This window comes from Passer montanus, unplaced genomic scaffold (assembly GCF_014805655.1).
Source record: "Passer montanus isolate IOZ18808 unplaced genomic scaffold, ASM1480565v1 scaffold28, whole genome shotgun sequence".
Taxonomy (NCBI): Eukaryota; Metazoa; Chordata; class Aves; order Passeriformes; family Passeridae; genus Passer; species Passer montanus.
The window spans coordinates 909,991-1,054,169 of record NW_024367483.1 but is presented as its reverse complement, the minus strand read 5'-3'; the positions used below and the strand labels follow the sequence as shown (position 1 = coordinate 1,054,169).

Below are 144,179 nucleotides of genomic sequence, written 5' to 3'. Positions count from 1 at the left end.
ACATGATGCACCACAGGCAACCCAACTTTCCAGTACTCATACTCATAAAGATGAAAACCTCTGGCAATCAGTGCTAAACACAGAGTCTGACTGTGCTAATAACTGAGGGAAAGTATCTCTGTACCAAAACACTCCAGATGCAGGAAATCTCAAGCCTAGAGACTCCTCAAAAGCTGAGCAATTATGGGCTTAAATCTACCTCTGATCAAGAACTTCAAAAGCACCCAGTGTCCAAAAGAAAGGCTGTTAGGTGCTTCCTGCAGAGAACCCCTTGTTGGTTTCAATCCTAATTAATCCTTCCAGCTGGAAAAAAAAAAATAAACCAAAAAAAAACCCAACAAAACAACAGCACCAAAATACCGGCATCTCACAGGTTTATTCACAAAATAGCATCTTCCCCAACCAGCCAGCATTGTGCCATTCCTAAAAACTCAGTTTTGGCACAAAAGCCCATAAATAATTCAGTAGCAACACATTGCAAATACCACTTACAAATTACCAGTGCAACATAGAGTACATTCAATTGCATCCTGTGGTACTGAAACTTGTAACTGCAATTTCCATGTGAAAACTATCTGCAAGATAAATTCAAATACACGGAGGCAGCAACATTTAAACAAAATTAAAACATTTTGCAGTTTTCCTTTTCGCCACAAATGCTCTAATGGGCCTCCCATTTAAAGGTTTTTTCTCTATTAAAGTTTTACCATTTCAAATCCTGCTTTGCCCACAGCCTGCCAGGTGTCTCCTGTCACCTTCACAGTGTGTCCCAATGTTATTAAGCCAGGACTTATGGATTGCAAGAGCAGAAGAGGTCATCACAATCTTTAATCTTACTCTCTGCACAAAATGGGTAGCTGTAAAGACAACAAATTACAGCAGCTCTGCCTCATCCCTACAACTGGTTAGCTCCAGTAGTTAATTACATTTACAATTAAAAGTTTGTTCTATATTTTGATTTTTGTAACTGTCTTATTGCATTGCTTGAATCCTATACTGCCTTTGTCATCCAACAGGCCTCCAGAGATCAGCAGCTTCCTTTTACATCCTCAGCAACTTTGCTTCCTCTTCCTCCCCTGAAAATAGCTTCAGGACAATGTTTAGAATGAGAATTCTCTGATGTATCACCATATTTGAAGGTGCAATTTCTCAGGAAGCTTTAGTTCCCTTTCCACTATTTTGATTCACATGAAGAACAACTATTCAATTAATTCTTGTCAAATACATTCACAATTACACACACACAGAAATTAGATTGGTTTCCTAACCATGACTCCCTCCTACCTACATTTGAAAATGTGTTTGGACAAATGGTTTGCAATTCCTGCTGCAACCTGGAAGGAATTAGTCAATCAAAATCTCCCAGTATTTTTGTGTTTCAGGACCACAATTCCAAACACAGCATCAGATGTCCTAGAAAATAAGTATACAGAATTTTGTGAAATTATTCACAAAAGGAAACATTTTTTGAAACGTGCCTATATGAAAGACAACTGAAATTAATGAAAAATATGCATGGCTACTCAAAAGCAGTCGCTCAAATATTGATATCCCATAAACATTGTTACATTCTATGGCCATTCTTCAGCATTTTTCCTGGGATGCTGCTTTAAGCATCCTGAGATGGAATATTTTTGCAATTTGGGCCATTTTATTGCTAGGAGATGGAGACAAAAATATGAAAACTCTCCAGTTACTTTGTGCTTTCCTCAACAGCACCACTGAAACCAGCAGAGCCACCCATAATAAAGATTCAGTCACTGCGGGATGAAGTGAAAGTCAGCATTTTCTGAACTATACGTATGTTTTCCCTACAATTTTGAAAATTAGGATATAAATTAATTTGAAACATGTGCACTACATCTTCTGCTTGTGATTCAGCTTCACACACCTGCAATATTTTATATGACCCTGCCTGGGTTCCCCCACAATCTGCAGGAGTGGAATTCATTCCCTATATTTATTTGCAGAATCTATTCCTATACGTATTGTAGCCAAATAAAATATCCTTCCCTGCTTAAACTACTTTCTTTGTTGGTCTGAAAAATTCAAGATTTAGGGGAAGGAAAGCAGGGGCAAGGAAATCATAAGAAATTGAAAAAAGGAACACAATCCTTTCTACACCTCTGCTCACAGGAATAAAGGTTGTTGATCTCTGAGCTTTGCCAAAAAAAACTTCCTTAAGGAATTTTCTCCTGTGATTCCATCCCCTGGAGCATAAATGACAGAATAAATACAGGGCAGGTGCTGGGCCTTGGCATCATTTGATGCGCTGTGTCCCTGGAAAGCTGCAGTAGCTCAGGGCTGTGCCCAGGGCCCCTCAGGAGCTGCAATTTCACAGTTTGATTCCCAGCTCTGCCTCGCAGGGCTGCTGCCCTAATGAGTTTCTGGAGCTCCACACACCCTGGGAAAGGCTCTGTCTGCTGCAGCTTCCCAACAGGTAGTGCGGAAAAACATCAGAGCAAAATAAAGGCAAAGCACATCAACACCGGGAGGGCAGGAGGAAACGCTCAGAATGCTTTGACAGAAGTGGATTTGGCTTTTGCTTTCCTTGCTGCTCTGTCATTGTCTTTTCCTCCTCTGCAGTTTTATTTCAGAGCACTGCCACGGTTGCTCTTTCCCAGCTGAAGCGCAGGGATCACTTGGGGAGCTGGGGAACTTTGTATTTTTGCACAGGTCACGAGTGCTAATTGCAAACCGTGACTTGATGCTCTTGGAAGAGCATGGAAATTGAAAGAATTCTGAATAAGTCAACCAGGAAACTTCAGCTGAGGGGGAAAATAAACAATTTCACACACACAAGCTTAACAATAACAATGAATTCGTTCATATTTCCTTCCAAAGCACTACAAACAATATTCACAAATGCCTTTTGGTCAGAGAAAGAAACTTCATAGCTGGTGTAACCTCTGTAAGTGCTCATCTTTTACTTTTCACATAACTGTGTGGACATTCAAGAGACATCTTAATAAAGCAGGGATTTATGAAGTCACCTTCCAGCCACTAAAAACTCAAGAGCATTCATCCAGGACGTTGACATTTTTATGTAGCCAGCAGTGAGATTATGGCTGTATGCTTGGCTTCAAATCTTTTTCTTTAAAATAAAATAAATCTGAAAAAAATAAAAAACCCCAAACCTATGGATCAGCATCAGGAAGATGGTGGGTGGCCATTTCATTCTTACTTTGAGATTAACTCAAAAGCTCAAAAAAAGTATCTAAGTATTATTTTGGGTTTTTAAAAAAATTTAAAAGCCAAAACAAAAGAAAAAAAGCCAAAAAACCACAACACCAAGTCCCATAAAGACTAGTCTAAATAGTGCCTCATTATGTTTTAGAGAGTGAAATGACAGCAAATACCTGTACAATAATAAGCTGGTTTGTATATATCATTATCCAGCTTGCAAATAAAGACATTTATAGTATTATAAATACTATAATATTATAGTAGCTATATAAATATAGATATTTATAGTATCAGAATTGATCTCTTAGGGTGACACCTCATACCCAGCAACTATCTCAACCTCAGGTGACTGATCTCCACCCTTTGGATCATACAGCCACATTTCATCCATTTGCCTGTCTGCTTTCCCAGCCCATATTTCATCAAATTAGCTACAATTGGAGACCCTCTCATTTCATTGCAAGAGGTGCTTGGGGAAAATGTTTAACCAGGAAAATCCTGCACAGGCTGCTCCCAGTTACCTTCTCATTCTCTATGTGCCTGGAGATGGCTTCCAAGGTTGCCCCAAAGACTTCCCAGTGCCTGGGAAGGGCATGAACAGCTCTGTAGCCCCCCCAGATCTTTTCTTTGCCTTCCTGACAACAGGAGTCAAATTTTCCTGGAGAAAATTCCCAATCACCACAGCCTTCCTAAGATGATCTACAGCACCTTTGCAGTGGCATTGGGCAGCTCCCTCAGCAAGCCTGGATTCATCCCAGGGACTTGTCTACATCCCAAATTCCCCCCACAGGGATCACTTTGGGCTAGCAGACAGCACCTCCAGGGGGAGAGGGCTCATCTTCCACCCCTCTCCCTTCTGGAAAACAGCCCAGCTGCTCAGGGAGTGAAACGTGGCTGTCTTTACATTGCTCTTCAATTTGATAAAGCAGGACGGGTCAAGGGAGGCAGTTCAGAATGGATAAAGCTCTTCACTTAGCCAGAAAAGCAATCACATTTATTTCTCCCTGAATTTGTCATGAAGAACACATCCAGAGGGCCTGAAGCCAGCACTGCCACTTGAAAAGCACTGGTGTGCCAAAATAAAGGCACAAAGAGGTCCCTGAGGGATATATTAGGGTCTTGTTCAAAACCTGGATTTCTGCTTCTCTGCTTCTTCAAAGGTTCATCTCTTTCCCACTCCACAAAAAAATCAGATAGGGGATTGCAAAGAGGAGGAACAGCACTGGGCCAGGGGGGAAAATGGGGAAGAAAATTATTAAAATAAGAGCTGTCCTCCCACTACACACAGGTAACACACTGACAGCTTATCCAGCCATAATGTCATATAAAAAGCATTCTGAATTAACTTCAGACCTTTTTAATTTCTGATTTCAAATTAAACTTCCTCTAAATGCCCACCCACTTTGAGAAAGACAATTTAATTAATTCCCTGAAGACATATTTGAAGAGACATGAGAGCCACCCCCTTAAGGATAGGTAATAAGTGTTCTGCCCAAAATGGGAGACAAGGAAAAAGTACCCACAGAGGATGTTAAAGCCTCGTTTCTGTCACCTGAGGTAAAAAAAAGAAAAAAAAAAATCTAAGAATGAAACTGTCCCAGCAGCTTTAAAGGCTGCTAAAATATCACCTTGAACATCACTTTTGACTCCTTCAAGAGACTCTGAAATTCACAGTTCTATTCATTGTAATATTTTTTTACAATCTGCTAGCTTCATGGGGAAGATTCCTTGCTTTAGACCATGACTCAGAACTAGACAGAGGTTTTGGTAAAGATGGTGTTAAAAGAGGTCAACTGCAGAAATCTCTGAACACCTCAACCCCTTCATTTACCAAAACAGCCAGGACATCAATCTGGAGCAGAAGAAGCCCCAGACACCTGATTGTGGGCATCACATAAAGAAACCCCACACACCTGATTCTGGGCATCACACAAGTCCCACTTTGCAGTTCACTGTTCTTCCATTTTTCACATCTGATCTGGATTTTGCTACTCCAGAACCATCAAAGCACCTCATTAAATATTCAAAGGATCACTAAGCCATCAGTCTACAGAAGGAGCCAAAACTGCATTTACTTTCTTTTCTTTAATCTCCCAGACCTTAATTGCCATATTGACAAAAAAGAAACAGTTGTTTACCTTCTAAATTCTCAGGAGTGCCTGCCAAATTAATCCTTTTAAGCAGTGTTTCTCCAGCTCCAGAAACAAGTAAGCAGCATGCGAAGCAGTGAGATACTCCCCTAAGAGGCAGTAAACACACACTGCCTCAAAATTAACCTTGACTATTATAACTTGTCACAGATTTCTTCTTTCCTGTCTCATAGAGCCCAGAGGTTCTTGCTTCTCAGAGCACTCAGGAGACTTTGAAACTTATGCAAAAGAAGTTTTATAACCTAGATGTGTGCAGGGGCCAAAACAGAGTCAAAGTGGTGGAGCAGAGTTATCTAAAGAGCCCACAGAATCCTAAAGCATAAAGAAAATTTTTTGGGTCAGAACTCCTAGCAAATATGAAAATGACCTGCACATAGCAAACACTGTGATACAGTGAATTGTACTAATGAAGTGATGCTGTGTCCTAAAATGAGCCAGTACTGTACATTTTAGAGCACCAATAATTTTCCTTCCCTAGACTGAACCATCACCTACTTTTGCTTCCTGTCAGATGATGCTAAAAATTCAGTTTGCAGAGAAAATTCAATTTTATTGCAAAAACAAGGACAAGTGCTTTGTGTATCAGTACCAAACTGGAAGAGTGCTGATGGGCTTTAGTCACAATCCCCAATAAACTGAAAAACCCTGAAAGATTTGCAACTTTTAGGCACAAAATCCCTCTGTCTGCCCTGAGGTAAAGCAGGGTTCACCAAAGAGACTCTTTTCCCATTTTGTCTGCAGCAGGAAATACACCCCAAATAGTGAATTGAAGCAGGTCAATGGCAGGAAATTCAAATCATGGTTAGGTGCAATCCAGCACACAGCAGGTATGATTGCCACTTTTTGCTGTCTGATGGCTTTTCCTTGTTTTAAGGATTTCAGAGATTTCAGAGCCTTTACATGGCCCCCCACTGCCACCTCGAAATTTCACTGACTCACAGATGTTTGCCCCAGCATTATTTCAGTCTAGAAGGGTTTTGAAGAGGTTTTCCTAAAAAAAAAAAAAGGTGGCTGTAATCAAGCCAAAATAAAACCTATTTTAAGAAGAAATATGAGAGAAAGCAGGTTTTTAGGTTGCTACCTAGGTTCTGAGCGAGATCAATGGGAATAAAAGGGTACTACTAATATCTTTTATATCTATTTCTTATATATCTCTTCAAACAAGTATAATACAGATGGTTGCTCCAACCTTACTGTTTAGATAGAGTGGCAAGTGACAGGGCCCTTTTAGTTTTGCCAATTCATTATGTCACTTGTCAAGATTATTTTAAAAAATAAGCAGGTTTGTAAAAATAATTCAGGAGAGTATTTCACTTCAGAGCTGCTTCCCAGGCATTAATTGTTCATTCCATTATGAAAAAATGTATATTTTTTTACCCCACTGCCCAAGACTGATCTTTGCTTGAGGGATAACCTCTCTTCTGGCAAACAGTAGCACTGCTCCCATTCATTTTACTCTGGATGGACCAGAGTTTGCAAGAAGATAGTTTTATATTAATACAGTCAGACAATCAGCACTACCCAACAGCTCATGTGCTTGAAAGATCTGCAGCAGGAAATACATTGAATATTGGGCAGTAACAAAGGGGAAAAAATTATAAAACTCTTCAGTGGGGACAGGCACAACTTCCCTCCTGTTTTCTGTCTGTGTGGACTTCTGCAGCTCCAGAGTGCATACAGCTATTTGCATTCAAACCCAGCAAGCAACAGGCTAAAAATAGTGCTGAAAATCCACTCTGTGGATACTGAGCAGTGCTCCAGGAACTTTAAATTTAAGCCCATTTTTTCCCTAGCAATTATAGGCAGTGTCACAGAAAAGGAACCCAGGGCTTATCACACTTTGCAGAGATGTTCCTGTTTGCAAGGGAAATCATGTGCCTATAATACATATTAATGCACCAGCATGCCTGTGCATGTTCACTTCAGGTTCTTGGGAGCCTTCCTGCCTTGATGTCTATCCCTTTGCCACAGCTGGAAATAAAATAACAAACAGAAAGTGCAGCTGCATTTGCCTCTCAGACACCCCCAGTGAGGACTGTCCCAGGCGCCACAAACTTTTAAATTTGATCCCTGGTACCACAACCCCTGCTCTGCAGGGCCCACTGTGCTACCTGTGCCCTGAGAGGCCTGGTTTAGCTATGCAATGAAAAACTGCAAACCTGAATGCAGAGTGTAAATCACCAGAACATGAGATCAGATTGGCAAAAATAATGAAAAAAAAAAAAAATGAAAAAAAAGATTGGCAAAACGCCACAAACTTTTAAATTTGATCCCTGGTACCACAACCCCTGCTCTGCAGGGCCCACTGTGCTACCTGTGCCCTGAGAGGCCTGGTTTAGCTATGCAATGAAAAACTGCAAACCTGAATGCAGGGTGTAAATCACCAGAACATGAGATCTGATTGGCAAAAACAATGAAGAAAAAAAAAAAAGAAAAAAATGATTGGCAAAGAAATAATGAAAAATCTACCAGCAAGCAAGATGACCACTAGTAACACCAACCAGAACAGAGGACTGCCTTGAAAAGGAGCTTTTCAGAGAGATGTTACTCATTCAAAACATTTCTATTTTAATATGCAGGGTAAATGGTAGCTAGAGCACACTCTGGCAGAGCAATTATTGCTGGGTTACCTGACAAAACCCAGAAATATTCCTTCATTCATGTTTCCTTTTCAGTGTATCCCCCTGACCTCTAAAAACAAGGCTGATTTCCCCTCCCAGTTTTGGAGCAAGAGCACTTTCTAAGGAGACCAAATCCATGCCTGTACAGGCCACTGGCATCTCCCATCCCACGATGAGAGGAACAAACCCTGAAAATACCATCAATAAAACTCTTCAGTGACAGAACTGCTGTTAGAAGTGTGAATCTTGGAGACAGTTGGTTTCTTTTATCAACAGCTTTTGTTTGTAATTACTGGGAGGGGAAAGAAAATACATGATAGAAAAAAAAACAGTTTTTAAGGAAAGGTTACCACTCAGCTTTTCAAAGAGAAGCTGTCTGGTTGGAGATTCTGGGGTTCCCAAATTTTAATTTCCACAAAAAAACATGCTTAGACCCTAGATCTTACACGTCCCCAGCTATTACTGTCTTTCTTAGAGAAAAAGAAAAGCAAAAACCCCTCAGTGCGGAGTTGTGCTATAAAGAACACTAAAATGAAGTCTACAATACATGGGAGATGCCAACAGCACATGGAATTTCATTCCTTTTTTCCCCTCCATGTTCCAAAGCTACACCTCCAGGATTTTTGTGACAGGCAGTCAGTTTGTTGCCTTTAATCTCCACTTGGATCTGTACCTTAGCATTTTCTCCAAAGTCTTGCCCTACTTTTAGCAGCAGCAGGGCAAAAACACACAAAGAGAATAAACAAGCTGTCTCTTGTTGAATCTCTAGAAAAGGAGTTGTGTCCCAGCTGGGATGGAGGTGCACAAGACTCAGAGATGAAGGAGTTAGAGTTAAATAAAATACTATAAGTAAATAAACAAAATAGAATAAAATACTATAAAAGGAAGGTAAACAGGGAGTCAAGCTCAACAGATACAAAACCTGAAGTCAGTCTTTGTGAGACTGTACCTGTGTGCTATAGGCTGCTTCCAGAATCAGAAATCCTGACTGTGAGAAAAAAACAACCTAGAAATCTCCCCACAAAAGAAACATTAATATGAGAGAGGGTGTGGCTTGCAAATGAAGAGTGGCATAATTTATTTCCTCAAATGTGCAAAGACCTGAAATACTCAGTGACAACGTTCAGACTTGAGGCTCTGCAATTATTTGTACTAAAGTCATCATTCTAAGAGACCACACAGAGCACTTTTCTGAGTAGCATGTCTTATTTCATTTACTAAAACAATTAAAATCCTCATTAAGCTTCAGGCACACAGCTACCCCTGCCAATCTGAGATTGCCAAAATTCTCTTTATCTTGTCTATCATAACTTGATGACCTTTAAGAAGGCAAACGTGCACTCTGCAATCATTTTGTTTTGCCTCTGTCACACTAGAAACTGTTGTCACACAACAATTTAATGTAAAATACAATGCAATTTATTGTGGCCTTTAATTCCTCTACCCACACAGTTCACAAGTCACTTTTAAACTGGTCAGAAACACAATCTGCCTATGCTTTAATCAAAAAAGAAGCTAAGAAATGCCTTTTTGTTTTTTTTTAAAGCAGGATAAGCATTCCCAACAACAGTTCCTCTGAAAAATGAAAAAGAGGAATGGAAAAGTGCAAACTATATATTCAAACTGCATGCATAACATTAATGCTTCCCTCTGTCCTTTTAAATATCTATTGTCTTCAAAGATGCTGCCTCTCAACAGCTCACCACAGCAAGGCTGCATCATGCTGACAGCCCAGCCAAGGCTCATAGGAGAAATAAATAAGAATTCCTGAATTCTCAATTCCTGTGACTTGAGTTTCCCTTGACTTCACAGTCCCTCCCTCCAGGTCCTTATTTCTCCACCAGGAAGAAGTGAGAGGCTAGAATACATGGGAATTGTTATTTAAGAAGAGCAAAGCACTGCTGCAGTACACCTCTTTGTAAAAGGATGATCTTCATTTTGATAGATATTCATGTTCCAAGGTATGAAAATTGTTGGAATTCAGACATTGCAACATTACTATGAAAATCACTTTCTGTTGAAAACGCATTATGAAGTTGGTCCCACTGGGACTGGGCCAGCAAGGCATTGTTTTTTTCGTTTAGTAGGTGGTATTTGCATTCCTTTTTCCAAAACATGCCAAAAATCCAAACCAGACCTCCACAGGGGCTGTGGTGCATTGCTGGTGCTTCAAAATCCAGCTCCCCTTGGCCTGAAATAACCAAGGTATCAGGGAAAGAAGAGGGAAATGTAGCAAAGAAAGACAGACAGACATATTAAATCAGGCTACATCACACACATGGGACTTCCAGACAAGATTTTTGCTCTCCAGGGCTTTTTTTTTTTTGCTTCACATGTTCTAGAAAAATCAGAATGGAAGAACTCGCTTTTAATAGAATAAAAATATTTGCTATAGTGTTATATCTCTCTCCTGCTTCATTGCTGCATGAAAGAAAACAGAACTGGGGGTTTTGCTAGCAGTGGGTCAAGGAAACAAATTAAAAACCAGCAAATGGAATAATTAAGGAGACCATTAATGAGGAGGGAAAAAAAATTCCATGAATATCAACCTTGCTTACAACCACCTACACATGTTTTTGAAAAGACTGTCCCCAGTTTATCTTACTTTCATGTAGAAATAAGATGTTTTACACCTCCTACAAGCCAAAAATTAACACAGAATTGCTGCTGCCATTCTGGCTTACCTCTGAAGCCATCAGTTCATGTAGCCACATCCTTAAACACATTCCAGCATTACTGTCACCATCCAAGGCAGCAGAGCACTGCAAAATTTCTCTGACTGTAATTAAACAGCTCATTTCCTTTTATTTAATCCTGAAAAGCAATAAGATGTTATTAGCAGGTGGAAGTTTTAATGCCAGTTTATTAGCAGCACTGACTCGGTGCCTGCTGATAGTTACTGTGAAGGCCAAAAGGTTAACAAGGCTTGGCTGGGATGCAGCAGCTTGCCAGGTGTTTTCCTTTTGGCTGATGGAGCAAAGCCAATGGAAATTATCAGGTTTTAGCCACTAGCAACTCTTCCTTGCAACATGGAAACTTGATTTTCCTTAAAGACAAAATGAAAAAAATAAAATAAAAATTCCTCCTGTCTCTTGCTGCAACAACTGCCACGTAATTTGTAATAATTAGATCCAGCAGCAGCCAGATTTCTCTTTGATTCCAGCAGCTTCCTCACAAAATAGGAGTACAAGGATAGTGTAGCACTTTAAAAGTAATAAGGATCTGTTCAACAAAATAAAGTTTCACAGCTTTCTGAATTCTGTAAACAATATTTAAGGCACAGAACAGGTGTTAAAATTTTTCTGGAGGAGTTTTAATTACCTAATTCATATCTGTAGAGTTGTAATAAAATAACAAAAATATGATTAAATATGAGGCAAGCAGCATGCATGGATAATAAAAGAAATACACACTGTGGTTTTGGACTGAATACACAGGTATTTGGTCCAAAATAAAACAGATGGCAAAGCAAACACATAAGCATCCACTTTATCTTGTAGTTCCTGTGGTTCTCTGATTGCTTTTATTTATTTTGTGTATGTAAAATTAGGCAGATGAAAGACAGAGGTGAGAGATTCATGTTCCCCAAATTCATTGTTAGAGGGGGGAAAAACCAAAACAAATTCTCTTATGCACAGCAGTGTCCTGAAAAACACATCCATCAAAACCAAGTAAATGATATTATTTGAGTTTACTTCTTCTTATTTAGGAATACACCCTAACTAGAGAGTTCACCAAAGCATGGGTCTGGTCTTTTAGAACATGTCCTTTTGAACACGTATTTGTCTCTACAAATATTTCAGAGGGTTCCAAAGGCCAGAGTGAAGTTCTCACCACACTGATACCAAAAGCAGCCCTGGCAAAGCCTGCATTTTACAATAAAATAGCTAATTCCAAATAGAAGAATAACCACTGTGGGCAGGGACAGCAGGGGGATTTCTGTGCAACAGAGACATTTGAAAATTATTTTCCAGATGAATTCTGCTTCCCGAGGAGTTTGTGTCTTTGGGGGCTCCGGAGCCACAAAGCATTTCAGGCAATTTATTTGAAAATCGTTTCATTAAACTGCTCAGCCTCATTCCCTGCCTGCCCATTGTACTGCATCTCCTGTTCAGAGCCCTATCATTCTCAGAGTGCTGCTAATGACAACAAAAATCTCTGTTTCCTGTAGAAACTTCAGAGAGATAAAGCTGAAGTTTCCTACGATCACAGGAGGTGCATTAGGACAAACCTTGAATTGTGACGTGGGGACAACTTCTCTGGGCAATTTTTTTCCAGTGTTTGCCCCTCTCCATGGTGAAAAAACACACCCAACACTTAACATGAAGTTTGAATTTTCCACTTTCCAGCCTGTGTCTGCTGTCTCTCATGCTGTCAGTGTGTCCCTCTGAGAAGAGCCCAGCTCTCTTGGCAGTTTCCATCCACTCCATATCTCACCAGCTGAGCTGCAGCCACAGCAGCACCAGAGACTGTGCCAAAAGCCAATCAGGTAAACAAAGAGCACTCATCTGATCCTAAAAGGCACCCAGGGAATGCCTTTTTTGCCTTGGATAAATCTGCACTGGCTCTTTCCACTGACCTTGTTCACATGTGTGGAGATGGAGGGTTTGCTCCATGACCTACCCAGGCCCTGACATGAAGCTGAGCAGAGATAATTGCCTCCTAAATGCTCAACTCATTCTGAAATCAGTGAAGATTTCTGCAAGGTTTCCTCTGGTTTGCAAAGGCCCAGTTCACTGCCATCATAATTACTATCATGTAATAGTAACAGTAATATAATCCAATAGTAACAGTATTATCTCTTATCTATCGATTATAGATCTATTATCTATAGATCTTATAGATATCTAGATAGATTATAGACAATAATTATTATCTCTATATATATTATAGATAATATATAGATATTAATATATATTATAGATAATATATAGCTATTAATGTTAGATTATTATCTATAGGTATTAAAGATAATATATAGATATTATTGTTGGATTATTGTCTATTATCTATAGATATTATCCTTCTTTTGGAGCAACCTCCAGTATTCCTCAGTAAGCAACTTTTTGCTGTTAAATTGTTTGAAATCCAGCAGTAGCATTATACAATGCATTTTTATTAGCACATTAGCCAAGAAGTGATTCCAGAACATAACAGCTTTTCTGAAGTGGATTTAAATTATCATCAATCATTCAATAATCTCTAACAGAATTTCTCTTTTTTGCACATTCTGTCAAACAGCACTGCATGTTTTCCTGAGTAAGGCTTATGGTGGCCAAAAGGCATCTCTGAGAAGACTACACTGTCAAACTTGGGCATGGGGGATATGGTGTGTGCTTTAAAAGGCAAAATTGTTCTTGGAGTTTATCCCCCTCTGCTACGATTTCATTTTTCTTCAACACTGCAGTCTTCACAAGAATGGCATATAATCATTTTTCAAAATATATTTTGACATATCGATCAAGTAATCCCAGCCACCAGTTTTCGCAATTTAGTGAAATATATATTTATTTTCCTCAATGTTCTTCTGCTCAGTTTTTTTCTGTGGTGTTTTACTTTTCCCTCTCAATGCAGTCCAGCCCTATAACAGCCTTCTATTCATACACAAATTGTGTTTGAGCTGCCCAGGAATCCAGCTGGCTGTGCAGCAACCCTACAGTCACTTGGCAGAGACACAGCACTCTTCCCTAACTAACCCAGAAATATTTCTCACTCTGTAAAATCATCAGAGTGAAATGTGGATTGCAGCATCCTCACTGCAGGAAGATGCTAAAATGGCCAAGGCTGTACCTGTTCTGCAGCTGAGCAGAGGGCATGGCAGTCCAAGTGTGAGGCCTCTGACAAACACCACACAGACTTAAATTAATTCCATCTGATCCTAATGAAATGTGAAGTCAGGGCAAATGCAGTAATCCTGTGCTCACTCCAATTATTGTGTCATTTCAGAGCAAGGTACGGCCTTGTTTCAGCCTCTTCCCATGAAAACAAAATTAAATCATTTATCATTTGGAATTACCCATGGCCTTATCACAACTTGTAATTTACAGTATATTTTATGCCCCATTTTCCTTGGAAATTTAAATTTAGTACATGGCCCTTTTTTAATTAAATAATCACCCAATATTTCCAACTTAGTAAAAGCTCACAAAGTAACAGGGGTTGTGTCAGATAATGTGGCCCAAGTCATCAAGGCTAGAAGAATGCTTTCCAAAAAGTAATTATATATTTATATCCTTTTGCTAAATGAAGTCTAGCTTGTACTGTTAAGATTTATATCAGGACCGTGTTGTGTGGGATTTTGGGAATGTGGCCTAGGAGCCCAAATTTTCTTTAACATGTATGTTAGCACCTTCATATTCATGGGCATATATGCACAGAGAATATCTGTGGGATAAAAAATATTTTTATTTAAAATATTTTATTAAGATGTGTTCCTTTTTTTTTTTTGTAACATATCTCTAACACTGTACAACCAGGATGTGACTTTCAAAAACAGTCAAGGGAATGTTCTATTTCTTTTGGAACAAGAGGCCTAAGTTTGATTTTACTAAAAATTTGTGGCACTAGGCTCCAGAGAAAATAGTTAAATCAAGTAGGTGAGTGATTTTAAAATCTCTCCCCTGCTGGACACAGGGAAAATGAACAGCAGCAAGAATGGATCAGTTAAAAAATAAATAAATATATAAATATATATATATCTTTCCGAGAAGCCAAATTGCAAATTTGAAAACATTACAAAGTGAGAAATGGGAGGGAACGTAACAGATTTAACACAGTTGGATCTAAGTAAAGAATCTGAAAATCTGACAGAGAGCTTCATAAACATCTTGCAGAGAAGAATTCACCCAAGTAAGCTTGAATATGGATGCCAAATGCTAAAATTGTTTGGTCCAAAGGTAATAACAAAGTGTCACAGGGAATTTCCTGGGCAGCTTCCTTTTTCCAATATTTTCCAAACTTTGCCAAGAAAAACCTGAGATTTAAGAGTTTATTTGACAGCACGGGTAAAGAAGATGAAAGTGGAAAGGGATGAGCAAAATCTAGAAGCAACATGGCAGGTCAACCATGCAAGAAAATTCAGCAGCAGCCAGGTTTTGTGTAAAGTTGCAACTGTCATTTATATCATTCTGCTCCTTGTCTTTTTTGTTTGTCTCCTTCCACAGGTACAGCTTGTCTTTTAGACAGCCTTGTCTCTGGAACAAGGCTTGTTACTTCACTGTGTGTTTTATTCAGTTTCCAGCAAAATCCGTCCCTGAATGGATGAGATTCCTCGTGGTATTGCTTCAATATAAATGTTAAACAACAATATTATTGTTATGCTATATAGCTGATCCACATCAAGGGATTTGGAGTTGATTCATTCATCATTGTCAGGCAGGCAGTTTAAATTCCATTCGAGCCCATATGCAACAGCCCAAGAATAATATGATCACTTTTTAAGGATGTGAAAGGAAAAGGGGTCTTGGGAACAATTCAAAGTTGAAGAAGCTCACTTAAAAGCTGCAGTCAAACTGGAGCTCTACAGCTTAATCTAAATTATTGTCTCTTATTGGCTGCGCCTGTGGGTTGGACTGCAGCCCCAAAGACTTGTCTGCAGGGCACTCCTCAGGCTGGTGTAGGAGTGAAACGCTGGGGAAGGACTGCCCTGTGCTGCCCTGCACCTTCTGCCACTGCCAAAGTCGTGGTGCCATGGACTGGTTTCAGTGAACAAGGAGAAAATTGTTCCCCAAAGGGACACAGTGCTGTTGCAGCAAGGTAGAAAAATTGTAAAATAAAGGCCTCAGAAAATCAAGCCTGCTCTGTTAGATCAGTGGCTGGTCTTTTCTTCTAAGAGAAGCTAGAACTTTACAAGTTCCCATGTCAAAACAATCCTGGTATGAACAGTTTGTGAACATAACAATCTATTCCTGGGTGAAAAACAACTAGCACCTACATAAACACTCAATCTATCCCATGAGAATCAGTGAAGAAAATATGTGAACAATTTAACAATAGAGAGATTTGATGGACAAGTAAAATACCTTTAACTGACCAATAGAGTAATTGGCAAGAAAGCTACTGACCAATTGGAGTCAGACACAAGGTCTGTAAAACTGTATAGAAATGAGTTATGTGAGTAAAGAAGAGGCTTTTTCCTGCATGAAGGAAATGGAATTTCACATGATTTGTTGCAATACAGAACCTGCTGCCACAGCAGTCAGTGAGATTTTGCAGGCAGCTTACACTGGGAGATGTTTGGTGTTGGATTTTTGGGTTCTTGCCACTGTGGTGCTGAGACTTTCCTTGACTTGGACTCAGTGACAGCCAGCAGGGCAACACAGCAAGAGAATGCTGCCTTGCCAGAGAGGACATCAGGAAACATCTAATTCAAGCATATTTGTCTGGGAAACAAAAATACTTTGTTCTCCAGTGGGCTCCCTTGTCTCCTCAGCTAGCCAGCAGATTAAGACTGAAAGGTTTCATCAAGCATTTCTTAGAGAACACAGGATTTCTTTGGTGTATGAATGCTTCTTTCTGCACTCACATTAAAGCTTCAGTGCCTTTCTGCCCTCAGCACTCCCCTTTCTCCCCTGTAAAAACATACAGACCTAAACTTTTCTTCTGCTTGGTATCATCTCCAAATAACCTTCCAGAAAGTCCTTCTGCTTTACCCAGTCACCACATTCCATCTGAAGCAGCATTCCTGTCATCAAAATCAAACTGCATTGGGCTCCAACACAACCACCAGGCCTAAAACTGAATTAAAGCTTACAACCATCTGAAGCAGCATTCCTGTCATCAAAATCAAACTGCATTGGGCTCCAACACACGCCTAGAACCGAATTAAAGTTTACAGATAATCAGAAAGCAAGAGCACTGAACTTTATCTGGCTCCAATTCCACTGCAGGCCTTACTTATTCTTACTTATCATGGCATGCAAGCAACACCATGCAAAGCTCAGAATATATTACCCAAACAAGCTTAATTCCTTTCCTTGACAGCAGACTTCAAAATGGGTACCAGATATAAGCAATTTGGGAATTATCTTTTTCTTTTTTTTTTTTTTCCAGGATACAAATTAGTGGAGTATCTTAGCATGGTAGTCAGGGACCAAAGGCAATTTAATTGGATGGAATACAAAACCAAGGTCCTGACTCTCCATGTTCAGTGAAAAACTCAAGGGATTCTTGGAAGTTTGAGTATTCAGCCTGTGTTTTCTTTAAATGCCAAATGAGATTAAATTCTGAATATCATGTTTTACCAGGGGAGGTTTAGATTGGGTATTAGGGAAAATTTCTTCATGGAAAGGGCTGTCAGGCACTGGAAGAGGCAGCCTGTGTGAGTCACCATCCCTGGAGGTTTTTTAAAGATGTGTAGATGAGGAGTTCAAGGGTGTGATTTACTGGTGGACTTGAAGTTTGGACTTGGTCTTACAAGTGTTTTCCAACCTAAAAAAAATCTGTGATTGTATTTGACTTGCACTATACTTCTCATTTGGAAAATTCTGTATTCCAGGTCAAAAAAAAATCTGTGAAAGGCTGTTGGATTGCTTATGAAATTCTTCACAAGGAAAAGCATGACAAATACAGCTTAAGATATCACTAAGCATTAATAGTGATAGTGGGCTATAAAAAATAAAATTAGGATCGGTAGATCTAAAAGTATGATTCTAAAATGAAGTGTTATCTTTGTATAGTGCAATGAATTTGATGTAGGAAAGCAGATTTGCCTCTTAAAAAGAATTTTTCTCTCTCTGAGGCAACAGTTTCATTTTTTTTTTTTCATTTTACTTAACAGCTGTGAGGTCAAAAAAACATTCCCCACAGAAAAATATTTTCTTTTCTTTCTAAATGCTGTACTTGCTCACCACTTACCTTCACTTAGGAGAGAGGAGCAGCTGAGCACTCAGCAGTCCCTGAACTCCTGCATCTTTCCCATGGCGTGCTGGGGTACCCAAGGGCAGGAAAACAACCCTCTCAAATGCCTGACTAATGCACTCAGCTTGAAAGAGACACTGATGTTGTCACTGGCCTCTGGAATGTTTGCCATTGATGGGGGCAGCAGGAGGAGAGCAGAGAAAAGGGCAAGGAGAGGGAGGCAGAACAGGCTGTGCTGTTGCTGTGTCACAGAAATGCAACTGTGCTGTGTTTGTTTACTAACAAAGATGTCAAACGCTTGCTTGATGCTTGGGAATTGTCGTATTCTGTTCAGGGATTTGGCTGCACTCTGTCTAATGGTTGAGGAACTTCCTGAGGCATTAGGGGTGCAGATTTTCCTTTTTTCTTTTCCTTTTTTTTTTCCTTTTAATTTTGCTGACTTATGTCTAGAACCAGAAGTCTAGAACTCAAAAAATTATTGTTAATAAAGACACAATAATATTTCAAAGTAGCCTGAGAGTCTTCTCCTGAGAGCTACACACAACCTTTGCATGTTTCTGGTGGCAACAGGGAATACAAGACAGGCAGTGATGCTGGGAATTTCATCTTTCCTCCCCATTGCAAGGAGTGAACTGGAAGTGAATAGTTCAATCTTTCTGCTGAGGCACACATTTAGGCCAGGGTTTTAAAGATACTGGGCGAGGGGTGGAAGTGGACAATGCATGATACAGGAACCACTGAAGTTTATGTAAAATATATTTCATTTATTACCACTGAATATGTAATAAAGTAAGTATAAAACTGCTGGGACTGATTTTTGTTAAACACTATTTGTAAAAACCAGTCTCTTCTCTACACATCTCACAAAGAAAATATAGCACATGATGTTTTCAGGATTTAGAAGAGAAATTTAAAGAGTTTCCTGATTCATACAAGTTTACTGATCCTTTGAAGAAAAACCCAAAACAAATCAGAGAAATAAAAGTTTTCTTTTGAAAGAAAAGTTTTCTTTTCTTTCTTTTCTTTTTAAAAGCCAACTTTTTTTTTTTTTTTCCAGAGATGCTTTTTGCTCCTGCTTCAGACCTGCTTTGTTCTTCTATTTTTTTTCTTTTCCATTGTTTATTTTTTAGGCTTCTGTCTGAAACCCCACCACTGTCCCTCTCTGTGATCATGTCACCTGTGGATCCAAACAGCAGCGAGGAGGGATAAGCCCTGAGGTGGAGCCTCAACTCCTCCCCACGCTCCCATCATAGCGCTGCTCCTTTGACTGATTTGTGCCATCATGTGGCCACAGGCAGCAACAAACCAATTTTAAACAATTCCAAACGAGGTGAAAGTGGGACAAAAAGACAGAAAGAGCAGTGACTGCAGGAATGCAGCATTCAGCCCTCCCTCTCCAGCAGGAGCTCCATGGTGACACTGCCCTGCCTCTCCCTGTGCAGAATGAGGGGTTATAACATTTTTGCCCCTGCTAAATGTGTTGCTGCCACAAAAATAAAACCCTAATGCATCTCCAGAGAGTTCTGCATCTCTAGTAGGTGCCTCTATATCCTGGCAGATCAGAGAGGAGCTCCATCCTGCTGGCGAGGAGGTGCTGACTGAGCACCCCGCCAAATGAATCACGCTGATGAGATGTCTGCAGCAAACTGCCCGGGGCCCAGCACACTGGGGTCACCTTTACACACAGCAGCAGCAGCACAGGAAAATTACAATTTCAAAAAACACTCAGACACTTAGACTAAAAGAGCAGATCCAGTCATTTTCATGAGCGGCGCTCACACAATTTCACGGCCTCGCGGCGTGGCTGAGAGGCATTTTCTGCTGGGGAGAGGGAATCAGGCTGGAAGAGCTGATGCTCCAAACACTTGGGACTTGTGGCACTGTGTTACAAAAAACTGATGGGCACAAGGCAGTCCCTGAGTGCCCACGGGTCAGACTGGCCAGGCCACAAACATAAACCATGAACACAAACCACAAATACAGACACTAACTACAAACACAAACTACAAACACAAACACCAACTACAAACACAAACCACGAACACAAACCCAAACCACAAACACCAACCACAAACACCAACCACAAACACAAACCACAACACTAACCACAAACACCAACCATGAACACAAACCACTAACCCAAACTCAAACCACAAACCCAAACCACAAACATAAACCGTGAACACAAATACAAACCACAAACACAGATCACACAATCAATCCCTGTTTCAGGCATGCCCAACAGCACAGCCACCTCTCCTCCATCCCTGCATATAAATATTGGAGGCTGAAAGTAAGGCTTGTGCCAGAGAATAAAATGAAATACAAGCAGCCTGTTGAGCTGTACAAAATGAAGGAGCTGGGCTTTAATTAAATATTTATTCATAGAGCTTAAAGGAAGACAAGCCCATTGCAATTCTTTTGAATCTTGTGTGCCACAGACCACTAAATTTTACCCAGTTACCAATGAGAAAAGCCCAGTAACTTCTGTACATCTAAAGGATGCCATCCATAGAGAGATTCTGTCTTGATTTCAAAAAAACCCAGCAACTCATTGGCCAAACATTTCTCTTGGGAGCTTGTACTCTGCACAGATAAAACTGTACCTCATTTGAGTTTGTCTGGCATCAACTTACTGTGACTGAGCTGTTGTGTCCTTCCATGCTCATTTGAAGACCCCATTACTACCCATTAATTTCTCTTATCCCTTCTCTAGAGGCAGCCTCATTTTGCAATCAAATCATCCCATTGCCATCTTTTTTATGACTAAACTGGTTTGCATTTCTCATTGCTAAAAGTCCTATTCAGTCTCTCGGTGATTTTGGAGCCTGTTTTCTACACTGCCTGTAGTTTATAACACTGGATCACAAAACAGTTTTTCAAGAACTGAGAAAAAAACAAGAATCTTTGCAATGCACTAGACAGATAAAAATCCTTTTTTCATCACCTCCTACTCCGTAATTCCTTACCAACAGCCCAGATCTTAGCAGACCTCTGAAACAACCATGCATTGAAGGCTTGAGGTTGTCTAATGCCAAAACATTCACCTTTTTTATTTGGGAGGATACATTTCCCTGTTCCAAAGCTGCCACTGTTGTTTTTCTCAATAAGTGGTGCTCCACACTGGGCCGATTTGAAATCCATTCTGCTTGAATGTGACTTTCATGTGAGTGGAGCCAAGCTCCTTGGTGATCTTGATGTGCAAGCATTTGCCCTGAGCATTTAACATTTTGATGCTCTTTATACCACAAGTTTTATGAACTTTAAGAGTGCTTTTGCTCCCAGGTGTTGAATGCCATGGGCCATGGCTGAGATGCACCAAAAATGTCACTCTTTTTTGGGGTAGTGGCTTCCCAATGGTGACTACTTCCACATCTGGCAAATCTCAAATGAATTAAAGGAATATTGACAAATCCAAAGACTGTTCCATCTTCAGGTAGCCATGATATTACATCAAATTTTATATAACTATGTATTTACATCAAATTCTATATTATTTAATATAAAGCCTATTACATCTTTGTGGATATCAATGCAGTCCTTAATCAAAAAGACAAAAATGTGACTGACATTCTCCAAAAACTCTCCTCTACTTGCATTTACTTTTATCTGAAGCTATAAATTCTGTATAAATCAACTCTGTGTCACTGTCGCAATAGTGGGCCTGAGAGAGACATCATAGCATGGATTTCATGTCCATATCACCAAAGTCAATTTGAAGCAGAAGTTCTGTGATTTCCCCAGTAACCAAGAATCAATGGAACCAGAAAAATACAGTTTCATGTCACTGTTTTCATCCTTGACAAGAGGAACGTTACATCAGCCAGCCTGCATGTTCACCTCTCAGAGACACTATTCAATATAATAATTAGTAATTCCTATGTTTTTGCCATCTAACAGGCTAAAGATTATTGAGATATTATTTATTGTTATTAACCTGCATTCCTGAAGTAGAAAAATGCATCTTCTAGGTCCTGAATGCAATATGAGCATATAAGATAGAAAAAAAAATTAAGTTCTGGAATTTCAGAAATTCTAACACAATTTCACTGCTGCATGTCACAGTATATATCTGTATCTCTAGTCAGTATGTGGATTCTAAAGATTTAGACTCTGAAGATTTTTCCACCTGAGAGGACCTTGAGTTGGATGACCACTGGAAGATAAAGATCACACCAACATAGCAGAGAATTCCTCTCCCCTAGCACACAAGCCCCTTTTCTCACACACAAAAATTAAAATTTACACAAACGACTGACCAACAGACCTCTGAGCCGTACAGCAACAGACCTCTGGCCACCAGAAACAGGCTTGGTCAAAAGAAACTGTGAGTCAGAGAACATTAATTCCAGAACTGAAGATCTGTGACTTCCTGGTGAAAATCCACGCACACCACAGCTCAGCTTAGCTGTTGAGCTAGGAAAACCACTTCTGCTCAGTGACAACCCAAGCTGTTTTGCAAAATATTGACTCTTGAATTTCTTGTAAAAGCAATTTGTTATTTGATGCTGTTGTCAGAGACAAGATGGTCCTTGGGATTAGCATTAACAAGCTGCTAAAATTTGGCAGAAAGTGCACGGCTTACATTATTTTCAAGAAATGTACTTCAACTACTTCAGGATAATAACAATTAATTCTGCAGATCAAATTTAAAAATGAAAATAAGCAACAGTCACTGAGTTATCAGACACAGAATTAAAAATGAACAGCCAAACCGATAAATATTAATTTCATTAACCAGATCATGTTTCAAGGAGCAGCTGAAGAACAAAACACCTTTGAGTCTCAACCTCCTTAGTCTAGATGAGTGGAATTGCCTCACATTTATCTTTGAACTATCTTATCCTTTCATTTGGCTGTCATTAGCTTCAAACAAATCACTCACCTGTCCCCAAATTTAAACATTATTTAAATGGATTGATAAGAAGATGGCAGAACTGCAGTGACGGCACTGCCGTTCCAAAACCACCTTTGCTGATAGAAGCTCTATCACAGAATCACAGAGACCCCTCCCAGAGCCAGCTGAGCCATCAGCCATGAAATAAATGCTGGATTTACTTGCAGTGAACAGCATCAGTTTAAGAAAAAAAAAAAATCTGCCTAACCCACAACGAGTCTGGAAGTAGCACATAAAAATAAGAACTCACTAGCCAAGGAATATGCCTTGCCTAGGATTCACTATAAATAACACTTCAGCTATCCAGAAAGGGCTACAAAACTCAGGGACCATCATTCATTTATTCAAATGCTCCTGGAAAATGGCAGATTACCACTAGATTAGTATCTTGCAAAGGAATAAAGGGTGGCTTCACATGGGAGGACTTGTTGTCTGTTCTGTGAAGGAACAAATGTGAACTTTACCTGGAGATAAAAAACCTGGCAGATAATTCGTGTCCAGCTCTGATGGTGGAATATGTTTACAGAACTATAGAGGTACAAGGGACCTTAAAAAGTGCTGACTTCATCCTGCCCCAGTCCCAACACCAGGGTCATTATATGTATTTAAGTTCAGTCCAAAATAAAAATGCTGTTGCAACCTCGGCTTAAGAGAGGCAAGCATCCAACTTCCACATGGAAGATCAAAACTGGAAATATCTCCAAAACTAGATCTCCAAAACCAGAACTATCTCCAAAACCTTCAGAGAATGAGGCATGAATGCCAGGAATATTATGTTTGTTGCAGCACTGAGTCTGATTTGCCATCACATATTTAACCAGGAAGTTGCCACTGCTCTTACCTTCCACACAAAGTCACAGAAGGCAATCTTCCAATCAGAAAAGTCTAACACAATGAAGCCTCATCCTGCACTTCATTTAATCAGCTACCTGGAAACTTGTTCCAGACTGGATTAAAAAAATTCTTTTGCATTTCTGTTAAGCTTCGGCATAGCAGGTTACAATACTCTCACAATACATCCAATTCTGAGTGTGCTATTTGTCCATGAACTAACCTATATTTCTCATCTGTCACAGGTCATTTAGCTCAGACAGGATGATAATAATAGCAGGAAGATGCAGGAAAAAGAACACTTACAAGTTATCATGTTGACAGCGAAGGGCACAATACATGTGGGTTTGTTTTATCTTTTATCATAAAATACTTGTCCAGACTTTGTGCTTTGTGAAGTTTTGGATATTTCAGTGCACCTTTCTTATGGATAGGGAAGATGGCACCACAGCCACACCATATTCCTCTCAGGTTTATATCATATATAAATCTTATGTAAGTATAAATATAAATCATATCTGCCTGACCACTGCATCTATATTAAACTTATTAATAAAAATAATGGACAATTCTAATGTACTTTTAATCTTATAAAGATATACAGCTCAGATTGTTACATACAAATATTGAGTGTTTCACATGATTTATCAGGATGCATTAAAACTTAAAGCAGTGAACTGTAAATGAAGAGTGTCCAAGAAGGAGAACTCTGCAGCATTTGTGCTTTCTCTTTTCCTTTCCTGTAGCTATTTTTTAATCTCTAGATCTGCTTTCTGGGCAATCAATAAAAGGCTTTCATTTATGTTTTAATGTTTTATGTTGTCTCCCTCCAAACTTCATGGAGTGTAATATATTATGGTGGGCTGTTGTCTGCATTACTGTCATAACTTGCTCTATTTTATTGAATGCAAATTATCCTTCGGTGCCTTCTGTGAAGAGTTGAAAGAACTGATCAACCACCAAGGAGCAGCCTTCCTGTGTCTGGGGAGGAATTTCCTACAAGTGGGAAGGAACAAGCAGCTTGTGCTGGGAGCCAACCTACTGCAAAAGGAGCTTTTGGCAGAAAATAACCTGGGAGTCCTGCTGGAAACACAGGGAACACAAGCCAAGCCTTCAGCAAGGAAAGCTGACAAGATCCTGAGCTCAGAAGGCTCAGGGGAGAGCTGATTAGTGGAGACAAATACCTGAATCATAGAATCATTTGGGTTCAGTTAAAGAGTGCAGCTACTAGAGTCTTAGAGTCCAACCCTTAACCTAACACTGCTGACTCTACTGCTAAGCCGTATCCTTTAAGCATCTCCAGAGATGCCAAGCCAACCCCTTCCCTGGGCAGCCTGCTCTAGGGCTTGATGACCCTTTTGATGTAGAAATTTTTCCTAATATTCAATCTAAACCTCCTCTAGGGCAGCTTGAGCCCATGTCTTCTCATCCTACTACTCATTGTTTCCTCCTCCCTGAAGGGAGAGTGCAAAGACTGAGCCAGGCTCTTGTCAGCAGCGCCCAGTGACAGCACAAGAGGAGATGGGCACCAGCTGAAACAGAGGAGGTGATGCCTGAACATCAGGAAACACTTTTTCACTGTAAGGGTGACCAAGCACTGGCACAGGTTGAGCAGAGAGGTTGCGGAGGCATTCATGGGCCTTGGAGACATAGAGAAGGCATCTGGACATGGTCCTGGGCATCAGGAACATTTCACAATCCTATAAACCTGTGGGAAAATCTCTTCCTAAACACAGATTATTGCAAATTGGCATGAGGGTTTATATGCTTCATGGTCTCACCTCATTGACAGCTGTTGCCCTTTCCAGGGATGTCAGAATAAAGATGTCAGGGATGAGGCCAGAATAAAGAAAACTGTTAGAGTCCCTCAGTCTGGTTGTTGTTATATTCATCTTGAAATAGTTCTGGAAAACACAAAGATGAAGCTCTTCACCAGCTTTCCACATCTGGGGAAATGATTCTTTTCTGAAACAGGTCTAAGCAAAGAGAAGTGAAGCATCAGTTTGCAATGTTTTACAACTGCCAGGAATCTCCTTTTTTTCATGTACTACACACACACAACTGGGATCAACTCCCGTGCGTATTTCTACACATATATTTTCTTATTTTTTTCTCACTCAAAGATCAATAATGTTTTAAGAACTGCTTCAGTTAAAGAGTGCAGCCACCTTGCCTGTTGTAAAGCCACTGAGATATCTGGTTTGGTCATCAAAATTGGCCAGCTTTACAGGCTGCCTCATAGAGAGGGTAAAAGCCTTCCTCTCTGAATCCCATAAGGAATTTAGAGGTAAGGGTAAAAGCCACCCTCTATGAATCCCATAAGGTCTTACAGTAAGTCATATCTGACATCCCATTTGTCATCCTGAAATGCTGAGAACAGAAGACAAATAGCCCTCAAAGTTGAAGGGAATCCTTCAGACAGAACTCACTTAAAAAGTAATAAGTTAATAAAGTCATCAGGCTAACGGGCTGGGGTTTTGCTCAGACCTCTTTAAATAACTTCCTAGATAACGAAGAGAATTTAATTTTCCTGATAAAATTAGACCAATTAATCAGACAGCACAGCAAAGGATATATTTCCCTTCTATAAGAGGACAACCAGCTATGTTATGATAAAGAATTTATTAGCAAGAAGAGTTCTCCTTAGACTTCCTTGGGAAATGAAGGGCAAGCCAACAGTAAAATATTTTAAAGCTCTTTGAGGGCTTTTGGAGCACTGGTGAAATGTGCACCATCTATCAAGATTATTAACATGAAACTATTAACCCTCTGACAGTTTAATAACCATTCTTTATGTTATAATAACACAGGGCCCCTTTGGGATCAAAGTTCCAATTTTGGAGGCACTGTCCATCATTTGTCTAGGAAACCTAACCTTTGTGTTGGGCAAAACAGCAACAGGACCAGCTTACCCTACCTTTTGCTGTCTAAACTATAGAACCTTGCAGTTCAAGTCCAGGTTCCTCTCTTTTCAGAGACCTTTTAGGGTAATAGAGCCACTGGGTCAGCACGCTTCTTGGGGGATCATGAATCAAAGCACCAAAGGAAGAAATCTGAAAAAAGCATTAATGAAGTGTGGTCTCACAGATCTCAGCACCCCTGCAGCTCATGGAGGTTTGGACCATTTCTAGAATTGACATGTTGGGTTCCAGACTAACATCCAATCCAGCACAGCCATCTTCAGGGTAACACACCAGTGCTGCCCAAAACATTCCCACCATAACAGAGATGAGAACCATTCCTCCAGACAGTGAGTAATTAGTCCTGACAGAATGTGAAGATTCCGCTGAAATCTTTCCTACAAGCTCACTAATGTCCTTACAGCTACCCCACGCTCATAGGTTTGCTTTATCCTTGTGAATATTAAGGTTTACAATGCAACCAAGAACTCTGCAGTGGCAGTGCATGATCTCCCAGCCAAGGAGCCTTTTGCAGAAATGTCATCACAGCCAGGGTAAAGTTTCAGCCAGATTTATTTCCAAGCTGTTTCTGCAGTAAAGCAAAGTGCTTTGTTGTGAGCTTGGTTTCCTTCCCCAATCCATCCTCAGCTGCCACAGCTTAGCATTTGCCATATAACCCTTTGAGGGGACAGTGTTCTGGTTTTGGATGGGATAGAGTTAACTTTCTTCCTAGCAGCAGGTGCAGTGCTGTGTTTTGGATTTAGGATGGGAAAGATGTTGATAACACACTGCTTTCATTGCTGCTGAGCAGTGCTGGCTCCCCACCCTGCTGGGGACAGAAGCAGGGAGCTGTACAGTATTTTTTTTGTCAGGGTTAAACCACAACAGACAAGGCTTGAGATTCTCCTTGGATTTAGATCTGAGCTTTACCTGAGCTCACAAGAAAGCCAGTGTTGTTTTGGAGGCTGTGCCATACACCTTGCTTTCCCAAGAGGGAAAAAGAAATAACAACATCTATAATTTTGCTCAAAAATGATATCTCAGTATTTTAGATCATAGCTTTTTTTTTTTCCTCTTACCTCTTCAGATTTAATTTTCTGCCTCTGTTGTATCAGGGTGTAGGTTGGTTTGTTCATTCCGTGTTCTATAAATGTCTGTTCTTGAAACACTTCCTGCCCTATTTTGCAAACCAGCTGTACCTGAACAGGCCGTGCTTCAGGTGGGGTAAGAAGACACTGCCAGGCACTGAAATCAGTACAGCCATGGACAAAGTTAGGATTCCCCTGTATTTGTCAATACAAAAGCAACCTCCAGGTGTTTTCCCAGCATCAATCACTGGCAAGCTCTCAGCAAAGCCTGTGCTAGCAGACAGGGGAAGAGCTGACAACAAATAGTGGGAAGTGAAAGAAATCATACCTGCATACTCCTGAACACTGAAAATGCCAAGGTGGGGAGAGAGAGGAGGAAGGAAATGGGGACACATACAGGGCAGGAAGAATGAAATGAGAAAAACTGGACCCAAAACCAGAGGCCTAAATAAACAGAGGTGATTATACTCTCTGTCTGCTAGAGATCTGTAATCAACAGTCCCCAAGAGGTGCCTTTTTCTCACCTGTAATTTTGCTGACTTGGTTTATGTTTAAATGCAGAAATTACTCCAACTTTCATAAACATTGTGCATACCAGCATTTCTAATGTGCACTTTTGGCCCTGTGCCTACTTTGATGTAGTTCATATCTGTAACCTTGCTACTTTTTGAGAATTCAACCCTGACCTTCATCTATTCCTTCTCCACTGCAGCTCAGTTTTCTATCCTACCCTACACTTGGCAAAGTAGCACTGTGCTCCTGACTGACAGTCCTACCAGATGTCTTTGGGTGACCTCAGTACCCTTCTGCAACTGTCAACTCTTCCCAAGTTTCTAATTTAAAACATCTCCCCCAAATCTCATCAGTGTTCTGTGTCAGCAGTCTAGGAAAAAAAAAAATAGAAAATACACTCATTTGCATAACCTTTCCTTCCTACAAGGACCTAGTGCCTAATAAGACACTGAGGATCTTCCTAATGTCATCTTCTGTCCTCATGTTCAGGCAAGGTCAAGCTGGGCTTTCCCACTGCACTGGGATCATTTCAGAAGATGCTGATGTTTCCTCCCTTCCCTCCCACCCCTGGGAATTAAGTGCAGCTCCCCAAAACCCTCCCCAGCTCATCACACTAATTATAATCAGAGTTCCTTAGAATCCTTGCAAATGTAGGGATTTTCTTTTTGCTGTAGTTATTGAAATCACTCCCGGAAAAACACTGCATCCCAAACTTGATGTCATGTGGGAAGTCACCTCTATCATCCAAATAGTTCATCAATGTTTTCAAGTTTAATGTGAATTTTCATTTTGTCCATCAGAGCTCTTGAGGACTGCTCTCTTTTGACCTGAATCTTTAGGCTTCAGACAAAAAATACCAACATTAAACTTATGCCTTTGCATCCCACATTGGATGATGATGCTAAAAATCCAACTCTCTGTGCAGTCCACTCTCCTTACATCAGAAGTGAAGAAATCTGATGCAATCAGTGCCTCTTTCTCTCACCAGCCTTTTCTCCTCTTCCAGACCCTGAGAATGTCTGGAGTTTTGCCCCTAGGATTAGAGTAAGGAAGGAGAGAAAGGTTTCTGGTATTTCAAGTTTTGATGGGTTAATTGTTTTTGTCATTCTTTTCTTCAGTTCTCCAAGAGTTTGTAATTGGTGCTATTCTAATTAACAAACTTGCTCTTAATTAAACTGCATGAGAGCTTTGGCTGTCAGCAACATGGGCATTTATTTTAAGTTTCCTTTTATTCCCAGCTTTTAAGAAGGTGTTTTTCAACTTCAGGCAGGCATTTAAGTCACATTAAGCTCAATGGCTTTTAAGAACCTGTGCTCTTTGCTGAATACAAAAAGATTTGGAGGCATCTTTAATTAGTCTGATCAAAGTGGAGCTGGAAAGAACAGATCATGCTACTTTACTCTGTCTTATCTCAGTGTGTGCATTTTCCATGAGAGAAACACAAAAAAATGCGGAGCCCCTCACCATTTGCTATCCTGGTGCCTTTTAAACGCTCATAATTTATAAAGTATCCTTGGAATAGAAATCTAGACATGGCTTTTGGAATGGGAATAAATGTTTTGCTGATTACAGAACATTAGGGCACCAAGAAGCATACAGTAAAGACCCCAAAGGCGAAAGACAAAAAAAAAAATCACATTCCTTATTACCCAAATGCTGGCCATGTCTATAGTTGAGCATCACAAAGTGGTAAAAAATAAAGAAGGAAAAAAAACCCAAACCAACAAATCAACTTAGAAATTTACTGTATATAGTTCATTAAAACAAAGAATAAAAGAGGCAAATTGGATAGAAGAGGCAGAGAACTGAAATTAGTAGTCTAAAAAGAACACTATCACAATTATCCTGGTTTTATAAAATAATGTTTTGCAGCAAACTCCAAAGCATTTAATTTCCTGTGAAAACTTTTAGAGAGCCTGAAGGCATTGTTTGACCAGCTGTATAATATATCAGCTAAATGTCCTCTGAGTGAATAGATTCTCCTAGCAGAGGCACCTGCAGGATGTGTAACTTCTATTTCACACATTCTTTCAAGGCAGCCATGCAGCTCCACTGGCTCATCATTTGCATTCACAATGGACAGCTGGCATCGCCCAAATGAAACATTACATTTAAAAAAAGGGAGGGGAATGTCTTCAAAGGTTCTTCTGGATTCTGAAATATTTAATTGGACTTTCAACAAATCAAAATATGCAGTTTTTCATGTATAATGAGAACTAAGGAAAAAAAAAACACACCAAAACCCCCTTGCAATACCCCAGAATTCCAAGTAGATGAGCTTGCCAAATCAGGAAGCTTGAAGAGGGAAGCATAATTATCTTGTCTGCTTCATTAGCAGACCACGATGCAACAGGAAAGTTAACCATATGTTGCACTTTCCTGAGGGAGAGGAGAGAACAAAACAAAACAAAAAAAAAAAAGCCTGACACAGTCTCCTAAGCATCTGCTGGGTTCTGCAGGGTGAAAATCCTCCCCTTGCTTGTGTGAGTGGAAACATATCTACTGATTTTGAGATGTGCTCATGGACTTGACACGACCCAAGTCCCAATCTCCTGTCTAAGCTCACCCAATTGTGATGGTACAGACACCATGGATCCTTGTTCTTTTTAAATCCTCTTAACCTGCAAGGCTGGAATTTGTTAGTAACACATGCACACTGCAAGTTCCTAATGTGGAGAATTAAATACAAGCAGGATGTGGGAAGCCCCACTAGTCCCAGTGTCATAATTTCCAAGGCTCACTTTGCAATAAGAAAAATTGCAGCAGGAGAGATCTCAGCCAGTTCTGGCTTACCACTTCAAGTCCTTCCCACTCTGGCAAATGCTGCCTGTAAAATTTCAACTCCAAGGGAGTTCTGGACTCAGTTTGGTGTTGTAGAATAGTTCTCAAATTCCTTCTTTACCTCTGTGCCAGCAAATAGAATAAAATTTCCAAAGATCCTTTGGTGCAAGAAAGATTCATAACTATAAAGAACAGGATTAACTGATAACACCAAGCCATGCAGCTTTCATACAGTTGTTGTAGAATAGTTCTCAAATTCCTTCTTTACCTCTGTGCCAGCAAAAAGAATCAAATTTCTCTCCAAGATCCTTTGGTGCAAGAAAGATTCATTACTATAAAGAACAGGATTAACTGATTACACCAAGCCATGCAGCTTTCATACAGGGAAGGCATTTCCCTCCTTTTGAGGGACAGGAACCATGAAACCACAAGAGATTTAAAATCATGGAATGACTCAAGTGGATGTCTGTGCAAGGGAAAGCATCTTTAAACAGACAGCCTGGTAAAAAGCACTACTGCAACCACAGTGAAGAGAAGACACAGTCTAACTACCTCTTATCCAGGTGTTTCAGTGCTTTTATTTTTCTTACCTTTTTGCTATAATACCTCAAATTCAAAAGTGTATCTATAATTTTATTCCAATAAGTGTTTGTGAATATTTCTTGCTGTGCTCCCTTTGCCCTGCTCATTATTATTTGATAGCTCCTCACCAGGCCACTTTTTGTGATCTCATCTTGAATCCAGAACTTGGAGTTAAACACTGTTTCCTTCTCCAGCACTGATCACTTGAATCTCATATTTACCCCTCTGACCTCAATCCCATCAAAAACGCTGGAGTGGGGAGATGAGGGAAAACAGACTGAAGCTAGACTGAGTCTAGCATTCAAGAATAAATGCTTCAGGCAAGCTTAGAAATGTGATGCTCTCAGAATTTTTAAAATTGTAAATAAAAAATTAATTTTAAAATTAAAAAAAAAAAATTCTTTTTATTTTTGGATGTCTGACAAATTTACTTTTAAGCAGCACCTTTAAAATTAATGAGAAGCACATACTGGAAATATTTAAGAGCCTAGTGAGAGTTATGCTTCTTTCCTCAGGATTTTTAATGGGGCATGGAATCCAAACCCATTTTGTGCCTTGAATAAAACTGTAGTATTATTCAAAATGCTGAGATCTGTGGAAATCTTGGTGCCTTCTTCCTCTCACTTCTGATGGCCACATTTATCAGTGGGTAAAGAGACTTGTGGCTGCATGGATCCAGCAGTTCTCAGTCAGCAAATGCAGATGTAATTTCCTGATATTGTGAAGAACTGCTAATTGTTGTTATCTCTCCCTTTGGTGCTATTAAGAAAAGGTTTAAACTGCTTCAAACTTCTGGACTGGTGAATCTCTTTTAAAAGCCACTTATTTAATCCAGAAACATCAGGGAAATGCTACCAATGATAAAGTCCTGCTGTTAAAATAAATATTGAATTCTGGTTTGCATCTGTATTTATTTTTAATGTAAACTGCTAAGGATTTGTTCAGCAGTGGGAGTCTATTTATCTGCATAATGCATGCTCTTGTTTACACATTATCACTTGTTAAGTGTTATGTCTGCATATAAACAGAGAAAAGAAAAAGCTGGACTGAAACCACATGAATCTGACAGGGGAACACTCTTGACAGAACAGACAAGGTTATGGGTTCTTAGCACACCCCTTCATGAATTGCCAAGTGATGACAACAGCCAGAATTTTATTAAGGCTTATAAAAGGCTCTGCTGCACTCTGCTCTTAATCAATATGGTGCAAATGTTTGCATAAATAACATAAAATCCTACACAGGCTGATTCTCAGAACAAATCAGTTAGGCCAGAAGAGAGTGAGCAGAAATGGAGTTTCCATCCAGTGAGAGAGGAACCACTGCATTTGAGCAGGAATTGCTAAACCCATGTCTAACCCTTTATTGCCATGATGGGATGGGATTTTCTGGCACATTTATTATTGACATGACACTTTTGAAATCCATGTCTGACTTGACTGAGTCAACATTTTGCCCACATTTAAAACATAATTCTGAATTTTCCAGGAGGCCACTTGTACCTGGATGCAGCCACAGCATCATGCCTTTCATCCATGTGATAATAAATCATTCAACAGGCACCTTTCATGGCTGATTGTGACCACTTCCAGTAACATGTAATTCCTCATTTCATACAAATATTACAGGTAAAAGTATTAATTAGGGTTAAATGTCTGCTCTTAGTCTCAGAGGAAGAGATTCAATTGATACTTCTTCTGAAGCTGCAAAACAGACATTCTAATTTATACATGATCATCACTTTTCATCATGTATTCTGCTAAATTCATTGCTGTTACTATTTTATTTTGTTATTTATGGACAAACAGTAAAGCACAGCACTGAATACTCTGTTAGGCTTTGCTGAGAATCCATTTTCATGCAGAGTTTTTTCTATGACCCCTACAACCCAACCCAAGTCCAAAACAAGCAGTAGTGAAATTTTCATTTGAATTACCTGCCACTATTTTAAATTTTACATCAAGTACAGGCTTCTTTTCTTTTTATATGTAGCTCTTTTTTTGAGTCTGAAAAACAGTCTTCTGTTTACCAGGGAAAAATAAACATAAAATCTTGCTCCAAGGCAAAAAACACGTGGCCCAGTTTTGTGGAATACAACAAATATAGCTGAAAGAAGCATCTGAATGAATTTGTATAAATGGCCACCTCACCATGAACTGCAGTGTGACAGGGTTATGATCTCCAGATCTTGCACTTCCCTTCCTTCAAGCAATGCCAGCCTGAGCTCCTTGTCCTGGAAGCAGAACCAGAAAGCAGAATCAGTGCAATTTCTGTACCAGCTATCCCATTTCATACAGGAAAAGACTCTCTTAAATGCCAAGGAAAGAAATGTGCATCAAATTTATGTCCCTCGGGTACCAGTGCAGTCAAGAACTTCCAGTGGACTTTTTGTCTATTCAGGGAAGGCATTTACTATTTTAAGTCTGCTAAACAGGACATCTCTCACTTTTCTCTTGAAAATCTTGATTTCTTTTTTGGTTAGTTCTCAGGAAGTTTTATTAGTAAGTGATTTATTACTGTGTAGAAATCCTATTAACAGTTACATCATGTTAAGCACTTAAGTGTCTATTAAATAGAGCATCCTGCAGACATGGGCACATCCTTTACAGCCTTCAGCTGTGTTAGTACAGAGCATTAATTGCAGAGCAGAACATTTCTGTGTAAGGCAGCAGATGGGAGCTCAGTGCTGTGTGTTTTCTGCTCTCAAAAGGAGTTTTCAAATCCTCTGTGAAAAAACAGGAACTGAACCCCAGACAGTGCTGCTCTTCTCTCTCCTGTATTGGCTGGACTGGCTTTGGGCCATCAGGGGAGAGAAATTATGGAGATTTGCTGTTTGCTATATTCCCAGACTGCTGTAGATGTTGTTAGCATTTTCATTCTCTCCCCTCATAAACCAGTCTAATCCTAATCTCTTTTAATGCTGGGCTCTCCACAGAACAAAGGTCAGGGAAAGATCTCATAGATTCCATCTCACTTAATAACCACTTTCTCCCTAAGCACTGAGGTTGAAAAACCCATTACTCTTCTGGATTCATCCCACATTCCTAGATTCTTTGCCAGTTTTATTAATTGAATAGATTTTTAAAAATAGAGATTAATTTGACAAGGTGTTTGCTTTACTGTTTCTTCTGCTTTCATTAGCATTTCAGAGACATTTGATGATAAAGTCTTATTGTATCCATCACAGACATTGCAAAATCTGACATTTCCTGGATGATCAGAAGGGAATTGACTCTGGAGTACATTGTGATAGGCAGCATATCACAATATCTAAAGTTGACATGCTGCACATATAGGAATCCTTTCTGGTGCAGATTTTTCACCAGTGGTAGTGACACCAGTGAATTTAAGCAGCCAGATTTGGCCTTTACCTGATACCTAGCTAAGGAGGCCAAGTTTTGAGCATGGAAAGCAGAGCTCAGGTCAGCCCCTCACAGCTGCCTGTGCTTCTTGTGTGCCATGGGCACCTCCAGACTCCTGCCTTCCACAGGGCCCTGCAGGGAGAAGAGGGAGAAGCCCCAGGCCCCAGGGAGGAGCCCAGCTGTGCAGAAGGGCAGAGGTCTGAGGACCTTACACAGCTGGAAATCCACACCATCCCCTCACCTTCCTGGGGAATGCATCTGTGGACATTTCAAACACTGATGGCACCTGCAGCACCCTTGAACAGCCTCCCAAGCTGGAAGTGAAACCCATCTGCTTTGTGTTCCATTCCCTGCCCGAAGAATTGCCAGTGGACCTCACACCTGCCTCTTCTCTGTAAATATTTTATTCCCAGGAAAGCCAGGTTGTTTGTTTTCCTTCACTGTTCTAGAATGCTTTTGAGCAAAAATGCACAGAAAGAAAACCTGCTTTAAATGATCACAGCAGCACAAATATGGTCAATTCAGGAAAGCTGTGCAAGGAACCCTAGTGCATCACTGTGCTGGATGATCCAAGTTTGCAGCTTTTATAATTTTCTAAGTTTGTATCCATTGTTTGTAGGTTTATAATTTAAAACCACTACAGATAAGAATAAGTCAGTGCAAACACATGAAAGCAGTTACAATAGCAGAGTACAATGGAAAAGCAAAAAAGCAATTACTGAGATGTTGGTTTTGGCACGTGTTTGAGAAATGTCTAACACTATCACATCTCAAAATTAACGTAGCTAACCCCTACTCTGAATGGAAACTCCAGAAATATCTAACATCAGCTTCAATAACTGCTGCTGCTGCTGTGCAAACATATATATACACAGAAGCACACAAATTATTTAAGCAACATTACCTTAGAGTTTAATGTGTTTGCATTTCTTGCTGCAGGCACACCACAAGGCTGCTATCATAAAATATCCCACACCTACCAATTCCTTCTCACCAGCTGGGTAGTCCCTTGAATTCCAATTATGTAGGAAACCTTCATCTTGAAGGTGCTACTCATTTTTGCCTTATGATTCCATATTTCTGCTTGTCTCACAAGCAGCAAAAAATCTCCCTCCATAAACTGTACCTACTCCAGGCTGGATCAACACAGTACTTCCCTCTACTCCAGGTCAAAATTTGCTTTGTTTTATTATTTTATGTGTATGTTGTATGCTGCTGTTAGTTTAAGGTAGTTTTAGTACTAAAGTCCTTCCTAGAGTTAAAAATTATTACATCAGGACTAAAAAGTCATGAAACATAAGCTACAGAATTGACTACAAGAAATGCAGAAGCCAGTGGTACTTTAAAATTCTCTTGCTGAATTATCTAAATCTGTCATTGTACACACATTTGATATATTTCAATATATTTGTCTCATTTACTATAGATCAATCATCCTGAAGTAAAAGCATCAGGAAAGACAGAGACCCAAACATGAATGATCAACATGAAAATTAACATGAGAAATCACACAAAATTGTTATGTTTGTACAAACTTCTGTTAAAAATACATCCATGAACAAGTCAGAGTGGGCCACTACATGGTAATCACTGTATCTATGGATGATTTAGGGGATTCTTCAAGCTTCTCATTTACCACGGAGAAAAAAAGGAAATCTACCACATGAAAAGCCAGGATAAATGAATGTCATGGTCCTTTCATCACTCCTTTTCCTGAGCCTTAAACAGAAAACAAGCAGATGATGTCTCTGCTGTATCTTGGGGAAAAAGTGGAAAAGGAAAACGTGAGGAAAAGTGCTCCCAAAAGATGGAAAGTAATAGCAGATTTGTTCATTTGGGGTGTGCTTGGGGATGGCACTGTAGGCCTGGGGAAATATTTGAATACATAGGTAGTGAAAAATATTGCAACTTTTGAGGCTCTGATCAGTGATACTTTTAAAGGACTTAAAATTCGCTGGTTCATACACTCACAACCTTCACCAGCTAAACTAGAGCTGCCTTGGACCCATAATTTTCCCATGGATTGTTTTGAGAAGTGTTTTCCAAATGCTGTGGGCCCAAAACCAAATACCCAAAACATTCTGAAAGATTCCCTGCTACATGTAATTAAATAATGGATGTTAGATTCAGCTTAAGGCCTTGCAGCTAAACACAAACCTTGGCCAAACCACTCCTTTCTTCCTCAATTTGTTTAAGCAGGAAAAAAGAATAAAGCCTCTCCCTTCACATCAGCTTAGCCAAAAGGTTTGCAAAGAGTTTGGAGATCCCAGGGGATAAGTCAGCACATAAAAGCATAATAATTCTGATTGCAAGGGGCAGGTATATTTTATCACCTGCTGGATAAGTCAGAGTGCAGGGGATCAGAAGAAAGTGCATCAAAGGAAAAGTCTCCATGTCCCTGAGACAGACACCTCCTTTTTTTTTTTTTTTTTTTTTTTGTTAACTTCAGTTTACCTTGAGACAAGGAAGAACTCCCCTCCAAGAGCCGGCTAAACAACTTGGTGGTGAAAAAAGTGGAGAAAAAATAGCTGGTAAGGATCCACACTTCAGTAGAGGTAGAAACCAGAAAGAGCAGTGTAGCTCTGTGAAGCAGCTGTGAGCAACAGGACAGGGATTTAGAATAATATTTTCAAATTTGTCAAAACTGAGCATGCAAAATCACAGAGTTTTCAGAATTACCCAGGAATTGAGGGGATCTGTATCCTGCTGTCAGCAGCCTGTGTCCTCAGGTACACTGGAGTCCTTTTTCCAGGGCAGGAGAAACTCTCTCCCCGCAACCCCACACAGCATCTTCAGAGACACTGCAAAAGTTTGGGGCAAACTTGGCCCTTCCTCAACAAAAACTTTGTTACAAAAGCTGTTGAAAGACTTTTTTACAGAAGTTGAAACTTTATTCTGGTGACCTTGGGACAGAATTCCAGAAATCACAGGAGATTTGTTGTTGGCCTGAGCAATTTTACCCGGATCCTTCTCTGGGCTTTACCTAAAGAATCCAACCTTCTCACATATGGGAGCAGCAATTCATCCAGAAATAGTCATTTGTTGCTGACAGCCAAAAATACTATGCAATAAACAGGATTCTTTGAAATTCTTGAAAAAAAACCCCAGAATCTGCACTGGTTTTATACAACTCAAGTCACAAACTCGGTGAAACAGCTTCTGATTTACAGCAACTGGGAACAGAACCAGGAGAAAACATCTTTACAGTAAACCCCTCAGACCACTAAGTGCAGCTAACAGAGCCATACAGGAACAAAACAGGGATAAATCATGCTCATGTTGTGGATCTCAGTAAAAACAGAGCCTGTTTCACTCCATGACTTCTGCCCACCAGTGGAGATGTAGATGAATTCCATGATAACCACTCCAATGCACTGGTCCACCTGAAGGTAATGCAAATTCTTTGAGGGGTCTAGATTTTAATTTTTTTGGGGGCTTTCAGATTAGTTCCTTAGGCTTCCCTATTTCTCTAAAGCAGCTGCTTTAGCAGTTCAGCCACCACTGCTAAGACAAAATGGTTGGTGAGGAGAGCCTGAGGAAGAAATAGGTGTGCTGCTTCCTGAAATGCAATCAGTTCTGGAGAATCAATACTACCAAAACAAAATAGGGACTTGTTAATAGACAGCCTTGATTCAGAATGCAGATCAAGTGATGATTATACTTTTTAGGTTCATTCTTTGGATAAGCAGACCATTTTAACTTGTGCCAGAGGCACTTACCTGCTAGAATTAACTCAAATCAGATTGAAAACCCCTCATTATAAACAGCTGAACTCCTAAGTGCATTACAGTCCCCAGAAATGAAGGAAAAGGGCTGGAAAGAGAAAACAATATCTGTTTCTGGATACACCATGAGCTGTTCAAAACATAATAACCCTTCTCTGACACCACTGCACACTGGAAGTTGGGGTTTCTGTCATTCAGTCAAATAGGAATCACTCAATTCATTTTGATCAGAAACACAGCTCAGTGCTCCAATTGGCAAAAAGTCAATATATAGAAAATTCAATAAAACTACAGATGGATGAAAAGAAAAAGCATCTCCCTCACAAGGTAAGTAAAGGGTGACAAAACAGATAAAATCTTGTGGACAGAGTAACTGGGGCATACATTGGATTTATGTCAGCATATCTTTCCAATGTTAGCCCCACCCACCATCTGATGATCAATTTATTTTAATTGTGAGGGGCAGAGGTGACTGATTCAGCTGTCACATTCTCAGAACAGACATCTTTCCTTAAAAATAGTTAGCAGAATCATCCACCAGTGCATATGGCCTTTCTTCAAGCAACATTTCAAGCAACAAACATGAGAGAAGCAACAGAATCTTTTGATTTACAGAACACTGCAAAAAAAAAAAAAAATCCAGAGCTCTCAAATAGCAAAGACACTTTTGAAAAACAAGTATTCCACATCTCGTAGGTATTATTTTACAAAAAGAAAAAGAAGGAATGCAGCTAGCACCTTAATGTAGGGAAATTATACATGTGCAGCTGAGATGTGACAGTGCACACAGAGACAGCAGAGAAAAGCATTGGGAAGTTTTCTCAAATCAGAGCAGATTTTGCAACAGAGTAGAAATTCTTAAAACAGAAACCAGAAATAGCAGGAGACTCAGCATTATTGTCCCTACCAAACAGTCACTTCCACAGGTGACAAAAGCCACACAACCTGCTTTTGCTGCTGAGTAAAGGAGTCCAAGAGGTCAAAGAGCACCCTGCAGCTCCCAAAATATGCTCAGTGACCTCCCTGGTTGCTCCTGCAGATAAAGCCCAAGTGCTCAGTGAGAACACAGTGCCTTTTAATCTTTTTTTGCTGGTACAGTGTAAATGTCTGCACCCTCTGCGTTGCTGGTGTCCTGAAGATGAACCTGGCCAGGATAATTGACTCTCAATCTTCCTGATATAGTTACTGAAAATAACTTCATCTAATGTAATCTCTTTATTACTACTGTAAAATACTTTACTCCTCCTGCAGGTCACAGGCAGAAGGGTGAGCTCTTTGAATGCCTAGCATGGTCTCAGGAACACAAAACTCCAGCAAGCACTAATAGAGCTTCATATATAATCAGCACTGCTCTGTGCTGCAAGGAAATCTGATTTACATCAGGCTACCACTGCAGCAGAGCCAAGAAAGGTCCTGCAGAGATGCAGAGCTCCAATAAATTCAGGTACCATTTCAGGAATTAAACTGAGGGTCACATTCTGCTCCTGGTAAGGCTGGAGAAATGGCCCTGCATCCAGTAGAGTTGTTCTTGATTTATGTCATACCTGGTAGCATAATCTGGCCATCAGTCTCCTGAACCAGGATTCATTCTCTAGAGAACTTTGAAATATTTCTAAGGTTGTTGTTTTTAAGCTTGCAGTAACAAACAACAGAATAAGAGCTTTTGGAAGCAAAATATTTCCTCCTCCCTAATGAGGGTGTTAAAAGCAGGTCTCCCTGGGGTGGCTCTCAGAAACATCCAAAACCATGCAGAGAGTAGGAAGAAAAAGCAATATCTGCAGGAGTCTGATGGACCATAAACCATCACTTTTCAGATGATTAGTCAACTTCCACCACTGAATTTAGGAAGATGAAATAGACCAAAAAATACACCCCCAAACAAAACCCCACCCACTTCCTGCATCCATTTACCACCAACAGAGACGCTGGGGGGTGGGTGGCTGTGAAGTGTGCAGGGTCAAAGGAGTGGGAAGAGACTGAAAAGCTCAGTAGCTGAAATGCTGATCTAACCAGGAATGTTAATCCTTACACTCCTTTTTTCTGAAGTTACAAAGCAGCAACAACAGCAGTTGGTTGCCTCCTGTCTATTGATTATAATACCTGGCACCTTATCAATGCATCAGTTAGATTCAGATAAACCAGCAGGCTATTTAAAGAAAAGCCAAACAAACACAAAAATTAAAAGAAAAATCCCCTCTATGCTGTACCTCCTTGTGGAATATGAAAAGCAAGGAAGAAAAGCAGATTGCGGCCTGGAGAGCAGAAGTTTTTATGTCGCCATCCCAGCTGAGCCCTTGTTTTCCAGGAGAAGTGGGACAGGTCTGTGTCCTCTGCTGGTGCTGAGAACTGGAACAACTTCACAGGGTGAGACTGCAGCAAAACGAGGTCAAAGCTGCATTGGGATTGATCCAGACCATGTTACACTGATAGGGCACTTCTCATTTCCTAGCCAGAGCCAAACTCAGAGCCATTAGAGGTTGCTCTGGTTCCATCCATCCTTCCCTTGGAAAGGCAAACCTCCTTGCCTCCAGCCACCTTCATCTGTAACACTCCACCCTCAGGACTCAGCCACCCTTTGACACAGGGCTTGTGGATGGGGCTTGGGTCTTCTAATCAGAGAGAAAACAATTGGGAAGTCAAACAAACAGGCGAACAAACACCATCACCTCTTTAGAGGTCAGAGCGTATCCAACACCCAGGGGAAAGGAAGCCACACCAAGTGTGACTCATTTTATGTTTATTGTTCTAGTGCAGTGCCCACCTACAGGTGATGCTGGGCTGTGTCTAATATTGATTTGTGCTGGATGTTTTGATCTCAACCCATTAGTCAGAGGAAGGAAAGCCTACATTTATATCAGACACAGCAGAGCAAAAGACCTCCATTCGCTGTGTTACAAATCACAGTGCAATTAAAATGATTCATCATAAGTGATCCCCAGAAGAGCCAAAGTTAAAAATAGAAGTATTTCCACAGAGGCACTAGAAAACTGCTGTGCCAGGACACACATGCAATACATTTTGATCAATATTTAATATTAATATTTTTATGGTATACCTGAACACACTCAATACTACAGCCAGGAGCTCAATCAGAAGTGGACAAAGCTCAAACTAAACTTTGTTCCTATCATAAGACATTAGTGGATGCCATATAAAGAAAAAAAATGTATTCAAAATACACAATGCATGCAGACTGAAAAAGCAAAGATTTAGGTGTAATCTAAACTAAAGGTAATAATTTTTCCTGAAGACAACAAAGCCATAAAGCAAGATCAATTATAACAGTGTAGGTGAAATAATTGTCTGAGAAATATAATTCAGAAGAATCTGTCCTTACAATGACACTTTGGAAAGGAACAATTACACCTTAACAGAACAGTGCCAAGTCAGGGAGCGGAGCCTAAAACATGCCTGGTCTTTAGGGTGGAAGGAGTAGGAAAAGTGTTCACCCCCAGACTAATTTTAATGAGGAAACAGATATTTTTTCACATTCACAAACCAGACTTGAAAATGGGGAGAGTTGGATGCTTTACCTGACCTTCAGTAAAATATGTCTTCTCAACATAAACTGAGCCCAGTTTCAAGGAAATTACCACAAAAAGAACACGGGCAACCCTGAGCATGGCCAGGAGTGCTGGCTGGTAAAACCAGAAAGATTATAGAAGCAAGATACCATATAACTGTTCATTATATGGTATCTTGTTCATTAACAAAACATAAAGATGGAAAGTGAATTGAAGCTAAAAATGAAAACAATACAAAATAAGAAAGATCTATAAAAATCAGGAGGAACAGAATATCCAAAGGAAACTTCACAGGAAAACCTTGTTCAGGTACAAATCTTCCCTCATTTCAACAACTGAGTTTCAAGAACCACCTGGCATCTACAAATGGCAGCTTCTCCAGCCCTAGAATTTCAAGGACAAAGTGCTACCATTCTGATGCCAATCCTGTCTTTTATTATCTTAATAATATCCAACATCTTAATCCATCTAAGGTAATCGGATATGAACACACAACGTTGTATTGATCCACACAAGGCTAAATTGATGTTTACTATATACCTGCCTGACAAGCAATTTTTTTCTGACCTTTTTGTTCATGGAAAAGTACAACTGTCTCTCACATTCAGTATTTCCTCATCCTGCAAATTACAGAGAGCCTAGAGATAAATTGATTTAAGATGCCTAAAAGAGCTGCTGGTGGCTCTCAAACCACTACTTATAATCTTCTGCCTCCCCACTGAAAGAGTTAGGATTAAACGTGGGGTGTCACTGATGCTAAATAAGTTTCTTTTTATCAGGTTGGAGGTAATAAACTGCATGGAACCCTTTCAAACCAATCTGTCAGAGTGCAATAGGCACAGGTTTTATTTCCCTCCACCAAGTAAGTGCTTGCTGTACCTGCAGCCATCTGTCTTGCATCCCTCGCAGAAGCAATTTCCCCTTTCTACCTTTGAAAATAGCACAGAGAGCTCCTGTCAGCACTGGGGTGACATTGGCCCATGGGCCTGAGACAGGCAGCTTTCCTGCAGCTCTGCTGTAAGCAGAAGGAAAAATGAGGATGGAAAACCAGAGGATGTCAGTGGGAGGAGTTAATTAGAAGTGGTAGGGAGCAGGGGGTTTGGTAAAGGGGCAGTGAGTAATTTGGGAAGGACCAAAGGGATGTGAGGGATTTAACCACGAGCTTAGAGGAGAAGGTGAGTTTTCCACAGACAGGATGAGCCAGGGGAAGGAAGAGCACTGGCTGTGTGGGGCAAAAAACCCACGGGAATTTCTCCTTTGTGAGTCCTGCCCTCGAGCATCCCTGTCAGAGGAGGACTGTAGCAAGCAGGGGAAGAGAGAAGGGCGATGCTGCTCCTCCTCCCAGGCTCGGTGAGGCAATTACAGCTACTTGGAATTACAATTAGTACTAAAGTGAACCCAGCTCAGTGCAGGTGAGGCTCCCACCTCTCAATCTGGATTTAGTCCAATGCTTCTAAGACAGAAGGCAGATGGTTTTTAGGTTAATTCTCTGACAAAAGCAGAACCTTTAAAAACGATGCTGCGTAAAAGCCCTGCAAGACATTTGTTCACAAGCACTTTCCTAAATAGCACTGCTTACTGTTTGGAGAAAGCAGCATTTGTGAACTGTTCTCAGCTTTCAAAGGCAGGGCACCTGCTGCAGTCAAGATTCTTCTTATTGTTATTTCATTGTTTCTGCAGACAGAGGACAGAACACTGAATAGTAAATGGTGAAGCAGCCTAAATAAAGGTGAGCCAATACTGACAAAAAGGAGCAGCAGAATACCATTTACTGAATCAGTAGCCATGCACAGTTGCTAGTGCACAAAGTTCATTAGGGGACAAGTTTTTTTCATTCACCACTGCAAATTAGCAAAGACTTCTTGTTCTGATGAAGGGCAGCAAGGTCACTGATTACCAAACCAGAAAGGAACAGCTCTTCTTTCCAAAAGTGCCAAACCCCTCACATTTACACATCAAAGTTGATGCCTAAAGTCAGTGTAGTTGTTTCCTTGATTCAGCCAGTTCTGGATCACACATGATGTGTTTGATTTGCTGAAAGGCAAAGCACATATGTTTAATCATTGATGGATATGCAGCACATGCATATGTATATTAAAAAAAAAAGCAAGTGAAGAGCTCCAGCTCAGATGGAAATCACATCTCAAGCTGAAATCTGTATATTTGATTCTATACATCCAAAATACAGTTAATTATACAGAAAGAATAGTTCTAAAGATTTGGTCAAAAAGCTTCTTAAATTTGTATTGCAATTTCCTGTTTATAGGGTGACTCCTTCAGTGAGGGACTTTAGTTCCATATAGAAAATTTCATTCAGTGTTTATGCTCCTGTGTTTTAAAAGCTGGACATGCACACTCGTCTTTTTCTTAGACATACATGACTGCTCTCGTTGTCTTTTGACTTCTTGACTTCAATTTACAAATTTCCTGACAACATGTTTTAGTAATAAAATCCTATTCCAGGTTAGCAAATGAATTATCCATTATCACACTTGAGTAGAGCAGAGTGAGATCAAAAATACCTAAAAGCCTGTGAGCAACTCCACCTCAAAGCAGTTTATCCTCTTTTCTAATTTGATTTTAGATGATTAGTTCAGAATCCAGAAAAGAATTACATGAAAACAGATCCTGATAGGGGGAATAGCTGTGCATATCCATATTCTCCTAAAAAACCTTAACCAACCAACAAAAAAAATACATTCCAAAACAACAAAACAAATCCAAAAAATTAATAAATGGAGGAGTAGAAGAGCCTCTCAGGCTCTGTGTTTGTGTCCATTCCCAAACAGGCCAGCTGTCCTTTACTGATAACCTGCCTAAACATTGCTTTTCCAGAGCAGGTGAACTAAGCTGCAAAAATAAAGTGTATTTGTCACACTGCTGCTAAACTTTAATTTGTTACCTATGTGAAATCAATTGTTCAGATCTTTAGGAGGTGTGTGTGGAGGCAAAAAAGGTTAATTCTTTCTATGCCCTTACTTAGAAGGCTTCTGTATATTTAGAGACCAACCATTTAACTAATTACTTTCATCATCCTGAGCTTGAGGGATCAGAGACCCACAGAAAATAGTGGGGGAACAGCAAACTCAGTGAAACCTGATACAGCAGGAAAAGGACAAGGGTGTTTAATCAAAGCCAGAAATGTGCAGAACTGGGTACAGGACCATGTTTAGACTTTAAAGAGAAATATTTCTTTGGCATGACCAGTTGGACATCATTAGCCTGTGTTTTTCTGATTTTGGAATCATCATCTGAATTAGGTCATTCTCTCAAGACTAAAATTCTGCTTGGTCTCTGCTCTCTCAAATAGGAATTCTCATCTCATTGCATATCAGGATTTGATATGTTGCATTCTTAACTACAGGCAGAAAGAATTTTTTTTTCCATGCAGTGTGATAATCTGTGGGCAGATACAATGTAAAAAAAAAAAATCAGCTTATTCCAGCAGTGCTCACCTACTTCTGCATCAAGAGGAATGTGTTTCACCAGGTGTGTATTTCTCAATAGATATTCAGATGTGGAGCTGTGGAAACCCAATAATGCCAGACCTTGCAGAAACACCAGAAAAGGGGGACAAAAGGTAGAAATTGCCCCAGAAGGCCCCATACAGTGAATGGTTTAACCTCAAAACGTTAACCTTTTTTCTGGTGTTTCCCTCCTGGCTCCAGATTTATTTGCAGCCTCTTCACTGCAAAATTCTTGGATGAAGGGAAATAAAATAATGACTCAAAATATTCTGCCCAGCAGTCTACTGTGGAAAAAAAAATTAAAAAAAGAAATGACTTTCTGATTGTAAAGAGTAAGTGTACTAATAATGATTTTTTAATTTATTATTCATACCCAGAATGCACAAGAATTTTAGTAACTTTAGTGAACAGAAGTCAAAACCAGGACCAGATGGAAAAGAGGAAATTCAGCACCTACAGCAATTTTGTATCAAAATGAAGACTGTTATACCTTAAACATCCAAAAGTCCAGTTCACAAGTCTCAGCATAGTCAAAAGAAATAAACACCAACAATGAGAGATTAATAAAAAAGAGTTACCGGCAGCTCTCCTTTACCCTATGTGGGCCACATGCAATACTTCATATGTTTCTAACCTATACATTTCACATATATAATGTTATTTTTTAATTATTTATTTATTAATATGTTTACTAAAAAAATCTCTATATTTCTAGTTCCATATTTTGGGCTGTTTTACACCCAACAGCAACCACCAGGTGCAAACAGTTTTACATCAGATGACAAGAGGGAGTCAAAACTATTTTACCTACAGTGGCTGAAACAGTATTTAACAATTATAAATTTTGGCTGATTCAAAGCATGCTTTAAAAAAAAAAACAAACGAAAAAAAAGAGGTGGGATGAGCATCACCATCAATGGTAGACAACAGGCAGCAATAGTAAAACACTCAATTCTATCTGAAGCAATGAATTAAAACCTTCTAAATAGTAATGGACCAAAAAAAACCCAAAAAACACCCACAGAAATACAATACCAGAACTTAAACAAAGCAATTTATAGGAGAATATTTGTAGCATATTTCCAAAACACTGCAGTAGGAAAATTCATGAATAATATTAGGAGCATTTATGTGATCCACTTTCCTCCTGCACAGTGTTTGTCCAACATAATGAGATCTGGATTGGCTGAATATAATACAAATTTGAGAGTGTTATACTTGAAACTGATCGTGCATGTTAGGAGGGCAAAAAAAAAGGCAAATGGAGCATTTTTCATGCATATAATGGCATGTGTGAATATTGACACTCAGGCTGCACTGATAGAGGTATTGCTACTGAATTAACAATGCTCACAAATTAACAGCCAGAGAAGTCCCATAGAATACTCTTGCATCTTCTGTATAAATATTTTTTTAACATTTGTTTCCATTCAGGTCAAGGCCATGACATTCTAATTTCATTGGAAAAATTCAAGTCCCATTCTCTGAGGCAGGCAATGTGGGAGAACTCTGACTGACAGAAGATGGGTTTGCTTTATTCTCCAAAATTGAAGTGAAAATTACATTTGTGTCATTACATTTTAATACAGTCTCCCATGAATATACATACCAATATACATACCAATATACATCTCTATATGTATATATATTGAACTTATTACCATTCCAGACACTAAAAGTTGAGGTTTACAGCTGCAGGAATTCAAATAGGATTAAACAGAAAACTTTTACTTGTTTGCAAGTCCTGCATAAATTTTGAACTGCAGTTTTCACCAGGCAGAGAACATAAAAGTCTCTTCCATTCAAAGAAGAAAGCCAGAAAATATTAGGTGGGATATGATGGGCAGGAAGGACTGCAAAATTCATGTTTGCATGAAATTCATGCCTTTTCATGCCTGATTCTGCTTTGTTCATTATAAGAAAAATCCATTAAATAGTGTAAACCTGTTGCAGGTATTCCAACCAAACTTTTGCTTTTCCCACACAAGTCTACACAATATTTTTATTAAAATCCCCCCACAGCAGATCAATGAGACTCTCCTCCACCAGCAGCTGTGTACCTGAGGAGCTGAACTTGTAAAACTGCAACTTAGTCCATTTGGAGCACAAAGTTTAACATTTTCCAAGTGCTGAGATGATTTTGAAGGCCTAAGGAAATGAAAAGGACTTTGACAGGGTCACTCAGGTACTCTTAACCTTGCAGACAGACTAAAAGGATCATGTAAAGAGGGAAAGGGAATTCCCATTCTCCTTTTAATTCAACAGAGGATGTGCTTTCCTGAGAAGTTTTTATATTTTCCTTTTTTTACAGCCTATTTCTGAAACAGCACATTTCCTGCTTTCTTTTCCTCAACAGAAAGAAAAAGAAGAAACTTTAGATTTAAGAATTTTAAGATACTTCTCCCTAGCACAGCTTTGTTTCTTTCCAATTTTTCTGCTTATTCAAAGTCTATGAAGAGAAATCAATAATCAAACAGGTTCAATAAAACAGACAAAACAAAACATACCCAAGTTTTAATGGTAAAGAAAGTGCTGCTTGCATATTGTTAGAAACTCCACAGCTACAAATTTATTCAAATCAGACCATTGAAAGGGACAAACCCAGAAGTTCAGAGTTCTGTTCCAAATACTCTTAAGACTCTTTATTCAAAGTTTTCTGCCACTTGAAAACACCTGGAAATAACTGAAAATCCATTCTGAAAATCCAACTGAAAAGTTCCAGCCATTACTATAATTACCTTAATTTTCTTTTTACTAGCTCTTCTAGATAGCTGGTGCACTTTACAGTATTCTGTCTCCAGCATGGGAAATCTGGGCTCAAAATCCATTTTATGTGTAATTTTCTATTTCATGGGTCAAGCATCAATAACTTTAAAAAGCAGCTTGTATCTTAAACTAAAGCAAAGCTGAGTTCCGAAGCTAAAGCATTTTGTATTCTGCAAAAATTATAATTAAATAAAAAAGGAGGTAGGCTTTTGTCAGAAAGCCAGGCATCTTTGCTTTGGGGTTAGTGGGGGTTTTTTTGTTTTTTTGGGTTGGATTTTTTTTTTTCTAAGAAAGAACATTTTATACAATTTTTGTTTAACAACTTCCACCATATTCTAATCTTTGTCATCTCTGGATGTCACAGTGTATTGCCAAGAGCCACTGTGACATCTGCTAGGGAGGGCAGAAATAATTTGCAGGTTACTGACAGCTGCTGTGGATTGCCAGACTGTCATTTGAGAGTGTACATTGGAATAAAAATGTGTAGTAAAAAGCTTTCTTCATCCCCACCCTCTGCTATTAAAGTATTGTACATTCTCAGCAAAACCAGTGAATCCTCTAAGCACGAAATAGAATGGAATCCATGATCTTGGAGGTCTTTTCCAGCTTCAGTGATTCTGGGATTCTGTGGAAGTTAGCAAATGCTACTGGGGAAAGTGTGGTTTTGTTGCTCCAAGATCTGGATGGCTCACATGTGTGCATAATTATCAGGAGACAGATGAAAAAAAGAAATCCTGGAGACTTTGAGGGCAAACCGGCAAATATGCTCCAATAAGTCTTAACTCTATTTTCAGGTAAGGCAATGGGAAGATTTGATTTTTGATAGCACTTAGACCTACACTAAGTGCTTTTAAAAATCACAGCAGAAGGAAACTGCCAAAGGAAACCAACAGAAATAGAAAAAGGAGCCAGGAGCTGAACTGTCACCCACCCTGAGCCTCTCCACAAAGCCTCTGTGGTGGTTTACAGGTGCTGGACAAGGAATGGTGCTGTGGTGCACAGCTGGGCACTTGGGACACAGCTCCACCCGAAACTGCTTTCAGCAGTGGAATTCAAGGTCTGCAATCTCCTGAGAAGCAGGAGAGGAATATAAATCCCAGCCTGGCAGTTCAGGTCAATTTTGTTTCTATAATTTAACACAAACAAACAAACTACCCCTCCCAAGCAAAAGAAAAACCAACAAAGCAAAATATCCTGCTACTTACATATTTTGAACAAACAACACAAACAAACCTGAAAACATGAAGCTGGTGAAAAACAGCCCACCAAAACCAGTGAATTCACATGTCCTAGGTCAGTGCTGTAAGGGACTGGGTACAAGAGGGCTGCTTGTGCATTGAGATGAGGCTGTTCAATGGCTTTGTAACCCCATGCAGAACACACACTTAACAGCATGAGAAAGAAGGACTCTTCCATGTCCTGGCACTGCCTGTGCTTCAGCAAAAGCTGGAAAAGCTCCTGTGTACACCCAGCTAAGCAAAGAGTTGACAAGCCTTTGCATAATCCAATTGCAGGATCTGCGAGTGTAGTAAGCACTAAGAGGAGGAGTGTTGTACAGCAAGGCCTGCTGAATTATTTACTCACAGCTACATCCTAAAAGTTTTAGTTACACTGCAAACTTCTTGTTGGAGTCTTCTGCAAACCCTGCTCCTGCACTGAACTGGGAATGTGCTGCTCTCCAGCATACTTGATGGTGAGGAAAGGAAGCTGAGTGAAAACATCAGCCTGGCAGGTCATCCCAGTTCCACACGTTGAAAGCTGCTCTGAATCCAGAGCTTTCAATGCATAAACATCAAGGTTCACAGCCACCAAAATATGGCTCATACATTGTGCATTTTCTATAAAGAGGGTCAAGGATGATGGGTTCTGCAGGACACAGGCACTTTACCTCCATTCAAAACATTTCCCAATTAAACATGAGTTAATATACTCACCCAATTAATTTTTTGTTGTTTGTTTGTGCCTTGCTGATTGAGTGAGTTGCTATCCAAACAGCTGCTTTTCAAAAGGGACCTTTCTTAGCCTCTGGTGCTGCAGACTGCTGTGTTATGTACTAACCCACTGATCCATATTGCCTTCAATTTTCTTTGATGCTTTCTAGATTTTAAGTGCTGTAGCATAATGTTAGCCTTGCAAGTGCAGCATCTATTTCCAACACAGCTACCTCCTGCAATTTATCTGGGCAAATTTTTCAAAGGCAGTGCTCTACACATGGAGACATTCTGCCTCCATCCTGTGCCCCTAATAAATTAAAAAATAGGTAGACAAATAAATGCCAACCTTTAAATCCTATTTTGAAGGCAGACCACATTATCTCATCAGCTGGAGACTACATCAATGGTCGTGACTTCACCACTTTATAAAACACTCTCTGAACCTCGGATGAGGAGCACGTTACACACAAAAAATGGTGTGTGCAGGAAATATCCATTGTATATCTACAAAATGGGCCATATCCCAGTGCCATTAAAATTGATGGGAGTTTTGCCATTGCCTTCAATGGGATCAGCAGCAGTATATAAAGATGGATTGGCTCTGAGCGCGCACACTGGCGCTTTATGGGCGTGACAATATAAAAGCCCTGTTGAAGTAATGGAATGAATTATAACAGTGCTGGGGATGTCAATTTGCCTTCTTCTACCTTCACTTGCTGTACAAGGAACATTAAACATTTCCCTGGTTAGCCACAGAATCATAAAAATTACAGATAAAAAAGTGCTATTAAGTCTACTACCAATACAAAATCACTCCTCCTTGTACCTTTTCTAATCCTCTCTGCAGCCCTGTTTTACATCACTCAAATGTTCTGGCATGTTCTCATCCCTGTAAAGAATTATTCCATCAGCTACTTAATCACACATTCAGAAAAGACAGATTTTTTTCCTAGAGTAAATCAACAAAGCAAAATACCCTCCTAAAAAATTAAAAAAATATATATATATATATATTGCTCCGAATTTTCTCTTAGCATTTTATTCCACTTTCAGACAATTAGAAAATACTTTCCAAGAACTCTATCAGTGACATTTTTCCCTGCTTTTCATGGCCCACCATATCCAAATGCAGGCAGGAGGAGCTGCTCATTTATTAGTGGTGGGATGGTTCTCAATAAAGCTGAAATCCCTGGACTCCTCTCCCATCTTCTCCTACTGCCTCATCACATTTTTGGGCTTTACCCTGTTTTGTTTAGGATAGAGAGCACCCAGGCTCCTCTATTTTTAGGATAGGATGTTCAATAAGGACCCAGTACATTAAGGAGGAAGAAATAGATCCAAAAGATGTGCTACGTTTTGAGGCACTCTCAGATCAAGGGACCTAGAGCAGGTTAAGATGTTACAACAACACCTGTTCTGAGACAGAAGTTTTGCCAAATGACATCAAAAGGTGGTTTGAAAGCCATTCCCAGATTCTCACTGAAGATATGTGACTCTAAAGATCTCCCCTATAGTGAAGGATTTTACTGGAGACAGGGGACGAATCAGCAGGAATCGTGTCAGGGCCCATCCCCAACACAGAGCTGCTGTACAAGAACTACCCCAGAGCAGCTCAGGGGACTGAGACACAGCAACATCAACCCAAATATCTTGGGGATGGCTGCAAGATCTGCTCCAACACTGCATGGAAACAAGCCCCTCGTCAGTTTTGACTGCTTTATGTGATTTGCCTGGTCAGAGGTGAGGTCATGCCAAATGCTTGTGGTCCTGAAAGATGAAAGCCTCATGTCAGGGAAGCAGCATTTTGGAAAAAACAAAGTGAGAATGTCACTGACCAGATGAAATGCTGGCTCCGTTCAAATTTGGATTGCTGTGCTGCCTCCTAATGCCTTTATCTTTAAAAAATACTTCTACTTGTGGCACCTCTCACTATAGGATTATTGCCTGTTTAGGGTTTAGGGCAGCAGATCCATTTCTTTTTTCCTCTGAGCCCATGGAGGGTCACATCACCATGACACCATGGTGACCATCTCAGAGAGAAACAGCAGAAAACATTGATGGGAAGAACCCCCTTGGACACAGCTGTAGGGAGCAGAAATTCCTCTGTGGATTACAAAAAACTAACACAGGTTGATGTTCCATCTCTCCCTCTCAAGAGCAGCTTTGACTTTTTGATCCATTTTGTTTTCGTGGCACACAAAACATTTTTGAGATGGAGCTGTGGAAGGTGCATGATGCTTGACCCTGCTGAAAACTATGCAAAACTACTAAGAAAATAAAAACTTCCAAAGTCAGAAGACCTTGACCTCAAGGCATAGGATGCATACAGGAAGATCAGACAAGGAAAACATTTTGTGACAAGTGATAAACACCAGTCTTCAGTCAGGAATCATGTGGTGGGGTGACATCTAAAAGCTGTGACCAGTGACTGTGTGCCCTGCCTTCTCTAAGCCAGGTTTGGCAAACAAAGAACTCCAAATTTCACTTCTCCCTGGAAATTAAGAGACTACCAGCATGTGCTGTTCCAATTTCCCCCAGAACAAAGAATCTCATTTATAGCCAATACTGCATAAAATTACATCAGCTTAGAAGTGAGCCAAATTCTACTACAGCCAGGCCTGAGTCTCAAATTTTTCTCACAGTCAAATAAACTTTTCTGATAGGAACATCTACCAATACAGCCATTTGTTTGGCAAGAAGCAGGCAGACACATTTGATTTAAATGCTTATAGCTAAGTTAAAGACCCTGCAAATTTAAAGCAATCCCACTGCAGTTTTCACAACTGATGTCCTCAATTCTCCTTCTAAGACAGTTAAATGAAGTGAGGGGATCCTCCCAGCCCAGTACAGCCACCTGTAGCTCTCCCACCAGCCTCCCCCAGATTTCTTTTATTTAATACCAAGAAAACCAGAATAGGTGAATGGTGTAAATGACACTTTATAATCAGAGCCTTGTAGATATTACTGACAAAACTGTGCTCACACACCCCCCACACCGCAGGGAAAAAATATCCTCTCTATTCAGAGCTTTTCCTGAACAGGCTGCAGCCACTACTGCTCGTCCATGCTAAAAGCCACAGTATCTCACATTTTTCTCCCACTGCTGTAGTCCTGATCTTTTCATTTTGCCCCTCCTTCAACCCTCTCTTCACACACCTTACTGAGACAGCCAAGAGTTCATTAGTCCCCTGGTCAGCTGCATCAGCACACACACATTGTGTAATCTGTTTTTCCACTCCACTCCACAGTGGAGAATGCTTTTGACAAGCCATAATTGAACTGTGTCAGATGCCACTGCATAAAGGATAAAATTTGGTAAATACTGAAATTGCCTTTAGATAAGGCTTTCCAATTTGTTATTGTGCCAACCCCCCTGAAACAGGGAAGTGACTTTTTGGATGTTGGAAAAGGAATGGCAGAAAAGCATGAGAGCAGCTGAGCTCCAGAGCTCTCTGCTGTCTCTGAGGTGCTGGCACTGGTGTGTGCTACACATACAACTGTGGGCAGTTTCATTAGAGATCATGAAGATTTCTCTGGGACTCCCCAGTCCAACAAAATTGGTCATTTTCCTGCCCTGAACTTGCTTGGGGCTGCAATTCCTTCTATGATAGAAAGGCTGACTTGTTTTGCACCCCATCTCCATCAGCATTGCTCAGGAAAGAGGAGGAAGGACATGGCAAGGAATTAAATTACAATTACCTAGCTGAAAAAAAAAAATGTAAAAAGGAAAAATGTTGCAGCTTTGTAATGAAGGGAGCAGAAGTCAGAAGTATCCAAGAGATATTTGAATGGACAAGAAGCCTTTTCAAGAAGTGCCTTTGAGTGGACAGTACTTGCGAACATGTGCAAACTTTGCCCCTCACCTCTACAGACCTACCTCCATCCTTTCTGCTTTTCCCTTCTCACCCCACATGTGCTCAACAAATTCCTGTCACCAGCCAGAACTGATTAGAACAGAACTAAAGAAACAACTCCACAGCAATCTGGAACAGAGCATAAACCAAAACTAATCAAGTACAACCAAAAATAAGTATCACTTATTAATTAGCCTTGTTTTTACTTCTCTTGTCAGTGCATTCTTACACTGGTTGGGACTGGAAAGGGACTCCAGGAGATCAGCAAAGGGTTATGCAGACACAACTCAGTGCACACCTTGCTGCAGGGTTCAGGTCTAAAGCAGCTCACAGGGATTTGCCCATCTGCTGAGACTGAGTTCATCTTTCAAGGGTCTCTTTGTTCTTCCTGTGATTACCCAGTCCACGTCCTCCTCAACCATCCAATTCAAGCACATATTTCAATTCCATCCCTGAGCAGGTTACATTCTTGCCTTTCCATTTCAATTTCCACAGGGCAAATGAAAGTGATGGGAAGCATTTTGCCAAAGGTATGGTTATTTCACCCAGCAGCCTGACATGACTTCAAATCTGGATATTACATTTAATGTTCCTGGGACAGATGCTGTCAGGCCTTTTCACAGTATCCTCTGCATACCCAAACTGCATGAACTTTACAGCCTCTCAAGTTTTTAGAGACATTGCTGAAAATTTAACACTGCAAGGCTACCTCAAACATTTTTCATCCCAAAGCTGGGGAAAGGATAACTGTGAAAGCTCACACAGCACAGGGTGAGGTTTCAGAACCTCAGATGCATTTGTTTGCCTCAGCAGAAGGTACAGCAGTGTTCTGAGGGCAAACTCTGTGATACACACATAAAATACACTAAATGTTTTCAAAGGAAGGAAGACAGATTTGGATTTGATATTAAAAATAAATTCTTTACAGTGAGGGCAATGAGACTCTGGAACAGGTTGCCCAGAGAAGGTGTGGATGCCCCATCCCTGGAGGTGTTTAATTTAAGGCTGGATGGGACTTTGCAACCTGGTCTAGTGGAAGGTGTCCCTTCCACAGCAAGGAAGTTGTAACTTGATAATCTTTAAGGTCCCTTCCAATCCAAACCATTCTGTGAAATTAATAAATGTACAATGTCACACATCCCCATTTCCACATGAGCAACTCTTCTACCTCTGTTCTTTAAAACAATGTTTGTAAAACCAGTGATTATCACCTTCCATCTGGGAAAGGACTCTTGGGTATGAAAGGGTTCCACTCTGCTTCAAGACAAGCATAGGCTGGAATATATGCACCATTAGTCTTTCAATTCTTATTTTTGCAAGCTCAAAATAGAATAATATTAATAAATCTAAAAAAAAAAAAGCTGGTGTTGATCTAACTGCTGACCTTTTCATCTGTAAACAAAAGACACCTTTGTTTTTTAAGCAAACAACTTAGCAAATATGAAACCTGTTCTGCCAGTGCTTGAAGATGACACTGTCCATACAAATCAGTTCTTGCAGAAACACAGATTTCCAGATGTGTTTAGAGAGAAGGCAGGATTTCCATGACTTCAGACCACTGAAAACCATTTATTTAAAAACATACTATATTACAACCAAGTTAGTAAATAACTTGGTTATTTACCAAGTGCAAAACCAGTGCAAAACTCTACCATATTAAGCCTCTGTTCTAAAATCCAAATCCCTTTAAAAGCACCACCTTGAAAACAATACCAACTTCCTAAGGACTCAGAGGCTCACAAGCCCACGCTGGAAGGCACATTCAGTATTTTAAGTTAAAATAAGTTAAATGTCTTGCTTCCTTTTGATCAGGAACTGCAACACTAAATTCAGTTGCCTTGGATGTGTTCACATACACATACTGTACTTAAATCAATATTAATTGATCATATACTGCTCATAACCAACAGGCATCAGGTGGAGGACACTTTCTTTAATTTAGCCACATACATGGGACCCCACGCTCTCCCTTTCTCTGGGAGAACCAGCAGTTCATGCTGCTGCATTCCACTGAGGAAAGTGAATTCCTGGGAAACACCTCTGGCCATGCCACTTATATCCACAGGCATCACATTCGTGCAGGAGTTCAGGATGAGATTGATCACATCACTGTTTTCTGCCCTGGAGAGGGTGCACGTGGAATAGACCAAGGAGCCACCAGGACGCAGGGCTTGAACAGCAGACCTGCAGAGAACAACAGGAAAAAGGGGAAAAAATCAACATCAAAAGTGACATACTGCTAGTGGGAGAATGTGTAGGCTTATAAATCCAGAGTATAAATAAATATGACAAAAATAACATTACAAAAATGTCTTAACTTTAAGTTCAGGAAACCACCCACAACACAATTTTGCTTTTCATTTATTGTTGTATTCTCAGTTAGCTGAAGGTATTTTTTACACCACAGTGACAAGTACAAAGCAGCTTCTATTCAGAATATACATCAAGCATTCCTGAGCTCAGCACTGCTGTGAAAATGATGCAATTGCACACAGAATGGGTTACCCCACATCAAAAGGGCCTGTCACACACTTGGCAAGATGCTTGTGTAAATCTGCAGTAACAGCCTGAATTAATGACTGGGCTGTAATTTTAGAAACTCTCCTGCTAATTCTGCAACTCATTTAGCAGGTAAGAGGATTTGGGGGTGTCACTGAGCCACTGCTTTTCAACACCTTTTTTAGGGATCATTTATTGTTTCTTTATAAGTGCCCTTCACTTATTAACCTGCTGACAAATTTTGGTTAAACAATGGCAAAATAGTGGCTTAAAGCCTGAAAGCTTCACAACTGCTGTTGGCTGGAGGGAACAGAGGCTCTTTATCACTTTACCACTGCAAGTGAATTTATATAAACTGTTTATTTCCCACTAGAGCAGATCTGCCAAGTCCTTCCTCACACATATGCAATACAACTTATGAGTATAGAAATGGGATATGTAAGTTGTATTCACCTACTCCAGATTAAAAGAGTAAAGAGAAAACTCAAAAAACTTACATCACAGAAGTATTCCTCAAACCTGGTACCACATTTCTAAAAGAGGAAGCTACACAAAAGGTTCATTTCCTATTAAAACAATGTCTGAAGATAAATTCCATCAAATCATACATTTTGGAGCCATTTTTGGCTCAAAGACTGAATTGTAAGCTGATATACAAACAGATACTACAGGGAAATACCACATTATATACAACTGTTCCCTAAGATTGCTTTTATTTAAATCCCTAAGATTTCTTTTATTTAATACCAAGAAAGCCAGAACAGGTGAGTGGTGAAAATGAAAATGAATAATCAGAGACTTGTAAATATTGCTGACAAAACTGTGCCCACATCCCAGGGAAAAAAATATCCTGGGACAAATAAAAACACAAAAAGAAAGAACCATCTCTTCAAACCAGATGTGGTGAGCAGCCCCCAAATGCAGAAAGTCTGATTTTAAGTCTAGATAAACAAAGACAATGCCATGGAAATAGCAATTCCTCCAGAAACAAGCTGAGGACTTCCCAAGGGTGATAGCTGACCAAAAACAGTTGAGAAAGGAAAGATGAAAATACAAGGGGGGAAAGATAAGCCATTTTAACAGAAACAAGACTTTTTGGGAAAATAACCAATGAATAAAAGCTTCAGCACAAGGAGGATCAAAGTTGATCACAGCTTTCAAAGCTGCTCTGAAAGTCCTGTCCAAAATAATAAGGGAACACCAGGACACTGCCTCAGACAATGATAAGACCAAGTGAAAACTCCTGAGATTGATACCAAACCTATTTCTCTTGGGAGTATACATATGACCTTGTTCAATTCTTTTGAGTCTTCCTTATGGTAACCATCAAGCCAAGTATTTATTAATAACCACAGTGCACTCACATATATGGAGTTAACTTCTAAATTCAAGCAAAGCAAGGATGTGCAACCTTGCCTTCTCATGGACACCAAACCAGCAAGAAAGCCTCCTGCACCATCTCTTGGCCTCACTCCCATTTGGGGAAATTAAAAATCACTTTTTCTCCCCCCACATATTGGATTTCACTTTTTATCTTTCACATTAGAACTCAAAGAGAACAGAGCTGAAGTCTAAATGGGCTCTCATGAAGTCGAGCTGATCTTCAGATTATTATCAGAATCCACCCACATAACTAATTTTTGACAGACTTTCCCCTGCCAGCTACACCTTTTCCATGCATGCAGAAGTGCCAACCCTGAGGGCAGCCAGTAAGCTTGGGAACCTTTTAATGTGACAACTGAGATGTACTTTTAGCAAACCTGAGAATTTTACTCAGAGAAGTAGATAATGGCAACAAATTTCCTTCCTCTAAGACAGCATTTAGACAAGAGAGAAAATTCTTTTCCCATGTAAAAGTGGGAAACGTAAAAGATAGAAAAGTAGATGTAGCTACAGGTTATAAGGTTAAATACCTGAACACTTGCTAAATGTCTTTTTCTTCCCATATGGAAAGCAAGAACCCATCAAGACAACATTTTCAAGGGCACCGTGCTCCTCCATCAGAGGAAAGAGCAGCACAGACCTCTGAAGGGAAACTTGAAAATCTCACCTCAAAACCCCCTTGTGTCTAAACTTCAACTTGTTAATCTCCACTGGCCCATGACCCAAAAAGGTCAGCCTGCTCAGTGCAGCTCTCTTTATTTTGAACCTGCAGCAGGAATTAAAATATCTGAGGAGAATTACTTCAGGCAGCAAGGTTAATCAATGTATCTATCCATCTTGTCAAGTGCAGCAACAGTTGTTTCAGTGCCTGAGCTCAAAGTCAATGCCCCCAGCTCTGATTAAGCCATGCCTGGCTTCTGATAAACCTGCAGGGAGCTGCAGAATTCCACGTGAGAAGTGCTGGGCTCAAAGTCACACGGGGTGACACTGAGCTGGGCCAGCAGAGCCAGGCACTCTGGTCCTCCCCTCATCAGCAGCACAGAGAATTCATTCAGGACAGGATTTGATCACCAGGGAATTTGTTCATTAAAGAATTGTTCAACTATATTTAACCAGCTTCCTCTCTAACCACTGGAGGGAAACAAGCTCATGCAAGGGCTAGGCTGGAGATGAAGCACAACTTAGTCCTACTGTAACTCCACCATCTAGAAATTAAGATTTCTCTTTCACTGGGAATCTTAATTACTCTTAGCTGAAGGAATTCAGTGTCTGTAACTTTGTGACTCCTAAAAACAGGAAGTCAAATCTAGAATGATTAAGATGCCAAAATATTTTTTCACCTTCCTCTTATTACAATGTTAAAAAACCCCTCAAATTATTTACAAGTAGTTGATCTGCAGTTCTTTTTCTCTTGGTGGCACACATTACATTTGTTTACTAAAGAGCTAAAACTTTCAGCTGATATAAACATCTAGTTAATATCCTAATTTTATTTCAGGTACATATATTTCTTGTAATGAATTTTACAAGCTTACAGGCACTACTACTGCAAGGTTTCATGCTTCACATGACAAAACACACATTAAGGGCCCTGGAAACTTTTTCTGGAGCCTTTGTCTGTCCATCTCATTCCACAAGTTCTGTAAAACAAATTGACAAATGCAGATTGCTCCCCTCCTCTTTCTAAATGAGACTTTACAGCCCTATCAAAAAACAAGTAAAAAAATACTTTATACTTTTGCAGGGTGTGTCTCTGGATACAGGTTCATATTGTACTGAGGAAGTCAGAGGGACAACAGGTGCATTCATCTATCCTAACTCCCTCTATTACAGGAGTACCAAAAAAGACTTTGAAAAGAATATATTATTTCAAAGCTCTTTTTTTTTTTAGTTTATTTCTCGAGATTCACTAAGTTAGGGAAAACAAAACAGCATTACTATTTAATATCTCAGGGGGAAAAAAATGATCATGCTAAAGCCACATGACAAATCCAAAAAACTCTTCTATGCAACTAAAATGTAGTTAGCCAGGACTTAAAAAGGACTTTTTCCCACTGACAGAGAAAAGTCCTGGTGTCTCAAATATCCTTTTAAAATTGGGCAGACACAAAAATATGTATTTCACACTACAGGTAGCACCTGCATGTCCAGCCTATCCTCTGGCATGTGGGTTTATGCTGTATGCCATGGGAAGAGGCAGCATTAATTATGTTAATAATTCGACCATTTGCTGTATTAAAGTGAAAAGATGACAATTTCAGGACTATTTTAAACTAACATAACACTTCAACAGTGCCATCTTTTGGCAACTACTATGTATTTCTGCTCAATAGGCAAGATAATGTCTCATCAGAATAAAAAATTCCAATTCCATTCTTTTTATTGACTTAAAATAACCACACTGCCTTTTGGCTCTCACAAGAGTCCAGATACTTTGTGGCAATATGACCTGCATGTTAAAGGCTTTGCTTTTATTTCTTTGAACCTGGACAAAATGATAAAGGAAATCCTTCAGTGTCAAAATACCAATTTATTTTAATACTTTGTGATGGGCAGTGACAGTAGTTCAAGCACTCCCTCTGCTCCTCTCTAAATAAACTTTGCTCCTGTGGAGAAACACTGCAGCTCAGAATAACAGGAGAATCATGAAAATCAGCTGCCTTTTTCAACATTACATTGAATTATAAATAAAAGGAGACACAGGCATCAAAACCCCCTCAACCAAACCCAGTCTTTTCTACCTGAGACAAAATTTGTCCTGAAAATCCTGATAAGCAACATTTCTATTGCAAATAATTCTAAATTATTCTAAAGCAAAGACCAAACAAACAGCTAGAATTATTGATCTTTAATGCATGGTGACTTCTGGAATATTCATCCTGTTAAAACAGGGATATGAGATTAAAAATGGACAGCCCAGGAGGGAGAATTAAAGACCTTTGAAGCCCTCTAAAGAAAACTTTAGGGTTAGTGGTTATCCTCACAGCTCATAAAACACACAGAGAAAGGACTGGAGTGGAATTAAAGCAAAATTTGTGCATGAATTCAAATATGTGATCCCAAAAAGCTGCTGAGTAGCTTATTTGTTCAGTCATACAGTTATTTATATATTCAATAAACCTGGCTTTGCAACATATCCTGAGGGACTTGATCTGTAAGTTATTCACAGGGTGCTGTCACACTTAAAATCAGAAACAAATTATTTTAAGATAAAACATGATGGAACACCTGATGAAACACCTGGAGCCGCAGCAGTGGCCACAGCACTCACTCTTTGTGAAGAAATTCCAAGCAACCAAGTAAATCCTCCAACAACCCAACCAAAAGTGTTTTGGGGAATGGCACAGCACAAACACACACAAAATATTCTGTTTTTATAAGACAGAAAGTGGCTAAAGAATCCTATCATCCACACAACCCACAGCAGATGTGTTGGTCCAACAGCTGGAATTCTCAAAAATTCCCAGAGGAGCTAATTGAGAAGATGGTTTTGGATGATAAAAGGATTAACTGGGCAGCTACAGAGGAGCAGAAGGAAAAATTCCAGGGGAAAGAGCTGAAGATGTGATGAAGCAATTCCCAGCACAATTTACTCCACACAGCAGAAATGTGGAGACAGATGCTAAATATATGATTTTATATTTATAAACACAATTCTGCATTCACTCTATAACCACAAAAAAGCCCAGCTAAGAGCACACAATTCCTCTCCTGTGGAAAACTCCACAATTCAGTGAGAATACAGAGCTGTTTAATTACTGAGAGATGCTGTGTATAGAAGAGTTCCAGCAGCCTGAATGCCTTTGCTGAGTATTCTAAATTGTGTTCTGTTGGATTTCTTTTCTGCTGAGCCCTAACACAAGTTCCTTTCAGCTGCAGAAACCAGTCTAAGAATAATTACAACATCCATAACAGTTTAACCACTATGTATTTGGGCATTCAAGCTTAGCCCAAAATTTAATTTCTCTCTGAGAACTGATAACATTGGTAAATCTGCTTTTGGGAACCACTGTATTTTGTGCTAGCATTTAGCATCAGGAAGTGAATATTTCTTTTCTTTCAACTTTGCAATTTGTTTTCTGCACAAACACTCCAAATACTAACAAGATTTGCAGTGTGTTCTTGGATTAGAGCACTCAGCAGGGACGCTTTGGTTTAGGTATGAACAATCATTACAGTCTCAATTTCCTTCAAATCAGTGGTGCCCTCATTGCTTAGAACATTTGCTGCTCAGCATTTATATCACTTATTTACATTTCAGATTTTATGCAGGCTGCAGGAAGAAAATTGTTGCATCAGTTTCTTCCAGATCTTCATTCTCTGAAGCCCCTATGTACTTAATTAATGACATCGTATTGCAAACCCTACACTTCCTTCCTTAACTTCCCTCTTTGATGACCCCAGCTTCCTCAGAAACAGATCCATAAAAACAAATTAGAGGTGAAGCATTTCCTTCCTTAAGAAGGAGGGAATCTCAAATTTCAGGCTGTTGCTTGACAGAAATAAAAATAGAACTCCACTTTGCATTTCATTCTTCTCATTTTTATGTTACACTTAATCCTCCTGCTAAACTGAAATAATGCTTGGTCCCTCAATTTTCATTTATAAATCACGGGATGGTTGGGGTTGGAAGGGACCTAATGGTCATCCATTTCCAATCCAATCCCCAAACTATCCCAAACTGCTCCAAGCCCTGTCCAACCTGGTCTTGGACACTCCCAGGGATCCTCTGGATGCTCTGGGCACCCTATGCCAGGGCCTCAGCTCTCTGACAGTAAAGAATTTTTCCTGCTGTCCCATCTAAACCCACTCCCTCTCAGTTTGAAGCCATTCCCTTTGTCCTGTCACTCCATGCTCTTACAATGTATTTCTTACATTACTCTCAATAAAACTGCTGGGATTCAGCCTTACACTTGTTTTTGGTTACAGACATAGGAACCAAGGTCAGGAACACCTGGGAGCATCAAGCACCAGGTAACCTGAATCAATGAACCAGAGAGAGCCCTGCAGAAGCTGGCTTGTGTAAAAAGCAGTACAGCTTTTTGGTTTTTTTTACAGTAATATTCATGGAGCCTCAGCCATCCTAAATATTACTGGAAGTACCGGAGAAAGGATTCAAACTCAACTTTTATTTATAATTATGCACTCTAGTCATTAAACAGAGGCTTCAATAGGGAAGCATTCCAGAATTTTAGTTCTAATGCACCTGTCACAACCCATTCAGCCTGTTCTGATCTTGCTTTATCATTTCATTTCTCCCCTTTCATGTGGCATCTGAGATGTCTTTAGAACTGGGAATTCATTCTAAAGTGATCATGTGAATTGAACAATAACCACCCAGTAGACAGCTATCCTTCAAATATTTTACCCAATAACCCAAATACCTACATCCAATAACCCTTATATCCTTTATCAATAACCCTTATAAACTCTAACTCTTGAAAGTAACCATTCTTTTACTACAATTTATATAGCAAAGGTATTTTACTAATTTATATAGCAAAGGTATTTTGTCTTTACAAATTCTTATTACTGTTGCTAAACTAAACAACATTTTCAACATAAAGTTCTCCCTCTATTTAGGAATAATTCAATTAAATCTGATTTGGGCTGACAGGAATGTATTTTTTAAAAAAAACAAGGTTTCTGCTGTCATGAGTTCTCCAGGATTACAATGTGGAATGATTTATGCAAATTCTCAAAATTTCTCTGCATGATGTATGCTTCCTTTTGCTATGGGTTCACAAATTGGATTTTCCATGTCAGATATTGAAAAGGGGAAACTGGAACAGGTCAGTGTTTTAAATGTGATTGATTTCTTCAAAGGAAATGGATGACATGATGCATTACTGCAATAAGATCCTCATATTTCTGTTATAAATCACAGGCTTCTGCCAGGCCTTTTTCAACTGGAAGTCTTGCTAAACTATCTTGAACTGCAATGGGAACTTTCCATAAAAATTTTTCTTTTTTTTCTTATAATATGTTATTTTTCCCTCAATTTGCTTTGACAGATGGACTTCAGGCATGACTGTTACTCCACAAATAACATTCAAGGTTTTATTTCAGAGGGTTTTATTGAAAAGTCACTCTTTTTTTTTTTTCCCTCCATGAGAAAAATAGTGCAGTGTGAAATGCTTCACAAATGCCAGCCCATAGCTGGCAGCATTAAAATGTGTAATACATGACAGTCTGGCTTTGGATTACTGGGGGCATGTTCTCAAAAATAAACAGTCCTCCCTTTCCCCCACCAAACCTCACATTCTTTTACTTTTTTACCCTGCCAGTTAGGACTGGGAGCTTTCTGTGCTACAAACAATCAATATGGAATATATCTAAACCCATTTGAGCCGTGTCCACCTAAAATCTTTTGATTTTACACCAGACTGTTGTTGAGTCATCTGCAAATGGACATTCTTTTGAATAAGTGAGTTAAGAGGACCAAGGCCTCACTGCTGATATCACCCACAGATATTTCCACATCCTCATTATTATCTCAGACCCACTGGTTATTCTGAACAGCATCCCAACCACAAATTCCTGACATTATTTCCAGAGCAGGAATCCTGAGTTGGTTTATTACATCTTGCCCCCATGTAATTTTTATTAATTACAGGAAGTTCATTTAACTTTTTGCACTTCTCACCTTAGAAGCTGGAATTGCAGGGAGGACAACTCCTTCCTTTGCATGAGCCTGAGCACAGCTTGCTGAGGGTCAGCAGAGAAGAGCCAACTTCTGTCATTTGAACAAGGAGCATCAACTAGGACCTAAACAATTAATAAAATCAAAATTTTAAAAAATCTCAACAAAGATGGCCAGTTTTTGAACACCATGTGCCAAAATATATTTGATTTTCTTTTGTAAGTATTAAGAAAATTTTATTTTCCATTTTGGGAGTGAAATGATCCCATTACTATTTTTAGATGTTTTTATGGGGTTAGCAGTTGGGGAGATAAAAAAATTAGAGCTCTGAAATCAAGATCTACCTGAGCAGCTCCCTCTTGTTCTCCTCCCCTTCCTCATTACCCATCATGCAAAGATTACAGCTACAAGGTCTTCAGAATTCACTCCCAACATCATCCAACACAGGAATAAATGCACAACAAGCTTCATGAAGTGTTTCCTGAGGATCTACAAATCCTGTACATGACTTTATTCCCTTTGACAGGTCAGGTATTTTTGTGGGGGACCAGGAAAAAAAAGAAAATTAAAAAGACAGGAGCATAGGAAGAAGAAGAATCAGAATAGTCAGGTATTTTTGTGGGGGACCAGGAAAAAAAAAAAAATTAAAGACAGCAGCATAGGAAGAAGAATCAGAATGCAGAAATATAATTTGCCAATAATAACGTTACCTTGTCATAAAATTCAGGCTGAAGATCTCCAATCTGTCTACCATCCAGTTTAGAGACTGTTATCAAGTTAATGAAAGGATCTGGGATGAAGGATTCTATTGTCTGCTCCAACCATCTTGACCTCAAATCATCATATTCATTGCAGTGAAAATGACCTTAGAAAATTAAGGAAAAAACAAATAAACAAAGAGAAGTAAACACCCAAAGATAAGTCTCTGTATATCTTTTTCAGTTTTGTTTTCACAAATGTAAGGAGTTAGACCTATTTTGGAAGTTCTACTGCATTGCCATGACTACCATGGAGTTTACACCTTATGTGCCTGTGTTATAGTACTTTTTAGAACACTACTGAATTTTTATAAACCCAAATAAATCTCAACATGCTCCTACAGAGCAAACCCTAAATATTTACTAGGAAATCCTTCTGTAGCAATAGACTTCCACAGTAAAACAAACTTTAATCATGACCCATATCCAAAGAGTGAGTGCCTTCCTGGGCTCCTTAAGCCACCATCTAAATGAAGTGCAAGCCCCACATTATTAAACTGCCTTTTTAAATAAATAAAACATTAGTTTTGTGTATCTTGAGGTACATCTTAGCATTCACTGAAGTATATTAAGAATTAAATTCTTCACATATCCCATTCAGCAATAGTTTGGTCTCTTCAGAAGCAGACAGAGGGTAAAGCATTGGGTTTGGTTTTTTTTCCTCTAAACCTTCTGAAAGGACAACTCCTATTTAATTTACTTCATTAGCATCACCTCATTCCTGTAGAAGAGGGAGGGAAACCAGCTGTAATCAGCTGGTGCAGGTGGTTATAGTAATGGTCTCATCAGCAGGAGCACAAGGTGCTGTGAACAGTTTGAAACAATTATTACCCAAGCCCACAAATAAACTGGGAAACAGCAATCCCAGCTTGCTTAAACTCCTTGGCCCAAGCTGCTGCTTTGCTTGTTCCTGCCTTCTAAACACTCTGATCATGTCAGTATCCTCCTCAACCAATTCCTTACCATAAACCTTCTCCCTCTGCCCAGATCTTGGACATTTCAAGACTGCATTGTGCATAATTTCTTAAGCTCTGCTTTACATCAGCACACTTAAATTTACCTTAAATGTGTAGTGTTTGCACAGTATTGACAAAAGAGGCAACAGAGGAGAAGGAAAAAGAAAGTAAAAAAGGACAAGAATAAGATTGCAGATTACTTACACCCCTGTGCCAACAAACTGATACGGCTTCAAGTAACTTCTGGAGAGGTAATAGTTGAGAAAAAAATCCACAAAGCTACCCCACTTTTGCCTGTCGTTCTGCAGAAATCTACCTTAAAGCAAGGACTGCATTTTTAATCTTCTTTTAGGCAAACAGATTTCACAAAATCCTTATTAAACAGCACAGACTAGGTGGAATACAAACTGTTGTTTCGGTTTTTTCCCTCCACCAGCACCTGGCTCCATTACCTGGACAGGCACACTGCAGGATAGCTACAGATTTGCCCCCAGGTGCAGCACAGAGATCCAGAACATCTTCCCCATCCTTCACCTCCAAGGCCAGCACGGGCAGCAGCGAGGCAGCGTTGAGCAGGTAATAGTCCTTCAGCCTGCCAGGCTGGTGTTTCTGTGCAGGGAATCTGCCAGGAGCTGTCCTGGTGTAACACCTGAAGGCTGCTGGGAGGTAGGGCAGGGCTGCTGGGAAGGCAGGATTGTATCCCTGCTCAGCCAGGCTGCTCTCCAGGCTGGGGCTGTGGCTGAACCTGTGAAAAATGACCAGATAATATTGGCTTTCTCATTTATTTTTAGCTTATGCATGTTGTTAGTGATGACAAGGATCTAGAAATAGTATCAGTGATAACTCTTTCTAGCTGCTTGTTAATATAACAGAATCTATCAGCTTAAGTCTGCACTGTGTTGGTCACAGAAACAGCAGTGTAATGAATAGAATATCTATGTGTCATTATGGAAACAACAGTGTGATGAGTGTATTGGATTACAGACCTCAACAAAACAGAAAATGTGAAAAAGGCTTTTGTGTAACTAAAACCAGTGCAAGGCTATCCACTGACCAACCTGTCCAAGTGGTAAGATAACCCTGACACAAACCATTAGAGAATACCATGTTACATTTAAGGACATACTAAATCCTTATCAGAGGATGTGAAACAGCAGGATAGAGACACAAGAAGAAATAAAAGATATTAACCCGACACACAGCATGTCATGCAGATAAGCCAGTGTGTGAAGAAGTCTAACAAAGGAGTTCCCAAAACATCACAAAATTAGCAAGAATGTTTAAATAATATATGAAACAGATGACTATGCATGTACCTCAGTGATGTAACAGTATAAAGATAACACTGTTTGTATACACAGAGATATTCTTTGGCTGTTGGTCAGGAACATCCCAGTGCTAGAAATATTGTCCTTCCTTATTATTAAACTTTTAAAAATTCTGCAAACTGAATTCTGTTTCTCACAGACCTGTTCAGCAGCACAGCATGCTGCCAGCACCACGGTGAGGTCAGCACGTCTCTAGGGTGAAAAAAGGAAAAGCCATTCAATAACCCATCAAATTAAACAGTGTAGGAAGCCTTTCCTTACAATCCCACTATTGGATAATTCTGCTGTAATTGGAAATTAATCATTTTTGTTAGAAAAAGTATGCAGGAAAATAATTTTAATAGGAAATCAAGCCACTGTTTTTTTTCTAATTATTGCATTTAAAACACCAATTTCTTCTGAAACAAGACATTCTCCATTTTTCTTACTTTATAGGAGGAGATACAAATGATGAAGCATAATGGTTTGCCTGACTATAAAATACTTCCCTGGGGACAAAGAATAACTGTATTATTAGCTGTAAACAACAAAAATAATCACACACACATTGGCTTTACAATGTTCATTCCAGCCTATATTAAAATGCCGTTTTTACAAGTGTTCTTTTTTACATTTTATGCTCTGCAAACACTGGGCCAGTAAAACTTAAATTAACAGATATTTTTGGAAGACAGCAGTGGTATGTGATAGAAAAGTGCTTGTTTGTATTTCAGTTTGCTCTTTGTTATATGGATTTCCCTCTTTCTGTTTGAATTCCTATAGTAATTTTTCATTTAATCTCAAAAAAAAAAATATTCTTCAGGAGTATTCGCTGCCTAAAGCAGAAAAACACATTGATCCAATCGAAGAGCTTTTAAGTTGACTCAATTAAACTAATGCTATACATTGATGCTTTTTGGTTTTTAATAATTAAGTTCTTTAGCAGCTGTGTGACAAAGACCTAAATTTAGTGACAGGCTTTGCCATATGTGTCATTACTAATTCAATTCCTTATCTCTCCCCTTCCTTCCATGTCCTGAAAGGCACAGACCTGACAGTGCTCCATGCATGTCCCAGCTCTGCCGTGTACTGCTTCTCGAAGTGGTCCAGAACCACCTGGCAGATCTGCTTCTGGAGCTTCCCTTTGGGATTCTTTTCCAGCTTCAGAGAAAGGAAGAAAAAAGAAAAGTAGTAAAGCCAAACTAAACCCTCTCTACTTCTCACTAGAATAAATAAAAAACATCCTACTAATTACATCAACTTGGCCTCAGTGATATTAGAATGCTCAAATATTAGCCCATATCTTTATGTGATCAAGATGTAATAGACATTGCAGAGAGCAAAGGAGTGAAAGCTACAGCACACTCTTCCTCCCTGCTCAGCTGGTTAATAATAAATACCAATAAATACCCTCCATATCCACTGTGCTGACAATCCAGCGCTTCCTGGCACTCTGATGGAGATTAACCTACGAGAAGAAGGGAAAGACCTTTTGCTTTCCAAGCAAACCCCGAGGACAAACGCAGAGTTTCCCTCCCTCGGGGCACCCAGCAGCCTTCCAAAAACACCACCGGCACGGAGCCCGGGCCCGGGGCGGGCTGCGGGGCCGGGCAGGCTCTGTCAGTGCCGGAGCAGCTGCCGGCAGAGGCTGCAGAAGCCCGGGGCACACCGCGCGCTGCGGAGGAGGGACAGGGGCAGAGCAGACTGGACGAGCGGGCTCTTTCCCGGCTATTCCCGGCACGGCCCGCGCAGGAAGCAGCCGGGGCCCTCCCGCCGCGCTTCCGGCCGCGGCCCCGGCTCGCCCGGCCTGGCTCTGGTTCCAGTTCCAGTTCCAGCCCCAGCCCCAGCCCCAGCCCCTTCTCACCTGCCCCGGGTCCCGCCCGGCCGCCCGGCCCAGCCCCAGCGCGGCCCCAGCACGGCGGGCGAGCGGCAGCGCCGGGCCCCGCATGGCCCGAGCTGCCCGGGGCGGGGCGGGGCGGCAGTCAGGGCTCTTCACAGCGCCACAGGACGGAAAGGGCAGGAACGGACCTTAAAGATCAGCTGGTCCCAGCCCCTCGGTCAGGGGTGGGGACACAACCCCTGGTGGATGCTCAAGTCCCCATCGAGGCTGGCTTTGAACTGTGCCGCGGTTGAGGCATCCCACCACTTCCTTGGGCACCTCGTTCCCGTGTCAGTTAAAAAAAGAAACAAAAAACCCAGTTAAAAAAAACAACCAAAATAACCCCCAAAACAAACAAAAAACGACAAAAAAAAAAAAAAAAAAAGAAAAAAAAAAAAAAAAAAAAAAAAAAAACCAAAAAAAACCCCAACACAAAACCACTCCAACTTCCTAATTTTTTCGCTGCCTTTTTTTTTTTTTTTTTTAAGCCATGGAAGCCTGACTTGCCGTCCTGACTCCTCTGCCCAAACCAGGATTACACAGCACGTGGGCTCTCACTTTAACAATTTACAACAGTGATGCTCATCCCAGCACCTGCTGGAGGGTCTGATAGCATCCACACCCCACCCAAACATCAGGTCTCTGCTTGTACCTTTTTTCCTATATGGCCCAGGCTTTGGAAGTGCTACTGAGCTCATCTGACCCACACCGGGGATCAGTTCCAGACTAAAACGCTGCTGGTGCCATGAAAAACTGCTGGAAGCTTGAGAATTAATTATTTACAGACCTCTCTCATACACACTTTCAGATCAAACATTCTCCGGGGACAGGAATCAGGAGGACCACTGTACCCCAGTTCAGCTGTCCCTGGTTTAGCAGCACTAAAATCGGTGACTGCTCTCATCTGATCCCTTTATCAAGACCTGCAAACTGCTCCTCCAAGGAAGGGCATCCTGCAAGCACTGTGTCCTAGCAAAACAAAACAAATCCCCACAGACCCTTTTGTGCCCATTTGCCAACTCTCTTGCTAACATCAAGCCTTTGTGGAAGCAGCAAACTTGTTGAAGAGTGGTTTTTAATTAAAGCTTCTGCAGGCTGAACCCAGCCTCTGAAATCGAGACTGGAAAGGGGTGCAAAGGTAAAGGCAGGAGTGCTGTTGTATGGATAAATATTTGAGTTTCATCTACCAGCTAATGAAGACTAAGTGCTTTTACTCACCTCATGCAGATTAGCTTGAAATCTGATTTAAAGTGCTTCTATCAGGGTTGTGACAAAGGGCCCGGAGGCAAAACGGAGACTTCTTACATATCAAATGTAAAGGAAACCTGAAAGGCTTTTTGATAAGTGAGTTTTACCAACAGACACAGAACAAAACTAGTAGAAAAAGTAGTTCTGTGTGGTTGTAATTCTGCTAAGGACAGTACCATACCAGAAAATGTACACAAGAATTGAGTTTTACTGTACCAGTACAACAAAAAGGTCTGCTGAATGAGTCACCTTCCCCTAAATCTATGGCTATATTCCACTGTGCCCTATGTGTCTGAAACCAGATTTGCACCAAAGCAAAGAAAGGACTCCAGTTCATCAGCATCACCACCATCACAGCCAAACTGCAACCAGCAATAATGCATCTTGTGTCTCTCTCATGTGCTACTGCAGACAAACTTACCTCAAATTATGCTTACAACAGGCTCCATTATTTATTCCATTTACAACTGTAATACTGGTGGGTATGTTTTATTCAAAATAGTAAAGTATTTCAAATGGAATGAACCCAGGAGCCAAGAAGCTAACATGATGGCAAAGTTATTGGGTAGCATCCTGAAGTTACAGTACTAAACTTCCCACTAAAATACTGGAATATATTACTGAAAAAAAAAAGACTGCTTAATCTTATTTAAAGGGGAAGAAAAAGAATCAATGTTGTTTACCTTGTTAATCCTTTCCAATCTCATACCAGAGACCTAATGGATACCAAATGTCTGTTTTTAATAATTTTGATGTAAAAAACCTTGAAATCTATGAGCAAGGTCTCTTCTGTGGATTCTAATATGTAACTAAAAAAGAAGACAACTGAACAACTTATTTTGAAGCACTGAGTCTCTCCCATTAATTCAGTTCATGAACATTACTATTCCTTCTTAGAAGACACTCTTAACTTAGCTTTAAAATATTTTGTGTAAATTGTATTCAAGACGTTACGCATAGATAATGCAAAATGTTCTGCTTAAATAGTGAATTTCTGTGTTCTTACCACTCCTGTATTTAAATATAAATACTCTTAGCTGCATGCACTGATACATTTCAAAAGTGATTATGTGGATGACAAAAAATCTGGCAAAATCTAATCTGTGCTCTAAATTTACAGCTGCACAACTTTTATCTCTCAAATATTAAGTGCACTATCAAAGCTCTTTATAGGTATTCATATACACTCAATGCCAATCTTATCAGTATATTCTAAATTTGATCACATTTCTCCTGCAAAAGTATGCAAAGATTCTGTCTATGAAAACTCCATTCATTTTAGAAATGTGAGACTTGCAGTCCTTAAATATTTATAGACTAGACTTACTTCCAAAAAATTGTAAATACAGGAAACATGTGGATGCTTTGCAATAGCTTTATTCTATACATAAATGTCATCTTCAGCAAATAAAAAGTCATAGCAGTATAAATTACTGAAAAAAAAACCCAGCATAGTAAATAAGTACAAAGCATATTAATAAAACAAAAACTTATAAAACATTGTTGAGTACTTTGGTCACATACTGGTAAAATTTATTTTAAAAGCAAAAATCAAAAATTATACATATGTCCACACACACAACACACAGAACACACAGTTCATATATATAAGCATCAACATTTCGTTTTTCAAATTTGTTACCACAGCAGTATTTAGCTTTATTTTTAATAAAGACTTCCATGACTTATTTTAGGAAAGAGGGAAAACAAAAGTGTAGTACATTCCTAGAAATTGAAGCTGTAAAAAAGTAAGTCTGCAAAAGTAGAGCCTTTAAGCCAAAAACTTAAGTGGTAACAGAGCTAGTGTTAGTGAAGTTGAGATTGCACATATACATTTTTGTACAACCTCCCCTTCACTTAGTATTGTGTTGTCTGAAGGGAAAATGACCAAATCCTGAGAAAAATTCAACTGAATCAGTATTAGAATACAAGAGAAGTATTCTCATGCTGGTATTCACATAGAAATTGTTTCCTTCTTTCTCTAAACCAGCAAACACAGAGGAATAAACCTCTCCACCTATTCCAAACTTCGTATCCTTAAAACTGATTCCACCTCACTTTTAATTATTTCATTTTAATATGGCAGATGTTTGTGCAACTCCTTGCTGCAAGGGGTGCATGGCAAGGATTTCCAATATCAAAGTGCTGAACATGTAACACACCACATTGTTTCAACATCTCAACTCCTTTGGTAAAACCACATTATTGATGACAGACCATAATATAAAATTACCAAATACTGTTTCTCCAAAAAATCCCCTGAATGGGAGCTTCATCCTGTCATTAAGTGGCAGAACAATGAACATTTACAAATACACCACTGGTTGTCTCCAATGTAACAGTAAAAACATTTAAACAGGAATATAACAAATAGTAACCCTTCTTGTTTAGGTATCACATGTCAGTGATTTTAACACATTATATGGAAATGTTAAAGAAATACTTAAAAACCCAGGGTTTCTTCAGTTTGCAAGATATTTTAGTATTATTGAGATTAAAAACTGAGGGAGGTCATCTGCATACTGGTTGGTTCAGTTTCCCATCAAACCTGATTATTTAATTAGTGCAAATTTCCCACTCTGTGAATTTTCTCGTTTGTTGTAGTAGACAATACAGTATTCAACTCTATTTTTTCCCCACAATATTTATTACCTATGTCAAACTCAGATAACAAAACAAAGAAAACAACTGATAAGAAAACTTCCAGACAGTTCAGATACCATTATTTTGTATAAAATGTATTTATTTTAGATTTTTTTATCGTACCCTCTGCTTCAGATTGCCAGTAATATGAAATACGTAAAGTACTACCTAAGAAAAGGTATTGGTACTGTAAGAGAAATATAAGAGTCAAACACACTTTATTTTTTTGCACTTGACTATTAGCTTTCTAATGCTCCCTACATATCATTTCATTGGTAGTAGGTATACAGCTCCACTCAACCTTTCAACTAATTTTATAAAAAGGTAGAAAAATATATTCAATATTTGTTTAACCTTTCTATTATTCACCCTATCATACAGGAATCTTACAAAATGCTTTAGAATAATTTATTCCCTGAAAAAATCCCAAAATACCAACACCTGCACAGCACCTGGAGAAAGGTCTCATTGGGAATGTACAATCCAGTATTATGGGATCTTGAAGGTGTTTTTCTTCAGGTTTACAGCCATGTCTTTTCACAAGTAAACCAAATAAATCCTGAAGAAGAGCTGGTGATGTGAAAAGTAAATTATAAAGTCTGACCATTAAGCACAACAGGATGAACTCCATGTTTAGTTGCCACATGTTGATAAAATATCATGTAAAAAAATTTCCTTCAAGGGTAAAAAAAAAAAAAAGATAGGATTCTTAATTTATGTTTTTTAAAATTCTCTTTGTGCTCCAGTTAAGCAATGACATCATGGGTATCACTGTTGGGTCTTTGGCGTAGAGTCAGCGGGGGCAGAGGCTTTCCATAGAAATCTGTGGAAGAAATTCCAGAGCAGAAAAACACATCAATCTGTCACCTACCACCTTCCTGGCTCAAAGAATGTTTACTAAATTCTTACTTCCATAATGAAAGCAGGGATTCTATGAATTTAGAGCTAATTCCTCCAAGCAAACTTTCAAACCTAGTGCTAATTAATGTCTCGAGATGGATTGGCCAAACGAGGGTTTAATTACATTTTGTTATACATGCATCAGCATTTGCAAGATCAAGCCCAGAGGGGATCTGTAAACATCCCTAAAAATAGGAAAGGAGAAATTCAAAGTGTACAATAGCAACTGAAAAAATGAAACACTGAAATTTGTATGTTGTTGTATTCAAGACTGCACTGCAATATAGTTTTAAATTATAGTAATACAGAGCAGAATCCAAAATTTTGGGACCATCTATGCGTGGCATTTATCTTCCAAGCTAAAATAACTTTCTAAAAGAACTATTTCAGAATTTTTAGATAAAACTGCAGCATTTCCTTCCATCAATAAAGGAATTTAAAATGGCAAAATTGTACAAGACAAAGTTAATAAGTACATCAGAAGAGAGTAACAAGTGTTCTCAAACATTTGTAATGGATGTGAAGTAAAAAAACCATGCAGACTGGAACATGCAAAGCACTTCACAAACAAAAAAATATGGAATATGGTAAGAGGAAGGAGGTAGAAATCAAGAAAAAAGAAAAGCAGCTTTTTGAAGCATTCAAATCTCCATTCTGTTTATACAGACCACCTCTTCCCCAAGAAAGCTTTGATGGCCTGCCAACACAAAATTCAGCTTTAATAAATCATCATTTTTCAAGAATATATCCCACTTGTTCTACAGATGCAATAATTTCTGTTAAAATTGCATTCCTGAGCTAAGATTAACAAAGACAAACAAACTGGACTACCCTACTTGAAGAACATGTGGACCTGTCTGTAGGATTGAGGTTTTAATTACGTTTACATTTAGTTAGCAAAATGAGAACACTTTTATGTTATTGTCATAAATATTTTGATTTCAATAGCACTAATTACAGCAGCAAGAAAACTGCAACACATGATTCAAATGTCAATGAAAATCTGTCCATTGGATGGTTTTATTCATCCATTTTTTTGAGGTCTGGCAGAGCACTTTAGGACTGGCAGAGAATTTTGCTTCCTATAATGAAAGAAGTTTAACATTTTTGTAAATGAATCCTCCTTGCTGACAATAAACAGGCACTCATCACCTCATGTTGTGCCAAAATTATTAGCATGACTGGAAAAATTGCAGTCTTCAGTGAATATAAGTGTGTAATTACAAAGTCTGAATGTCTGAAAAAACTTTTAAACCCACCTTTGAATTTGGACAAAGGTGAGGGAATGAAAAAAAAAAAAACTACATTGATTTATTTCTCTGCTGAAGGGACAATCAAAAATAAGCTGATTTTCAGAAAGATGCAATTATTGTAAAAAAAGAACCCAAGGCAGGCTCCTCTGGTCTTAGGGAAACTCTGAGTTTCCAGTGAGGAGCAGGTTCTGAGTGTGCAAAGTATGTAAGAATTCATTGAAAAACACTGCTGTGTGAGAGAAAATAGCCAAGGCCAGGTGGGAAATTAAATCAGTGTATCTTAAGGGTCCTTCCCAATCCCAGTAATTCTCTGATTCTGTGGATCTCAAATTGACAGAGTTAAAACCCCACAGCTGCTTTAAGCAAAAGAAAGAAATAAATGATATTTTTGGAGATCAGGACCTAACTAAATGTTTGGCAGTGCTGAGCTATGAATGTCAAGAACTTTCTTCATTTATAAATAGTGCTTTCCTAATAGCTCTTTTCTTGCTAGGATTTGCAAGCGTGAATCTTGTGAGTGGTTCAAAATTCCTGGAAAAAAAGAATAGATCTCCCAAAGAACAGACAATGCCTTAAATTCAGTGATAAATTTTGAGTACTTCAAGTTTGCTCTTACACCTCTGGTCAAGAGATAATTTCCCTACCAACATATTTGACATTTTCAGCTTCCAAAATAATTTAATAATTATACTTATTTTACTATTTAACACCTAGCTTAAGCAGGTTTTTCCCTCTTTGTCCCACCCATGCTCTTCCTACAGAATGCAACACCTTGATAAGACACAGATAAAAATTGAGTTCCTTTTCTTCCCCTCCCTACCTCTTCATCTGGCTTTCCTTTCTTGTCACCTTCTCTCTATTTGCCTTTAAAAAAAAGAGCAAGATGTGTTTAGGATCAACATTACAAATCACATTTTAAGCACATGAATTTCCTTCCTATGAGAAATAAGTATTTTGGGTTTAGAAATCTTATTTTCCCTTCAGATATATTTTGGTTCTCTGGCAGAAAAGCTCCTTGTTCTTGTGTTCCAGATGTCTCCAAATTCACTTTTCAAAATTTGAAAAATAAAAATGTAAGAAAAATGAAGAAGCTATCATCTCAAATTCAGGAAAAAAATGTAATATCAACATATGAAAAAGTCTTCCACAATCTTCCAAAAACAGAAAATAGTCATTATTGAAGCATGAAATCAAGACTGCCTACTGCATCTTGATATTTCCAGTTAAAATTTTTCATTTTAAATGCAGTATATATTTGGACTCAAGTAACTGGCCCCATTACTATTTGCAATATGTCTAATTTTTAGGTGCAAATAACTTCAGATTATTAACAACTTTTGATATCCCATGCCACTTTAAACTTAATGAGAAAATTGGAGAGAACTCATTGTTTTTCCTAATAAAAAAAATCAGACTTGAAAAAAATCAAAAAGATGCTTTCTACTAAGCAAAAGGGAGAGCTTTTGGTCAATGAAAACTGGAATTGAGAAATGAAAAACAGACAAAGAATGAAGTGAATGTAGAAGTGAATGGACAATGGAGAATGGTTTAAAAAGGTACAAAGCTCCAAATACTTTCAATTACCAGGATGATGTGTTTCACCAAGAGGCTCAAGTTTTCCAAGTCTATTAAGCTTGGGAGTTCCCCATCCAACTACAGGAAAACAAAAACTGTCAGAGCATTCCATGACTGCACTGGATTATTCTGAGCTGTACAGACCCCACATCTCCTTGGGAGAAATCAAAGCATTCAGAAATGCCCAAGCTATGCACTACATTGCATCCATGGTGAAGAACAATGAAACACTTCAAAAACAAACTGATTAACCTTAAAAGATGTTGATATTTTTAATCATTTCAGTGAGTAATCAAGTTTCTGGCTCTTTTTTTTTGGGAAAATGATGTTTTCCCCGGAAGAGGCCAAATTAATACTGCTGGAAGTTCCTATCACGAAGTGGGAAGCTGCATTAAAGATTTTCTAGAGAGGAAGGTTTAGTAGCTCCTCTCTGTATGAAAACCAGCCCAGTTTCATCATTCACAAGTGAAACATTTAAAGGATTATCAACCAGAAACTGAGACATCAATAACTGTTTTTACACTTACCTGGTGGAAGGGCTGCTGGTGGTGTAGGATTCTTGGGAAGAGAGTCCTCTGTATTAACAGGTTCTACTCTGTGGCCCCTTTTTAATTTGGGTTTTTTACTTTTTTTCTTATTGTTATCTACATCCAACAGGAAAAAAAACCCATTACATATCCTACAGTCATATTCAGGTACTATCCTACATCAGATTCTAATACAATTGTTGGGGACATAAATCAGAGCCTTCAGTCCAGACTTAAGACATAAAATTATGGGAAATGTAAATCACACAACATTTTGCTATAGAAAATAAACTGTGCACATAAAATCATGGGAAATATAGGTCACACAACATTTTACTATAGAAAATAAGCTGTGGGCATAAAATATATGAAAACTCTATGTTTCCATGAAGAAATTCAACTTATATAACCTGTTCCTGAATTTTTGTGTTTCCAATAGGTGACATTGATATGTGGTATCATGACAAATAACATGGACAGAAGAAGAAGCATATGAAAAATCACATTAAATAGTTTAAAAGGCAGAAGTTTTACCTGAGTCAAGGCATTCTGAGGCTTGTTGGTCACTCTCTTCTGCATGCTGCAAAAGCTGGGCAGTTGTAGAGTTGCACCTTTCCTGCCTGCTGTCATTTGTGGTTTGGCTACTGCTACTTGATAAGTGGTCCTGCTCTGCTTGGGATTTCAAGGCAATTGTAGCCTTTTCAGTCTCCAACTTTTGTCTCTTCTTTTCCTTTTCCAGCTGTTTTTCATTCTAACAAAAAGGAGGAGAATATTTTAAAATGACTTCTAACGCTGTAAATTGACTAGTAGGACAGAAAGATTATTAAAAATGAAAATATTCTCCAAATATCTTACACTTAGCATAGAATTTATTTTCAAATAGATGAAGAAATTCAATTTACAATATCCTATCCAGAGAAAGGGAGAGGAAATTATAAAACAAAAGGATCTTTAGATTTATTGCCTGTTTTCTTGTTTTATTTTTGGTCCTATTAAAAAAACCAAAACAACCTTCTACTTTCTTTCTCCTCAATTACTTTTTTTTTAATGTGTGAATTTAAAAAAAATACAGATGCACAGAGCCTAAGTTTCCTGAAAATGCTATCCCAGTTTGGATAAATACCTAGTGGCATACAACCTTACAGATGCACAGAGCCTAAGTTTCCTGAAAATGCTATCCCAGTTTGGATAAATACCTATTGTGGCATACAACCTCAACAACAGGCTGCTTCACAATTCTCTGTCACTAAATCACCATCTCTGCAATATTCACAGCTGCACCTTTATTTTCTTGCTTTTGATGTTATTGCTAAATGGATTATTGTGCATGTAGCTGCCTTGACATGTTCTGTGGATATGGGTGCTTTTGTCTTGGAAAAAAGCAGATGTTTGAATTACTTGCTGGAAAAGTTTACGTGTTTCTTTAGATTGTGTTATCTCCAGGCAACTGAATAAAAAAAATATGAACTCAGAAATGTAGGTTAAGGAAACTTTATAATGAATGTGATTTTCATATTTCAAAATTAATAAAAAATTCTCAAGAGTCTATTTTCAATTGAAAAGAGGTTATGCTCACAAATCTGAATAGCTGAAGAGGACAGGAAGATTTGATATGACTCACCACATCACTAAAACACCTTAGAATAAATTAATAGACCTTGAATATTTTCCACTTCTGAATCCCAGGAGTTTAATTAGGAAATGTTTTCAGTAATGTGTTTACATTTATTTTACTGTGTCTACAAAACTTTTGTTCCCCAATCAATAATATGGGTTTTCTTACCACAAAAACATTGATTCAATGCACAGAAAACAAGGCTGCCAAGATTAAAGTAAGAATTTAAAAAGTCCTGTGCAGACAGAATAAGAACTCTTTCAAATGACCATTTTTCTCATTGCCACTCAGACATTTGTTAAGGTATTTCCTAACAGACCTAGATGTTCTCCTACCTCAGAGATTACAGTAGCTATAGGCTGGAAGGGGTTTCCACATTTTCCAGGCTCAGGGTCTTCCTCCTCAGGTGCATTTCCTTCTTCTTTTTCCCTTTGGCATTGTTGTTGGGTTTGTGTTGTTTCAGTGGTTTTGGTGTTTGGTTTTGGGAGTGTTTTTTGGGGGCAAGGGAAGGGGAAAGAGGGAGAATGAATAAAGATTTATGAAGAAGCCATCAATTTTATAGAGAACAATGCCAGCCCTCCCCACTCCACCTCTCAGTGTGGCATAAACCCAACACAATCCAATATGGTCAGGAGGTTTTGTGTGTGCAGAGACTTGTAGCAGATTAGGAGCAAACCAATTTTTTAGAAATTTGTGAAATATATATGAAGACCATGTCAAGTTGCAGCTGTTTTAAAACGTACTCAAGTAATTTACTTGCTTATTTAAACCAAAACAGCCAGAACAGAGTCCAAGATACTTCCCAGCTACTTCTCACAGTAACTGAGACTCAAAATTCTCTGCCGGCAGAGGAGAGGACAGGGTGCTCAGCAAATATTTTAGGAATGCCCCAGTAACGATTCACATCAGCTCTTCACAGGCACCACAGCAGGGTGCTAAAGACCAGAAAGGGATTTGAAGAGGAGTGATAAATCAGTTACCCTGCCTTCCCTCACTGCATCATCTTTAGTTCCTTCATGCCTCACCTGTTGGATATCCTGAAGTTTATTAAGCATAGTATTGAATACATTTTCATATTTAGTCTTTGATATTTACGTATGGGTTAGAGTCTAACTTAATATTTTATTTTAGAAGGTAACTTCAGATTAAATGACAGGAATTATTTTCAGATCAGCCTTCTGTGAAGTTATATTAGTAAGGCCAAATTTATCCCACAACTATCTTACGATTCTCATTCAAAGTGCATTTCCAGCATGCAGCAAACCAAATAAAGGGGATGAAGAGGCAAAAACTTCAAGACTCTTGGCTTGTAAGCTTTAAATCCTGGATAGCCTGATTCCCATAAGATCTAGGCACAGGAATGACCCAAACATCTCAGAGAGGGGAGGAAGGGATGGAGTAGGGATCACAAGAAAATACCTCTGCTCCCGTATCCTCCTGACTCGCTCAGCCCGTTCCAGTTTCTTCTGCTCCTCAAGTGCTTTTTGCTCTGTTGTGTCTCTCTGGATGCGCTCACTTAAGGCATCAAAATCTTTTGCTATGATATGGAGAAGCCAAAATAATCCCTTTTTGATTGATTTGTCAATTTTTTTCCCACAGCCCATGATCGCTGAGCAAGGCTCCTGTAAATATATGGAAAAGGAGGGAAAAATTTGCAGTTCAGACCACATTCCTTGACTGGAAACAAGAAATTAGCTGAACAATTACTGTTGACTGTGAAGCTTGTAAAACACTGAGAATTATGGGTTATAAATAGTCCATGCTAGATTTATCAATCAAAATGGAAAAATCTGAGATGAAAGAGAATCAGCTTTGCTTCACTTCATTAAAGCAAGTTCAACATGTTCATAAGCACCTCCAATTACTGTTGACTGTGAAGCTTGTAAAACACTGAGAATTATGGGTTATAAATAGTCCATGCTAGATTTATCAATCAAAATGGAAAAATCTGAGATGAAAGAGAATCAGCTTTACTTCATTAAAGAAAGTTCAACATGTTCATAAGCACCTTGGGGGTAAATAAAATCTCCTGTGAATTAGTCAGAAAAGCTGTCAAACCAATTTTTACATCAGAACAGGCACTGCACCTCGATTGGAGTTTTACTTTTTGTCATTATACTCTCAGCAGCAAGTGAGAGAAACATGATCCAGGCAAATCTGTTGAAAGAGAAATGCAAACCTCATTGAGAAAATAGTTCTGAAAATACATCTGGTAAAAAACACTGAAGGACCAAGAGTGCCTCTCTTGAGATTAAAGCACTTCAAGGAGATAGGATGAAAGCCTTCAAAAACATGAGGTAAAACTGCAAATAGGAAAATAATTTCTTTTTAATTTTTCATGTCAGGAGGACAAGTAAGATGGGCTTTAATTGGGAAAAACAAGGCAGAGCTTGATTCAAGCTTCAAACATGGGAAAGATGTTCTCTCAAGTTCTCCTGGGAACTGTTTTCAGAATGTTTTGGAGCACTGTATGTGTCTTTTAAAACATTCTCAGAATAACAACTGAATAGAACAGCTCTGTGTATGACATTTCACACTCATCATGTTCAGGATTTGTGTTTATGAAGATTTAAAGAGACTCTCCAATACCAACATCTGAAAAACTCTCAGTGCTCTCTCCATCTGACAAGAATTTAAATGGCACCACAATCAGATATGGAATGTACAATTTACAACAGAAAAAAAATCAGTTATGTTTAAATTAAAGTTCAAATATGAGTCCTTTTCAATATGGAACCCTGCAATACTCTCCAACAGAACCTACTCAGGAAGGAGATGTATAGAGGATGTATGCAACTTGTTTCTCTGAGAAAACTGCTATCAAACACTGGCCAGCACTGGGGAAATGCTCTTCTCAACTTGCACCAATATTATTGTTGCTGAAGTTTGGTTACAAAATATAAAGATTTATAAATATGGAATCTATAGACATTAAATAAGAAAAAGAGGAAAGTCATTCTCACTGACAGCGTCGAAGAGGAAGACAAATTACTCCTTCCATTTGCTTTCATATTTTGTGGGGAAACTTAAAGATCCAGTGGAAAACTAAATACAAGAATAAGAAGAAACAAAAGGTTTTTTGGTCCTTGACTAACTTTCTATCCTGTTTCACAATGCCTCTGTTTAAACTGACCCCAGGAGTCATCCTACTGAAGGCATTTGGGACCATGTTTATCTTTGAAGAGCCTGGTAGAGAAGGTGTCCATTAGAGTATGAAACAGTCTTAGGAGTGTGTGATCTGCTGTCTTTCCTAATTACACACAAAATATAAATAAAGAACAAGAAAGCATGTCAAAAATGAAGCAATTCAAATGTAATGGAATCTAGTATCTTTCAGGTTGTTTTTACTGAATATTTTTCAAGTAAATATTTTTGGTACAGAAGCTCCCTGGAAAAAAAAAACCAGAACAAACCAAGGATGAACTTGCAGTTTTTATTTTTATGATTGCTATATGTGCATAGTGCAAAGAGCACTAACTGAAGGAAAGCACTCAAATGATCATGACATAATAAACAGAGCTATGCCCTGCTCTTACTCAGTTATTAGAGAAAATAATAGCAATATGTAGTGCTCTATAGATTTTGCAACTTTCTCTAATGAATTAAATTTATTTTTAAATTTTAAAATCCAAAGCTCAAATGGTTTTGCAAAACTGCCTTTTTATCTTGGTTAGTAACAAGATAACCCTCATTATCTTTCAAAATGTTTTTTAGTGCCATCAGAAAGAGATTGAGGAAGTAAAGCCCTATCTAAGACACTGGGAGATTAAAACAAAGGCCTAAAGAAAAACTTCAGGGACTACTAATTTGGATATATTATCTGAAATATTGGCTAATATTAAGCAGATTTCTTAAAGATTTCTGGTTTTGGCTCTCCCCACAATGACTTCCTGCTAGGTTTTTTCTTAACAGGACAATGAGTATTACATCTAAATTTCAGTTCTATGCCACATAGCCTAATTTCCTACCTTAATGGAAGCTTTACACACATATGAGAAAATACAGCATATTAACATCTACTTACAATTTGACAGAGACACTTGTGTTCATTAACCAGCCTTTCCAGAGATAAGGACTCGATTACATCTGCCTCTGACAGAGCTCCTTCTCTGTCCTGCTTATTTGCCAGCCTAGAGAGAAGATCAAAAGAAACATTCAGCATCCTGCCAAAAGAGAGGCTCTCACATCTCCAAAAACTGAGTTCGTGACAAAGCTAGGAGGAAGAAGGGGAAGACTGAGAAAGAAAAGTTGAAATTCCTTGTTTCAGCTTTAATTATTTCTTCTACTCAATAAGCATGTTAGTCTATACACCATTTTCATCAGATACTTATGCTAGATAATCACCAAGGTGCTTAGCAACACATTAATATTATTTCTAGAGAAAGCAGTAATATTTACAGTTAAGAAAATGGACATAAAAGACCATCCTGCTTTACATCTACATCAACACAGGACAATCTGTTGGAGCCTCTGGATGAAAGTTCACAGTTTTGCAACTTCCCAAACCATAAGCATTTCCCTCTTTAAAAGTGCTTCAGGATCATCTCAGCTCTGCCTGCTACCCAGCAGGTAGATGATGCCTAACAATGTTTTGAACTTGCTCTTCCTGAGTAAAACTTAAAAGTATAGAGGGAGGAACTTGCATGAATGGCTCTAAAAACCGTATTTTATTAAATAGAGGAAAGCAAAAGACTCCCACATGACTCACAAAATAAGTATTCTGTAAGATGAAGATCATTGTCGTGTCACATATATATGGTAGAAAACAGGACTCTAGAAGACAGACATTCATTTAGGAGTATAAAATTACAATCCAACCTTATTTTGCACTTTCTACAACATTAATAATCCAAGCTAGAGTGCTGGATTAGAAAATATGAAATTTGTACTTGCTTCTCTCTAATAAAGGAATTCCACTAAAATAATGTTCCTCTGAAATTTAGCAGCATTTCAATGAAATGAGAACTCTGATTCAATTTTCTGGATAAGAAAACAAATATTTGGCTTCCATGAGCTCAGGAACAGAAGGTTTTGGAACCAGACATCATAGCCTTTCCCCTGAAATCCCAAGTCATTATCATGAACTCAGATGCTTTTAGGGAACTTAGGCCAAAGCTTGTACTTTGAATTTATGTTAATTCCTTGCTGGGAAGGAACAGTGGTAAGAATTCACTCCATAGTTACCAGAACTTGTCAGCACTTTAATTTGATCAAAGACCTTATTTGTCCCTATTCTCCAGAATCCCAGTATGAGAGCTTCAATTCTTAATTCTCTTACTCCCAAGAGATTTTTCAGCATCAAAAACGTTAGAAAAAAAGCTGTGTTGCATCTACAGCCCAAGACCCCATATTTCTTGTCACCATTACCCTCATGAGCTTGGATTCATTATCTAATCTTTCATCTTCCTTCTCAAGAATTTGTTTATGAAGGAGACCATAGAAAAGCAGCTTCTCAAATGTCCAGTCCCTCTCAATCTTCACCATTCTTAACTATTTGTGGTCCAAACCATTCAAAGATTTATCATCATCCTGGGGATTAAAATCCCTATGACCTACTGATAATCAGAACTTTGCTGGCTTGGCCTGCAGAGCTGGTAAGAGCATAAAACTCTTCCCTGCACTTCCTTGATAATAAATTCCCAATTCTTAAAGAGAGACCTTCCACAGTGCTTTGTATGATTTAGTGCAGGGATTACCAAACTGCTGCTCAATATATATACAGAACCTGTGATATTTTCAATATGTTTATAATCCTCTGGCACTGCTTCTTTTCACCAACCAGCTAAAACAAGACTTGTCCTCTCAGTATTTAGCTATGAAACCAAAGCTAAACCAGGGAAAAACTGAGATGCAATGCAAGAAAGTAATTAAAAGACTGGAAAAAAATTACCTCCACTTTTTTTATCCCCCACATAACCTATTTTGTTACAGTTTGAAAATCCTACTGTGCTGCCTCTTAGTGTCAAAAAGCATTCCTCAGCAGTGCTGTCAATTCATCTAGAGCTAATTGAAGGAAATATTTCTGAGCAGTGTTTGTTGCCACAGCCTATTCCTCTCTCACCTGAAGATTAAATAACTGCACTATTTGCACTATTTTTGCTCTGCACAGCCTACAAAGCACAACTGAAGCAGAATGAAATGCTGGTAAGCTGCATAGCTCAGTGGCAGCTCGACACCAACATCCCACAGCTCGCAGTAGCTGCTGATTTTTAACCTCCAACACCTCAAAAGGTGTCATATTTGCCTTTCTGGTCGATTAGCTTCCACTTTCTCTGCAGCAACACTGACAAAAACATGGCTGAGGTGCTGTACCTGAAAAAGCAGCTGTCTCTGCCTATTCTCCCCAGGAACTGAAGTGGTTTTGCTGAGGTCCATCTACTGCTGGACCCTTCCCATTTCAGACTTTAGGTCAAACTTCTAAACAGACTTCAAGTATTTTCAGGATACTGTAGTAAAACGCATTATTCTGCAGGGGCTTTTCTTTTCCCCCATGAACAGATCCACCTACCCTCAAGAATTCCTTTTCCCTCGGTGCACAAGAAAGCAAAGCCTGCACTTACACTTGTGCTTCCAAGTTGGGCAGTGCTACACTCGCAGCTCCTAAGGGGAGCTGCTCCAAGGCACTTCCTGCTGCTGGGCACTCCGAGGGATCCGCCTCCCAGCAGGGCTGGCTTGCAAACAGGCACAACCAGATTCCCCAGGCACAAAGTAATCAATTTGCCTCTCTCCTGCAGTTGCAGAAGGCAGTTTCTCTCTCACTGTGCCACTCCTGAGGATGATCACACTTGGAGGACGACAGAAGAATTAGAAGCAGGAGGAATGAAGGAAATGCTTCATGGAATGTTATTCAAGACACGTTGCCTAGGGAATATTCTGGAAAAATGTTTTTTGGGATTATACTGAAGCTTAACCTCAGGAGTTCCTGTGTAAAGGGTAAAAGCCACCACAACAAGACTCAGAGGTAAATACTCTTCTTACTTCATGTTTCTAAATTTGCAAATATCAGAAAAAGGCTTTATAGTGGGGTTTAGAATGGAAATGTGCTTAAGTGTCAAGATAAAAAAATAATGTATGTCTGTCTTGCCAAGAGTTAGGTATTTTGTGGGTGAATGTGGACTTACAGCTCTGCTGCTCTTGCACAGGAACACCAGGGTTTGAGGCAAGTTTTATGCAAAAAACCCCCTTCTTTAGGCAATACATCAGTTATCTTAAAAGACAGACCTTGATTTTAATTTTCCAAGTTAGCTGAACTTCATATATAGCAATTTTTCATGTTTAAAAACCTGTAGGAGGTATATATCAAAACATACTTGAAAGCACAGCAGAGTGGCTGTTAGTTTATCATATTGAGTTTGCTGAGTAAGAAGCTTTCATCTATAAAATCATGCTTGGCTTATTTCAGTTTCACATAAAGAATATTTGAATTGTCTTAGTGTAACAAACGTACCTCATGCAAGAAATAAAGAGAAAGTTGGCATCTACTGCTTTTAGATCAAGTAGGATTTTTCTAAGCAACTGGAGAGCTTTTCAACTTTAAGAGTCACGGGAAACAATGTGGAAAGGGAGTGTTGTGTGTGCATTGGCACAACTGACATCTACAGCTCAGTGACAATATTTCTCTTAGAAGCCACTTCTGCCAGAGAAAAACAAAGTCTGAATGCTATGGAAGTTCCTTGACCTGTCTATAAAATCTCAATTACTGAGCAAAGAGGGAAAAAAAAACCCACAGAAACCAAACCAATATTAAAAGTTTACTTTGCAATACAAGATCTGTAAAAGTGTCTCAGATATGCTACTTTGGGGGTTACATTTATTTAGCATCAGTGATCACAACCCCAAAATTCTGGGTCAGATCTGCATAATGTCCATGAGAATTAATGAAGAGCAAAGCATCCCTGAGGTCAAAATACTGCAGCATCAGAACAATCTCCATAATTGAAAACAACTATAGGAAAATGAATCTTTATGAGAATGGTTTACCTATGATAGTCATTAAGGCTACTTCAAGAAGCCATAGCTTTGAGGGATGGAATTAGCTGGGAAAACAACCACAGGACCTTTGAAATTAACAGCAGTCTAAACAAGGGGAAAGAACAATGCCATATTCTTCACTCTACAGTGAATCTTCTATTTAAAGTGCTGCTCTACCCTTTTTCCCTTTGGAATTTTCATCTCTCACCCATTAACCTTTTTCTTGGGCAATCCTGTGGACAGCCATCACAAGGATGTTTTATTCCAAAGAAATGAGGCCTCAGCAGATGCAGCATGAAAAACCTTTTTCTCTTTATGCTTTGCTTATCTTAACATCCACAAAAGTCAAACTCCTGACCTACACACAGGCAAAAAGAAGTGACTTGTCTGCTTGTTTCGCTTGTTCCTTCTTCAGTTATTGGCAGTTCACGAGGTTTTTGAGGAAGTCATGGAAAATCTAACTCTTCATACTTTTAACAAACAAACAGAAGAACAGACCAAGAGTTTCAAGTGGCCCATGGAAGGCACTCTTGATGAAGTCTGAGCCTGCTCTGTCAGATGATTTTTTGCAGACTGCCTTCCAAATGGAAGTGTTAACAGATCTTCAGGCACATTCTTCTTTAGCATTTCAAGCCCCTGCCTCTTCTGGGTTGCTGACAACAGTGACAAACCTATCAGTAAATTTTGATGGTTAACGTATGGCTCTTTCTGAAATAATGGGATTTAATTTCAATTCATGCCTACAGTTCTCATGCAAAACAATACTTTGAATATTATGGTAAACTATAATGAGAAAAAGGTGAATAAAGTGCTACAGTATTATTGGCCTGCTTTCATGTAATTTCAGGGAGCTGTAGGAGACATTTCTGTAAGTCAGCATTTTCCCTAGACAGTTCCTCCAGGTTACTTTTAAATAAGAGAATAGTTAAAACTAAGATTCTTAACTCCTCCTGTTTACAATATCTCCAGGCAGCTTCAGTCTCATATTAGCTTTTGAACTTTCATAAGAACAGCAATTGTAATTGGTTTCATTTTCTTAAGTGGCCTCGTTCTCACCACAGGTCTGAATCATATTCCTATTTACTGAAAACGTTTCTTGAAACACTGCTCTGCTATCAGTTCAATCCCACCTCTTAGTCAAACAGGCTGCAGCCAACAATGTCTGAGCTCACCTACAGCAAGTTATGTTCAGCTTCCAGATGTGAAATTCCAAAACAAATGGCAGTAAATGATATAGCAGTATATTTTTGGACAAGATGAAACAAAAAAGTGAATTGCTTTCTTATACTCTATTTACCTTGATATATCAAACCCTAGGCAAACCATAGTCAAATTACCTGTATTTTAATTTTTTTTTAAACCTGCCTTACATTTATTACAGGTGAGTTCCAAGGCTGTGATAGGCAGCTCTGTGGTCTGACAGAGATGAAATGGGAATGTAAAGCAGGTGGGATGGTGCACAGCACAAATCCTGAGTCAACACTTCCACTGTCAGGAAGACAAATCTCTCACACGACTTGGAGCAATACAAAGCTGTTAAGTATGAGTCCAAACTACATATCCTATTAAATGGAAACAATTTCACCTGTACTCTATCCTGCTGCAGCCCTTTCTCTTGCTCCCGTTTTATTTTCAAGTACTGCTTTAAAATATATCAATATTTGGACCTTAATGAAGTGCTCTTCGGGCAGAGGAGATCATGACTTTCTTTTTAGGTTTCTGTGACCTCTAGGTTTGTGAGGGCTCTTGAAGGGCAATACTGGCAGCAAATCTCTGGTTAAATAGGTGAAAAAATCACCATCAAAACATGAATGTTACAGATTTGTGGTTAAAGGCCCAAAAAGATCTTGAGTCTCTTCTTCCTCTCTCCATGTTTCTTGGAAACCTCACTCCAGAGAAGCATGATTTGGCTATACTTTTCCAGCAACTTTGGTCTAATTCTTCCCCACCTTATGAATTCTTTGAATACTCGGGTCTGCTTTACTACATTTGAATTTCTTAGTTTTACTCAATATCCACATTTCGCTACCTCCCACTTCACACTAATTAGAGAATTCCCAAGCTACCTTGCTTCAAATGCAGTATTTCTATTCTTGTACATTCTGGTAATTTTGGTTTCCCTGGGGAAGTTTTGTGGCAGTTTTTCCGCAGTGACAGGACAAGGCTGAAGTGTTTTAAATGCAAGAGGGAAGATTTACATCACATGTTAGGACAAAATTCTTTCCTGTGAGGGTGGGGAGGCTCTGGCACAAGTTGTCCAGAGAAGAGCTGTGATCATCCCATTTGCTGAAACTGTTACTGATTTTGAACTATCATCTCACCTGTGGCACATTTTTAGGCAGGGGAAGCTCTCTGCCTTTGGTATTTTCTTGTTGAACCACTCCCACACTTTCCACAAACAGAAACTTGAACTTAAAACTATTTTTAAGTATGTTTTTCCAAAGACTTATCTTACAACAGAGATGCATAAGAGGATATTTTCATCCAACCACCTTGTGTCTTGTAATCCTCGGTTTAAGCATGTTTGTTTACAAGGTATTTAAGTTAAAGGAAACTTTACAGACAAAGAAGAAATTAAATGTAACTTATAGCAAGATGTCCTACTGTAGTACCTTCAGTAACAGGGCAAGATTCCAAAACACCAGCAAACAAGTTCTTTCCTTCCTTGTGAGAACATAAGAGAGCACAAACTGAATTTCAACTCAAAACACCAGCCTTCCCCAAAGACTACTGTAAAGATTTTAAACTATATCCATTTAAATAGTATGTGTGTCTCACTCATTTTTTGTTGCTAACTTAAGACACTTAAGCAGTAATCAAGCTCCAGAGTATGACTCCAAGATTTACTCACTGCCATTGTGCTCAGAAAAAAGTTAGATAGGTTTCTTGGCACCACATGATAGAGCTGTAATGTAATTCTACTGCAGCTTGGAAATGAATAGAAATAATAATAATTTTAAAAAATGTTTGGGATACATGTAACATGAAATTCCCTTGGGACACATTGCCTGAAAGTCTACCCAGTGGCCTTAATTGACTCATAGCTAAGAGTCAGGGAAACAAACCTACCCTTATTTATGGTGCAATCATTAAAAAAAACACAAACAAAAAAAACTCTCCCCCCCAAAAAAAACCAACCAACCCCACTAACAAACAAAAAACCAGCAGTTTCAGCAGAGGTAAAGAAGGCAGCATGAGCCAGAACACAGATAATAGATATCAAAGAGCTCTTAAAAGAGACAATTCTGATCCTTGATTGCCTGCAAGTCCTCTTCTCTGGAAGAGACTGCAGGATGTTAAAACCAAGGTAAGCTGGCAAATTGTATAAAAGATCAAATAGAAACAGAGCCTTTGCTGACAGGCATTTTAATCGAAGTGCTGAACAACTAAGAAATAGTGAACAAAACCATAAATTAAAATGAACAGGAGGCTTTGGTAATTTAGGGACTGGGGTAGAAATAAAACAATCCAGCAAAGCCGATATAGAAGACATTAAACCCAAGTGCAAGCCGAAACAAAACAGTTCCATACAATTAACTTTCCTACTTCACATATCCAATTATGTCTTTTAACTTAATGTAGCCCAAATCTTATTTTTGGATGTAGGCTCCATATTTCCTGGATCTACTGATAAATTTATCAGACAGGTGGAAGAACATTCTAGGTGGCTGCTTTGCAATTAAGCAAGTGGACCTTTCAACTTCCCCAGTGAAATATGGCATCTCTTTACAAGGACAGATTGACATAACCCTGTTCCTGAGGAACAACACAGCCAGGTCATCAGAAGGCAAAGGCTCTTGCAATACCCTTAAAATATATTTGACAAGGATGTGAAAATTGCATTTCTGAACCTGCCAACTATGTATAGCTATATATAAAGATGCTTCAAGAAGAACAAATTTAATCACCAGTTATTATATTTGCATGATAATAATTGCAATGGGCAGTGAATGTAGGGGCCACACTAAGTCACTGGAGTGCTTTTAGTCCACAAATTCCATTTATTCCACTCTAAAGAATGGGCATTTTCTCCCTTTACTGACAAAAACTTCAAGGAAAGTGAAATGCTTTCATCTCAATGAAAAGAAAAACAGGATGTGCCCCTATATACAGACACGTAGGACAAAACAAGGACTCAGTAAATGAACAGAGCTTGTTGTGGAACACTCAAGAAGCCAAGCCAATAATTCCCAAGGTTATCTCTGTCATGAAGACATCCTCATTTCTTTGAAACCAGCATGGGTTCCAATTGCCAGTATAATCAAGCACAATTATTGGCAAGCCTGTTCAGTGGCAGGCTTTGAAGGCAAGCTTGACAGAACAGAAGATATGAAACTAAGATTCAATTGCTTACATTCCAGTCTTTTGTGAGACTGATCTTTAAACAAGAAAAAAAAAGACTCCAGTATTTTCTACTCACTTCTCTGATATTCAACAATATTTGCAGATTTGTTTTGCAGTTCTGTGAGGTTCCTCCCTCCAGCCCCAAGGAACACAGCTATTTCAAGAGCAATGCACCAGTTTTCTTAGACACAAGAAATTCTTGTCACCTCATAGCATAAGGTGTCCTTAGAACTTGCTTGTAATCCCAGGTTTGCCCAGCCCTGCTAAATTAACATGGGTCAGCAGATGTGTGAGGCTGGACTAGAACAGATTTTCAGGTCACTTCTCTGAAGCCCTGTTTAGCAGCCCTGGGTCCTTTCACATGCCCCAGGCTGAACTTTCCCTGTTGGTGGTGCCAAGCAGCTCTGGAACATTCCTGAAGAATGTTATCTGGGAGAAACTGCCTGACTTCTGCCATGGGGACATTCACTGAAAAGTTCAGCAGTGGAGAAGCATTACTGTCATGAAATGAACACATTTTGCATTTTCCTTACCCAAGAATAAGACTCCCTATTAAATAACTTGCAGACTTGTTTGATCACAAGTCTTCTCTTGATGTGAACCAACAAACACTAAATTCAAATATTAAGGAATTAAGGGGGAAAAAAAAACAGTAAAGAAAATCACACTAGAGTAGAATATCAACATTCTTTCTCATGACTGACCTCTGAAGCATTTAAAGTTTTGTTTTCAGCTAATCCTCCTGCAGAAAACCAGATTTAAGTCTGTGAAGACGTGTCCGCACTGCTCAACTCCATGACTTAATACAAAAATCTATTTAGAGACTTTAAATATGCACAGAGGAGCAGAGATACCACAGCAGTATCATTTGGAACTGTTCAAATGCAAGAAAATAATTTGCATATTGACAGGTTACTGGATAGACCCTTTGCAGTTTCTAAAAATGCATCTTTTGGATATTATTAAGAAATCCTACATTTGCTTGCTAAGAAAAAAATAAAATCTGTAGAACCAGGGTTTAATAAGAGTTTCACCTATTTAGTGCTGCTATTCCAGAAAACAGCCCTAAAAGCTCTGAAACAGCCAAAAGATACCACTGAGCTGTTTAACCTTTATGCTTGAACAGCCCTTTGAAAGACATCTGATTGAACCAGAAGACCCTAAGTAAAAAATCCTATAATCTTCTAGTCCTGAACATGTTACTTCTTTCTGAAATCTTCCATTCTTGATCACAGTCCAAGGAAATAATTTATGTAGAGTTTGAGAGAAATACCTTCTTCCCTATGATTAAAAATAGCTGAACTTAGTTTCCATTGGGCGTGTTTTAGAAAATATCTTGCTCTTAATTATCTCTCCAGTAAAGCTTGCACAACAGCTAGGGAACAAAACAAAACTATATCTGCTTTCTGTTAAATAAGAAACAGCACTGAATTGTAGCCCACTATGATTCACAGTGCACATTTGCATCAATTTTATGAAGAACGTAAATGACAATGTAAGGGTACATAACAGTAATTCAAAAAAGGCTTAGAAAATCTTCATACTGCAACATTAGTGATATGGATTCAACTCCATAAAAACTCAAACATAAAAAATTAATTTATTTTCAGGATGAATTATTAGAGTTCTTAAATGATGAGAGTTCTGTTCTGTTTTGTTGTAGCTAACTGCTTCAGTTACTATCTAACTCCCCAGGCAAGGAAAATGGAGAAAGGTTTTTAAGTGTGACCAAATCAATAATCTTAATTCATGCCAGAATGCTGATTCATTACAAAGTCTGCCTCTTAATCTCAAAAACTGAAATATTCCCTACTGAGAATCCAAAAATGGCACAGCCACACTCACTTCTACTTCCAAAAAGATTTATAGGTTGATTAGTTTTCATCAAGTAAAGAATAATGATAAAATAATTGGAGTTACTTCTCTCTCCCTCCCCAAAATAAAAGTCCTCTCCACACTTCTCTGGTCTAAGTTCTGTGTGCTGCATCGCAAATATGCCTCAAAAATGCCTTGGGTTACAAATCAGAATACTTATTGAAATACTTAAATACATATTAAATACTTATTATTAAAATGGGCTACTTATTCAGAATACCTCCCATTCCAACTCACTGCTACTTTGGTGCAGAGGGAGGTAGCTCTAATCTCCAAAACTACTTTTCATATATACATATAACCATAACATTGTTGTTACATTTTGATTACAGTGCAATGAAAGAAACCAAACAAAAAAGATACTGGAATTAACTTCCTGTGTCGCAAGAAGGGAGGAAAAAGAAAAACCAGGAAAGAATCCTGACCACAAAAACCATGAGAGATCGTCTGCAAGAGCTCAAACTGAGGGCTAAGGAACTAGAGATGGGTGGGGAAAACAATGGAGCAACTGTACAAGAAGAGGAGCAGGAGGAGTTTGAACAGCAGGCCATTATTTATGAAAAAGAGCCCATAACTGAAAGGCACTTGCACGAGATCCAGAAGCTTCAGAACGAAATAAATAATCTGGTGGAAGAAGTCAATAAATTCAGCCAACAACAAAAAAGCCTCGTGTCTTCAATGAGAAGATTCAGCGTTCTCAAGAAGGAATCTAACATAGCGAGGGAAATCAAAATGCAAGCAGAACATGTACGCAAAGGTTTGGATGAGCTGTCGAAAGCCGTGAGGACAGCTGAGAATGAGCAGGGGCCAGCCCGAGCCACGGTGAGGATCCTGGCTGCCCAGCACGCCTTCCTGTCCCACCGCTACCTGCAGGCCATGCTCGCCTACAACGAGGCCATCACCGCCAAGCAGGACAAGTGCAGGACCTTCATCCTCCGCCAGCTGGAGGTGGCTGGGAAAGAGGTGTCTGAGGAGGAGGTCAATGACATGCTCCAGCAGGGAAAATGGGAGGTTTTCAATGAAAATCTACTCACTGAAGTCAAGATTACTAAAGCTCAGCTGTCAGAGATTGAGCAGAGACATAAAGAACTGGTCAATCTGGAGAACCAGATCAGAGATGTGAAAGAACTCTTTATCCAGATCTCACTTCTGGTGGAGGAGCAAGGGCAGATGATCAACAACATAGAAATCTACATGAACAATGCTCAAGAATATACTCAAGTATCTAAAGAAAAGTTTGGGCTTGCAGTCAGGTATAAAAGAAGAAACCCTTGCAAAGCAATTTGCTGCTGGTGTTGTCCGTGCTGCAGATGACACCAGAAATGAACTGCTTGAAATACCAATGGTTCCTCCACACCAAACTGATCTTGGAAAGCAGTCTTGGGATCCCTCAACTTCACTTTTCTTTCCATTTTCCCTTCAGCAGAGCTCTCAGGAAAAACTGCATCTGTTTTTCAAAACAGATTAAAGAATTTTATGGTTTTCACAGAAACGTGTGAACTACAGGAAAGGATCAAAGGATAAAAGTGACCTTTCTTTTGGTTCTTATAAACTTCTTCAAAGTTTAGAAGTTCTAAAGTTTAGTTTGGTTCTTCAGACTAAAACAGTGTGGCAACAAACTCCCTGTACTGTTGGGAGGCATTGAAAATATTGTTAATCTCAAAGACGGGATTCATAAAAATGTTTTACTTACTTTTCACAAAATAACAGTAAGTATTTTTAATTGCCTTGTGGTTTTTCATCATTTATATTTACTTGGTTTTTTTTCTCCCAGTAATCTAAAATAAACAAATCTCCACACATAAAGCAGACACCATTAGTAACAATCCAGAATGGGATAAACCAAACAAAAGGTCAGAAAACTTGTCAGGAATATTTCATTACTACATCTATAGGAAAAGTTCATAAACTTTTCATAAATTGACACAGAGATACTTTTATTATTCAGCTCCACTGGCAGAGCCCTACCAGGATAGGGGAATATGATCCTTAATTACACACTCACAAGGTACATTCTTAATGCTGCCTATCCTACCTGAATACAGTCATATTAGCAGTCTCACTTTTGCTAGCACAAAAATTATTGAAAAAATAGAATAAAAAAATATAACTCCATCCTTACATCCCCTACTCCTCCCCCACAATCTAGAACCAGAGAATGATTTAGGTTGGAAGGAACCTCCTGCAACCAACTCCTTTTGGAACTGAGTGAGAAGTGGCTCTCCATGCAATTTAACAGACAATAGCAATGTAACTGAGACAAAAAAGTTATTTCCAAGAAGAAATTAAAAAAAAAAATTCCACATTAAAACCAAACAGCAAACCAGAAATGTATTCCTGAACTGCTTTGTGCTGTGCAAGGATGCAATCAATACCACTTGATTTGGATGGTCAGAGAAGGCAGAACAAACTGCACTGCAATTCAGCAAGACACTAAGTGAACTGGATGTTTTTAGTTGAATGTAGTGGGGAAAAAAAAAATCTACTATCAAAGTCATTTTCACATTGTGGTATTTAGAAATAGTTGGATTCCTTCCATCCCAGATTAAAACTGCAACTGAAATGGAATGCTATCAAAATACAATCAAAGGTGTGAACCTTAAAGTAAAATATATTATTTACACAGTAGCAACAAAAAGTAAACTTCGATGATGACACCACTGAAGCTATTTCATTAAATACTCTCCCCATAACTGTATATCTATTAAAAATTCATTTATGTACCAAGTGCACAGTAGAAATTAGCCAATAAACAAGAGCTGTACTTCCAATAGTGGAATAAAATTCAAGTCTTCAAAAGTAAAGCTTTAATACTTAGGAAAAGAGCTGCCTGATTAAGTCATTTCCAGATGTAAAATTGGTTAGAAACAGGCAAAACAGATAAAACACACTGAAGGAGAACAGGGAAGTGAGAAAGACTTATGGAAAACTTTCCCTTGATCCGGGTACTATTAACTGAAAACCCTTGATCGAGGGTACACACTGAAGGAGAACAGGGAAGTGAGAAAGACTTATGGAAAACTTTCCCTTGATCCGGGGGTGCTATTAACTGAAAATAAATAGTATGAAATAATAGTATGAACTACAGTTTACACTGAATTTGATATTGAGCATTCAGAATTATTATCAGCTGAAATTTGCAATAATCACTAAAGTAACTTTCCAATGTTTTCAGTAGTTACATAAATGCGCAGCAAACCAAACAAATTAAAGCCCAGCTGCAAGTGTTCTATGAAGAAAAGTGATGCATTAACAGCTATAATCCTTTATCACCAAAATAACAGGTAGAAAGTAGCTTCCCCTAACAAAATACCTGCCCAAAAATCTCCTTGGTATAAAATATCAGTCACAGCACATGGACTTGCATTTCCTCTTGCACATGCTCCATGTCAACTTAAATAAAAAAACCCACAACCAAAACAAAGACTCCAAACAAACACAACTAATCCCAAACAAAACCAGCATTTGCCTGCATAATATGATGTCTGTGTGCTCCTTTCTGATAAAAGAAAGGACAAAAATAATCCTAAGTGAAGAAAATTTAAACTTGTATATGAGTCTTGAGTATGCTGCCAGAAGAATTTACCCATAAACATAAATAAAGTGATAACACTGAACAGTAAAAAAACCCAAATGACAAGTTTAGCATCTCTAAGTAATTTATACCAAGAGACAGTAAAAGACAATACTATCACATTTGAGGAAAATGGTCTTAAAATTATTCTGTGACACCTCCATGGGCAGCAATAAATACCAGCATGGGAGAGCAGCAATTAAATTTGTAGAAAATACCACACTGAACATCACATTTCCCATATTCTTATATTTCTGTATTTACCATCAATTTTATGTCCACATTGTGCAATTCAGCCTATTCTGCACAGATTAAAATGCACTAATTAAAACATGTAGCAAGGTATTAGGGAACTTACTGCTACATGGGTAGCAAGTATCTCTTTATTAAAAAAACCAACAAAACCAAAAAACCCACAAACAAAATCTGAACATTAAAATTAATATAACATTAAGGCTAACTTCCAGCATAAATTTGGAAATCTGACAATACAGGAGAGAGTTCTTAACTCAAGAGGGAGGCTCACACAAGAGCATAAACTAAAGAACAACTGGATCCCTCCACAGAATTGGGACACTGTAAAAGCAAATTCTGATCAAAGGCTTGAAGTTTAATCTAATAAAAAGTATTAACATCAACAAACTTAGTTTAGTCATCATTAGAGCCATTAATAAATACACTCTGCCTTCCAATTAGTTACTGATAGAAATCAACAACCAATATCAAGATCCAGGGAAGTGAGTGAGTTCTCTGCAGGTCCAGTCAGCCACACAAACTCTCATTACAGGATTAGAGCATAGAGATTTCTACCCAAAACAAAAAACAACAAAACCAAAATGCAACCCAAAAGCACCCATAAAGTTGTATTTAATTAAAAAACACAGCACAGCTTTCCACAGTCCCAGCTGCATTTTCATTTGAGTTAAACTAAGCTGGCTTTATTGCCTTGCCTGTGCCAGTAACATGCAGAGCAATGAAAATCTAATCTATTTTCAACATACACACCATTACTTTGCTGAACTACCCTCCAGTTCATCAACAGAATTAGCCAGGCTCAGCTTCAAACCAGCAGAGCATCACTATTTCTTAAAAATAAGAGGTCTCTCCTCTTACCTGTACAGATTCTTCATGATAGCACAGGGATGTTGTGCAATTTATGCATTATGGAGGTCTTATGCTCACCAGACATAAAAACATTGACTTGATAAATCATTTTACACTTTCAGAGTTTATTTTTTAATTTCAAAAGCAGATTTGTTATCAAATATTTTTGGTGTGGAATTAAAAAAATATGTTCTTTCCAATATTTTTACAAACCCTATTAAACAGGGAAAAAGTAGGTGCCCAATACAATTAAAGCAAGCCTCCTTTAATGAGATTTTTTTGATCATATATCAGCAGCACCATGCGTTAAATGAACAAGACATTTATTGCTGAGAGATCACCCTATTGCTGAGTATAATCAACCATTTGCCATTTAATTAATTGATGTAGGCATAAATAGCAACAATATTTTTGCATCATGTTGCCACACCAAATTTGAAAGCCTTTTAACCTACCATTTCAAGTAACATTAAAATTTTAGAGCTTTAAAAAATCCCACCTTGTTATTTTTCCGTGGCTAATGAAAGAAGAGAGAAATAAACATCCCTGAGAAGGATAAAATAAAACATAAAACCATAAAACTAACTGCAGTATTGGTTAGTGCTAAAATTACAGCAGTATTAGTTACAGAAATAGTTCTTTAGGTCTAAATTCAGCCAATTTCACACTATTAGGAGAACATTTATTATGCTACTTACACTAACACAGGTTTTCCTGATATCTTAGGGCTTTTTAGCACTTCTATCATGGCTTGTTTTGTTTCTTCCATTCTTTCAATGTCACTGGAATCCACCACAAATATGACACCGTAGGACTCAGCATAGTAATTCCTCCAGATATTCCGGATTCGTTTTCCGCCTCCTAAATCAAAGATGGTGACTTCAAAGCGTCCCTGTTTAAGATTAATTTTGGAAAACCCAACTGTGGGAGCCACATCTTCAGGAGACTCTGTCAAAGAAGAAAGCCTTCATTTTAAAGAGGATTTTATAGTGGGATTTGTGTAGCAAAACTCGCATTTTAAAAACATGGAGCAAAACCTCCTTGTTAAATGTTTCCGATCACATTTTTCTTACATGATTTCCCCTCTCCTCAGGGAATTTAGTCTCTCAGCTAGTTACTTTACATTAATTTAGACAGGAGCACTGGGGGAGTGGGATGGGGGGAGATAAGAGAGGGGCCCAAAAGGCAGATTTTAATATTTCACACCACAGTTCCATTGCAGTGGTGGTTACTGTACTGCATTTTCACTTCCACGGTAGTAGTTCAACTTTGAGAAGGAAAACAACCAAACCAGTTAATGCACTGTGACCTGGGAACCCTTGTGCTCTGCCAAATTTATATTTTATCCTTCATGGTTGCCAAAACAGTTTCAGAAGTTCAAACTGAGGGCTGAGATGAAATGACTGAAACCATCTTCTTCTGAGATGTAAATTACCTGAGATTCCCTTTATTCAAGGTCAGGTTTTAGCCTTTGTTTGCTTGCTTATTTTTATTTGCTGCTTTTTTCTAATTTGCCATGCAATATGCTAAAAAATGACAGATTTCTATTTAATACTTTTGTTTGCTGTCTCCCTTTCCTGAGGGCAAAGAAAGCCTGGACTTTCCTCACACCACTAAGCTGTGCCTGCAGGGCTGAGATAATTGGATCTCTGTTTTATGCAGCTGGGGAGCACAAGCCAGGAGAAACATGGAAAATTCAGCTTGTTCAGAGGGAAAAAATGAAGGCCTGGCTAAAAGCACTGAGCTCTGAAGAGCAGTGCAGAAACTGAATCCCCACCAGCCTTCTGCTCCCACCCTTAAGACAGCCAAGATGGGCATTCAGGACATTTAAGCCCTGGGGAACACTCAAAGAAATCAGAACTATCCTTTCCTTCAGTTTCCCTTTAGAAATACACATCTTTATCTCACTTTTCCCCCCCTGAAAAATAGGGACTTTTAGAAATAACTGTTACATTCAGACAGTAAAGATAGTAAAGGTGATTTTCAAATAGAATGGAAGGCTAAATAATGAAACACTTCTGTTTTTAGGGCAAAGATGGAGGAACAGGAGAGAATACTCATGGTTTTATTTGTGCCTTAGCAAGTCTGTGAACTTACATAACACATGTAAACAAACTCGAGGTGGAGTCTCCAAGTCTGCCAAAACACTACTAAGTAAACTCTTGTTCTTGCACAAGATGAAAGTTATTTAGCAAGACAATCCCTCAAGTGGAGAGAAAAAAATACAGAAATTTTGTTTTCATAACCACAAGTTTTATCTCAAATTATATCCTGCTTGCATGTGCCAGGGCAAAGTACCCTTCAAAATCAAGTGGTCTCTTAGTAGCAATTTTATCATCATTTTCTGATTATAAATCATGATAAAAAATATGTAACACTAGAACCATCCTTAATGTTATACATACCAATTTCCTTTTTTTAGACCTTATATATACATACAACAACATTGATTTTTATATAACGTTTACTGCTGTATGCACATTATTGGAGTGGTCACCTAAAAGCAACTTCGGGACATGCACACAAGGAAAAAAGAGAAAAAAAAATCAAGTCCAGTGGCTGTATTGTCCATTGTAGAGTTTTTATTAAGATGTGATATATGTGGTATTTGGATGGTACAACCACCAACATTTTCTTTCAGCAATTTGGGAGGGAGAGATACAATAAGCAATATTTTCAGATTCAAATGATTGAAAATCAGGAATAACAGTCTCAGTGTTCCATTTGGATGATAAATTAGTCACTTACCTCCTTGAATTCCTCGGACTGTAGCAGTTTTCCCAGCATTATCAAGACCCACCATTATTAGTGTCACCTTCCTCCATAAGGAGAAAAGAAAACAGAAAGATATTTAATTTTTTTTCCTCTAACTATACATAATTTAATCTATTTTTAAACATATGCACAGCAAATTTACCACCAAATAACAGAAAGAAGAGGTATCAGAATACCAAGGCACTGTGTGTCTGGTGTTTAATATGTCCAGTCATCTGGTCAGACAGAAGGGCAGAACAAGGTAGGAAATGAAAAGCCTCATATCATGGTTTCAGTTTCACAGGAGACAATGATTCTTCTTTCAACTGGTGCTTGCCTGCTGCAATTTAATTTCACAGTACTGTAAATTTTATTTGGTGTGGTCATGGTCCCTGTAACAATTTCTGTAATTGCAGTTCCATTCCCCTGTATTTTTACCATCTATCTGCCTCAAAGTTTTTCCTGTGTTAGAAAATTATTTCTGTCTCCATCAGTGTGTCTGAACACCACCACACAATGTACAACACCCGTGCAGACGGCACCAGATGCTGGAAATATGTGGGACTTGCCATGTCTTTGCTTCTAGATTGTAAATGTGCAAACCCATGGTGCTAGGAATGCACAATTTATTAGAAAACTGGTATAAAAGTTAATATTTTCCCCAGGATAGGATTTTAAAAGCCACAGGAAAACCATATTTATGTGTGTATACCTCAGTTCTTCCTCCTGTTCACAAAGACTCAGTGATCAAATCAATTTGCTCAATGTTATGCCCCCTTAAGTGAAGGAATTCTAAAAAAGTTGTTATTTGCAGACTATAAACTGTAATAGTATCAAACGTTAAGTATAGTTTATACAAGTTCTTTCAGAAGAGCAAGAAACCTCTGAGAAAAGAACCCAAAAATTAAATAATACTTTAGAATCTCAAAATGCACAAGCTGTAAGAGTAAGGCAAAAACCAAACAAAGTTTAGCCTGACCAGCTTAGAAGCTTTCTGTGACGGAGTGACCAGAGCAGTGGACAAAGGAAGGATTACAGATGTAATTTATCATGATTTCTGCCCAAATCGGAGGGATGGGTTCAGTGGATGGAGTAGCAGGTAGAAAAGGAACTGCTGGGACAGTCACAGCCTGAGGGTAGTGGTGACAGCTCGGGGTCCCAGTGGACACCAGTGATCAGCAGTGCCCCTCAGAGGTCCATACTGGGACCAGTGCTACTGAATATCTCCATTAAAGAGACAGAAAAGGTGCTGAGGGCATCCTCAGCAAGAGTGCAGGTGAGTGGTGAGGCTGACACACCTGAAGGATGGGAAGCCATCCACAGGGAACTGCACAAGCTCATGGGAATATCAGGAGGTTTAGTAAGACCAAGTACAAGGTGCTGGGTCAGGGTATCAGCACATGAAGAAGAGCCCTGGGGAGAAAGAACTTGGGGCTGCTGGTGGGTGAGAAGCTGGACATGATCAAATATGAAACAATGAATAAAACACAGTTTGGGAAGGTGAGAAATGTAAAATACTTTCCCACGTTTACCTGACAGGTTCCCTCCACCGTTTCAGCCAGTTGCAGCAATTGGCCATTAGATTGAACATCCCTCTTCACCAGCCATCCAGGGCCACCAAAGCTGCAGGAATGATGTGGGCAGGCCAGAGCAACTCAATTGGCAGAGGGACTTCAGAGCCAAGGACTTTCTTGTCACTCCTAGAAAGAAAAAAAGGGACAAGAAAAATAGTTAGGCACTCTGTAGAAAGAAGGCAGCAGCCTCCTGTTCAGTGTGTTATGTTCAGTCTTGTTATCTTTTCCATCCTCACACACTTCATCCACCCCCCTCTTACAGATCTGGGCAGCCACCACACACTACTTATCCCAAATAATAATGCCAGGCCACAGCACAGAAGGAAACCTGTTAGAAGCAAGTTAGAGGAGCGAGACACATCCAGCTACAAAATTTCAGTGCTTGCCTCACCAACAGGTGCCACAGCCCTGCTGAGTGATGGAGAATAAGGAGCAATTTCAAGCATGAGTAAGACTTACAAGAACATATCAGAATCAGGCATTAAAAGCAAACAAAGAACATCCCTACCTGCTAAGGGTATTCATTTAACTGCCAATTTCTTTAGCACAAAAAGATTCCAGAGCAAGGAAGCTCTCCAGTGAGTATTTTGAGGAACTGGCAATGCTATCTAGTAAATGTCACTAATTTAAATACAGGTACCAAGTATTTCCATCATTCCACAATCCCACTTTCCACTCTTCAAGCAGAAAGAAAAAGATATTCTTCTTTTTTGAGAATTACCACAGCAGGTCTCCCAAAGCTCATATCTCAAAATTCCCTTCACATTTTTAATTATAACTACCCTCAAACGAGGGTAATTTGAAATTATGGCAAAAAGTGAATAAGATTATAGCAATCCTGATCAACTGTGATGGCTTAGATAATTTATAGAGGTAGGAACTGAACTCCTCCTGATCTTATGAAGTTCATTTTCAAGGATGCCTTTGCATGGATCTGCTGTCATTCAGTGTTAGCAACAGGTCAGGTTTCATCCAAAGCAGAGACAACAGATACTCTTTAAACATTTATATTCATTATCCTCAAGAACCTGAGAACAGCTTCTCTGTGGGAGAGCTGAGTGTATGAAGAGCAGAGAAGTGCTTAAAAAGAGCAAGATGATTACAACTGTTACAAGTATTAAAATCAAGCTCTGAAGAATACAAAATCATTAAAAAAAAAAGTCCACATGCAGTGGGCTGTGGTGCCTCAACCCACCAGCAAGTCTGAACAAAGCTCACTTTGAGACCAGAGCCACACAAATTTCTAGAAAGCCAAATGTAACAGCTCAGTGAACAAAATGTGCCATTGTAATTGTGCCAAGTGACATAAATGTAACATTTTCAGTGCCTGAGCACCTCCACAGAACAATTCCCATCTCTTCTTATACAATCTTTGCAAACTGTCACAAAATTGCTCTCGAGCCTATTTATGGCCCAGAGCACTCAGATGGGATTCATGAGATGAAGAGAACTTGTTCCAGAGTGAAAAGCAGAGAGCAACAAGAATCTTGTTTAAAAATACAAAACCATAAAAGGGGGTGGGCAGGAATTGACAAATCAGATAAAAATTTGCAGAAACAAACCACTCCAGGAGGAAAGGACATTCAACACTGCTGAAAATGCTATGGTAGGGAGGTAAACCCCATTCTGCTAAGCCAGTTTGGAGAGACTGGATCTCTGAAACATGTACAGAACAAACGTCAGGTATTTTATAGGGTGCACTAAGAACATCTCAAACCTGTTCCAGATATTACATCTGTCAGCTTGTTGAGGTCAAACAAAACCAACAAGCCCAGAAACCTGTCAAACTTAGCAGTGAAGCCTGCACACCATTCAGTAGACTACATTTAGTACACCACCTTCACTGGAGACTTTCACAGTAGAGAATTTATTTCAGCCACATCAAGCTTGGAAACACAGCTGAACAAATCATTTAGAGCTGACCCTCCTCACACTGTTTAATTATTTAACTTCCTTCCTTGTCTGAATGTCAATTATATCGGGGCACTTCACTGTGTTATATTTTGAACAGCAAACCGAGTGACTGAGCAGCACATTCAGCAAAAATCTGAACACCATCCTCTCTGCCGAAATTGTATTTGAGACGTAAATAAGGTGTAACAACTGCGATGTCCTGAAAGCCCGAAGCACTCAAATCTTTCTGCAGAACAGCTTTAGGACCACCATACTTCCTGAAAAGAGCTGCTAATAGAAGCCCAGCAGTTCAAGAGAGCATCTGCACTTTCCGGCCACGTTCCCAACCTTCCTCTCCCGTTTCCAAGAGAGCAGCAACTCAAAAACCCCGCACGTGTCACTGAATCCTCTCTCCCACTTTGGAAGCACTTTTTTTTTTTATAGTTTATAAACTCAGCGTTCTCTATAAAATCCGGTTTCTGACGAAAAGGAGAGAGCCAGCCCTCAGGCTGCCGGCTCCCCCGGGCCCTTCCCCGCCCCGCTCACCGCTGCCTCCGCCGAGGCCCCGCAGCTCAGCGGCTGCGCGCGGCCCGGAGCGCTCCGCCACGGCGGCGGCAGCCGGCGGACACCGGCGGCGGCTCCGGGCTGCGCTGGGCCGCTCCCGGTGAGGAGGGGCCGCTCCCGGTGAGGAGGGGCCGCTCGCGGTGAGGAGGGGCCGCTCCCGGTCAGGCGGGGCCGCTCCCGGTCAGGCGCTGCTCCGCGGCCGCGGGGACGCCGCTCCGAGCCCGTCACCCCGGGAGACGGCCGACGGCGGCCGGCAGGGGACACACTTAGTGGCGCGCCCGCACACGCCAGGAGGCAGGACCGCGGCCGGCCAATAGGATGGAGCGGATCGCCCGGTGCCGGCGGAGGATCAGCCAATCAGCGGCGAGGATCCGCGTCCCCGGCCCCCCGGGAGCGAACGCCGGGAGCGGCGCGACCCCGCAGCCGTGGGGGCGTGGGGGGCAATGCCCGTCCTGCCCCGCTCCGCTCCGCTCCCTCCGGCGCGGGGCCCCCGGCAGCGATGAGGCCGCGGTGCCTCCCGCTGCTGGCGCTGGCCATCGCCCTGGCCCAGGCGGCGACCTGTGAGTGAGGCGGCACGGCACGGGGCGGGGGCGCGGGGCCGGGGTCGGTTCTCCCGGGGCTTCGGTGGCGGTTCCTGCGGGGGGAGCTGGGCTCGGGGAAGTGTCCGCACAGGGAGCTTGGTTTCCCTGCGGGAATAGCCCTCGGGAAAGCGGGTTTGTTGTGCAGTCCGGCAAGCGGCACTCAGTTTGGAAGTTCAGCCCTCTCAGGCTAAGTAAGAGCTACTTGCTCTCACACACAAATAAAAAAAAAATAAAGTACTCCGCCTTTGACACGAAAGTCTTTGAGCTTAATAGTGGAAGAAGACAGTGTGGCTGAAACAGGCAGAATTGCAGCTCAAAGTATTCCTGTTTCTGACCCGTTTTACTAATGATTAAACTGGCAGAACAGAAAGCGAATGTTTGCTATTCTGCAGGGTGCTGGGGTGTCTGACTTGGGAAGGCAGCGGTATCAAAAGATGAAAGTTCATTTTGTAACGTTTTTTAACTGCTCCCAAAAACAAACCTTGTAATAAATATAAATATTTCATAATGATCTTTTCTCCTGTTTTCATCACGTTTTTGGTTCCATTTATCTTCTCCACTGCATACCTTGTCATTTTTCTTAACAGCAGGAAATGAGCTGTCCTGCTCATCCAAAATTTCTGTGCTACATATTTCCAGTTCCTTATCCCTGGCTGTGAACAATGCCAGGGATTTCTGGAATGGCAGGGGAGGAGAGGGGGAAGGAGAGGAAACAGCTTTAAAATGCAGCTCATATCATTCAGTAATCCCAAAGTTGTCTCTGCAAGCCTCAGTGCAGGTGGATTTGGTCAAATATCAGGCAAGGGACACATTTTGGAGAAGGTGCAGGTAAATATTAGCAGCCAGCTTCATTTTGTTGGCTGCATAATGTCACTGAGGAGCTTTTCAGGGTACTCTTGTCACTGGAGTTACAGAGCTGTGCAAACAAAGTTATGCCACTTCCTACAGTGGTGTCACTCTTTATTTAGTTTTATTCAAGTGCTTTCCTTGGCTGAGGTTTTAGGTAAGCAGCTCTGTGTTATGTTTTAGTGGCCCACTTTAAGCAGGTTTATGGCTGCATCTGCATGACAGAGCAGCTGTAAGAAACCACTGAATCTCATCCTCTCCCATAAGTTTTTTTTTTTCTTCTTTTTGAGTAGCATCACCTTTATATGCTTGATAAGCATTCACTACACAGTGGCTGTACCCCACTGCTGGAAATTGTGAGGCTCTGGAGTTGCACAAGGCTTCAGTGACCACCCCATGAAGCACCCCGAGTGCATTAAGGGTTAACTTGGTTTGGCAGGGTCAGAAATGGGCTGGAGTTTCCTGTAATCAGACTGGCAGCAGCAGCAGTAGTCAGGAATTTTTGTTTTTAATAAAGGTCCTATCATAATCTTTGTAATTAAAACACAGATGAATAAATACATTGCTAATTCTGTGCATGGGGATTGAAATATTTGCACTAAAGAAACATGGAATTTGCTCAGAGTTATGTGTTTTATTTAAAGTCAGAAGTTACAGGAAATCAGCTTGGGAGAAGGATAAACTGCTCTGATGTAGGGAAAAAGACTTATTCCCATTGCCCCACTGTATTGAAGACATGAAGTAGAAAGTGTTACATCTGTTTGTACACAACTGAAAATTTCTTGTCTTTTATTTACTGTAAAATCATGTGAAAATGACAATGATGTAGCTAAAGGTCAACATCTTCTTGGGGGTAGAGATCTCCCATGGAAATAAACCCAGCAGCTAGAATGCACAATTTTCTGTTGTCACTCCTTTTGCCTCAGGACAGGAGGTCTTTCTACATCTTTCGTCTTTGGGAGGGTAGAGATCTCCCATGGAAATAAACCCAGCAGCTAGAATACACAATTTTCCTATTTCTGTTATCACTCCTATTGCCTCAGGATAGATGGTCTTTCTACATCTTTCTCATTAATGAGAAATAAAGCATTTAGTCTAATTAATTGAACTTCTTTCCTTTCTAAGCAACTTGCTTGTTTATCTCTGAGTTAGAGCTGTGCTGTTAAACCTTGGAGGTGAGCTGTACATCCACCTTATGCTCAGGAAATCTTATTTACTGCCTTACCAGGATGATTAGTTTTACCAGAATGAAAGCAAATAGATTAGTTTGTAGTTACAAGCTCAGCCCATGTCAGATTCACTCAGGAGGCTGTAACACACAAAGGTTTCTTCAGGTCATTGCCCAACGCTGCAGCACTTCAGAATGTTCTCTGCCACTTAGCAGAGACCTTTAATGTGTTTAGGATGTTGTGGTTTTAGTTAAATGTTAAATCTATCTCCTTCTAAGCCCTGGGCCTCATTATCTGCTCTTTCTAGACAGCTTCTTTATTTTTTTTTCCTGTTAGTGCAGAGAAACTGGGAGCTCTTCTCTGGCACTTGGCTACTGGTGTGGCTCGTGAAGGTGCTCTGGCTTTGAGGAATTGTCACAGGCAGTACTGGATGGACTTTGTGTGCTTGAATGGCTCTTTTCTGTGGAGCTGGGATGAATTTGTGTGGCCACCAGGCCTGATGTGCACTGCAGGTGTCACAGCCCTCACACAGCTGGGCACTCTGAAAGGTTAAGTTGTGCAGAGGCTGAGGAAAGCAAAGTGTGGTGCACTCCAGTTAACATCTGTCATCTGCACTCTTTAACCCAGTCAGCTGGACTTCTTCCAGCTGTGCTCATCCATTTTTCTCTTGATCACAAGCTATATCCAAAAATTAAACCAGGCAGTCTAATTTAGAGGCTGTTCCTGGAGTGTTGTGTGCTCTGCAGAGAGCATTGAAGCAGACATCTTTCATTTTTAGTGTCATTTCTCAGTGTTCACCACTTGTTAAAAGTCTCTAAAATGACAATAACCAGATACATGAAAATTAAGTAATGACTCATGCTGGGTCTGAATCATAAAAGCTGGCTAGGATTGTTTTACCTTGCAAAATGTGGATGTATTTATAGGTTGTCCGCCTTGATATTCCCAGGATAACATTCTCACCTTTGTCTTGTTCTTCACTGTTCTGAAAAATAAAATTACACTTGTATTAATTACATATAACAGGCAGCCTGACTTTGTAAGACATAATTTTGCTCTCACATAAATTTAATAGGGTCAGAATATTTACTTGCAGATCACTGAAACCGGTAATAAAATCAGCATTTTTTTTTATCTACTTGTTGCTTACATATCTGGCTTTATAATAACCATAACAAATAAATCTTGTCCTGAGCATGACTTGTAAATTATGCTTCTTGCATGGATGCTATTAAGGATAAATTGCACAGATTCAGGATTTTTTGATCAGAAACAGCTCCCACATACAGAATCCTAGAATTTCTTGCTTGCATTTTTCAAAACAATAGCAAACATCAACTCCTGACGAAGCATTTAATTCAGAATTTTGTGTTAAATTCTCATTTTTGCCCAGTGTTCACAGCATTTTTCAGCTGTTGCAAAAAGAGATCAATAATAACAGAGTTGCTTTGTTTCTCCCCAGTTTTATCCCAGCAGTATGCCTCTCAGTTCCTGCAGAGGAAACGCCGAGCAAACTCTTTCATGGAAGAAAGTAAGAAGGGAAATCTAGAAAGAGAATGCATTGAAGAATTATGCAATAGGGAAGAAGCCAGGGAAATCTTTGAAAATAATCCTGAAACTGTAAGTATTTATGAGCATCCATGACATAGATAGCAATTCTTTGTAGAGGGAAAGACAACCTCGTGGAATTCACAGCTCCCAGTAACAACACTGGGAAAGATCCCCCCCATTTAAAGAAACAATTTTCAAAGTAATTTCGACATCCAATTCATTGGCATTGCCCTCATTTTGCAAGTGTCCAACTCAGTGCAGTATTTTAATTTCACTGAGTCTTATGTGTACTAAATAATCTGCTTTAGCCCAAACTACATTAATGTAGAAAACCAGGCCTGTATTCTGTGACTCAAACTTTTTCTTCTTTTGTAGTTATAATACCAATATACTTCAGAATATATTCGATGATGTATTTTGCTGTCATTATCTACCTGTCATTTTTCTTAGCCTTTATTTTTCTTTTTTTTCTGCAGGAATATTTTTATCCCAAATATTTAAGTAAGTACAAAAAAAATCCCTAAACAATTGTAGTGTATGATTCAGTGATGCTCTCATTTGGGTAATACTGGTTTAGTTTTTCTGCCCCTAGCACTGGGATGATTTCCATGCTGATTATAGTGCAGAGAATGTCCTGTGTGCTGAGATCCTCACAGAGGCACTCTGAAGGTTGGGCTGTCATCAGCTGTCCTTAACATGCCCAGACCAGTTTTGCAATTCAGGCTGTGAGAACAGGCTTTTTGAAGATGCTGTGCAGCAAGTGGTGTAATTTCAGTGTAAATGAGTTGTTTGGACCTTGGGCTGATTGTGTGGCTTTGCATTTGCAGGCTGCCTGGCCTCCCATCGAGCAGGGGTGTTCAGGGTGGCTGCAGTCACTCCAGACTCTCCAGCTGACCTGAGGGCTTGTGTCAAGGGTAAGTGCTGATGTTGGAACACACGGTGGCTAAAAAGCAGTTCAGGGACACAAAAAGAGACAAAAAACGGTTTAACTCAGGAAAACTCAATAATCAAAACCAGAAATTGACCAAAAAATGTCAGCTGAGACAGCATTTCCAGAGAAAGCAGTTTAAGTGACTGCTTTTAACTTTATAAAGATAAAGGAACACAATTGACTGCAGCATGGAAGGCAGAGTTCTTCTGCAAACAGAAGTGTCCTGCAGTAACCCAGCAATATTCCCCAGTGTGTCCTCTGTACTCTACCACATCTTTAACAGTTATGCCAAACCCTTTGCCTCTAGCAAGTCATGTTCTGTCAGGTAGAGTAAGAGAGTCTCTTGTTAATTGTCATGTCTGCCTCCTCTTTGGCCTGTAGTTACATTACCAGCTGAACATTTTAAAATATCAAAAACAACAACAACAAAAAAGTAATCAAAATATTATCTGGAACACAGTCATTGATTCCAAACAAAATTTCACAAAGCACGAAATTTGGGATTTTTCTCAAATGTTCGATTTTTATGCCTGTACACTCATAGGTCCAGCATGAATGTGTTCTTTCTAGTAAATTCATAGCAAGCCATTTTTACCATATTTCCTGCTGCTGCAGTTGAAACAACTCTCTAAACCTCTTACAGCCTGGTTATATCAAATAAACATCCAGTTAAATAAGAATACTTACCCTTAACCATCTGACACTGTTTTTATCATTGAAAGCAGTGGAAGGCAAAAAAACCCCTTAACAATTACACTGCACACGTCATGGCTGAACATGTTTTTGGATCAGTTTGTAATAGTGCAATAAATTACCAGTTTCTCTGACTGACCACTCTTGAACAGAGAAACTCAACTCTCTAATCTTGAGTTCTTGAAACTTTGATCTTTCTAGTGAGATTTGTGGTAGTATGATGGGGGCAGAGCACTGTTCTTCAAGAACTGAAATACATATTTTAAGTATAATAGTATAAAGTCTGGTCATGTCTTGCAGGGATTAACTTAGCAAGTAATTTGTCTTCTAGTTGTTTTCTGCCTGGCAAAGAATAAGTACTTTTCTGGTGGCTTTGTATGTTCTCACTCACTTAAAAATTCTTGCTGACAGAATGAGTAGCAAGATTGTTGCGGGGGTGCTTCATGTTATACATCAAGACCTTTCCTATTTCATGACTTGTAGAAAGAGAATAAGAAAGACTAAAGTGATTCTTGAGGAGAAATAACCCCAAATAACAAGGATTTTCGATGTTTTCCATCCCACAGAAATTTCAAACCAGTGCAGCCCCCTGCCATGCCATAAAGATGGATATAAGGATTGCATAGATGGACAAGCCAAGTACACCTGTGTCTGCAAAGCAGGATGGAGAGGAGAGAACTGTGAGGAAGGTACAGTCTTCAGTTTCATGGCATGTTGGTTCTCAGAAGCACAATTACATTTCTACTATTGAACAGTATTTTCAGCTGGTCAGTTGATGCCTTGCTGTCAGCAGAGAGTTTGATTCCCTTTTCTTTACAGACATAAATGAATGTGAAGACTTCAATGGAGGTTGCAGCCAACGCTGTTCCAATTTCCCTGGGAGCTTCCGTTGCCTGTGTGAAGATGGCTACTTCATGCATTCCAACAAAAGGGATTGTGGAGGTAGAGAAACTTCAGGGGAACATCTTTCCATGCCACCACAGTGCCTGCTGACCAGAGAGAGGGAAGGGTTTCATCCAGTAGTTCCACAAATGCTCTTGCATTGCCTCTGAAAAATCCAGCCCTGGTTTAGTTTGGCTGCTCATTCCTTACACACTGCAGGCATTTGGGCAGCCAAATAATGAACCAGCTCAAGAAGCAAGGAAAGAAAGAGGGAGTGGCTATAGATGAGATTCTGCTTCATTACTGGAACTTTATAAAGCTCATTTTGGTCTCTCACAAGTTTCACATATCCTTTAAACACCCTGAAACAAGAATCTGAAGTGATACAAATAGCTGATGTTGTTACCATGGAAATTCTCTCTGGTAAATACTGATTTAGGCTAAATCACTCCAAATTAGTCATGCTGCTCTTTCTGCAGTTTGAAGTTCGTTGGAGAAGAAGCTATTAATGAATCCAAAAAATCTCTTAATGGAGAGAAAGATTTTTCTTTAATTCACCCAGCATTATTTTTTCTGTACATGATTGTGTCTACTGTTGGCCATGACCTACAAGCTTCATTCCATTCCAAATAAAGACAGTGTATTTACATAATTAGCAGTTCTTACTGCATTTTTAGAAAAAATTACAACTTCATTCCATTTTAATGGAACAACAGTTTTGGATGATGTCAGATGATTTTTTTTTTGTCCAAAGACATGCTGGAATGACAGAAGACTGGGGGTTTATGAAAAAGGGCAAGGATATAAATTGGTTAAAAGTTCTGTAATTCTTAGAAAGATACTAGAAAATGTGGTAAAAAAGTAATCAAAAATAAAAATAGACTAATATACCTTAGTGCCTTGAGTGTTAGTTTAATCATTTGATAAACTGCATTCAAGTATTTTATTACATGCGACTACAGAGTTAAACAATCAGGAATTTGGAATACATTAACTTACTAAAAAAGTAGTCTGAATTCAGGGCAGCTTTGACTTACTACAGTTCTGGGACACCAAGCAAGCCAGTGGCAAAATCTCCTGTGCAGCACCATTTCCACAACTGTTACAAAACCACAGAGAAAACCAGAATGATCCCTGCAGTTATGAGTGTAGTACTGCCAGGGATCTGATATTTTTCTGTCTCAAAGACACTTAGTAAGATTGATACTACACCCTGAATCCCACTGCCACATCTGCATTGGGAAAATGACATTGACAAATTGAAAACAAGACAGAAGACAGACACTAAAATGGTTTGAGGGATAGAGAGACAGTGAGGGACTTGAACACCTCTCAGCATAGCCAATTAAAAGAAAACTGACATGAATTGATTGTAGCATGGAAGAACCTCTGATTGGATCATCTCTTGTCTTTCTGGGTGTCTTTTTCTAAGATGGAATTTTACTAGGCAGTCTGGTTTAGTTTCTGGGAATTCTGTAGCCTGTTTCTCTCTCTGTCTTCCTAGACATGCATCCCTTTCCCTGTTACCCACATGAAGGGATAGGAAAGATAGGCAAGCAAAGAATTTTTTCACTGGGGGCATGCAGAAGTGTCTTTTACAGCCCTCTGGAAATCTTTCTGGCTGTAATTCTAGTCTGCAGTGACAGCATGGTAGAGCTACCAAAAAATTTTGCCAGCCTCAGTCAGTTTGCACAGTGTTGGATAAGGTTGGGAAGAAAAACGGTGTGCAAGAGTGGGAGTTGTATTTTAATAACTTGTTTGTGTTTCTAGATATAAATGAATGTGTGCTACATCCAAACATCTGTGGGACAGCCATCTGTAAAAACACCCAGGGGAGATACGAGTGTGAATGTCCAGAAGGCTACAAATATAATTCAACTTCCAAGAACTGTGAAGGTGTGTCTTTGTCCCCAGCTCCTCCTTTTTCATATCTTTCATCTTCCCTCTCCTCTTTTCTTTTTTTAATCCACTGCTATACAAAACTGAGCTCCTCATCTACCGGTGCATTTCTGAATCTTCATATTCTTTTTATGAAATGAATTGTTGTCAGGCTGTATTACATGACAGCATGGCAGTTCTCTAAAGTTTTTTTTTAAATGTTTTTTATAAAGATCTCAAATGTCAAATTAAACTATTCCAAAATATCCAGAGAAAGAACTGTGGAAAAAAAATGAGCTGCTCCAAAAGAATCTTTCCTGAAATGACAATCTGGAACTAAAAAATTCCAAAGTTCTGTAACAATTATAGCAAAGTTGAAAAGTATTGATAGCTAGCAGTGAAATAACAAGAAGCCACTCATACAAAGACCATAACTTCTCCAGTGTTGAAAGTGTTTGCATATTTGTCTTTGAATATGTTCTATTTCTTTGTGCTTGTTAAAGTTGCTGTTTACTGCACATCAGAAATTAAATTTCAGTTGTAAACAGATATGAAAGCTCTGAGAATTTTACAAAGATAAATCTTCTACACTGTCAGTTTAAGGAAAATCTATCAGTGGCTGCTTTTTATTTTAAAAGCTGTCTTTTATTACTGCTCAAAAGGACACAAAAGCACCTTCCTGATGGCCATGAATCTTTTGCTCCATGGCTTTTCCTGCAGGTCTTTTGTGGCAAATCTCTGCCCAGTGGCAGTGTTTACATATCCAGGTGTCAGCTCTTTGTCCAGTTACTACGGGATTAAAACACTACTGACAATTTTCTGTTCCTGCATGCACCAAAGTGAGAAAAACTTCACAGTAATTAATTTTTACTCCTCTTAGGGTTTCCTTCAGATAAATCCAATTTGATGCAAGCCACGTTAAGTGTTGTGTTTCTGCTGGGACATGGATTCAGGAGGTTGCAAGATGACGACATTCCAACGGGGAAAGTCTTACCTCCCTAGCAGGAGGATTATGCTGCTAAGCTTTTAGACCTTGTTGTAACCACATTAAATGAGTCACCAAATCCTGTCTAAGGACAGGATTGTGCAGCCTGACAGGAATGTAGCCTTACAGAAATACTAAATGACATGAGCTTTTCATTGGCATACTGCTTGTAGGTGGCTAAACTCAATTATGCTTATTAGGAAAATTGAATTTACATACATTTATGCACAGCTATCTCTATGATGACAGATACTATTAGACTGAAGAACAGAACAGGGTTTGTTATGTTTTTCATTACCGGTCTTCCTCCAAGCAACAGCAAAGAAAAAAAAAAATTTAGTCCTAAAACCCTCCAGATTTAAATGCATTCATTGGTACAAATTCTTTTGTTCCCACTAGAAGGGCTATTTGTTTCAGAATAAATGTTGCAGTTGCTTTAATCTGAAGCCCAAATCACCCTCATTGGAGTCTCTTGTCAAGGAGAGATTTTGTTTCTATATTATAAATGTAAAATTTACATTGGCCATTTAAACAGCCTTTCATTTCTAAATTACTTACTTTGCACAACCTACTAAATTTAAAATGAAGTTCTCTTATTGATTTGCAGCTCAAATTAGACTGTTCTTCTCCACAAGCAGAAGCTGTCTGAACCTTAGGCATTATGAGGTTATTGTATGTTATTTTAAAAGGTATTTTGCCCTGAGATTATTTGGGATTTATATGAATAAAGCACATTCTTTCTTCACATATTTGCCCCATATACTTTTAATAATCTGAGCTCTCAATGTGTCTTACAAGAAAAACGAGATCTGACCCAGAATGGCATTTGTGCCATCTGTGGCAGCAATTTACTAAGTCTCTCACTATTCAGCCACCTTGTGCCTCAGAAATCAGACCAAATTGTCTCCAGCTCTGTATTCCAGGCCTCTATCAGATTACTAAATCACCTTTTGGATTCATGTTATTCCAGAGAACCTCTCTTGTCTGTTGTTCCATTAATTTGTGTTAGTTTTTAGTCTGTGCCATGAAAAAAAAAAATCTTCTGTGTGCTTTAATTTCCCCTAGATATTGATGAATGTGCTGAAAATATTTGTGCTCAACTCTGTGTGAACTCACCAGGAAGTTACAGGTGCTATTGTGATGGCAAGAAAGGGTTCAAGCTCTCTAAGGACATGAAGAATTGTGAGGTAAAAGTGTGCTATGTAAAATTCCATGTGGAAAATCACAATGTTTGGTATTTTTTGATGAGAGGATAGCTTAGATTAAGGAAAATAGGAAGCTATTTGAGAACTGATTAAAAATTCCTGAGAAAATGCTGGGGATTCTGATCTATGGTTTGGCTCACAAAGCAGCAGGGATTTGGATGCCATTCAGTTCATGCATGCTCATTTACAGGAGTCCTGTCAAAAGCTGCTTGCTTTAGCCAGGCATCTTTATTCCCTGCTGCTTCCAAAATAAGCCTCAGCTTTCTCCTATCAAACAAATAATTCCTGTTCAGCCCACTCAGAGACAGAATGTTCCTTTTGTCCATATGTTCCCAAGTTTTCCTTAGGCTGTGCAAAAGTTTTTGCTCACTGTTTCAGAATTATTCTGTTTGGATTGAAAAAAAAAAACTGGATTGTTTTCCACAGTTCTCATCTGCCATAGCTTAAGGAAAAGCACTCAGTAATACTTGCCAATTGGAGAACATCTTGCAGCCAAAATGGGCTGCTCTTGATCAGTTTGAAAATTTACACTTCTTAGGAGCAGAAAGTTTGAAACTCCAGAGAATTGGGATTCAAAGATTGAAGTCCAAGGATTTTTTTGTAAGTAGATCTCATATACTCTGAAAAGTTCAGGCAGTCTGAGATGTCATGTGAAGCGAGCTCAGATAACTGCCAACAATAAAACACTTCTAACAACAATAAAACACTTCTAACAGAGTATAACAAAATTTGGCTTAAACTGCAGGAACAAGATCTGACACAAGTTACAGGATCTGTGTATTAGGTCTTGTTTGTACTTTCTGAAATTTAATGAACAGCACTTGGCAGTCATTCTATTTCCTTTTGCTCATCCTTGAAATGGTGAGATGTAATGAGGCTGGAAGATGCTCTTATTTTCAGAACTGTTGTTCAACAGCGATTAATTCTGTATCTGGAAGTTAGTTTTATGCCTTTTAATTGGGGAAGAAAAGTTCAGTCAGCTAAAAATATATCCAGTCTAAAAACTAGTGACACCAAGAGCCATAAAATGAAGTAGCCATAAAATTCAAGGAGAGCACCTGTACATTTAATGGAACTGATGCATCAGGAATAGCAAAATCGGAGTACAAGACAGTCACAGAATGTTTTGAGGGATTCAAATTTGAGAAAGAGGCTTTGAGGCTTCTACTTTTCCATAAGCACTGTGATTTCTTTAATTTCACTTTAACAGTCTTCCCAAGGTATAGCTCTGGTGTGTTCCCTTCTAACACCTGAGCAGGTTTAGATTCTGCAGAGCTTCAATAACAGGGCTTGGTACCTCTCTAGAAGGTGGGTGTCATACCCCTGGTGAAAGAAAAGTGCTTGATGGAAGATTGGAATTCTTAATTCAAAAACTAAATATTTAAATGCTAGTTTCAATCCACCAGAACTGTGTGTCAACCTGGATTATCCTCCAGCAGTTTAAATAAGGGATGTTTCAAGCAAAAGCAAAACCACACCATTTCATTTGTACATAGGTATTCAAATTTTAAAAAAAAAGAAAAAAAATCCCAGAGGTAAGCCATTACTTTAAAAATAAAAAAGGCTAGCAGGCAACAACAGGAGTTGCATCATAAGTTACCACAATGCATTAACAGCTTTTTTTTCTCTACCATTTTCAGTCTGTTACTGAGTGTATCCCACTGAATCTTGAAAAGAATTATCAACTGCTTTACCTGGCAGAGCAATTTATTGGAATTCCCGTTCTCTACTTAAAGTTCAAACTGCCAAATGTCACAAGGTAAGCGTTTGCTATTGATAAAAGTATGCTTTGGAATGACAGACATTTGTTTCCATTAATTTTCTGACGGTTTAGGAAGAATGCATTGCATGCCTAAATTATATCACCATCTCCCCCTTCAATAAGATACCTTTACATGATGAATGAATGAATAAACAGGAAGACATTTAGAATTACCAACATAAAATTCAGAAGTTACATGAAAACAGTTACAGTTATAGTAACTATTATAGTTGCAGTACAGCTTCCAGTTATATGTGGGAATGGCTTTAGTTTGGATGTTGCTGTTGTTCCACCCCTGCTTCAGGTAGATGCTGGGACATTCTCTGCCCATCCTGCTGAGCAAGAAAATCAGGCCATTGCCCCCTGCCCCTCCCTGGGCTTCTTTTCACACACAGAGTGTCCCAAGGACACCCACAGAGCACAGTACTCTGTCTGGCACCAGCTGGATGGTTTTCTTTACAGCTGTCAGAGCTATTGCCCATGGCACTGACCCCTTTATTGCCCTTGGACCTCTTTGCTGCAGCAGCCAAAATTGCAGCGTTCCCTGACTTAGTGACCAAACAACTGGAAGGTAACAGCAGCAGCTGTGGAGCTGGTGATCCCCAGAGCCTCAGAACCGTACAGAAGGACATAAATACTGAGAACTCTGTCCTCTGCCCTGTTCCAAGTTGACCGGGCACTAACGCTGTCCTGGAAGAGCTTTCAGAGATGATAAATGTTTGAAGCCCGGTGTAAATACAGAGCGGTGTTGGGTGCGTCTGGCGAGGGACAGCCCCATCTAGGGGACACAGAGCAGCACTGCGAGGGACAGCGACCCAGTTCAGAGTTACAGATGCCTTGGCAAACCCCAGCTTCCAAATGCTTTGCTTTCTCCTTTCACCTTTAATCTGTTTTGTCTAGTCCCAAAGGCTGTTTTTACTCTACTTCTACTCTCCTCTACTGCACAGTAAATCCTAACTTTGCTACATACACACATTCAACCTAGATCCAGCCAACAAATCCTCAAATGAGAGAATGGCATATGAAAGGCAGAGCAAATTTCTGGGTTATAATTCCTTCAGGACAACATTTGGCAATCCAGCTGTACTGAAGCATATCATAGATCTTCTATTTTGTCTGCATTGCATCCCTACAAAATACAACAGGAAGATTACATCTCTCTTCTTACTCAGGAGACTGGGATATCCTTCACAAGTAAAGCTCAGAGTGAATTTGGGAACTGCACCAAGGTTCTTTCAAATCCCAGGTCAGGGTGTTAACCTGAAAACTTCCCACTGGATTTGAGCGAGAAAGGCTTATGTTCCATTCTGCTTTTGACTAACTGTGCAAAAAATCACAACTCTCAGATATAGAGACACCAAAAGTTACTATCTCTGAACCTTTCTCTGACCCTACTAATGAGTTATCCTGGGCTGTACAGTATTTCACCTTTCCTGTCTTCTTATTAAGATTCCTTCTTCACAACTCAGATTTACAGCAGAGTTTGATTTCCGGACGTACGATGCAGAGGGGGTGATCCTGTATGCAGAATCCCTGGACAACTCAGCGTGGATCTTGCTTGCTCTTAGGGATGGAAAGATTGAGATTCAATTCAAGAATGAGTTTGGAACAAAAGTCACCAGTGGCGGCAAGGCCATTAATGATGGACTGTGGCATATAGTAAGTTGGATTTTCTTCTCCTATTCCTTTCCTTTTACTCACTGTGGGAAGATGCTGATAAATAAAATAGGGAGAAACTGAGCTAAACTAAACTACTAAAAGGCTTAAAAATGATGCACTCAAACCCCATATTTAAAAAACAGCCAAGAAATGCACAGGAATGCCTTACATCAGGAAATTCTGCTACCTTTTAACAATCAAAGAGAAGATAATTACCTCTAGCTATCAACATAGCAATTATTCATTTTAAACATGAAAAGGAAAGTGCAGGATATTCAAAACTGTGATTGCATGGTCAAGTGCACAGTTATTGGATACTTTGTGTTTAGAGCAAGTTTTACATCTGCTAAACCAAAAAATTCATCTTGCTTTTCAAGCCTTCACACCTGAGATGAAAAGTCTTTCTCACACAACCTGTAGAGCACACCAAATTTTTTATGTCAGTTAGATTTTGTTTGTTACCCTCCTAGAATGTCTCTAGATATGGGCAGCTGTCCTACATCAAGTTTAAATAGTGACTGCATTAAAACTATTTTACAAGGTTTAAAGAAATATTAGTAATGCTTCACAGGGCTTATGTAATTATTTAAAAAAAATAATATATTCTACATTTTTGTATGTGTTTATATGTAATTATTTGTATTTTATTTCAGGTATCAGTTGAAGAATTAGAACACAGCATCAGTGTAAAAATAGCTAAAGAGGCTGTGATGAGTATTAACAGCCCAGGAACCCTGTTTAAACAATCCCAGGGTTTCTTGGAAACTAAGGTGTACATTGCAGGATTGCCTCGCAGAGTGGGCGGTGCTCTTGTTAAACAGGTAATTAAATAATAATAAGACTAATATTGATTGATCATGCTCTGTTCAAATGTGTACTCCTGGTAGTCACAGAAGAAGCAAGCCTGGCATGGAACTCATTTAGAAAATGAAAATGTGGCTATTAAATCACTGTTTTGAAAATAAACACGTATGAAGCTTTTCAGTCTGCCTTCAGTAAGGCTTCACTTGTTAAAACACAGCACTTCTGGTCTAATATTTGAGGATTCTGTAGCCTGTTTCCTAATATGGCTTTAAGATTCCCTAAATCACCACCACTGCTACTGCTGAGAGTGCATTTCAGGGTGATTCATGTCCTGGTCCTGGCTTTTGCTAAGCTCTAAATGCAGTGTTCACTGTGCAGGCAGCACAGTGAGCTTTCATTTTTAAAAGGTTTTACAACAGCCCAGGCTGGACAAGGCCCATGATTCTTTCAGTCTCCCAGCCTCAAGAATGGCTACAGTCAAGTTGTTGCAACAAACTAACTGGCAGTCTCAACAGAGAGTTTAGATTTTTTTTTTTAAATAATTTTAAAAAGAAATTTTTGCTTAAAAGCAAAGCAGAGAAAAAATCATGGAACAATAAAATAACTTCCCTTTATCCAATAAAAAACAAGTCCAGAAATTTCCTTGTACTTTATCTTTGTATAAAGATAAAGTTTTGAACAGGGAGCATTTCTAGTGATCATTTTCTTTCAGTGCAGAAAATCTGCTGTCCTTTTGTCTAGATCACAACACGAGCTTTAAAAGTGGAAGCAATATTATTTTGTTCCAATCCTGGCAGCAAAGTGGGAAATGCTAAACCATAAATACCTTTTAAAGGCTGAGGTACCAAATGCCTGTCACTTGGTTTTCTCCCAGCATCACTGCTGTAACCTATAGCATTGGTTACTGATATTGACTACATAGAAATAAGCTGATGTGGAAAATAATGCCTCATTGTTAACATTTTAAACCCAACTTTGGACTAAAACCCCCAATGCTGTCATTCTGTTCTAGATTAACCCTCGTCTGGATGGTTGTATCCGGGCCTGGAACTTGATGAACCAGGGACATTCAGGAGTAAATGAAGTTATTCAAGAAAAACAAAGCAAACACTGTTTAGTAGCAGTGGGGAGAGGATCCTTCTACCCTGGCACTGGAATGGCAGCATTCCAGATAAACTATAGTAAGTATTTTTCTATCCCTGTGTTTTCTGTTGGACTAGATATGGAACTGATGAAATTAAAAAAAAAAAAAAGAAAATAAAGTCACACAAACTAAGCTATACACTTCTGCATCCACCAGTGATCCCTTAACTTCTGTTAGGAATCTTCTTGAATGAGGATTCTGATCACAGTAGTGTTATCTGTTCAGTTTCTGGAGTGTTTTACATTCAGAAGTTTAATGCAAAAGTTGGCCACTATTGAAGATCCAGGATTAAAAGTTAGTTGGAGTTTTTTGTGGGTTTTGGTTCTTTTTGGTTTATTTGGTTTGGTTTCTTTAGAATTATAGTTCTTCCTGTAAGTTCAAAACTTAGCACTAATTTTTCCATAGTAGGGAGGAGATTTAAATACTAATTTTTAACCCCATATTAATTTTTCATCAGCAAGTGCATTTACTAATTTCAATTATTCTCTTTAAAACAGATAATCTTGACAGTGCTGAAGATTGGCTAATAAATGTGACTCTGACTATTCGCCCATCCACAGACACTGGTGTTATGTTTGCCTTGGTTTCTAATGAAACAGTGCCTCTTGCATTGTCCGTAGTGGACTCTAACTCCTCTGACTCACAGGTGATCTTACAATTCTCCTAGCAGCTGTCAGGTGAAAAATCAAACTAAAAAAATGCTACTCACACACTTGCAGTGCAGCTGGTAGCCTCAGTATTTTGAAAATTAGATTGGGTAATAATGTGCAGAAAATATCTATTAATGATTGCTGCAGCAGTGACTAAGCACTAATCACTCATTAGTGATTACATTATGTAGTCTGAGCTCAGATCCATTCCATCATGTTTTCTGTAACCTTTCCTTCCAAATGCACAGAGCAGAAAGGGTGCTGTGACAGCAGTGTATACAGGAAGGGCATCATGTTAGTTCCAAATTATTAACAGATTTTGTTGTTCCTAAGTTTCCATTTACATCCCTCTACATCAGCCATCCCAAGCTAGAGCATAATTATACACCATGGCTACTCCAGGCTTTCTCCCAAAGTAAGAACCTGTAGTGAACACTTGGGTACCTTTAAAACTCTAGGTGAAACAGGATTTCACCTCAGAACTGTATCCAGAGTTGTTCCCTGTAAAGCATTCTCACTTATAAATTTAAGAATGGCATTCATCATCAGAAGTGATGGTTACACATCAGCTTTTCCAGCTGAAGGTACCAGTATTTAATATTTTCTTTTACTTGCAAATACAAAGTGCACCAGAACCAAGTATAATGGTTTATTAAAGTTGCATGTGGCATCTTTGGTGATCTACCATTCTTCCATCTAGAAAATCACCGTGACCATTGGGAACACCATTGTTGCACAGCTGGAATCAAAGAAATTATGCACCCCCAGAAGAGTGCAGGTTGAACTTCTAGTGACCAAGCAGGAGCTTGAACTGGCTGTTGATTCACACACAGACAGAACCAACTCTGATCAACTCTCAACTCTGCATCAAGCAATGATGGCAAATGTTGTCACCTACCTGGGTGGCCTGCCAGGTGAGACCTGTTTATTTTCATTAATTTGATTATTTATACCAGCCTGATTGTATTCAGACTTACCCATGCTAGGAAAAACCTACAATTATTAAAAAAAAAAAAAAAAAGTTTTTTTTTTCCCCTCAAGTGCCTTCTTGCTTCCTCCAGTCATTTCAGCTTTGGACGCAGGCAGCTTTTCAACAGTAGCATTGTTTGGACATTAAGACGTGGCTCTCTAGAGGTTTGAATTTGGAAAATATCTTGATTTTGAGTTGGGTGAGCATTGCATGTTTCTGAAATGCCACCATCTGGCACAACTGAGGAACTGCATCAAAAATGTAAGAAACGCAGATATTTGTAAATAATCCAAGTGTCAGAAGTGCAGAAGGGAAAGTCAGGAATATGGTTTCAACAATTAAACCCTGAGCAAGAGATGACTGGCAATCTTTATGAGACAGAGAATGTGTTGAAACAGCAAATATTTCACTCAAAGCAAGCTTCAAGTTAACATTATTGAGACACAATGTCGACATTATCACAAGGATTATTTTGTCCAGGAAGTGTGCATATACTTCTGTATAAATAGTTTGACTTCAGGCTGAATCAAGAGAAAAAAGATCATTGCCCCAGGTGAGAAATAGTCAAAACCTGAATTAAAACTTGAAAGTTGCTAGAGGAAAGGTGCCATGGTTACAGTATTGCTCCTTGTAGAACTTTTCTGTATCCTGTTACTATTTTATGGAGAATGAATCATAATTCCTAAGAAAATGCTACAAATTTGACTGACATGTCTTGAATTGGCAAGGAATGAGTCAGTTTTTACTTAATACAGGTGAGTTAGCAGTTTAATGGAGCCACAGTAAATAAGATTCCAGTCATTTCTTGGGCCTTTTCATCTTTGTGATGCTTAAATGAATCTTTTTTAGAGCTTTGCATTATTCAGGCATCCCAAAGAGATAAGAAGCAAGTATTAGTTACTTGCTGCTCCTTAATCTCAGTTCTGTTGTCTCTGTTTTAAGTTTTAAAAGGTATCTTAAACATGCAAATTAACACAATAAAACAAAAAAATCCCACCAAAAAACAAGCCTCTGTATTCAAAAACCCCATGCATTTCATGAAGACCATAAGTCCCCATTTTTGATACCCCTTTCTACAAACTAGTAACAATGGTGGGAGTATTCCCCTGTTATTTCAGCACCACTAGTGCAGGTTAAGTGAAACTTCCATGGTTCTGTAACAGCAGTGTTTTCCTCACTGGGTGAAAAAAGCAGAAGGGAACAATTCTACTGCACTCTGTGCAATACCTCAGCTTACAGCAAAATAAAATCGTGAGAAAACAGTGTTTCTTGCTCCTAAGATAACCAAATCTATCTCCTAAGGAGGGATAGGGTGATTAACACCTGAAAAAAAGAGAGGATGCTTTTGAGATCAGCTCCTGATCACCCTCATTCTAATTGCTGAAGGTGCTTGCATCCCTTAGGTCTGCCTTGTAAGAAGCCAGTTGTACCCTAAGACTTGAGAGCTATGCCTGGTTCATTTTGAGCTTAACATATTGTTTCCTGCAAACATATCCATGATCTGACACTGCCCTAAGCCAAACAATACCTAAATGAGCAGCAGATAAAGTGAGTGTTTCACAGAGAATTCACTTGGAAGCAGCAGTGAGGAAGCAGGAAAATATGTGAAGCTCCCAGGGGTGCCCCAAGTGAGAAGCTGCAGATTTGAATCTAGAGTAGCTTCCTGGCAAAAGCAAGGGAGTTCTTTATGTGACCTCTAAGCCCAGAAACAGCTGTTTGTAGATCAGGACAAGAACAGTGGGCTCCAGGAAACAAATTCTTGTTGTTAATACAGGAAAAGCCACTATGGAAAACATTTCTGGAGTTCAGTTTTTGGATGGGAACAGCCTTCTAATGCATATTTAACATTTTACTGGCCTTTCTCAGCTTTGCTGACTTGATCTTAAAGAAAAGGCAGAAGAACTCAAGTGTTTCCTGCCAAATTGCTCCTTTTCTCCCATGACTAAATAATGGATGGGGAGTGGAGTATTCCCCACGTTTTGACTGATCTGAAAAATCCATAGGAATTTGCATGCCTTGGCCTAATGAACTGAATGTGTTTCTGTGCAGATGTTCCTCTGGGTGCTACACCAGTGACTGCTTTTTATAATGGCTGCATGGAGGTGAAGGTCAACAACAGACAGCTGGATCTGGATGAAGCCATTTCCAAACACAACGACATCAGATCTCACTCGTGCCCACTGATCATGCAATAACTGTTCAGATTTAATTTAACTTTTTTTCTTTCAGATGTAATTTGTGTAATTAGTCTCATGCCATAATGGAGCTTGCATTGTTTCGTGCAAGATGTGCCAGGGAAATAAGCAGCAGCATGGTTTTCTCCCTTTCAATATAGAATGGAGGAAAAAAAACCTCTCTGTTCAGCTGGAAAGAGACAATCAAGGTCAAAATTTTGTAAAACATTCTTTTATATATCAGTGGAAAATCTTAAAGCTAGATTTATCGATCTTCCATGTTCATGCTATGTCCTTTGACATATTTAGCTTGGACAGAAAGTTTAGGAATTTCTGTTTAGAAAGAATTTTACATCTTATATTTCATATAGCAGCACAGAGTTACAAGTTGCAAATAATTTTAGTGTATTAGAATCTAAATGAAACCAGACTTACTAAACATTTTCAAGCATTACATGCAAAAAAAAAAAAAATCTGTACAGGTTTTGTAATATGTGCTTTTAGTAAAGGAAAAAATACCCTGGAATCTATAGCCCAAACTCTGTGAGTATGTTTACACGTTGTATCTGTAGTGGTAAAGCAACTTCAAAATGGAAGTGTTTATTTAAGTAGCTCAGTTTTTGAAAACAGTTTTGGTTATACTGGACCAGCTTTAATTTGTCTGTCTTTAGAACCCAGCTTTAGAGTTTGAAGAGTTCTGGATCAGGTCAGGTCATTTACTTTCAGAGTGGGCTAAAATACACCCCAGGCAATTTTGAAAAACAGAGGAAATGGTTTGAAGGAAGGAGCTCTGCATCACAGGACTGGATCTGCATCACAATCAAACTGGAATTTGCCCAGTAAAACCAAGGAATCGCAGCAAATACTTCTTCCATCAAACCTAGCACTGCTCAGCATAAGCACAGTCTGATGATCCATCATATTCCCGTTATTTTGGGTAACCTTGCCTTCAGGGAGCTCCAGAACAGATTTGCGAGCCCTGCTGCCATTGAAAACCTGAGTTTTGCCAGTAACCTCAATGTAAAGCCATATTCTGCTCAGCCAACTTTAATAAACCAACAGGTGATTTGAAAAGTATTGCTTTCCTCAGGTGTGCTGATTTCGAGCATTTCCAATATTTCTTTAACATCCTTTGAGTGTTCTTTCCACTTCCAAGCTCATTTTCACAGCACCAGAAGCCTCCCTGTGCAGCTCACCTGGTGGTTTTGTTAACCCCAAACCAAATAAATAGCAAGAGAATTGCTGTGAGGTATAAATATATCCTCTCATCCATCAAGCAGAGACATTTATCTGCCAGCATTCCTGACCCCAGTTCTGCTGTCTTCACTTGAGACACTGAAGTGGAAGCGGATGTCCAGAAGGATGGATTGTGACAGTATTCATTTGGAAGCCTGCCTTTCTCCAGGGATATTCTGAGTGACATCAGGGAGGTTTCCTCCAGTGTTAAATGCAAGGGTTAGTACAGATCTGAGCCCATCTCTCAGTGTTATTATTGCTTTGGCTGGACTTATTTGTCACTTCACTTCCCACTTGGGTAGTGCAATACAGGATTTGCTCCCAACTTTCACCCAGTACAGCCCAGCAAGAAGCTGACACCCAGGGGCTCCTTGCCATTAATACAAGGTCACTTTTCTAGGATGGCATGGAAAACAAGCTTGGAATTCTGACTCCATGGAGGGGAAATCCTTTCCTGCAGTCACCTTTCCCTGCTCTTCCTCCATACCAGCACACACACTCTGCCTACAAGTCTTAGTTGGAGAACAGCTAGACTGAAACAAGTAGGTTTTGCATGCAAGGCAGAGCTGAACTGAGACTTTTGACATGAAATAAACACATGATCACTTTATTTATGATATCTCTGTGGCACCCATTAATCTTGGAAAGCCCCTGGGTCAGACTCTGCCTCATACAACAAGCACAAACTAAGACATTAGGAACATAAAAGCAAAGTGTCATCAATGTTCTGCTTCTGGCCTGTAGGAACAGAAGAAAAGGGTTTTTTGCTGTTGTTTGCTAGAGATTTTTTTAGGTTTTGTTTGTTAAAATGTAATAAATTGTATAGAAATGAAAGGAAAAAGCAATCGCTTTGTCACACAGACACTATTTTTCTTTGTTTTCACGGAATAATACTTTAGAGTTTTGTAGTTAATGAAACCTCTACACTTCTTTTTTAATGTAAAAGTGCCTCCCTATTGTAAGAATTAAATAAAGCAGCATTTGCAAGTTTCTTTTCATTTGAAGTTGTATTTGCATATTTTTGTTCATTTTTGCTGTGCAAGGCTTGTTCTGGTGGTCTAATGCCTTTCTCCAGAGATTGTGATCATCTTCAGCATCAAGGAAAAGAACTGGCTCCAATTAATATGCTATCCAAATAGGCATCCATACTCTCTAGATAATTAAGTTAATTAATTGTTTAATAGTACCTGAGGAAATTAGAGTTTGCTTAAAACTACAAGTGGAAACAAAGAAGATCAGGGCAAGTAACCAATTCCTGTGTTTTTTCCTTCATCAGATGCATTTCATTGAATTTTGAGGCATAATCATTTCAGCAAGGGCCATTCAGGGTTTATTCAGAACAGCTGGAGCTGCTCTGCATTTTCAGATCCCATGCACTTGTGCTACAACTCCACATGTCCCAATTTCCCTGGAAGTGAAACCCAGTCCTGAAATTGGTTCTCAATTATACTACAGCAGTTTAGTTTGCATACTTTAATGCCTGCATGTTTTCTGGTGGATTGAGGGCTCTTGATACTCAGGATTGGCTCTAGATCTTCAAAGAGAGGGAGGCCACGCTCACTTTTGTCATTTTAGTCCTGCCTGTCACTCAGGTGATATTGGTCCTTTAATGTCATTCATCATATGTACACACTTAATATTTCATTACCTCAGAAACATTTTTGTATCAAAATTACCACCCTGATTTGGGCACAATTTTACATTTCATCTGCCAGAAATAGAAGTTATGTACACCCCGCCCCCCCCAAAAAAAAAAAAACAAACAAGGAAAACCATAACAGCCAATACCCAAAGACCCGCCCCCCCCAAAAAAAAAAAATCAAACAAGGAAAACCATAACAGCTAATACCCAAAGGATAAATAAGGCACCACTTTCTGAGTAAGAACCAGGGTACTGAGATGGTCATGATTTTGAAAAATGCTTTCAGTCCACAAAATAGCTGTAACCTCCTTGTTACACTGGGTACATCCTTCTGCTCAAGGGGCATCTAAATTTCAGTAGGAATATGTGAATAAGCAGCTAAATAAGGGATCTGGTGTGTTGCTTACAGGTGCTTGGATCAACTGAGTGGGTGCAAATTGATGCAACTCAGCACTTAATTACTTTTTTTTTTTAAAGGGGGGGTACATCCTTCTGCTCAAGGGGCATCTAAATTTCAGTAGGAATATGTGAATAAGCAGCTAAATTGTAAGGAAGCTGGTGTGTTCCTTAATGGCACTTGGATCAACTGAATGGGTGCAAGTCAGAACTTAATTACATGACTTTTTTAAAAAAGGGGATTTTGTGGGTTTGTTTTGGGGTTTTTTTTTTGTTTTTTTTTAAATTTTTTTTCCCAGGAATTTCTAGTATCTCAGCAAATAAGGAAAAAAGTCAGAAACTCAACCCACCTCAGTGCACTGGCTTCTATCCACTAGCTGAGCACTGGGGGGAGGGACACACACAAGGAACCAACATGACCATTCAAAAATAACACTAAACTTGAAACAACCTCCCCCCCAACCCAAGAAAAACACCAAAAAAAAAGCACCAGCAACAATGCAACTCTGCATGAGAAAACTGAGCAGGTGTGAGGCCTACAGAACTGGGGAGGAATATTTCTAGAATTCATCGATGGCTATATTTATTATAGCATAAATAAAATGTTAAAAGTCTTCATTAGTAGGACATAATACACATACTAAGCTACGTGCAAATTGATTTAAGTTTTGGGCAACTTACAGTACCAAATAAAAATGGCTTTGCTTAAAACATGCCCCAAGAAAGAGCAGTTCATCTATAAGACAATATTTCTGACTACCACTCAGCAATATCTTACCTTTCCAGCAGTGGGTTTTTTTCCCCCTTTTTGATTTCCATCAACCAGAACTCAGCTGACAGAGCACCTCACCAAACCACAGCTGTCATTAAAGCAAGGCTTTACTCTTTCCTAGCCTATCACTGAGTGCCTGAGCATTGCCACCAGGTGGTAACAGACTCGTGCTAACTCAGCCCATGGAAAAGCAATCTGCTCTTCTAAACCTGGGTAAAATCCAGCCTTTGGCTTAAACATTTTTTTTCTGGGACAGGAGGTCATGTGGATTTAACAAACCCATTTTCCTGGAGCAGGCAAACCCCATCACCTTGTAATTCTTGACTTTATACAAGCACCACGGGCAACAGAGGTATTACCCCGGCTGTACAGATGAGCTGGAGTTTGTGTCTTGCTGGAGGTTTAAACTCTCACAGTCTTCCAAAATTTCCTAAGTAATTCATTGGCAGCTTCACAAAACACTCCCAGTGAAGTCATTTTGCTGCATTTGCTGTTTCCCACAGATGGGAACCAAGCTGACATCAGGCTCTGCCCCAAGCTGCCCTTGCATCTGCTGGGGTGGGTTCAAACCCAGGGCTTGGGGTGCCCCTCCCTGCAGGGGGAATGGAATCAGTCTGGGTCAGTCCAGAGAGGGACTGGTGTCCTGTCCCCACAGGAGAAGCTGCTCTTGCAGCCACTCAGCATTTTAGACAAAGATAAATGAACAGCATTTCCAAGCATACTCTGTTTTAAAAATGTTTTCCTCTTTAAAAACACAACCTGTAAAAACAAACACTTCACAGAAGGCGAGCACACTGCCAGTCTCTTTTAAGCCTTGCACTATTATTTCCTGAACTTTATTTACACACAAAAGACTTTCAACAAAGAGCCTGACAAGAATTTGAAATACAGGCTGATTTTTATTTTTTTTTTCAGACAAGTGAACAGAATCTAATCACAATAATTTGGGGCAAGAGGGATTGGTGAGTTCTTTACATATCACTGAAAAGCCCAAGCACTGATGTGAATGATGTAAGTTACCTTTCCATATTTTGTTCCCACAGAAAATAAAATGTTTTTTCGAGCTACTGTAAAGCAGGTAACTTCAAAGGTTTCTCTCTCACCTTTCGGCACTTTATAGGAACCTTTCTTCTCAATTGGCTTTGGACTTACATCAAAAGGTGGAGATCCCAGGAGTCCCAGGTTCCTCACCACTAGCAGTATTACAGTGGGTACATTCAGCTGTTCCTTGCTCTGTTTTGGGTGTCAGTGATATCCTTAGCTGAAGCTGGTGAAGCAGAGCTGCGATCTATGATCTCAAGGGATGAAAATGTAGTTTAGCTCATCTACAGGAAAGTAAGAACAAACTTTGCCAATATTTGAAATGGTGAGTTACTACCAGAAGCCTGGAGAGATCATTGCTAACGAAGGATGAAATGGATTTAGTCAGTTTTACTCTACACCCTGTTGTAAGTTTTGATATAAAAAGAATCCTGCATCCCTCCACCCCACCCAAAAACCCAATAAACAAACAAACAAACAAAAAGCAACCAGTGAAACTTAAAAAGTGGAAATTAATTTATCAGAAGTTTGCACAGAGAATATTAAACAGAGCCCCAAAGCTCTTTGTGCCTCTGCCCAGAACCAAATGGGTTTTCTTCCTTATGTGCACTGATTTTTCTGCTGCTAATGCTGGGTTTAACTCCTAAGTTGCAGAAACTGTTTTTCTATGCAAGTGGCAGAACAATACACAAAGGAATGATCTCCAAGGGCACAGAAGAAATTTAGGCATCCCCTTGCTGTTGAAAGTCAACCATCTCCCACCCTTCATGCCTCTGGAATTCTATCTTGTTACACTGAGGATCTCAAAGCCAAAATTTAGGTTATGTGTTGTTCTTCACCAGAACAAAGATCTGTCTGGATGCAATTGCAGAGGTTTATGTTTGCAGTCAGAGGAGGAAGGCAGTAAGTCCAAAGATTCACTGACTTCAAACAAAACCAAAGCGTGTTTGTGGCAGTCCTGCATGGGGCCACCAGCTTTAAACTGTCCCTGCTGTGTAGTGTATACAGAGAGTGAGAAAGCAACTTTCCAGACAAGCCAGAAATCTGATGACTTCCCATGTCTGCTGTACATTTTGCTATATATAAATGCACAGCATAAAACATTTTAAAGTGCTGAACATAAGCCATGCTGGCTTTCTGCAGCAATACCAAGTTTAATCTCCCACTAGGAACTTTCTACCCAGACTTTCAGTTCCTAAGGATGAAAGAAGTTGCAATGACACCAATGCCTTTTGCAAAGTTTATTTGCCACTGCCAGCCCATTTATGCTGCTTTGTTACAGGGAGAGAAGGCCCAGGTAGCCCTGGAGCTGTCCTGTCCCTGTCCTTCCTCTCCACAGGCACTGCAATGTTCATGTGATCACCTGCAAATGTATTTACAGAAATTCACATTACCTGCAAGGGTTTGTCTGCCCAAAGCCTTTGTGCTGCTGGCCACAAAGTTCACTTTTTCACTAAATGCAGTGTCAGTTTTGTTACCCCACCTCACAGGGCAAAATCCAATCCTGCACCCTGACTCTCTTAATTTGTAAGAAAAGGTTTGTCCAAACACTGTCCTGAGGGAAATTCTCTCTGTTAGTCCCCTGCTTTCATGTATGAGGTGACCCCTTCATCACCTACTCCAGAAAAAGCAGATTCCTGGATGTCCTGCTGCTCTCTGAGTGCTCCCACAGAAATTCACCTGAGTGCAAAGGAAGCATTTTGAGATCCCTGACCTGCTTAGTTTAGCAATAAAACAGCTTTGTTTGCAGTGGAAAAGGCATGCTGGGTTCTGCCAGGCTCAGCCATATCTGTACTGCAGAGCCCACCACTGGTATTGAATTATCAATTTCCTTGTTGTTTTAAAAACCAGGAAAGAAACTGGGTTGGTTCATTTAGGACTTTACCTCTTTCTCAGCTTTTGTGAAATCTCATTTCTTTCCCTCAGTTTTTCTCAGTTCCAAGTCTCCTCATGCTTCTGGATGAGGCAGTGCCTGCCTGAGCCTCTTTCTCTGATTTGCCTCACACTTATTTTTCTGCTTCTGTTGTTGGGATTCCAAGCATCTGGTTACACTCAACATTATTTTGGTCTTAATACTTTGGTTCAATAGCTCTTCAAGTTGTACTTCTGGGAGAGCAGAGTCCCTTGCTGCTCCCCTGGGCCAGTCTGCGTTCTCTCCACTGGGAATGTCCATTTCTAGGGCTGTACTGAGGTGTTGTACCCTTCTGGGGTGTGGTTTTGAAGGGAAAGATGTTAACTAACATGCAGAACCTGGATTTTTAGCACTGTCAGGGTGGAGAGAGGGCAGCAGAACTCCTCTCTGGCCCTCTGAGGTGACCTAAACAGCTGCTGTTGAATTCAGTACCCGGCCTCCCCTCAGGAGCTGAACTTCCATCTCTCCCAGTGCAAGAAGTTGATGGTGCTGTGACTTCCTGGGGACCAGAGTCTGCTTCCATGTTCTCCATCATTGTTTTTGAAACTGTTATTTCTTTGTGGAGAAGTTGGGCCCTTGTTTCACAAAAGACAGGTCTTAATCCTTCCATAACTCTACTGCCCTGGCAAAAGAGACCCAACTTTGACATTAAACAGATCCTGCTCAGCTCTACAGGGAAGAAGTTTTCCTGCTGCTGCCCCTCTGAAGCCTGACTCTTTATGTGCTGTTAAGTGCTGGTCTTCAACAAATACCTGGAGAAACTCAAGGGTTTGGATCTAATACTGGAAAAAAAAATCTGTAGATGCTTAGCTGGTCATGCAAATTGTATTGTTGCTACACTTATTAAATATCTAATTATCTCCTTTGGAACACAAGCACCAGACCTGACCTCTGTTTCTCCTACCTGCTGAGGGCAGAGGAAGAGAGTTAAACAAAATACTCTGATCCTTCCAGGAAATACACATCTGGAGAGATGCTGAGCAGCTGCTTGTTTATTAATTCTCTGGAAATCTTTGTCTTGTTTCCAATAAAACACTTTCTGTCACAGTTTCACTACATTTCCCTGAGACTGGGGCACTGTTTTTCATTTGTATTCTCTGTTTCCCGGCCAAACATTGCATTACAACCAGAGAAAGCTTGCAGGAATGTAGCAGCATATTGGGGTGGAAAACAAACAGTCCAGGGATATTGCAAGTGTTTCCAAAACAAGCAATGCACCCTCAGCAGGGTCAGAACCAAAGTTCATCCGAAAAGGAACACAAACACTTGATGTTTGAGACAGCACAAAGAAGTCCCATACAAAGCACTCTGGATTGTGGGGCAGGGGTGCTCCTGTGCTCACAGGACAAAAGGGGATGGTGTGTGTGCCATGTGTCTGCTGATATCAGCCACAGGGAGCTGACCCCTCAGACACTCTACCTCTCCTCCTTGGGCAAATGTGTTTAATTAAGATACCAAAACCAAGGAGAAAGGGATGTTTCTCACATGGCTGGCTACTGAAATGGAGCCTGTGCTTGTGGAGCATCCCATGTTTTAGGGACAAAGCACAGCATCCCCCCCACTGGAGAATTTCTACCTTGGCTGGCAAAAATCCTTTCATGTCAAACTGCATTATTTTGGATGAGCAATTGCCAGTTTCTTGCTCAGTGCTCTGGTAGAATGTGATACACCAGACCTTGTTATGTTTACACGAGCTGTTAAACTCAGCACAGTTACCTGGAAACACACAAACCAGGCTAATGTGAAATATTTGCTAATAATGTTACCAGTCCAGTGACATCAACTTGGAGTTTGGTGATCTTTCCTCTTGCTCCCCAGTGGTGATTTATATTTTTTTTCCCCTGGATATCCCCAGCCAGCTCCAGCTGGAGGAGGGAAGGGACCAGCCCGTCAGCGGGGCGGGCAGCGGGGGAGAGAGCGCAGCTTCAGCATCCGAGAGCTGCTCAAAACTGGTGTCAAACCCAGCTCCAGCACCCCTCCGGGGCTCTTCAGGCGTTCGAAAGCGTTTGTGTCCCCGCTCCCCGCGGGCTGGGAATGCCGAGCTCCCGGGGATGCTCCGGGAGATGCGTGAGGGGTGCGGGGACAGGAGAGGACGCGCGGTGGCGCTGCGGCACCGGGAGAGCGCCGCATCCTCATCCTCATCTGCATCCTCATCTCCATCCTCATCTTCATCTGCAGCCTCATCCTCATCCTTATCTTCTCTGCATCCTCATCCACATCCTCATCCACATCCTCATCTTCATCTGTATCCTAATTCTCATCTTCATTTGCATCCTCATCTTCATCCTGATCCTTCATCCTCACCCTCACCTCCTCCTCACTTTCATCCTCCTCCTCCTCCCCACCCTCATCCACATCCTTTATTCTCATCCTCACCCTCACTCTTATCCTCACTCTCCCTCCTCCTCCTCCTCTTCCTGCTCCTCCTGATCCTGATCCTCATCCCCATCTTCATCTTCCTCTCCTGCACCCCCCGGGGCAGCTACAACCCCGTGGTGTTTTAAGCAAGAAAAAGACCAGTACAAAAATGCTAGTTTCTTCTTTTTTAAGGTTTTTTGTTTGTTTGTTTGTTTTTTGGCAGAAGCACTGCCAGGAGAAACCGAACATAAAGTGATCATAGGGAGTAGCTGTGGTACAAATGAACCATGTCCTGCCATTTGCAGACCTGTGAAGTTCTGTAAACACAGACATAACTCTTTTATTTTATTTCAGTTGATGGGCAAAGAGGATTTTCCCCCACCAATGTAAAAGGTGGAGATCTGAAATGGCGCGGGAAGATTTAATGAAGTAACTGTAGCACATCTGAAGTAAATCTTAGTAAATTCATCCTCCCTTCCACAAGTCATAGTGTCTGTGAATTAAAGGCAATTAAGATGGTTCTGTCTCAGTTTAAAAAATAACAACATTTGTAATTATGCAAGTTTCATAAAATTGGGAAAAAACCTCACCCTATGAATTGCGAAAAAAGATAAAAGCAAAAAAATCATTAGTATGGACAGCTATGATCATCATAAATAAAAAACATATATTTGAAGCATATTAGAGAGAAACTACTTACTTTTATCAAACCCAAAATATTTCACAAAAACCCATAAGCAATGTACTCTGAAGTCATTCTCAGGAAAGCAGGTGATCCTTCCCAGTTATGTATTGCAGTGTCTCTGAAAGGCCTGCTCATTCCTGAGTGTTTTGCAGGCAATTCCAGCACCACAGCACCCAAAAAGTTTTGTGTCCCACACTAAAGAGGACCAAAATCAGGAGCTCAAAGTATAACCAATGGAACAAACACCTGGTGATGCTTATTTACAGTTACTTTCTCTATGTGCCATTCATGGCAAGAGTAAAGTCAAAACAAACTCTCACATAAAACAACAAACAGACAAACAACTGAGCTGTGTTTAGGGATCAGAAATCAGTGTTTAAGATCATCTTAATCTGGGTTATAATTCCCCATTTTTGATAAAGCTTATCTTTATTTTCAGATAAGTTGGTCATAGTTTTCCAGCTAGGAACGACCACCCTGTTTTTAAAAAGTAAAACTGGAAAGTAAAATTAAACCTTGACCTAAACTGGAGGTAGCAAGCCCACACATCACCACCACCACAATTCTCTGTATTTAAGAAGCACTGGGATGTAATGAGCCCATCTGGTTTATATCAACAGGCATTGGGGGTTCATCTCCATACACAAAATATCCCAGCCCTGTACCACACAGGCAGGAAGAGTTTTACTGCACAGAACTGGGAGCTTTGTGCTGTTACTGAGCACAGCCCTACCACACAGACCTTACCTGCTCACAGCTCCTAGGAGTGTTTGTGTACAGCATGTTTATGGCACTGACTGTAAAAACAGAGGGCAAAAAAAGGCCAGATGAAGTCATTTTCTGTGCGGAAGCTCAGCCAGGTACAGGATGGGCAAAATGGATTTTTATCCTCGAATGTACTTCAGTCCTCCAGGCAGATGGCAACTTTTGTACCAAGGAATGGGAGTGCTGAAGGAAAGAGATGAAGTGCAGAGCTCTAGGCTTTTTCCTTGCTTTCCAGAGCTCCAGAGGGACCAGAGGAAATTGGATATGAACTGGCTGTTCTGACTTTTGCTGGTGATCAGGCAGGGACCAGGTGGCTCTTGTATGTCTTAACCAAAAATATCACTTAATCCTTATTTTCCCCCTGAGCACTTGGGACAGGGAACAGAGCTGAGGCCAGCCCTTCAAACCAACCACACTGATGCACATGGAAGTGGGAACACCAGCTTTTGTCCCATAAATATGAACAACCAAATGTCTCTCAGACACTGTTTGATTTTTGGGTGGAATTGTTTCTTCCTCTGCACTCCAGTTGGGCAGTGCATGAATCTGAATCAGACCAAAAGAGCTGGTAGGACTTCAAGTTGGAACAGAAAGTGGTCTCCTGTCAAAATGAAGCAAGATAAAACCCCAATATTACCTTACAATTAGATTTGGAACAATTATTCATGGAAAAGAACTGAGGCTGGAAATTTGAGCTGTTTTGCTCTGCAATAAGCAGAGGCTTAGGAGGGGTTTTTTTGTTGCTGTTTTGACTGTAACAAAGGAATATTAGATCATTTTGGAAATGTGAAAGTCAGACACACATTTGTCATTGCCTGGTTGTCCTGAAGTCTTTTGGAAAAGCAGAGTCAGACACAGAATATCACAAATCTTTTAACCAAGGCTGACTGAAGGGGTAAGGAGATGACTCCTCCTTCAGCTTCTTTAGAGATTTTGCACAAATTGCACTGGTACAACATGGCCCTTACCCCTTTTGCTGAGTTGATTTATTCAAATCCACTTGACTATCAAACTGCCCCAGGATCAGCAGCTCCTCAGGACAGTCCCCAGCAATCAGCTCCAACAGGGAAGCCCTCCTTAATGAGCATTCCCCCTTGTGATACTTTCCAGCTTCTCTGTTATGGACTTGTCCTTCTAGAATGGTCTTTCTACCTTTCAGTAATATATTGTCCCCATCAATTTGCTGGCAAACTTCCTGCTTTTGATGTATCAAAAAAAAAAAAAAAAAAAAAAGAGAGAGAGAAAAAAAAAGAAAAAGGTTTTATTGTAACATGTTGAACTCTTCCTCCTCAAAATCATTTTTGGCCAGCTTTATTATTGCTTCACATTTAGCTTGCCAGAAGGCTTATTATCTTTTCTGCAATCTCCATTTGGACTCCACTTATTGAAGGGTGTCTTTTATGCTTCTAATAATCTCCTTATTTTGCTTTTAGCCATGCTGCCTTCCCTTCTTGTCCCTGCTTCTCTTAGACTTCAGGACTGTTGGACTAAACTCCAAACACTCTCTCTGAAAAGAAAAAGTATGCAACTTCTTGAAAGAGGCCAGAATTATTATTTCTTTTTTATGGTGATTTTTCAGTGAAACTCAAAATTGTGCCCACCCTGTAGCACAAAATAAGGCTCAAAGTAACTTGCTCCCTCTTAGACTCCCCCTTAGAGTCATCACAGTTTTCCAGGATGAAAATAGAAGCATCTGAAAAGCTGAGGGAGAACACCTTTCATGTGGGGAAACCCATGAGCCAGCAAGATTTAAGGGTGAGATGAAGTCAAAATATCCACTGGCAGGTCTAAAACATTTAATCAGATCTTATGAAGCCACGCAGGTTCAAAGGATTTCACACTCCTTGGGAAAAATCCTGAGCTGTTGATAGTGCAGGAAGCTCTGAAGTGAATAATTCTCAAAGCACGTGCATGGAGCTGGCAAAGGCTGTGCAGACCCTTCAAACAGTGGTCAAGAGGGAATGTGTGACTTAGGAAATCAGTCAAGCAAGGAGCTTTCATCTTTGGAGTCCTGGTTTATGACTTACTTAAGGCGTTAATTATAAATGTCTTGGGTATCCATCCCTCACTTAATTAATCTCCACGCTCATGTGAAGTGTGAATCCAGACCACAACCCAAAGCTCTCCCAGCACAGAGAGTGGAGGAGACGGGAAGCTGCTGCAGGATTTACACAGGGTGGGAAGACAGTCCCAGCCTGAAGGTGTGCAAATACCTGTGAAGAAGAGAGCACAAAATTTGCCTTTTTCCTCCAGCAGTGTCTTCCAGCTCTTGGGCTCCTGATCAAAACAGGAATATCCTCAAAATGCCAGCACAGCATAACATCCCACCAAGGGAGGCTGTGAAGGTTTTAGTGCCCCCGTACTAAAATCCCTGTTGATGAAAGGAAAAAGAAGCTGAAAACAGAAAGAAAGGTCATGTGAAAGTGAGGGAGAACAGAGATCGAGGAAGAACTGGATACCAAGAAGAGAAATACACGAAATAGAATTAAAAAAATATAAAAATAGACATAGGCATGTCAGAGGCAATTAGATTTAAATGTTTCAGGACGTGGACTTTTCTCACAAAGTACATTAAGTGGGGAAACACTGGCAAACATGGTTTGTTTCACTGCACTACACAGAGCACTCACTAATTAAAAATAAATAAATCAAAACTTAGATTTCTCTGCACATTCTGGTCTTGTTACCTGTGTAACTTGATTTTTAAAGATTTTTGATGTCTTCTAAAGCCTTTTAAGTTACCAGTCTATTCAACCAGCTTCAGCATGAACATTCTTCCTCTATCATTAGTCTTGCACATGAGTTAAAGATCTAATTCCATAATGAACTCATCAGGTTATGGGAGCTTCTACATCTATCATTTATGCAATCCATTTATTACTGAAAAGGCACACACATTATTGCAAAGCATTACTAACCACTGTAACAACCTCTAAGCATTTTTTAAGAACTTTATTGTTCGTTTTTCTGCCCACAGTCAAGCTTTAATTAAGATTGCAGTTAACTGGGGCCTCATGGGCTATGTCTGGGTCATTTTCAATTTGGAAGCTCATCTGTGTCTCTATTCTGAATTGCTGCAGAATCTAAAATTTTCTAACCAGGGGTTATTACATGGAATATCTGACCTCTTTTTTCACACCTAAAGGATGGAAAAACAATATTTCTCAGGTAATGCAATATTTTCCTGCAGACATGCTGGATTTGGCCCTGAAACTCCAGGTGAAGATCATGCTTGATGAATAATCACAGATTTAACATCCTCAGTCCAACTTCGCTTCTGCTCAATATTTGCACCAGATAAAGTGTAGTTAAAATTAATTTAGGCAAGAAATATTTGTTCTGTAGGATGGAAAAACAATATTTCTCAGGTAATGCAATATTTTCCTGCAGACATGCTGGATTTGGCCCTGAAACTCCAGGTGAAGATCATGCTTGATGAATAATCACAGATTTAACATCCTCAGTCCAACTTCGCTTCTGCTCAATATTTGCACCAGATAAAGTGTAGTTAAAAATTAATTTCGGCAAGAAATACTTGTTCTGGATGAATATATGAATAGTTTTATCATGAAGAGTTTTTTTTTTCCGGACTGTGAATGCATAAGTTTTACTACTGGATGAATATATGAATAGTTTTATCATGAAGAGTTTTTTTTCCAGACTGTGAATGCATAAGTTTTACTACTCAGAGTAAAGCTATGGTTCCACTATTATCATTTTAATAGAGACTAAAACAACATTTCCACTTTCTGAGCAGAACCAAATGTGTTACAGAGGCATCTGTTTATAGCTGTCAAAGGTCTGGCTTCTCAGCAGGTGTGAAATCACCAATAACTGACATACCTGCACATTCCAGTCACGTTATTTATATGGAAACAGTCTGGCTGATGATGCAGAAGTGAAACGTAGACAAAAGGCAGGGGTTTTTCCACCAAAGACCTGGCTGGAGTTCAACAGATAACCTAGAACAAATCTTTTTTGCAGAAATACAATTACTATCAGAGCACAGTAAAAAAAAAAAAAAAATATATATATATTTTCCATATCACCTTCAGGGTTGTTGCAATACTTGGAAATGTGCTGCTTAATAGCTTAGCACTGGAATTCAAACTGAGAGCACTTCTTTTTATTTCATTAAGACTTCTGATTTGGCTTTGATTTCCTAAGGTTTCGTGACTAATTTTTTTGAGCACTTGAGAATGGTATTTTTAGCTACTTTTTTTTTTCTTCCAGTTAAGGTTAACCAAAATTTAGCTTTCTAAATCGAATTTCTCCTTCTTGCTGCAAGCTCTGTGTGTGCAGACACAGATAAAGGATCATGGCTTCACCTCTCATGGACCCAAAGTGCTGCAGAGGAGCAATTTCACATGCCATTACCTTTAAGGTCTCTTTGGACACAAAAGCATAAAGCTGCAGCTGCATTGTAAAAAGCCAAAATGAGTCTCGATTTTTGTTTTACTTGGAACCCTGTGGACAATCTTTGGTTCAGAAGTCAACCAGAGGAAGGATCACATTGTGACACGACAAGGAGAATAGCTTCAAATGGAAAGAAAATGGGATTTGTTTGGATTTTAGGAAGAAATTCTTGTCTGTGAGGGTGGGCAGGCCCTGGCATAGGGTGCCCAGAGCAGCTGTGGCTGCCCCTGGATCCCTGGAAGTGTCCAAGGCCAGTCTGGATGGGGTTTGGAGCAACTTGGGATAGTGGAAGGTGTCCCTGCCCCTGGCAGGGGGTGGCACTGGATGATCTTTAAGGTCCCTTCCAACCAAAGCCATTCTATGACTTCGTGACCATTAATTCACTGCTCTTGTCATTCTACACAAGAAGATAATACAATTTTATCACTTCATCTGGATAGCTAACATGGCCCCACATTCCACGTGGGAAAAATAAAAAGGAGACCCTCTTAAAAAATAAAAATTTCATACAAACTAGTAGGTGCTCAAGAAATACCCCCAAAAAACCACTGAGAAATTTTTTCCCCCGCTCAAATAGATTATATTGAAACATCACTCACGAAAATGAAACGTTTCAAATAGTTCATACAGTCCAACACAAACATAGGCAAAAATTCCACAGCCTCCAGGAAAGTTTGCTTTTTAAAAAATCTTTTTTGAGTCTGCTTGTTTGGGGGCACCACAGTGCAGGCAGAGGGGGGTACTGCTGCAGGGTGTTAAGGGTGACAGCTTAAATAAGAGCCATCACTATGTAAATACTTTGACAGTCATTTCAATTGCATTTCTTTGTGATGGGGACAGAGACATCTGATGGCATTATTTCCACATGAGAGAAACACATATTTTAATAATCTCAGCATTTCTCACCAGCAGGCTATGAATATTCAATAAAAAAAAATTTCTAAAATATTTTTTTGATCCTGGCCTTTTTTCCTTCTATATGAAACGAAAATAAAAATGTGGGAAAAGTCATAGTTGCTTGCTCTACATTCTCATTTTCTATCTCTTTACTGTGGACTTGCATAATACTAAAACTATTCAATAATCACAAGAAATCCTGGGTGGCAACCTCCAGATCTCACAGCTTTTGATCTGCTCTAAATGCTCACCCTTAAGGACTTAAAAAAAGACCAGAAAATGGTAACCACCACGGCTTTATCTGTCATGTTACCCTCTCCTCTGTGACTGTTTGACAGAGAATAAAAGATGGTATAACCTGTACTAGGCTGACACCAGAAGAAGACTGAGCACAAAGTTAATCAGAAAAAAATTACTTTCATTGTTTTATCAGACTTGTAATCTTCCAGGACTGGAGTAGCTCAGGAATTTGGGTCCATGCTGGTGCTCAGCTGCTGCTCCTTAAGATTTATACCTGGGCAAGGATGACAGTTTTGTTGTGCCTCTACAATGCCAAATGAATACATAAATAGATTAAGGGACATCAATCTAGAATCCACCAGGAGCTACAAATATTTAGGCATTATTCTTACAGAAGTCACTGGAAGTATTATGACAATTTTAATGAATGTTGTACAAGATTCAAGGGCAGGGAAATAAAAGGTTTTGTTCCTGTGACTACCTTACACCTATTATGACTTCTGCTATAATATTGGGGTTTTTTTCCCCAAGCATTTAACAGGAACAAATATTTGTATAGGTGCTACACAATTGTGCTATGGGGAAATGTTGAATTACAAACTAAACTTGTTCCTGAGAAATTGTAATTACTGCCCAGGAGAGTGTACAGCAAGAAGCTGCTTCCTCTCTGCTGTGGGAACCAGGAGTGTGCTGTGCACCTGATCAGAAAAAGAGAAATAAATCCCTCAAATTAAAAAAAAGAAAAAAGAAAAAAGTAAAAAATTCCCACAACCAGAGTACTCTCACAGATTCACACCAATATGTTTGGGATTTCAGAGTTCTGCACAGATGTCAGACAGGGAACTGGGATAAGAGGGACCAGTGCCTGGTAATTATGGTTACATGAGCTGTCAGAAAGGAAATTTCAGTTTAGAGACTCTCTCCCAAACCCAGAAGCCAGGAGAACACCACCTGGTTATCAGAAGAAATCCCTTTCACTTCCACGGTATGGCTCCAGATAACAAAGGACACCTGCAAAGGGCAGGTTCATGTCTTGTTTTTTCCTCAGTGATGTATCAGGAGTTTCAAAAATGTGCCACCATCACCTCAAAGCATTTTAAAAACCTTCAGCTATATGCCCAGCCTCACAATTCCTGACATATGCTAAAAAATAAACCTAAAATCAAGAAATACTTAGGTTTTTCAATTTTCCCAACTACAGTCACAATTTATAAAATTCACCTATTTTGAAATCCATGGGGGGCAAAAATTCTTTTCCAACAAAAACTCAGGTGAAAAGCAGATTTCAGTCCATATTGTGCAATTCATGAATCCACTCAGCTGTGGCAATGTGACAAACTCCAGGCGGATGAGAGCAAGCAAGAGCTGTGTGGCAAGCCAGAATTTCTTCTTAGAAGCCAGACCAGCCTGCAGTGAAGCCTTCATTCTTCCCATCCTCTACATCAGGTAATGCCAGCCCAGAGAGAGCTGGAGATTTTGGTTACTGATGTAGAAACCAAAGTTATTTCCCTCAAAAATGGAAATAAGTGCTCGTAGGTGCATTCTGAGGGAGATTTTGGTTACTGATGTAGAAACCAAAGTTATTTCCCTCAAAAAGGGAGATAAAGTGTACGTAGGTGCATTCTGAACTGCAGCACTTTGAGGATCACAGCCCTTGTGTGAGTTGCTGCTTTTCCCTGGGGTTGTGTTGCAGGAGCAGCAGCAGCAGGGCTGTAACACAGCTGGAAACCCTTGGAAACCATTCTGATTTACTGGAGTAGCTGCTCACAGCGCTGTGGAGCTGCCCCTCTGCTCCTCTGAGGGCAATCCTGTGCTTAGAAAATTCATCTTTAGTTTTCATACTGCCTGGCTTCAGAACCCCTGAAGGACTGGAGGCTTTTCAAGCACGCTCTTTGGAGGGTGGAGAGGTGCAAAGGCAGCTCCAGGGCTCAGTGGGAGTGCTGATGCTGGGCTTGGCACCCTGCAGGATCCCTCTCTCCAGCCTCATTAGGGACAAGTGCTGATTGTACCCAGGCACAATCACTGAGGAGGAGGATGCAGGCAAGCAAATTCTCCTTAAACCTTTGCCCTGTGGCTTGAATTTTTGTAGAGAAAATTTTCATATTGCCTGCCCAGGTCAAATTCTTAAGAGGTATTTGAACTTTTAACTAAGCAAAGTTTCCCAGCGAGCTGCAGCCAAGGGAAGCATCAAGATGGAGGTGCCTCACTGATGGGAAGCAGACTTCCTGAAGTATTGGAGAAGGAAAACCTGAGTTTCCAAGCACAGAGATTATTTATAGAGCAACCAAGCCACCTGTAAGGGCCTGTCCTCTAAATGTCACTACAACCCATCCAATATTGGCAATGTGATTATTCTACTTTGGCCATGATAAAAATAAGCACAACCTGGCTCATTAATTTCCTTTATCTATTTTTGATTCAGGAGCTGAGAGTTTCAAATGGACTGAGAACCTCAGGAGCACACATTTGCCACCTTAGGCAGCTCCAACATCATGGAGCAAATTGAATTTCTTGCTCTGCAGGAACTGGGAGAGGCCAAGTCCTCCTGCACTTGTCCTCAGCACAGTCTGTGAACAAGTGAAGCTCATTTTGTTTTGAGTGATACACTGATTTCTAACTGTCCAGAACAGCTTTAAAATACACTGTAGAGCAACAGGATGAAAGTAAGTCACAATATATTCTCATAGAGCTGCAGAAGCTCTATGAAGTGATTTCATGTTCAATCTGTAAGTCTGAATTTCTTTAGAAGAAATGGATGTGAGTTCATTTCCTGGTCGTGCTAGTAAAGGAGCTCTGTGATTATAAGGCACAGGAGAACCAGGGCTCTATAAATGTAAAGTAATAAACTTTCCTTTACCTAAATAGCACAGGGGCTGTGTGTTCCTGTTTGAACTACATGCTCTGACAGTACCAGTTAAAGCAGAGTATAAGTTAATTCATCCAGGGGCTGCTTCTGGATAAATTATACAAAATAATGGCAAATGATGCCTCACAAAAGGCATGCATTGAGTGGGACACTGTGGACTCTCCTCAAACATGGAACTGCCTGCTTGTGGG

At 39.6% G+C, this 144,179-nt stretch overlaps 4 protein-coding genes across 10 annotated transcripts; 2 read left to right on the top strand and 2 right to left on the bottom strand.

Annotated features, from left to right (window-relative positions):
* Positions 1-55,101: 55,101 nt before the first annotated feature.
* Positions 55,102-69,564, bottom strand: NSUN3 (NOP2/Sun RNA methyltransferase 3). 2 transcript variants are annotated; one of them, XM_039713280.1, is made up of 7 exons: positions 69,450-69,563; positions 68,637-68,746; positions 67,748-67,798; positions 66,731-67,023; positions 65,275-65,429; positions 64,568-64,689; positions 55,108-56,223 (listed from the first exon to the last, which is right to left on the bottom strand). In XM_039713280.1, exons 1-7 carry the CDS (start codon positions 69,531-69,533, stop codon positions 55,953-55,955), a joined length of 1,086 nt encoding a protein of 361 aa, XP_039569214.1. In that variant the 5' UTR covers positions 69,534-69,563; the 3' UTR covers positions 55,108-55,952. The 2 variants fall into 2 exon arrangements, with proteins under 2 accessions (XP_039569215.1, XP_039569214.1); XM_039713281.1 differs by lacking the exon at positions 67,748-67,798 and having other exon boundaries at positions 55,102-56,223; positions 69,450-69,564.
* Positions 69,565-74,081: 4,517 nt separating this feature from the next.
* On the bottom strand, positions 74,082-104,998 carry ARL13B (ADP ribosylation factor like GTPase 13B). Of its 6 annotated transcripts, XR_005627908.1 has the most exons (13): positions 104,861-104,998; positions 102,380-102,547; positions 100,842-100,912; positions 98,792-99,041; positions 83,250-83,355; positions 80,645-80,847; positions 79,561-79,654; positions 78,145-78,361; positions 77,611-77,727; positions 77,093-77,161; positions 76,329-76,372; positions 74,924-74,952; positions 74,082-74,178 (listed from the first exon to the last, which is right to left on the bottom strand). XR_005627908.1 is itself a non-coding variant. In XM_039713165.1 (12 exons), exons 2-11 carry the CDS (start codon positions 102,436-102,438, stop codon positions 76,365-76,367), a joined length of 1,194 nt encoding a protein of 397 aa, XP_039569099.1. In that variant the 5' UTR covers positions 102,439-102,547; positions 104,861-104,998; the 3' UTR covers positions 74,082-74,178; positions 76,329-76,364. The 6 variants fall into 6 exon arrangements, 4 of the variants coding, with proteins under 4 accessions (XP_039569099.1, XP_039569098.1, XP_039569101.1 ...); XR_005627909.1 differs by lacking the exon at positions 77,093-77,161; XM_039713165.1 differs by lacking the exon at positions 74,924-74,952.
* STX19 (syntaxin 19) lies at positions 85,760-95,078 on the top strand. The gene is made up of 2 exons (XM_039713168.1): positions 85,760-86,186; positions 93,748-95,078. The coding sequence occupies exon 2, from the start codon at positions 93,851-93,853 to the stop codon at positions 94,727-94,729; it is 879 nt and encodes a 292-aa protein (XP_039569102.1). The 5' UTR covers positions 85,760-86,186; positions 93,748-93,850; the 3' UTR covers positions 94,730-95,078.
* A 362-nt stretch (positions 104,999-105,360) lies between the features above and the next one.
* On the top strand, positions 105,361-126,999 carry PROS1 (protein S). The gene is made up of 15 exons (XM_039713162.1): positions 105,361-105,438; positions 108,937-109,094; positions 109,502-109,526; positions 109,853-109,939; positions 111,216-111,338; positions 111,469-111,591; positions 113,302-113,427; positions 115,460-115,581; positions 117,240-117,358; positions 118,831-119,020; positions 119,674-119,841; positions 120,837-121,005; positions 121,466-121,614; positions 122,319-122,532; positions 124,638-126,999. The coding sequence occupies exons 1-15, from the start codon at positions 105,378-105,380 to the stop codon at positions 124,781-124,783; spliced, it is 1,980 nt and encodes a 659-aa protein (XP_039569096.1). The 5' UTR covers positions 105,361-105,377; the 3' UTR covers positions 124,784-126,999.
* Positions 127,000-144,179: the final 17,180 nt, after the last annotated feature.

What these genes read in the sequence shown, in the direction of transcription:
- PROS1 (XM_039713162.1), top strand. Translation starts at nt 105,378, where the DNA reads ATGAGGCCGCGGTGCCTCCCGCTGCTGGCGCTGGCCATCGCCCTGGCC. An exon ending in TTTTTATCCCAAATATTTAA is followed by an intron (nt 109,527 to 109,852) that starts GTAAGTACAAAA and finishes TTGCATTTGCAG; the next exon opens with GCTGCCTGGCCTCCCATCGA. An exon ending in AGGAGAGAACTGTGAGGAAG is followed by an intron (nt 111,339 to 111,468) that starts GTACAGTCTTCA and finishes TTTTCTTTACAG; the next exon opens with ACATAAATGAATGTGAAGAC.
- ARL13B (XM_039713164.1), bottom strand. Translation starts at nt 102,438, where the DNA reads ATGTTCAATCTAATGGCCAATTGCTGCAACTGGCTGAAACGGTGGAGG. An exon ending in AGTCCGAGGAATTCAAGGAG is followed by an intron (nt 99,042 to 100,841) that starts GTAAGTGACTAA and finishes CTTCTTTGACAG; the next exon opens with AGTCTCCTGAAGATGTGGCT. An exon ending in AGGAGGATACGGGAGCAGAG is followed by an intron (nt 79,655 to 80,644) that starts GTATTTTCTTGT and finishes ACAATGCCAAAG; the next exon opens with GGAAAAAGAAGAAGGAAATG.
- STX19 (XM_039713168.1), top strand. Translation starts at nt 93,851, where the DNA reads ATGAGAGATCGTCTGCAAGAGCTCAAACTGAGGGCTAAGGAACTAGAG.
- NSUN3 (XM_039713280.1), bottom strand. Translation starts at nt 69,533, where the DNA reads ATGCGGGGCCCGGCGCTGCCGCTCGCCCGCCGTGCTGGGGCCGCGCTG. An exon ending in AGCCTGAATTTTATGACAAG is followed by an intron (nt 64,690 to 65,274) that starts GTAACGTTATTA and finishes TTAATTGTTTAG; the next exon opens with GTCCTAGTTGATGCTCCTTG. An exon ending in CTGCAATTCCAGCTTCTAAG is followed by an intron (nt 56,224 to 64,567) that starts GTGAGAAGTGCA and finishes TGTTCTCTGCAG; the next exon opens with GTCTGCTGTTCAAGCCCTGC.